Genomic DNA, 140,535 nt, shown 5'->3' with positions numbered 1-140,535 from the left:
TTCATTCATTTTCAGGCACTCAGCTTCCTGTGTGTTGTTGACAAACACCTTTTCCCTCTCCTTGTTCATATGATCTCAGCTCTCGCATTAGCAAGGTGTCATAGTTTCAAGGGATTTTTTTGTTGTTTATTTTTGAGTTATATTGCTTTATTTATACCCTTAGAGGTCTTTTCTTTCTCTTTTTGAGCACTGGACTTGGTTTCCATTTTCTAATGCAGCAGAGACCATGATGAAAGAACCATTTTTATGGATCCAGGGTCATAGTGATGTTTGCTTGTGACAATTCACAGCTGTTCTCTGCCCTCAGTTCTGTGTCTCAGCAGAGCCAGCCTGAGAGTGGTGCTGGCTGAGGCTTTCACAGAGTGCACAACTCCTCTGGGGAGGGAGGGAGGTCAAGTAAAATCAGGGAGACTTGGTCCATCTGTGCTCAATGCACAGTGTGCCAAGTGGAGAAACCTTCAAACCATTCGTTTCCTGAAGCCAGAAGTCTCAAGTATGGTGAGAATCATTCTGTGCAGGTGTGCTTTTATTTTTAACCAATTGCTGTTCCTCACTATGAAGCAAGCTGGGTTTATGGTCTGACTGAGAAACTTTTGTGCTCTTAAAATTCCTGGGTTTAGTCAGGACAGTATTTTTTTAGCTTTTAAATTATTTCAGAACTGAGGGGAAGTATGAAACAGCTTCTCCCTTCATCTGACAGGAGGTAAATATGCAGTGCTGATGGGGAAAGCATTTTTATGTTGTCAGTGATGTTCTGTGAAGGCATCCAAGTTCCTGCACTTCCAGTAGTCAGGCTGTTACATCAGGAGGAAGCTCATCCCCAGGGAAGCCTGTGGCAGGTCTGGCTGGACAAATGAGCATCATAACATGCCAGGAAAAAGTGTGGCTTTGTTCAAACCTATGTCAAGTGAATTCCAGAGGAGAGAGACCTTTGGAAAGCTCCTCTTGTTTGATCTTTTTGGGAATACAGTGGGTGATAGTGTTGGATAGCAGGGAGACCACGGTGCCTTGGGTGCCTTCCTTATTTAGGTGAAGGGCAAGGATCCATGGTGGACCTCTGAGTGGGAGAAGGTTTGAGGGGTGATGGCAACCTGCAGCCCCCAAAGCCTCAAAGCTGCTGTGGTGACACTTTGCTGAGTGCCCTGATGCCCAGGAGGGTTGGGAGGCTGTTGGCTGCAGCAGAGGCTGATTTTCCTCCTCTCTAAATTATCACCGTATTACTGCAGCTCTCCCTGGAGTGTGCTCAATGCTCCTAAAGGCTCCTTATGCCAAGTGCAAAAAATGTCCTGTACAGGCTTGGGAAGGCTGGGAGTTCACTGCCTTGTCTGAGCTTGCTTGGTAGTGAGTTCCAGTCTGGGCAAACAGTTTTTGGGTGGTCTTATCTTTCCACTAAACATTTTGTGGTGGTTTATTTTAGTGGAGGTTTTTTTCTTCGGGGTGTTTTCATACCCTTCAAAGGAGAATAATAATGGGTAAAACTATCCTGCCTCACTGACACTTGTTTCTGCACCCGAGCAGCAGCCCCAGTGCATCCAGATGAGGAACAGTCCTGTGGGTCTGATCTTCCTGCTCTGCTTTGAAGGCTCCCCCACAAAAGTTTAGAAATAACTCAGCCCCTGCTAGAACGACCAGAAGTCCCCTGTGGTACACAGAGCTCTCTGTCACCCCCTCACGTGGAGCACCAGCTGCCTTTCAGCATTTTGTCTGCTACACTTAGATAAATCCACCTGATCCAGAAGCCATCAACTGATAAACTCTCAGTGCTCCAGAGGCAAAATGCCTTAAGAGGGTCCCAAAGTGCTTTCTTGAGCACATCCACAATGACATGTCACCCTTAAACTAAGTTTTGTGTTCTTTGTGCATTAGCACATTTATCCTGGCTGACATTGCTTCTTAGCTTTGGGAAATGTATTTCATATCCTCATCCTTAGATCAGTTTGTTTTTCCCACTCTACAACTTGGTTAAAATATACCCCACTCCTCCTCTCACCCCAGATTCCTGCCACATACCTGGCATTCTTTCATCCTTAATGAGATGAAGCAGTGGGGGATTTCACCCTCCTGGAATTTTAGAGGAATACTAAGTGGATTTCTCATGAAAAGCCCCATTTAGGATATGAGTCTCCCTGAAAGATAGTCCATGACAGCAAACCTTGCTTTTGCTGGTAATGGTGAGCAGAGGTTTTACTTCCCTATTCTATAAATACTTTCTGCTTGGTTGTTACAAGTATTGTCATTGATGGAGCAAGCTCCCAGTGGATGAAGCAAAGATTCACATCCTTGCAAAGGTGGATGGGGAGACCAGCAGAACTCAAGCTGCAATGTGGCCAAACTCCCCATATAGACAAGGCACCATAAAGGTGGTTAAGTCAAAACAGTTTCCTCCAGGCTCCGTCATTAACTTCCCTTAATAAACATAGAGGTTTGTTGGATCAAAGGTTCCTCCAGCCTGGTCCTGGAAGTGACCTCCAGGAGATGTTGAGGGGGAAGTACAGGAATAGGAGCAGTGTGGTGTGTGTGTTAAACAGGGAGAGGATGGTAAATCATCCCAGCTGGTCAATGGACAGTCAGGGACATGGGAACACAGTGCTCCTGGGGTCCTTACTTGAGATCCATCCCTGAACCTGTCCTCTCACACAGGACAGGTGAAAGCATCCCAACTACAGAGCTCAGCAAGGATGATCAGTTTGGAGCAGCAACACCACGCTGGACTGAGCATCATGTTGGAGTGCTGGGCTGGGGATGTTCCTGAGCCTGCAGTGAAGCAGCTGTGCCAGCCCCAAACTGTGCTGGGCCCAAACTGTGCTGGGCCCAAACTGTGCCAGCTCCAAACTGTGGCAGCCCCAAGCTGTGCCAGCCCCAAGCTGTGCCAGCCCCAAACTGTGCCAGCCCCAAACTGTGGCAGCCCCAAACTGTGGCAGCCCCAAACTGTGCCAGCCCCAAGCTGTGCCAGCCCCAAACTGTGCCAGCCCCAAACTGTGTCAGCCCCAAACTGTGCCGGTCCCAAGCTGAGCCCCAGCAGTGAAGGGCTGGGAGGGGACACAGCCAGCCCGGCTCTGTCCCTGCCCTGCCGGAGGGGCTTTGCCGCAGCCCCGCGGGGCAGGCGCAGCAGGAGGAGCCGCGGGTCCCCTTTCCCTGCGGGCTCCGGGCTCCTTTCATCCCGCTGCTGTGGCCGAGGGCCACGGGCTGTCCCGGCCGCCAGGAAACAATGGAGAGGAAGGCTTTGATTCCAGCAGTGATGGACACCCTCCTGCTCCAGGGCGGTGCCGATGGAAGGAACTGGGGGCTCGGTGATTCGCTTTTATCTTTTGTTAACCGCTGGTAACTTCTTGTTGTCGGAATTGCTGTGACTCCTCCGGAGGATTTATTTGTGCTTTTTGGCTGACGTGGTTCGCAGGAGGCCTTTGATATCGAGCCCCGGGAGTGTCCCCCGGCCTGGGAACGGGAAGAGCTGGGGCTGGGCGGGCTCGGGCACATCCAGCCCGGGGACAGGGGCGGCTGTCCCGCTGTCCTGGCACCGCCCGGGGACACAGACCGCTCACAGCTGTCCCCAGCCTGTGATCTGTGCCAGCCCTGCCCTCCTGTGCCTCACCAATGCCCCTGGTCAGCAGCAAAGGGCTAAGAGCAGCGGGTGGTGCTGCAGGGCCAGAGGGAGGAGATGCAATTTGGGATTTTGCAGTTTTTTAGAGAAGAACCAGGAGGATACAGAGCTTTGTGCACTGGGTTCATGCTTCAGGTTCGTGCCTGGGAGAGGGGGGATACCCGACGTGTGTGATCCAGGGGAGCTTTGCTCAGCCCTCCTTCCCCAGGGGCTGCACTGAATCCGGGCTGCAAGGGATGGTTCCCCAGCCCCGGGGCTTGTCCTGCCCCTGTGCTGCAAACCTGACACATCCACACCTTTCACCACAGTTCCCGTTCACAGGAGCCTGCTTCTGCCCCTTGCTGCACAGACCCATTTGTCTGGGTACTGAGTGAAAACAGCTTTTATAATGATGGAAAAATGGAGGGAATAACTCATATTTATACTCCCCCTGAGACCAGTCACTTGAATGCATGCTAGAAATCTCAGTGAATACTGTTTTTCACCACGCAACAGATTCCCCAGACAGCAGAGATGGCAATTCCCAGGAACCATAAACCCCTTGAGTGTGTTTACCCAACTCAAAGTGCACTTTATAACATTATATCACCTTCAACCCACTCTGCAATTTTACATGCTGGGATTTGAAATAGGTACAAGCGGTTGTGCTCTGTGCCTTACAGAGAGCTTGGAAATGTGTTTTTAATTGTGAATTTAGGAGCTGTGGATGGGAGTTTTACAAGCAGTGTCACTTCAGTCACAGGAGCCAGCAGCCACCAACGATTGATTTTATCAGGTATCAAAGTGCACCCTCACACTGTGGGAAGCAGGGCTCAGAGAGGGGTTTTATCTCAAGCTCTGGGCTTTATGGGGAGGGGTTAAGTAGATGGTCACTACTTCAAGGAGAACTTTAGCTTCCAAGTGCTCTCCAACACCCTCTGCATGGCCTGGCAGCAGGGACTGAGCTACAGAGCCATGGGGGAAGTGGAGCTGGTTCACGTGGGAATGTCCCTGCTCTGGGAGAAATAGGTATTAAGAAAACATCAAAAACATCACCCCTCCAAACACTGCTGTTGTGATTTTGAACCCAAAATAGCCATTTGGTGTTTCCCATAGAAGGAACCCTCCATGGCTCGTTCTGAGCAGCCCCACTGACCATTTCCTATTTTTCTTCCTTGTAGGCGGCTGTTGGAGCAGCTCCGGCTCCTGAATTGGAGGAAGTGTTTTCCTGAAATGCAGACAGAAATGCTCCTGGGTTTTCTGGCTCAGGAAATCAGTCCTCAAATCTGAGTCTGACTTTGGAGCCACAGGCACCAGCAGTCCCCACCAGGCTGGAACCCAAGGAGTCCAGTCCTGCCTAAAGTGACAAATTCCAGTTCTCCTGCTCTAAGACTTCATGTCCTTGACATATTTTTATTTAATGGGCTTTGTCAGAAAATGCCCAACCAGGCTGCCCCTTCCTTTCAAAAGAAGGCACCATGGCTTAACTCTAAGCAAAAAAAAAAGACCCAAGTATTATATATATATATTTATAATTTCAGATCCTCCTGGAAATTAAAGCAAAGTATGTTTCTTTTAAAAGTGTTTTGCACCTTCATGTTTCTGCTTGAAAATAAAAAGTTTGTACCTCTCTCAATGTGGCATCAGTTTCTTCTGAGATGTATAATTTAAACATTTTGAAGTTAAGTGCAAGCCTTTAATGCCACAATTTTTTAGTACCACTGCCATGACTGTTTAGACATAAAAGCCATTTGATTACAGCTTTATGTTAAATGAGGAACCATAATTAATATGATCATGTTTAATTTCTTCCTTACTGAGCAGAACGATGGAATAATTTCTCCAGAGAAAAGAGAGTTTCCTCAAATGGGTAAATGACAAGATTTTAAAAATAATTTAGCTATTGGAAAGAGAAGTTTAAGGCATTAGATAGGATTGATGCAGGATATAAAATGCAGAATGCATTTTATATTGAGATGTGGAGAGAGAATCCCAGGGAACATCATTTCATGCCCACAGCATCCTCCCTCCCTGCCTGGTGTTGTGGATTAATTCCAGCCAACCTCAGCCCCATGGAGACACTTGCTCACTGCCCCAGTGTGGTGGGTGTGAGAAAAGGGAGAAAACTCATGGATTGAGATAAAGGCAGTTTAATATGGGAAGCAAAAGTCATGCATGCCAGAAAAAAAAAAAAAAAAAAAAAAAAAAAAAAAAAAAAAAAAAAAAAAAAAAAAAAACCAAGGAACTCATTAATTCATTCCCCACTCCCCATGGGCAGCAGGTGTTCAGCCCTCTTTAGGAGAGCAGAGCTCCATCACGAGTGCCTGGGGAGGACAAACACTCCAAATGTTCCCCTTTCCCTCCTCTCCTCCCAGCTCTGTGTGCTGAGCATGAGCCCACACGGGCTGTGTGTCCCTGGGGCCAGCTGGGATCAGCTGTCCCACCTGTGCCCCTCTCCCACTTCTCCAGCACCCCCAGCCCCCTCACTGGTGGAATAGAAAATCCCTGTTCAGCAGGAACTGAAACATCCTGTGTTATCAACACTGTGTTCTGCACAAACCCCAAACAGGCCCATTCCAGCTGCTGGGAAGAAAATGATCCCAGCCCAAACAGGTACACACAGGTGTGGGTGGAGCAGTGGGATTTTCCAGAGTTGTCCCTTCTCCTCTCAGCACCGTTCCATGGAAAACAGGATGAAAAGCCTTTGGTTGTCAGAGCTCCACAAGACATGCTCTGTTTTCCACTCCTCTCTCCAATTTTTGTCAAAACTACATTCCCTGGCCATTTTGGGAAGCAGAGCATGTGTAGAGGAGCAGCAATGACCCTGCTGTCATGTCCAGCCCTCCAGTGACTCTCTCCAGAGAGGCTCAAAAAGGTTTGTAAACCTGTGAGCCTGTGCACACAGAGACATTTTATACTGAAAGGGAGTAGATTTGGATTAAATAGAAGAAAGAAATTCCTCCCTGTGAGGGTGATGAGGCCCTGGCACAGGGTGCCCAGAGAGCTGTGGCTGCCCCATCCCTGCTCCATCCCTGGCCAGGGCTTGGAGCAATCTGGGGTGGTGGAAGGTGTCCCTGCCCATGGCACTGGATGGTCTCTAAGGTCCCTTCCAACCCAAACCATTCCATGACTGGATGATTTTCATTCAGCTCTGAGTTCCTGCACGTCAGTGTGGAGCACACTGCTGTGGAGGATGCTCTGGAAAGGTGTCCTGGTGTTACCTTTATAATTTGTTCTTGTACTCCAGGGTTTGATGGCTCCGTGCCTGCCCTGTTGTGAGTGAAGCAGCACCTGCAGCTGGCACTGCTGGCTGGCCCTGGCGCATCCCACAGGGATCACAATCCCAGCACTGACACCTCATCCCTTTATCTCTGTACAGCACGTTCTGCCATGGAGTCCTCGAGCCTGGGAGCATTTATCTTCTCCTGGTGGGAATCCAGCCCGGATGACTTCAGCAGGAGCAGAGTGATGCAGCTGGAAATCACTTTATCCACACCCTGGTGCAATGTGCCACAGCCTTGTTCTCACACCACTGTTCACCTCTGAGCCACCAGCCCACGTTTTTGGTGTGATGTAAACACATTTGTGCTTTTTCCCTTCCCCATGGCTGCATGCTGACACCCACATGTCCAAGGCCACTGTTACCCTTGTGTTTCAGGAATCCAGCTGGGTGTCACTGAGAGGCTGTTGAAACACCCTGCTGCTCCACAATACGACCTTCAAATTATTTCCTTAAACTTCTGAATGCAGAGGGAGGAGAGTGTACGTCAAGCTCTCTGTCACTGCAGCGCTGGAAGAAGAAATAAGCGCTGGTTTCTCCCTGCAGTTCCTCCTCAGCCGTTCCCCGGGAGTACTTTGATATTAAGTGTCCCTCCCAGCTTCCTGGTGACAATTAGTAGCCATAATGGTCAATTAGGTGCTCAGGGGAGGGAGGGAGGGTGACCAACTGCGATGCCAATCTTAACACTAGCAGGATAGAACAGAATTAATGTTTGCTGAGCAGAAAGATTAAGATCCTAACAGGGAAAGGAGGAGAAGGGAAAAATGGAAGCCTTCAAAGAAAGAACTATAGAAAATATTTAACACTGCTTTTTTCAGACTTGCAGAACAAGATAAATACATTTTCACCTGCTGGCTCAGATTTGACTCTTGATTTACAATTATATAATGTGTTTTGAAGGACACATTATAAGCAGGGCCTGAAGGTAAAAGGATCCAGGGGCCACTGTATTGTCAGGGAGAGGAATGTGGTTTTGTGATAGAGGTGGGAATTTGCAGCAGGTCAGGTTCGGGCTGCTCAGGGATTAGGTCAGTATCAGCTCTCAGCACTGCCTTAAGGCAAATTGAATTTTTCACAGAAGAGTGGAAGATTAAGAAAGAAAGGAAAAAACCCCAACTCTGTAACTTAACTAATCACCTGCCACTAAATAAGGCACCATGAACTATTCACCACCTCCACTCTGCTTTCTACATTACTGCAATAATTACATGGCACATTTGGTTGGAGCATTCCTAATCCTTGCAGAATAAAAGGGATCCTGCCCAGCTGTGCCTGTGCTGTGTTGGTGGGTGCATGTGAGTGCTGGTGGTGGGCTCAGGCAGTGGGTGAGGTGTGGGCAGGCAGGAGATGAGCTCAGAGGGATGAGGATAATGAGTGTGGAGGTTGTCCAGCTGGGAATCAGTTTTTGTCTCACAGGGGTTTGATTCTCAGCTGTGTGATTTCAGAGATTCTGGGTCTGTTGGTTTGCACTGGTGGCTGCTGTTAGAGGGGAGGCAAACAGGTCTCTGTGACTTGTTGCTTTTCCTTCGGTAGTGGAGTAACCCCAGTGATATCCCACCTTAGGTGTTCCCAAGGAGTTCTGTAACTCCTGTTAGACCCCTGGCTCAACTCCCTGCTTGGCTTAAGCTTTGTGGGTGCTGAGGAAGGGATTGGAGTGGTGTTTTTGCAGGACACTTGTCTGGGGCTTCTGTCTCCTGGTGAGCTCCTTGTAGAAACCCTGCAGTGGTCACAGGCTCCATTTGCTTTGCTTAAAGGAGGTTTACTCTGGGTAGAAGAGATCAGTTTTCCCACAGTAGACAGGGAAGAAAACTGTAGATATATCTAACATAATGTTCTCCTTACTCTTGAATTAAGAGAAGGCTTAATGATGGCTCTGATAGCATTTCCTACTGCAGCTGCTCAGAGAAGCATCTCACCAGGGATCACCAGCATCAGGAGTGTTTCCCCATCTCTCTGCTGGCTGAAAATAATCTGTAGCATTGATTGTGCTTTTCTTCTCCTACTCCTGGGGCTGGGACTCTCTTTCCCAGAACATTTCTGCTATATCTGTGTATGGCCAGGCTGGGCACTGAGGGTGACTGGGGCAGGAGGATGGAAGGGAAAAAGCCAATTGTCCCTGTGCATGTGGACAACAGCCTGGTGGACCTGTAGGGAAGCAAAATCTATTGCACCACCTTTGGCAGCCCTGCTGAAAGCAGAGCCTGTTTCCCACAGGCTCAGAGCCAGGAGTCAGGGGCCTGTCTGCTGTGGGTATGCTCAGGGCTGCAGTGGAGGATTCAGGCTGAGCAAGTTCATCCAGGTGTGCCAGCAGCACTTTGTGGTCCTGCCAGGTCTGCTGGGGACTGGCTGGGCTGCAGCCTGGCAGGGCTGTGCCACTGCTGAAGGGCTGGGACTGTCACCTGTGTGCTGAAAGGGGGATGCTCCAGAGGACACAAATTAACTGTTTGGGTTATGCTTGTGGTGTCTGTTGGTGTGTCTGATCCCAGGTGTTTTTGGTGGCCCTTCTGTTTGGTGGCTGCCTTGGCACACTGGGGAAGGCATCAGCTGCCTGGTTTGAGGGGAAATGGGTGATCCCCCCAGTGCAGAACAGGTGGAGGGGTGTTGGCTGACTTCTTAGAGGGTCATCCTGCTGGGGTTCATCCTGTTGTGTGCAGTGCCAGAGCCCTGGGAGCCTGAACAGGAGTGGTTTGGGTTATTTTTGAATTCACAGCCAATGGAGGTGTCCAGGAGCACTGGGTGAGGTGGCCAGAGGACAAACAAGGACCCAGGGCAAGGTCCACATCTCCAGCTGCCTCCTCCTGGGATTTCTGGCTGCTCCTGCAGCCCCTCTGGGCAGGGGAAGGGCTCATGCCTGTCCAGAGGTAATTGAAGAGTTCTTAGTGATCTCTAAATTGGGTCCCCTATGGTCCCCCAGGCTATGTCAGAGCCCTAGGTCACCACATGGACTTTTCCCTTGCAATGCTGCTGTGTGCCTGTGCTGGGCAGAGTCAGTGAGAGCATCAGCTTTCCACTAATAAGGAATTTATAGCAACCCATTAACTCTGTTAATTCTTGTCTTAAGGAATGAAAGGAGCTGCCTGCATGAATCAGTGAAATTAGGCAGGAGAGGATTTTTCTCTATCCCTCCCACAGGTGTGAATTGGGATTTCTGCACCTCAACCCTGCTGTCCCTGTGCTCCCAGGGGGACACTACAACATCTCCCACCTCCAGCTGGGCTCTGCCAGGCAGCTCCCAGGGCTTTCCCATGGACTTTTCCATGGATGCTGCCAAGGCCTGGCCTCCAAAGTGAGCCTCAGGATCTCTGCGTTCATGACAGCTGCAATCTGCTGGTGTTTTTTTTTTTTTTTTTTGTTTTTTTTTTTTTTTTGTTTTGTTTTGTTTTTTTTTTTTTATAAGTCGAGACCTGAAATTTCAGTTACACGCCATGGATATATGTATTTTATTTAGGTATATACACCTGAGTGAGGACTTACAGCCTCACCACTTTATCAGCCGGAGGAAAAGGGAAGATTTTGTCCCTTGCTCAGCAGAATTTGTATTTCAGGCATTATGAGGTGATTTGTAAGTGTTCAGCCTGATAACAAGACAAAGCTTCTGTTGATATCTTGGGAACAGACTTAAACCAATATTCATTGCTTTTGGAAAGCTTTCTTTTTTCTACTGCATTTCAGATTTAGATTTTTTCCCCCCCATTGTTTCATGGTCAGGATAGGAATATGTCCTTGATACAACATAGTGATATTTTAATACCAAGCTGCTGTAGTCCAGGTACTAAAATTATTTGTTAGAGTGTGATTTAAGGCACAGCCAAGAAGATAATTTTACTATGAATACTCACTGCAGCTGTGAGATTTAATAGATATAAATCCATGTTTCTGGTGACCTCACAGAGGCCTCACCCCCCATACACCTCTAAAACATTATTACCAAGAAAATTTAAGACCTTACCAAGAAGCTTGGCCATAGCATTCTGTGTTATGTGTCATTTAGTGTCCTGAGCAGGGGTTTCTGAGGAGGGGATGGGCGGTTTAATCCCACACCTGAAGGCTTTGGTGGCTGTTTTGAGAAGGCTTTATCCCACTGACAGACCTGGATGCAGAGTCTGTTGGCACCAGGCAGACCAGAACTCTCCCACTTTAACCACTGCCCCTCAGGAATAACTTATCAGGGGTGCCAAAGCATCTTGTCAAACCCAGGAGCAGCTTGTCCTTCTCCAGCCTGTTGTAAGCCACCCATGGAAACAGCCACCCCTAATTCCCTCTGCACCCAAATCTGCAGAACTGGGTTTCTCTACGAGTATAAAAATACTGTAACTCCTTAAGAAATTAAGACTATTCAGATTAACCATCACAAATCCTCCCTTCTTTCCTTCTCAAGAATAATCCTTCTCAAAAACCTTTAGGAAATGAGTGGGGTTAGGCTTGCAGAGCAGTGGGACAGCCAGGTATTGCTGTGAGCTGGCTCTGTCCCTTTGGGGTCTGTTTAGTGCCACCAGTCCCCAGTTCAAGTTCTGCTGCTCACCAGCCCTGAGTCATCACACCATTAATTCTGCTTCAGCAGTGCTCATTTCAAACATCAGGGCTTTATTCCTTCACCTGTGGGTGGAATTTAAAAAAAAATATTAATTAATGCTAAGCAGTTATCAACATTTAGCAGTGTCTTATGTGCTTTGGAATAACCTTATGCAGGGTCCTCTTACATTTCTAGAATGCCATCTTCCTTCCTGCACTGGTGTTTTCCTGGTGCTTGAGCAGTGTGGTACTCTGTGTTTGTCCTCACTGCTGAGCCAACACCTGTGATGCTTTCAGACTGAAATAAGTGTTGTTTATGTGATGGAAGTGGCCAAGGCTCCTTTTTGATAACTTCATCCCCAGTGCTGTGAGTTTTTATCCATCCAGTCACCTTTAGAACAGCTGAATAACTGCAAGGTTAAACGTGGTTATTGTTAAACAAGCAGCAGCAGTTGAAGAGGGGATGTTGGGCATAAACAAGAACCTGAAATTAAACCCTCTGCACTCTGCCTGGTCAGACACCAGATCTTCTAATGGGAACTAGAAATTAACAGATTTGTGTCTTATGAAATGTAGAAGTATGTGAGCAGAACTCACCTGTGAAACAATCATCAGCTTGCTCTTTGTTCCTTTTTTTCTTAGTATTTATTTTTCCTGGAAGTTCATCTTTGTGTCAAAAACTGTCAGACAAGCTCTGTGGGACAGTGATGTCCATGATCAGACAAGGTGGTACAGCTGTGGACCAGACTTTTAACAAGCACTCAGAGCATCAGAGCAGGAAACTTCCAATTAATATTGATAAGAATCAATTTTTCTACCCTCGTTTTAAATACTGCATGACAGTGTATGTTGTCATGATCACTTTTCCTGTTACAATTGTCATATTGATTTTTTTCCTACTCATTAGGATCCCAATGAAAAAATGTTCTTTCGTTTGCTCTGTAACATGAGCAGGGCAAGTTAACTGGAATACATGTGAAAGCAATTAGGAACATCTTGACCTGCAATAGATGCAGAGCCTTGCCCAAATGAACTGCTGAATGCGCTGGGAAAGCAAAAAAAAAAAAAAAAAAAAAAAAAAAAAAAAAAAATTCATCTGCTCTGCTAAAAGTTCGATAAAAGTGGGAAAATCTGGGGGGTTGCAAAATAAAACCCAAGTTTGGGGCAGGAGCAACTTGTGTGTTCCCATAACCAGGGGATGGGGTCTGTTCTGTGTGTTCTGCTCTGTTGGGTTGTCTTGATACATCATTAAACCAGGTCTCAAGAGCGTTGGGGGGAGAAAAAGGGATCCTGATGTTGCTTTTAGTGCTGTGTGCAGTTGTGTAATACTGAATATTCAATTAAGGCTGGATACCTTAACCTTGAGTCTGTATTTCTAATGTCAAGGAACTTTGATAAAGGGCTGAGTTTCTGCTGTCTCCTGATGTGCCTTTTGGTGTTGCTTTGTTCTCATTCTCATTGTTCTTAAATGCTGATTATTTAAATGTGAATTCCTGGATTTAAAGAGCAAAGGCATTATGTTCCCTTTTGGAAACAGTGGGCATGAGTGACAGGGGAGCTCTGAAAACATAACCCAGGTTATTTGAATGCTGCTGCTGCAGAGCCTTGTGTTTGCAGAGCATCATCACTGCCAGGGCAGCTGACCAGTAAAGCCATCCTTCTTACAGAGGAGAAAGTCCTAAGCATGGAATATTTGTGTTTAAATCTCTATAAACCAGCCCCTGGCTCTCACAGCTCTAAGCCCAAGCTGCAGCTTTCTTTCCTCAGGCCCTGCTAAAACTCACAGGGGGACTTTCATCAGCTGTAGAAACTGGATCTGGTTCTGAAAGATGGACAAAGGCTTCTGACACTCCTGCTGAGGCTTTTATGCCTTCAGCTATCAAATGTGTCCTGTGCAGGGAGCATCATTAAAGATGCATGGCCTGTCAGGATCAGTTCCCAGCAGGGCAGCAGTGCCTGGGCTGGGAGCAGCAGCTCCAGCATTCACAGTCTCCTCGTGCTCCTTTGGCTCACAGATGGACAGACCCTGCAGAACTCGGGGCTGGCCCAGCCAGGTGCAGCTGTCTGGGGTGAGGGCAGTGCCAGCCCTTCACAGGCTCCTCTGGGGTGCTGCTGCAGGGGACAGAGCGTGTGGTCACTCCTGGGAGAGGAGCAGCACCAGAGCCCCGGGAATGGTTGGAGAGAAATTCCTGTGAATAAACCCACCTGGGAACTGGAAGATGAAGCTCCTGAGACAGCAGAAGCCGAGGGGACTGAGCAGGCTGCAAGGCACAGCATGTCTGGGTCATCTCAAGGGTTAAGTGCCAGAACAAGCCAAGGGCTTGAGGTTATGATTCCAGAAACGTGTTTGCAGTCTTTCTGTTCCAGAGGGTTCTGAGGCCAAGTTTCTCTCTGAGCCTGGATTAAAAAATACATTGCACAGTTGTATATCTAAACAGAAATGCCAGGCACACCCTTAAACCCTCCAGCTTGTCAAATACCTGAATGCCACAGGGTATTTGTGGCTAAATGTTCTGTGCATTCACTGCAAACCAGATTATTGGACAATATTTGCTTTAACTGGGGAGAAAGCTCACAGATAATGACAAAGCACTGATGAGTTTCAAGTCCAGTGCACAGGAGATATTTTAATTAATTCCAATCAATGGCTGGCTAATAGAAGGTGGAAGGCTCTTTAATGGGACCAGTGTATGAGTTGTGTAGAAAATGTCATGGTTTTCCTCTGGTTGTGCCCTGACCTTCCCTGTAAACCACAGCAAAAGTGACATTTCCTTTCAAAACCAGTGTTGATCTTTGTATTTGCCATTACACTTAATCCTGTTGTGTTCCTGTCATCAAGGGCTGTATTCTCAGGTCAGGACTTTTCTTAAGAGATTAAAGAAACCAGAAGTTGGGGAAGTGAGTGGTGCTGCAGGTGTTTGAGGGTGGTGCAGAGCCCATCCTGCAGGTGTAACAAACCTGGCAGCATAGCTCTGCTCTGGCTTTCTGGGTACGTCTCTGCTTTGTCTGGGCACAGTTCCCAGGCTGGAGAACAGGAGCATGGCAAGTATTTTCCAAATTTCCATCAGCTTTGTGAACTACAGGTGAAGGCCCACCCTGTTCCACAAGTGAATTATGGGCTGGGTGATTTCCTCAAGGCCAGAAACTGAGAAACTCAAGGATGCTCTCAGGAGTGATAGTTGCAAATAAAAAAGCATTGTCCCATAGAAATGCTAAAGCATCTCTCAGTAGCCCAGTGCTGAGATGTTTTAGGAGCATCCTGCTTTGCCTGATGTGGTATTTTCTTCCTGAAAGCCTTTGTCACTGACACCAGAGCTGTGCAGAAAGGCCTGATTTCAGGGAGCCAGAGGGTCTTGTTTCTGATTCACACTTTTTGGAGACTCTATTTGGAGGTTCCCCTCCTCATGAGTAGCTGTGACCTTTAAACCCTCTGATAAGCATCTATTGCCACTGTGTCAGTGCAGTGAGCCTGTGCAGCACCAGCAGACTGTTGTGCTTTCGTGTTTTAGTCTGTAATAAACATAAACCAGCTCGCTGCTGACCTTCAAAGTTTCCAGTGCAAAGTTTCCAGTGCAAAGTTTCCAGTGCAAAGTTTCCAGTGCAAAGTTTGCACCTTGAGACCATCTGTGTGATTAATCTCCCAAATTGTGATTAATCTCCCCAAAGTGCTGTGAAGAAGGTAAGGAACAGGTATTGAAGGGTGAGGGTGAGAGGAAGGAAACAAACTACAGTAGTATAAACAGTTTTCATCTCCTAAAGTATGGACAGGGAGAAATGCTTGGAGCTGTGTGTGTGTGGCCTTCCCCAGAAACTTGTGGAGATAGCACTAACCCCACATGCTGCTCTGCTGCAGCAGGAGGGAGGCCCCAGCAGGGATTTGGGGCTCTAGAGAAGAGGTGGGAGAGAGCTGTGAGATGAAAGCAGTGCTGCTGCAGGTCTGCTGCTGCTCTGGAGGGCTGTGCTCAACTCTTGAAGCTCAATTCCTGTCGGTCACTGCAGGGAGGGGGGAGGAAACCACCTCCAGAGCAAAGCCCCCCAAAGCAAATCCCACAGGATTTTGTGCCAGGCATTCAGTAACCCCACAGATGTGCTCACCTGGCACCAGGGGACTGGCTCTGGCCTTAGGCATCCCTGACAAGGTGGGACAGATGTTCCTTCAGCCAAAGATGAGGAGCAGAAGGCTGCTAAAAACTGGGATACAGTTTCACCCTGGGCAAGCAGGCAGCTCCTAACCACAGGGATTTTGGCTTGTGGATCTTTGCCCACTACCTTGTAATATTTCTTTCCTGTCAAGGGTTGAAATCCTTCACAGGTCAGCCTGGTCCTGGCTCTTGGTGGGTTCAGAGATGTTTTCCTCTCCAGACCTGCTCCTGGCTTTTGTGTCTGGGAAAGTCCTGGATGTCCACTGCAGCTCTCCCTGCCTTGGGTGAGGGCTGGGGCTGGTACTGAATGTTCTGCCTGCAGGGAGCTGGCCTTTGTGCCTGCAGGGGAGGAGGAATGAGTGGCAGCCTGTGATAAGGGTGTGTTGTACAAATATTAGGGATTGATCAATTAATCTTTTTTTCTTCTTCTGATCTATTTACAAGGTACAAACTGCCACTGGCACCACCCCAACAAATGTCTTGTTTTTCTGCAGTGGCGAGAATACACTTGGAGAGCTTGTTGGTCCTTTGGGAATTTCTTGTGCCAGTTTGGTGTGGACTTTCCTGGTGCAGATGGTGTGATGTCCTCAAAGTCACAGCTCCTCTCACCAGCCTTTGCAAAGTTTTTTTCTGATCTGAAGCTGGAGCATGAAATATCAGTTAATTTTTACTTTTCTTCTTACTTTTTAATTCAGCTGTACCAGATGTATGTACCTTGGTTTTACATCCTGGTTTATTCTCCAGCTAATCTCTGATATCCTCTCCTGACCTTCTACTGAAATCAGCATGAATATCCCAGATCTACTCCTCTGTCCCTTTTCGTCCCTCAGTTCTGCTGCTACTTTCACCTTTCCCTTGGTGTCCTCCCGTGTCCTCTCTTTTCCTACTGATTTCCTTCATCTAATTTGCCTTTTTAAGTCACTCTGGTTATTCCACGTGTAAGACATTTCAGAGCCTTCCCATGGCATCAGCACTTTTCCAGCCCTTGAATCTATTGGTTGTTTGTTTGTTTTACAGAGAATAATCAATGTCAGTGCTCTTTACCCATGAATCTTTTCCTAAGATATTGTTTCAACACTGGCAACCGCCTGGTCTGAACATCATTTCCTTTTCTTGTCCCTGGCTGTTGCCTTCTGGAGAGCCCACACCCCACAGCTGGATCACTCCTCCCCTGCCACCACCCCGCAGTTCCCCTTGTGCTGCACCACTGATTTCCTCCCACTGTCTGTTCAAAACCTGCCCTCACCTGCAACTTTGCCCATTTCCTTCTGTTCCCCATCTCTGTTCCACCCACCTGCCTTTCCAGCACCCTCCCAGTGCTGTCTGTGCCTCCCTTGCCCAGCAGCTTCACCTCCTGGCCTGGGTGAGCCCCAGTGCCTGTGGCCACCAGCTGTGACCAACTTCTGCCTTCATTTGTTGTCTCATGACTTGCTTCTCCTCCCCAGCCCTCAGCGTGCTGTCAGGCTGCCCATGGGCATTCCCAGAGGTGTTTGGATGTGCAGGAGGGAGAGGACGTGTTCCTGTGCTCTGCAGAGGCTCCTTTGCAGCAGGTTGAAGTGAGGACGTGGTCTGTTCCCTCTCCATCAGACAGCAGCTCTGAGCTGGAGTCACATAAATACACCAGGAGACCTTGAAACACCACGGGAAGAGAACTTTGTCAGGGTGCAAAAACTGCAGAGATTGGAGGCACAAATTGATGAGGGGAGAGGAAAACACAGCAGCACCCTGAGCCCTGTGTGGGGCTGCAGCCCAGCTGGTCCCAGCTGTGTGTTTGACAGGCTGAGAGCAGCACTGGAGCAGAGCCCACAGTGTCCTGCCTGCCTGCAGGGCAGGAGCTCTGCTGTCACCTCACTCCTTCACTTGAAACTCCCAGCACAGCCCAGGCAGCTCCTTCTGTGCATCCAAGGCACGGGGACTGCTCAGTGTCCTTCAGCCACTGCAGATTTCCACCTGTTTGTTTAATCCAGGAGCTCATCTGACTGCTGAACAACTTAGGGATTATAAAAGCACAAGAGAAAAATCCCCTTCCTAGGTCTGGGTGAAATCTTTCCAGCAAATAGTGGGCTTCCTGTAGAAAAGAATTTGAACATACCTGTGAAATTGGATTGAAGGCTGGATGGGGAAGAGAAATCTAGGAACTTGGTCTTTGAAACTGCTGAATGCTTTAGTGGTGCTTTTTCATGCAAGTTCACCTTTGAAATGTCTTTTTTTTTTTTTTTTTTTTCCCTTAACTTAGGTCTCTGCAAAATTTTATTTGTACTGGAAAAGAAAAAAAAAGACTCGATGCAATGAATTTTGACTGTATTAGTAAACAAACATTTTATTTCTCTTCTAGCTCCAAATCTTTGCATTGGCAACTAAAGCAAAGGCTTTGATTTGCCAGCAGAAACGAGGATGATGCAGATGCCTGCGGGCTCTCAGATGAGCTCAGCCCTGAAGGTCTGCACCTTCCCCAGTCCCAGGCCTGGGCACTGCAAGATCCTGCTGAGGCTGGAGCAGTCCTTATCTTCCCAATCACAATGCTGACACCTAAATTTGAACAGAAGAGGAGGGGAGGGCTGGGGAAGCATTTTTGGGGATATTTTAGGGTTTTTTTTATCTCGTAGCTGTTAAGCTGCATTTCAGCTCTTTACGCTGACTCACTGGTCTGGCACAGAGCCAGGGTGTTTATGAGACTCCCCTTCATTTCCATACGTGCCTCAGAAAGCAGCTGTGCTTACAACACAATTTCAATAAACAGACAACTGAATTATGGACTTCAGAGACTGATGTAAAGTTGCTGAGCTCTCCAGTGCCCTGGGCTAAGGCTCCTGCTGCCAGAGTCGGGCTTTGGAAAGCCGCCCCCACCCTGCACAGCCCAGGGCTGCCAAGGTCCTGGCTGCTGATCTAAGTCTAGTCCCAGAGCTGTAATTAACCTCTAACGTGGCTAAAGCTTTCCCCATCCCATCCATCCTGCCCCGTGGATCCACTGAGGAGGAGAACACGGATGTGCTTCCTTCTCACCAGCTTTGTTTTCACGTACAGAGGCAGCAATAGGAGAAGTTTTACAGTAAAGCCATGTCGCTGTGGGTCACTTGCTGACTCCAAACTGTGGTTCTGCCATTCTGCAGTAGTTATAGGTGAATTCTGGACAGAGCTCTCAACACATGTCAGAGTAAGGGCCCACCTCAGTCAGACCTTCACCCTGTGGATGGTCTCTCACGCTCCTGTACAACTGCAAAGACTTGGGTTTATTCCCTGTGAACATTTACCTACATCTTGTCCTGTTTTGAGGAGTGACTCACATTTTGAACCTAAAGGCCTCTCTTGAGCAGGGAGGGTTTCAGTGAAACCCCACAGCTCAGTGTCAGAGCTGCTCCCCAGGGATGTGTTTAGTTTGGGAGGAGACTCTTTCCCAAGGAGAAATAGAGTCCGTGGTGATTAATCCTCCAAACCTTCTGAAACCCATTTCACCCTGGAAAAGGCAACTGATCGCAGACACAATATCTGACAGCAGCATGAGGAATCTGCTCTGCTCCCAGTGGGTGAGTGTGGGCTCCCCAGTGCCCCTCCCTGGCCCAGGAGGCTTCTTGGCTTCTCTCCCACTCCAGTGACTGGTCTGACTCCTGGCAAGGGCTCTTACCTGCCCATAAAATTGGCATGAGGCACACTTCAGGAACAGCAGTTAGTTTTGGTATCTGTCACTGTGTTTAAAAGCCTGACATGATGTTACACTGCACTGGGGGGGATTTTGGTTCCTCCTAAAAAATTCTCTGGGACCCCCATCCCTCACACCAATCACTCTGTGGCCAATAGGGACCTGCTGCCAGGCTTCGATATTTATGCCAAAAACCCTGGAGAAGCAGCTTCTAAACCACATATCCACCTTCCAGCCTCAGTGGGGGCAGCAGCATCCCTCACCTTGTGCCAGGCCGGGGGAAATCTAATCCACGGGCAGGCAGGGGTGCGACCTTCCATAGAAAATCAATTAGTTGGGTTTTTTAAAAAAAATATTTCTTTATTTATTTATCCCAATTACCCTGCCGGCGGCAGAAGGAGCCCCGCCCGCCCCCAGCGGACCAGCCCCCGCCGCCCGGATCCTGCAGCATCCCCGGGGACGCTCCGCGCCTTCACCTGCGGGGCGGGCGCCGCTCCCCGCCCGCCCCCGGCCCCGGCCCCGGCCCCTCCTCGGGGCGGAGCTGCGGCCGCAACCGGGCCCGGAGGCGGGCGGGGATCGGGGCTGCGCGGCGCCGCTGCCTCCCTGCGCTTCCCTCCGCTCCCCTCCGCCCGCTCCTGCCGCGGGAGCGCGGGGCCGGGCCCGCCGTGCGGAGCCGCGCGGTGAGTGCGGGGCCGGGCCGGGCCGGGCCGGGCAGGGCAGGGCTGGGGCTGGGCTGGGGCTGGGCTGGGGCTGGGGCTGGCCCCGCTCGGTGCGGGGATGCTCCGGGCTTGGCCGGGCTGCCGCCGCCGGGCGCGGTCCCCGCCGCGGTCACGGCGGAGTTTGGGGAACTCCAGCCCCGGCCCGGGCTGTGGCTCCGGCAATGGCTCGGCACTGCGACCTTACGGTGGCCCAGGGGTGAGGACGCGGCTCTTCCCCCGCTCAGGGCGGTTCTGGCTCGCCCGCCGCTCGTGTTGGGGCTCCGCTCGCACCGCGGGCACCCTGCGGGATGGGGATGGGGATGTTCGGGGATGTCCGGGGCTGCTCCTGGGTGGGTTTTGCTCGGTGCATGTAGAATTCCTCTCCCTTCTGGCACGAGAGGGGTGTGGAAGGCATTTACTCGAGGTAGCACAAATAGATACAAGGCACCGTAATTCCCGACATGGGGCTGCCGGTGTCTGTGTGAGGGAGTGAGTGAGTGAGTGAACGAGTGAGTGAAGGGCTCCTGGGGACAGTCTCCCTCAGACACCGGGAACTTCTCTCTGAACTCCAGCCCCTTCTCCGGCTGCGGGGCCTGAGGTGTCACTGACGGCAGAGATGCTTTCGGTTCCATGACAAGCCACCAAATTCTGCTTTATCTCTCTGCTCGCTTATCATAAAAGGATCTTTTCCGCTCGAGGAGGAAGATGCTCCAAGCTGTAGTAGAGTAATAGCAGCAAAAGTGGCTTTTCACAAATTGTCAGGGCAAGGAGAGAGTTCACAAAGCTGGAAATAAAAACCCCAAAGCCACCTCTGAGCCCTCCTGTCCCCAACAAACCCTCAGAGACCCTCGGGAGCGGCGGCTGCCCGGGCTGTCCTCACTCTCACCTTGACCCAGCCCTGCCTGCCCCGCTGGCCCGAGCCCTGCCATTGCCATTACTGTTCAGTGCTTTGGCACAGATGGAAGGGCCAAGTGCTGTTATGGCAGAAAAGGTTTTCTGGTTGGAGCAGAACTTAGTCTGGAGGTGGATTGTGTTTGTTGTGAAAGATGTGATGTATTAAATCCTGGAAGTGAAGGATACTTTTTCATTCATGTTTTTTCCTTCCTTTCCTTCTCAATGCTACGGGTTGAATCAAAAACTGTGGATGATGTTAAAATACTCTTATTACAGTATTTTCATGGGGTTTGCTTCATGTCTGTAGAGCTCTCATAAGGCTGGAATTTGAAAAAAAAGGAAAGCTAATTTTCCCTCTGACTGGAAAACATAAGTGATTATTTAGTAAGATAAATAAGATTTAAAGTGTTGAACTGCAGATCTGTGTGATGGATGTGATGAAATGCTGAGATATCACATCTTCTTTCTGCCATCAAGACCACGTGTGCAGGATGTGCATTTCTAACAATGTCTTGTTGTTGAGTCAGTTGTTGCAGGGAAAAAATGACTCTCTGTGGATGTGCTGGTACCAATTGTACCAGCTCCTTGGTGCTGCTGCGTGGCTTCTGCAGTCACTTTGTTGGAACCTCATTTTCCCTTGGTTTAATAATTTATAAAACGCCTGTTGCCTCTAGGCGCATTTCATCCAGCAAGAAGAAAAACATCAACCAGTGTTTACTGGTTACAGAGCCTGAGGTTGACAAATAATGAAGCTTTTGTGGATGAGGGGGTGTCTCATTTTTATCTTATATAAACTCACAAAAATGCAGGATTTGTGCTGCAAGTCTTGTTGGTTATTACTTTGTTCTTTTCCCCATCCTTTAAAAGATCTTTTACCCGCTGGCGACAAGGTGGGTTTTGACTGTGACCTTCCTTACCCTGATTTTGGGTCTTCTCCTTTTTCCGTTTACCTGTGTCTGATTTAAGTTTAGCAGCTCTTAAGTGTTTAACAACTGTCAAGTAAGATGGCACAATCAGATCCTACATCTTCACCAGCTGAGCTGCTTTGGCTGAAAGAGATCAGCCTCTTTTTGGGCAATAAATTGCTCTCTCAAATCCTCTGCCAGATACTTATGAGCCACTATCATTAACTGCATTTTGAATCACTCATTGAGCTGGAGGGGGGAAATTGGCCTGCAGTTCATCTCATCTCCTTTGAAACTGCTAAATGATGATTCAGTGACCTCAGTGGGCAAATTATATCAGCGGCTAATTGGCCTAAGAAGAAAAACTTGCCTGATATCAAATAAACTGGCTGCTGCTGTTCATTACCCTGAAGAAGGTGCTCCAGGTGAAACCTCCAGTTTCAAACGGTGACAGGGTTTTGTTGTGGCCCTGGCAAGGGAACACAGTGGGGTCCTTTTGGCCATAGCTGGGTGTGGTGTCCACTCCGCCTCCAGCAGGTGTTGAAGGTATTGTCCTTTGAAGGATAAAGATCTTAACACTTCAGGTTTGCCTTCCCCTGTGGAGAGCCCTCTCCTCTTCCTCCTCAGAGGGTAAAACTGCTCAGTGTGTGGTGTTTTTGGAGGACTTGGCTCTGGGGGAGATCCCAGCAGAGCTGAATTTAGGAAGGAAGGGAAAAGCATTATGCAGGGCTCTGCTCATCACCTTGTCGTTCCTATCCTTGCTCTGGCAAAGCCCTTTCCAGGAGCCATGTGCCACTTCCCAGAGATGCCTGGCAGCTTTGTGGCTCCATCCTGGGTACAGGGGTCAGGGTTAGCCCCTCGTGCTGGGTGGGCAGCTGGGGAGAGCAGGACACTGAGCTCTGCCTGTGCTGGGTCAGCCCCACCTCGCTGCTTGTCCAAAACAGCTCAGGGTCAGGGGCTTCCTGCAGGGAGAGCTGGAATTGCAGGTGAGTGCCAGGGTAAAAGCATCCAGGTGTGGCCTGTTCAGCTTTCCTGCAGGAGTGAGCTGGGATGTGTGAAAGGGGTCAGCTGGTGGCTTTTTACAAGGCTGTTAGTCGACTTATACCACCTCCTAAGGATGGTCTTGCCAGCTGGCTCATCCTTTAGGGAAGTTTCAAGAGGCTTAGCACAATCTTACTAGAAATCTGTCGTCTTCTATTAATCTGCTTGTCTCTCCTTGTCTCCTTCCCCAGCACTCCCCTGCACACTCATCTGCACAGCCCTGCCCTGCTGCTGGCCAGACCCTTCTGGAGGGCATTCACAGCTGGGGACTGACACTTTTTACTGTCCAACAAGGGTTTTTTTCTTTATCTATAGAGAGAGAGGACATTTTTAAAGGTTTTCTTTGAAGGTGACACTGCTGAAAGGACAGAGGAGCCGGGGTGCTTTGCTGGCTGGGTGGAGGTGCAGGGTGGTACCAGCAGCAGGCTGAGTCCAGCTCTGATGAAGGCAAAGCCCACTCCTGGGTCAGGTCCTGCTCAGTGTGGAGCACGGGGTATTTGTCCACCTGCAGCAGCACCGGGGGCAGGTAATGGTGGTGGGGATCACCTGCACCTCTCCCCTGACATCGGGGTAGTTCCTGCTTTGCTAGTGCTGGACTTGGCTTGAGCAAAGAGCAGCAGAAAAGCTGTCAGACTTTGGGAGGTGACAGGAGTGAATGCAACACCCCTGGTCTCACGGTGAGGTGGGAAAGGGTTTGTCAGTGGAGCTGCTGACACGGGGCTGAGTCAGAACTCGGCACTGCTCTCTGGGGCAGACAACACCTGCAGGGGGATGTGGCTCTTCCTGACAGAGCTTTTCCTTGCAGCTCTCAGGAGTGTGTCAGCACTGGGGTTAACAGCCACGTAGGCACTGAGGAAAAGGAATGAATAGCTTGAGGAAGGCTAAGCCTTAATACCCAAACAAAGCAAAAAAAAAAAAAATGGTGTATCGTTTGACAGGGATTAAGTGAGCTGTGAGATCCCTGGCTCTAGAGGCCCAGCCAGGAAATACACAGCCCTTGACAAGGGTGGCTTGGCTGTCCCTGCTTCCAGAGACAGCATCCATGTGCTGGAGCCGCCCATCTGCCTCTCCCCTTGACTTTCACAGGGATGCTCTTTCTCCTGCACAACACATTGTTTGCTCTCCTTGAATGTTGCTGGCTGGCAGGGGAAGAGATCAGTCTGTTTTTTTCCAGAATAGCCAGCTGATTTCATCCCTTGGGAAGAGGTTGAAAAGCGTGAGACAGGTGGGTTGGCATTCCTGTCTTGTAGCCCTCTGTGATTCCAGCAGGAGAAGGAGAAAACGGGAGAAGTGCAGTTGCTGGGTACATTTCCGTGTTTGCATTTGAAAGAGCTTGATAGGCTGTGATTAACGGGGCTAAATGGAAGCTTGATAAGTGGTAAATTCAAAGGAACCTCAAACAAAAAAAATGGCTTTCCAAGGAGGCCTTGGGGTGTGTGTAAAGGGCAGGCTGTGGCTCTGGTGTAGGGATGCTTGGTTATGGTGGACAGAGAGCCCTGCAGGGTCTGTCCCCTGCCCGTGTGTGTCCCCTGCACCTGCTGGGGGCAGCCCTGGGGTTGTGCAGACACTCCTGCAGGCTGCTGTTTCTTTCTTGGTTTAAGTTCGTGTGATGTTCCCAAATTGAGACTTCCACATCTGCATCCCAGAGCCCCCTGTGTCCCCATAGCCAGGCCCCAATTAAGGATGCTCTAAAAGCAGCAGGCCAGCTACCATGGCCTTGCAGATGAGAACCATTGGCCTAATCTATTTTTACAGTGAATTAAACTAGAAAAAGGTATTGCCACTCTAGAATAAGAAGCCACCTGGGGAGTTAACCCAGAATAGTCGTTCTGCTTTGAATTTACGCCCTATCTCACTTCAAAATAACCTTCCTTCCACATGTGCAGGCCCTGTAAATGCAAAAAATACAGGGCATGGCTTCAGCAGGGTCCCTGACAAAGCCAGGAAAACACCTTCTTTTTTCCTGAGATCTTCTCTGCATCCACACACCCTCCTTAACTCAGGCATCCTTCCCTGTCATGGATCTGCCCTGTTTCATGCTCCATCCCCTGCAGAGATCTGAGCTCCTTTCCCAGCCCAGCTCTGTGCTCTGCTCCAACACCCTGACTGCCAGCTCCCTCTGCCAGCTCCCACTGCCACCTCTGCTGTCCTCCCCTGTCCCCATGCAGGTCACACACAGTGAAATGAGCATCCTGAGTGCTCAGTCCGTGTCAGGATTGCACAAAGAGCTTTTCTCAGCCTGGCTGGGGCCTCACCACCTTCCTCAGTGAGTCAGTGTGAGCACCAGCTACAGGAGGCAGCAACAGGTGGTTTTTGGGAGCTGATAACTTGGGCTGGGCAGGGGTGGCAGGTGTAAATTATTTGCAGTGGCCAAAGGCTCTGCTCTAGTGCTGCTCTGGTCTCGTGTCTGTCAGGAGGAGCAGTGGGGATGTTGGCATGATGGTTTCAGTTGTGCTGAGACATTGCTCCTCTGGATTTGTCAAGCTCAAGTTAAATGTATGTAATTTTAACATCTCCTGATTCTTCAGGGGCTGACTCATGCTTTCTTGGCCTGAATGATTCATAGCTCTTGAACTCCATTGCTAAATTCATTATGCAACAATTACAGGGTTGGAAATGCCACCCTGAGTGCACACAAACAAGCTGGCAGCAGTTCCCCCCTCCTTTTCTCTCATCCTGAGTTGCCAAGAGACCTTCCTGGTGAGTTTGCTTTTGTCCCTGCTTTGTAGGTGAGGGTCTGCTATGTCTTGATGCTCTGCCCTTGAGCTGGCAGGGGCAGGAGTAGCAGGTTGGGTATTTCTGGAAGAGGGAAGAGAGGACAGCCTAGAAGGGAAGGATGGAGATGCACAGCTTCACTCATCAGGACCAGTTGCCTTAATCTTGTCCCAACTGCTCCATGTGGTGTTATGCCTTAATGAACCATGTAGGAAAGAACTCCAAATCAGGATTTACTCTTAGGTGGCTCCATGTGGTGATGATGGAGTTTGGCAGCATTTCATGGGCACAGATTCTGCTTGATGACTGCACAGCAGCTCAAAGGGCAAATACCCACCCAAGGCAGGCAGGAGAGCCCTGTGCTGGCTGTGAGGTGTTCAGTAATACCTTCATTTTCTCTCCTTGGTGGTGCTGAGATTTAGGGATTTGTGTAGGACTTGGATTTTTATTAATGAGGTCTTGAGTAAGAGTTCATCTGGTGTGTGAAGTTAAGTGGGTTTTGTGCCGGATGGGCTTTGTTTGCTGCTCTGCTTAACCCCCCAAAGCAGTGGGTAGAGCAGTGCTGTAGGGCTGTCAGTGGGATGCAGAAGGGCCATCCCCACCATCTGCTGAATCAGATCAGAATTCAGGCTTTAAGGTGTCCCTGCTACCTCAATTTGACTTCTACACTGGTTTTTCTGCCACCCAAATAACACTTCTCAGAACAAACATTCAGGTGAGGTACCTACTGAGTGGCAGAGTTGGCATCTCTGCCCAGGAAGCCCTCAAGAAAGTCTTCCCCAAGAGCAGCCATTCTTCCCAGCTGAGTTCTGGCCTTTAAATCTTGGTATCTTTGGGAGGAGTCTCTCCTGTACCCGTCTGACTGTTGGCACTTTGGGACAGCAGAGAAGAATGGCTGAATGTTGGGCTCATGAGTGGCTGAGGTTTTCCAAGGTTTTCCTTGGACCTCCTTGGCCTGTGGCAGCAGAGCCCTTGTGCTGGTAATCCCAGAAATGGCAGAAGCCAAGTAAGAACTGGGCTGGTGAGGAGGCGAGCTGTACCAGAGATTCTGGTGCCATGCTCATAAGTCAAGCTAATCTAAAGCCTCCAAAATCCCATTTTCAAGCCACTAAGTGGTAAATATTTGATTAAACTGGATGTCAGAGCAGTTGTATTGTCAGAGCAGCAAGTCAAGCCAACAACCACCCCGACTGTGGCCAAGAGGAGATGCAGAAAGCACAGAAAGTAGGGCATGTGTGGTGACGTGCGGGTTGATCGCTGCGCCTAAAAATAAGAATCTTCAGAAACAGAAAATCTGCCTCGCAAGCAAGGCAGTGGCAAGCTGCTCCCCGAGTCTGATTTCAGGCTGAAACTGGCGATGTTGGCGCCGCAGAGAGAGCTGTGCTAAGGTTCTGTTAGCATTCTGCTAGCAAAACACTCCGTTTCCATCTCATGGCTTGCATCTGAGATAAGGCGAGTTCCTCTCTCCGGAGCAGGGCAGGGGTGGAAGTGAGAGGCTGTGCTGCCTTTCCCGTGCAGCCTTTCTGCTCATCTGCATCTTAAGGAGCCTTTGTCCTCTTCAAGTGCTGTGGTTCCACTTTCTGCAAGATGCTCTTATGATATTCCTCCAGGGAAAGCAGCCTGGATTGCCCTGAGCTGGTTTGTGCTGATCCTGGCTGCTGCTGTGGCTGGCCCTGGTACCCTATAGCAGCTATGGGGTGCTGGAGGAGGGCTGACCCCGTCTGTAAGTGCTGCATCAGCAGCCTCAGGGCCCCCTTCTTGCATGTTGGTGGCTAACCTTGACCTGCAAAATCCGGGGGACCCAGAGGATGAGATTTTTGGTGACATGTGTGTGGTTCAGCAGGTCAATAAGTCATCATGGAGTTCACCAAGGTATAAGGGCTAAACCCGAGACAACAAATCCAGATGTTTGAGCTGTCTGGAACAAAGCATTAGGCACTGTGGTGTGGATAATTAATTTTTCCCAAAGTTTCACCTCTTTACTCTCCCAGCAGAGCCTGTGGGCAGCCTGCTGGTCCCTGCACAGCCGAGGCAGGAGGGTAACACTATCCTGAGCATCTGTACAGGCTCCCTGATGGATGCAGGATGGGTCAGAGGGCGTCTTTTTATGTTATTTTGTAAGACCTTTTGAGGATTATTGGAATTGTTATAGATACGCTCAATAATGTCCATAAGCTTTAGAGCTGAAAGCATTTTGTTAGCAGTAATTAAATGCAACCGCTGTTTAAAATGGATGGATCAGATGGTTGGGAAGAGAATCCTCTCATAAATCTCCCACAGAATCAATATTCCTTCTGTCAGGTGTGTAGGAAACGCTTTTAAATCCTGCCAATCACTGGCTCTGGCAGCGTGGTGCCATAAATCTGACAGAATCACACCTTTGCCTTGGGAAGAGACGAACCAAGCAGGACTTTCTTTTGGTGGAAAAACCCCCAGAAAACAAATAAAAATTGAGGAATGTAGTCCTGCTGGATGGTAAGGAGGCAGAGCCCCAGGGGTGCACATCTGCATGGGGCAGGTGGGATGCTGGGTGTGGGGGTTCCCAGGGAGAGGCACATCCCTGGCCATCAATGGGAGCCTGTGTGAGCCCTGCTGACACACACCACGGCCCGAGGTGCCCAGGAGCTGCAGATGGAAAATCCAGGCACTTATCTAGCTTGTTGCTGTGCAAGAATTGGGCTGTTCCCAGGATTATTATTTTTTTTTTTATTCCGTGGGCCAAAATATGTGTAAATGGCTTTAAACAATGGAAGGATTTCTATTAAAAAGAGTGGGGTGCGAATAGGGCTTTAATTTATATCTTGAGGGAAGGGTGTGGGCTCTTCCAGTGGTGTTTTTGAGATTCTGTTGGAAATTAGCTTGGGGTTTGCTTTTTTTATTATTATTTATTTTTTTCCATGTCTTGTTTTGAAGCCTGTTTTGAGGGAAAATTGTTTTCCAAAAAAAATTGTTTTCCAAATTAGATCTCTCAATGTGGAGCTGAAAGTGTCAGGAAGAGGGATGCAGTTTTGGAAGCCTGCACACATCTGTCTGTGGCAGGGATAAAAAATGGAAGCTCCAACCAGAAAAACAAATAAAAAAAGGTAATATCCCTGTCACAGATGGGTCGGGCTGCTTTCCCTGCAGGTGTCTGCATTGCAACCCCCACTCCCATATAATGTGCTGTGGAAAAAATAAATGGAGAGCCCATTTGGAGACTTATGCCCTCAATTAATTTTTGTTCCACATAATCAGAGCTGCTGCATGCCTTTCCTTCAATATTTAACTGCCTGGCTCAGAGGATGGGGCTGCTCTCGTGCGAGGGAAGTTGGGATTCGCTTCGTGTTTGCACAGAAATCCCATTCTGATCCTTCTTTCTTTGCCTAAGGGTAGGGATCCTGCTGCTCCTCTGATGCCAGAGATAAATTTTGTTAGCAGACACTTTTCTGCTGAGGGGAGCAAAGGGGAGAGGGGAGTGATGTGTGCTGGATTCTTGAAGGAATAACATTTCCTTGTCTTGGAGCATCATCTTCCCTGGGGCCGCCTGTGCTGTCTGGGGCACAGTCAGAGGGGAGCAGGGGAGAGCTCTGGTTCTGTGTGCTCAGCCCTCAGCTCAGGAAAAAAGGAATCAGGACAATTAGTGAGTGCTGTCTGCAGCTCCACATGCTGTTCAGGGAGGTTTCTCCGTGGCACTGGGTTAAAGGAGAATGCCTTGTTCTGGTGTAGTTTGAAATTGAGCCCTGAACTCACTTTCTGATTTTTAACTCGACTCGAAATTGCCGTTAAGATTTTTATGTCCAAGCTGGCAGAAATGCCCCTCTTCCTTGTCCTTGTGGGAATTCATGGCCAAGAGCCCAGCGTGTCTGTTTTTACTGATTCACTGATCAGCCTGAAAGCAGAGGGGAACCCAAGGCGTCCCTCTTGGGAAGTACAAAGGGCCTGAGCAGTTTTTACAGCTCCAGCACATCCTTCAAGTTGTTCCCAGTGCCTGGTCAAGAGCTACACCTCAAACCGGGACTGGAACAGCCTATTCTGCCCATGGATGTGGAGGAAGAGCCAGTGGGAGTGGAGCTTGGCTGGTGAGGAAGATGATAGGGAATCAAAATAGAGAGGGAAGAAGAAACTCCCAAGTATTCGTGGGTGGGAGAACCATCCACATGGAAGTTCTAGAGCTGAAAATTTCCCCAGGCAAGGGCAGTTTAATGAGGAAAGGTGACAGCTCTGGAGTGTTGTGTTGGAGCAGAAACACAGAGGTGCATTTGCTGTGCAGAGCTTTGAGAAGAAGGTTTGTTAACCCCCTCCAGGTCCTGCTGCCCTGTGCTGGGAACGGGGCTCCAGGAGCAGCTTTGCACAGGAGCCACGTGGAGGGAAGAGATCTGAGCTGGTTTATTGAGCTTTAATGCTCTGGCTTGCTCCTAAACCGTGTGTGAGAGCTGTGCTCAAAGCCCTCCCCTGCTGTGCCTGCTGAGCCCTGAGACTGAGCTGCCCAACCCTTTATGTCTGGGGACCACCAGCAGGTTTGTGTCACTCCTCCCTGCACACTGATGTGGGGGAGGATTGCTCTGCACAGAAGGATTTTTTAATTTTTTTTTTTAATATTTTCTTAAGGAAGCCCACGTTGAAATATTGGTAGGAAAAAGAATGTATATTGTGCTGTGTTGGGTGTTTACAGGAAATATATAGTGAAAATACTGAGGGGCTTTCCAGAAACTGCTAGTATTGTTGAGAGGAGAAAAGAAAGAGGCACTTAAAATTTTCTATTGACTCCAAAGAGATTTTTTTTTACTTTCTGCTTCACCTTTTTTCTTCTTGCTTGTATTTTATTCCTTCTGCTGGGAAGGAGCTCATTGAAGACAGAGAGATTATCTGGAATTAGAGATAAAGCAGACAAACCAAAATGTTTTTAATTCTCTGGAGAAGAATTCAGCTTGGAATTTTGAGCTTTCCATCAAGCTAGAAAAATAATTTACAATGATGAACCTTCGCCACCTTTGCAGCAGGCAGCAATGAAAGTTCCTTTGCTGCAGGTGGTAAAACAGTATCTTCACTTTAAGAAGGTAATTGGGGCACAGATTAAGTTACTTACTTTGCATACAAGAAACCTGTGGGAAAGCCAAGAATCTCTCCTGAATCTCCCAATTTCTGATGAGATCTTTCACCCAGAATATTTCTGTACCTGCTCTTCCCCACCAGCACTCCAGGGCAGATGTAGGAGTTGTGTTCCCTAAGGGGTCCTGGCTGAAATACATATATTTTTTTTTTCTTAAGTGATGTTTCTTGCCACTTTCCCCTGTCACTCCTTTAGGAGGAACCATTCTTCTGGTAGTGCTGAGCATCTGATGCTTAAAGTGTAGCTGAAGCCCAGAGTGAGGAAAGGAGCTGTTTACTTCTAAGATACCAGTGAAATTAAATCAGGCAGCAACAATTTTCATAATTTTCACTCCTCTGTGTGGTTAACCTGTGGGTGCTGTGGGGCTCACAGCACAGCACAGAGAGAGTCACACGGTGTGTGCAAGAAGAATTTGCACCAGAAGCAATAGCCAGAGCTGTCAGAGTAGCACTGAGGGACCAGTAGGTTCCACCAGCACCTTGTGGGAGGAGCACAGGACTAGAAATAACAATCCTGAGGTGGTGGGATGGCTCTTGCAGTTAGTTTGCTGCCCAGGAAAATGTCGGGAACCTTGACCTGTGTTACCTGCTCACCTGTGGGTGCTCTTGAGCTCTGGAGAAGGGTTTGTTGCAGATTATTGTGAGGGCAGTGGCTGAGGTGTGTATCCAGCTGTTGTTTGATGTACTGCCTTGGGCTATGTTCAGGATTCTGTCTTCAGCTTCACCACCAGCCCTGATGTCCAGAGGAGATGGTGGTCAGTGCCCACCTGTGTCACAGTCCATGCACAGAGACCCACACAGGGGAGATGGTACAACCTGTGTGGCAGGGCAGTGTTGGAGAAATAAAAGTTTAGGCTTCAAAAAACAAGGAAACCCTTCAAAAGACTGGAAATGCTGCTCTGTAGGAAATGGGGCTGTGTCCTGGGGCACTGTAGGTGAAAATGAGTGTTCTGGGGCTGTGATTCTGTGGAGGAATAGCTCTTGGGGCTTCAAATCTCTTCCCAGTTTGCTCTGTGGTCTCTGTTGGTGTCCACCCCTCTGTGTGTCTTGGTTTAAAAACCTAGTGGTCAGGTCCCCGTTGCAGGTGTGTGAGGCTCAGTGCAATGCCCTTACTGATGGTGCTCTGATGAAATGTTTTCCCAAAAGGCAGCAAGTGACAGAGGCAGTTTTATAAAAAACAGCATTAGGCTGTGGTGGTCTGAGCATGGAGGGCCCTCTTGATTGGATGCACTCTCCACTAATTAAACAAATAAACCACAGAAACCCCAGGAGCTCCTCTCCAGCACAGGGCTCCCTGTTCCCATCAGTAGGACAGGAGAGGGGTTTGTTTCCTATCTTGCTGAGGGTGCAGCAGATGAGAACAGCTCCCGTGTCAGTGCTGGGGTGGGGAGAGCCTTGGCAGAGCTGCTCATGCTCTGCTGGGACAGGGCTTGGGAAATGACTTGGAGCCTGTTCCCCTGGGAAGGGTGGGAGAGGGACATTCCTGCCCTTCCCACCCAGCCTGGGCTGTGGGAGGGAGGGAAAGGACTCAGCTCCTGGTGTGGGGTCAGCCCCGGGGCACAGCCCCTGAGGCCCCCACCTTGTCCTCCCTTGGGAATGGTTGAACTCCTGTGCCTGCCTTTCCCTGCTGGTCCTGCCTGACCCTGGGCTGTCACCTCCTGCTCTCAGTGCCTTTGTGGCTGCCTGTGGATGGTGTTTGGCTTTTGGGCTCAAGTGAGCTCTTGCGTGATTGGGGACCAAGTGATGAAGAACTGCTCTGCTGCTTCCTGCAGACCCTGGGGGGATCCTGGCCAACAGCAGGAGCACCCATGCAGAACATGCATCTTTGGCTGGTCTGCATCCCTACGCAGGAGAAATGCTGAAGGTACAGTTTTCCCAAAGGAAAGGCCTGTGGAATCCTCCTTGGTGCCTGTTGCCAGAGGATGGTTCAGCAGAAGGGCTGCAGTGGGCTGCTCACCTTGCATTTCATGGCACAGGAACACACAGACTGCCCTTGGCCCTCACAGGGAGCAGAAAAGGTGATTTGGGCACCTCCTCACCTTGCTATGGTGCAGGAGTTGATGTGAATGAAATAAATCAGGCACCAGCTCCTCTGCTGGCTGCTTATGCACTCAGATCCCTGCAGGCTTTCGTGCTTGGTTTCCAATTGCAGTGGGGAGATTAGCCTGGCGTGGGGAGGAGAGGGCTATTTCTGTGTCCTCATGACACTGACTCGACTTTGTGCTGCACACACCTCACCTAATCACCCAGGCCCAGTCCTGCAGGTGTCTCACCATGAGCAATCCAGTGGCTGGAAATGATCTCCTTAACTTCAGAAGTGGCTCCTCTGGGCCTTCCTGTTTTCCCTTTGCTTGAAAGCTTTAAGAAATCTCCTGTCTTTCACTTAGAGGTGTCCCACTCAAGGGTTGCTCTTCCATGGTTTGTGTTTGTTTGGGTTTTTTTAAGTGGAATAAAACTGAAATCAGTCGATGACACTTAAGTGAAGGACTTCTGTGAGTGTTTGTGTTCTGCATCAGTGTCATGCTGTGCTTTAACTGCTGCCTTGGGAAGATGTGACAGAGGATTTGCAGGTCTCAGCTCCAGCTTCGTCATCAGATGGGGAGATGAGGAGACTCCAGCCTCACTCAGCAGCATGTCTGCTTTCACAGATCCAGCTCCAGCCTCAGCACTGTTATGGCAAACTGCAAGTTGAATGCTTTGTAGGAAGATCAGGAGTAGCTCTGAGTGTGTGCTGGTAGAGGAAAATGAACACCTTCGGTTTCCACCTTTGAGGGAGGCAGGTGCCAACCTCAAAGTGTGAAATGAGAAGGAGTGTGTGCGTGGGAGATACCTTCAGACAGGGCTGGTGGCACAAGCTGCAACCCCTGAGTCAGTCAACTCTCACTTCACAGAACTGCTGTCTCTTCTTGTGCTGGCACTGAGTAACCTTGCCTTGAAAGCCCTTTAGGGCTTAGTCAGGTGGGAAAAAATACACAGGAAATGCAAATTTACAAAAAAGCCCCATGATGGTATTGGTTATACTCATGCCCCCTTTGCAGGAAGCAATCTTTTACCTGGTCAGGGTGAGGCTTTCCCTGCTGCAGTGCTGGGAGGAGGGGGATGGCACCAGTGCCCTGCCTTCCTTTTGGCCCCTGAAATATCGCCAGTGTCCCTGCAGGGCCAGGGGCTGTGTCTGTGTGTCAGGATGTGCTCAGCACATCTGCTGAGCTCATGGAAACTGCTCAGCTCAGTCCAGCATGAGAAAGGTGCTTTTTCCTCTGCCCCCTCTTCTCTTTAAATAAAACAGAAACCAAAATGTGATGCCTTGCAAGCCGCAGACACCCACACAGCCACTTCTGTGCCACTTTGCAGGTAAACAAATGCTGGGGCCTCAACCTGTGCTATAGTTAGTCTGACCTGTTTGTGCCAGAAGTCAATGTGCCATTTCTTTAGGGACAGAGGAGGAACCAGGTCACTGCAAAACAGGCGGCCAGAACAGTGGGGTCAAAGTGATTTCTGGAGCTCTGGGGTCTATGAGAGTGATAGGGAATTATGTCTGGGAGAAGCTGAGCTGTGTCCACTTCAGGAAGAGCTCTCAGGGTGACCTTTTAGCTCCTTTAGAAGTTCATTTTCTGGTTGGGTTGAGGACATGCTGGCATTTGGTACTTCCAGATCTGGATCTCCCCTCTCCATTTCACTCCCCTTTGCAGACCACCTGAATCTTCCATTTCTTCTGTTGTGAGAGCAGAGGAGCTGCTGGAGGACGAGGTGCATGCAGGAAAGCTGAAACGTGGGCCAGTCCAGCCACATTTGTCCTCTGCTTTTAAATCAATGTCCTGTTGCTCTTTCCAGGGTCAATCCTAAGCCCACAAGAAAACTTCCAGCCTATCTTGTGAAGTGCTGAAATAAAGTTTCCTCCTTTAATAATCCTGCAGAATTAGGTCCTCACTTCTACTCCAGGTGTGTTTTGGAAAATATTTGTTCATCTTTGAGCAAACAATGGCAGAAGTGGCCTGGAAAAGGAGCGAGGTGGGAGTGCCTGTGCGGTATTCCGAGAGGCATTTCCTGCCCTTATCTCCCCTCCTTCGAGGTATTGTAACTGGGGCTTCAGATCTGCAGGCTGTGCTGCTGCAGCAGACTGAGATTGCCAACAGAGATACTTCCCAGGAATGCTTGCCAGGGGCAGGAGCTGAGTTCACGGGAGGTGCTGAAGAGCTTTCCAGCCCAGCGCCTGCGCTCGGGAAATGCGTCTGTCCCAAAACAAAAGCTTTTTGGGAAGGGCATTTGTGCATTTTCTGCGGGGTTTCTGGGGACTGTGGTGAGTCCCAGCCCGTGGGGGCAGTGGGCAGGGGTCAGGGAGAGCTGTGAGTGGCTCTTGTGCTGTGGAGGAGCCATGAAACCCTTCTCTGGCTTTCCAGTGCCGTGCTAAAGCCACAAGTTGGTATTTTCCATCTCAAGCAAGTAAATTGAATTTGAATTTTGAGTTAGTATCTCCCTTATGAAAAACTTTGGGTTTGCTCCTGTGTGGAACTAAATCAGTTTTTTGCATTCCTTAATTCTTATGGGATTAAACAGGATTTTTTTTTTTCTGTTCAGGTCTATCCTGAAGTCCTCAAAATAAGGTTTGCAGGTGCTGCTGAAACTGTCCTTGGCCATTTGCTGGATAAAGCAGCTTCCTGGACCTGCCTGTGTGCTCTGGCTGAGTTTGTTTGTTTTCAATTATCTGTTGGAGGAAATGGCGTGTCTCGCTCTCAGTCTGCCCAGATATTTATAGGTAAGGTCAAACCCCTGTGGAAGGGCTGCAGAAGGGTTTAATAGGTGTGGATTCCTCAGCCTTGTGGGATTCTCTGGGATATGGTGGGTGTGCTGTGTGGTGTGGACACTGCCCTGCAGCCCCTCAGACTCTCCTCTATGGGCTGCTTCACCCTCTGAGAGGGATGAGCTGTGGCTTTCCTGGCTCACTGAATGGGGTAAGGTTTGGTGTCCTGCCCATGGCCCTCAGCTGGGTCTGGCAGCCTCTCTTCTGCTGCTTTCCTCACAGATTCTCTGCATCCAGTGCTTATAAGGCTGTTACTTCCTCTCTTCTGCAGCAGCAGAGTTGAGCTTCAGCTGTCTCATTGAGGTTTTCTCAGCTGCCTGTGAATACTTAAGTTCTTTGGTTGCCCTTTCCCACCAACACTTTCTTTTTCTTTTTTCTCTGTCCCCTCCAATCCGGCTGAGCCTCACGGGCTCTCATCTCATACCTGATTATTTGCTGCTTACGTGGATTTTGCATGGGCCATTCAGTGTGCTTTGCACAGGCCTGTTTGGAAAGGATTAATTCAATTTGTTTGTGATGTTGGCTTTATTTCAAAAGCACCTGTTGGACATCTCCTGAAATCTGGGGTGTTTCCTCCTCCCGTGCAGCAGCTGCCCATGGGTCCCTGGTGGTCACTCTGTGGCCAGCCCTGCCCAGAGGCCTCTGTTGTGGTCACACTGAGGGTCAGAGGTTGTGAACTGACTGCTCTCACTGCTGTGCTTGTGGATCCTCAATAGCAAAACCAGAGTGATTTTGTGTGTGGTGAGGAGAGAAATTAACACAACCCCTGTGTTTTTGAGAGCTGAGGTGGTTTCAGTGTCATTAATACCTGGGAGCCAGGTCTGTCCATCTGTCCTCAGCTGGGGCTGGGTGGATGAGGCTGAGCAGCACAGATGATGCTCCTGGTGGGTAGAATTCCTCTGGGAAAACCTGCCTGGCCTTGGGGCACCAGACAGGTAAGCCCCAGATATCTCCAGCCTCTGGCTTCTGGGTTATTAGTGCTGGAATGTCCAGTCTGGTGTCTGTGGCTGCCCTGGGCACTGCAGCCTTGGTCCCCTCTGGCTGAAATGCCCCAGGGAAGTGGCTGCTGGTGTCGGTCAGAGCAGAATGGGGTGGGGACACCTGGAACGAGGGGTGGTGGAGAGGACCAGCCCAGGGAAGGATGGGGGTCTGAGTACTCAAACTGCTCCCAAATTGTCTGACAAAGGATATCAAACAAGTGGAGTATCTTTGCTCATTAAGACTTTATTGTGCTCCAAGGAGAGGGTTAATGTGAGCAATAGATGCGAACGAGCTGCAGAGTGGAACTCCTGCTTAATCAAGAGGGTTTTGCTTGGGTATTTGGAGTGGGGGAAGGGGGAATCACCAATGCCGGTAAGAACAATTAAAGCAATTAGAGCAATCAAAGCCCAGTTAACTCAGCTGCCTTTTGAGGTGGTAGATATTACCTGTTGTGTTTTCCAGCAGGCTGAACTCACAGTGCTGGATGATACCTGACCTCTCCTGCTTTTCTCCTCGTTCCAGGTTCCCACCACATCCTTATCCTCTGCCATGGGCCCTCCCCAGCTCGGCCCCAGGATGCTGGTATAGCAGCAGGTGGTGGCTGCCATCCAGAGCACCTGTGGTGGGACACCCCTTCCCACTGGGACATCCTCGCCCTCCCCTCTGTCAGCAGAAGCCATGGATGCCCACGTGGACCTCCTGACCGAGCTGCAGCTGCTGGACAAGGTGCCCACGCTGGAGAGGCTCAGGGCAGCCCAGAAACGTAGGGCTCAGCAGCTCAAGAAATGGGCCCAGTACGAGAAGGAGATGCAGCACAAGAAGAGGAAGCACGAGAAGAAGAGAAATGCTGTGAACAGGAAGAAGGTGTCGTTTGAGGCCAGCGTTGCCCTGCTGGAGGCTTCTCTGAGGAATGACGTGGAGGAAGGTATGGCACTGGTGTTGTCTGGCTGCCTGTGAGCTCCTCTGTGGTGTGCAGAGACATCTGTGCTGCCATCCATGGGCTGCCCTTGGTGTGCTGTTGGGCTTTAAAGTGTTGCCATCTCTGAGTCCTCGAGGCCCCGTGTGACACCAGCGTTACCTTGGGTGGCATCAGGAGTGGGTGCATGAGTGCCAGGCTGGGGCAGGAACTGTGACTGAGGTTTGGGTGAAGGGAAGGCAGTTTTCATCTCTTTCCTTCTCACACTTCCTACTTGCAGGAGGTGTGAAACACTTCCTTGCCTTCTGGGCGTGCCTCTCAGTGGTTTTATAGAAGTCTGTCGCAGGGATTTACATCTCAGTGTAAATCTCTTCAGCTTCCCTGCTTGAGGCCATGGATTCAGAATACATCAATTTTTTTTCCCCAAATACTGGGAAGCGTGGCTTTGCTTAGTGCTTCCTGAAGAACAGAACTGCAAATCGTTCCGAAATTGGTTTAATTGCTCAATTTCAAAGTGGATGAAAGTGCTTTGCTTCTGCTACCAAATCTGAAGGGAGGAGGGAAAAATATGTCTAAAAGTCAATAACCATTAGCCTCAGCACAGCACGGGGGAAAACCTGTGAGCTCTGGGGAGGCAGAGAGTGCTTCTCTGCAGAGGAGTAAAAATATCTCTTGCAGGAGAGCTGGAGCAGCCTTTGGGCTTGGTGCTCTGCAAGTCATTGAAATGGTGATCTTCCTGATGCCTTGACATGGCAGAGGAGGAAACCTGGCCAGTGGAGCATCTCTGCTAGAGAATGCTGCTCTAGTTTCCCTCTGCAAGAGGCAGTGTGTCCTTGCCTGGTATGTGGGTGCAAGGCAAAGACCTCGTTTTGTCTCAAGAATCTCCCCAAAGTCATGTCCCTGTCTCTGAACAAGCCTTTTCTGCACTGTGACTTGTCCTTGTGTGTGTATTTTGCTCCAGTTTGGAAACAGAGCACGGACAGTGGTCACCCTGCCTGGGCACTGTCACAGCTTTTGCCAAGCCCTGCCATGGCTCTGGTTCTTTGTGCCTTTGTGACCTCCCTGGGACAGCAGGCCTGTGATAATGCCCTGGAACTGCAGGCTTTGATTTGTTTCTTCCTTGCTTTAGAGGTTTCATAGCCTGTTCCAGCTCTCTGCCTCAGTGGCCCCGTGTTCCTCACCGTGGTCTCCTCTGAGTGCTCCAGCAGTGAAGTTGTCACTGCTGGCATTGCCTGAGTGGGCAGGTTCGTGACTTGTGTCACCTCTGCCAGTCCTGGCAGGTATTGGCAGGTTGTGGTTTGGGTTTCACACACAGCTGTTGAGCTGCCAGTGGCAGTCACAGTGATGGGACAGATGATGATGTTTGTGTGGTGCTGGTGCCTCTGCTCAACCCTGTGGCTGGGGCTGTGACGAATCTGCAGGAGGCCCAACCTCACAGTTTTGTTTTCAGCTCTTTCTGGTTTTGGATTTGGGCCGTTGGGAAAGAGGAAAGCTCCTGACTGTCTGTCCTACAGATGCTTTCTCATTTTGTGGGGGATGCAGGAATGGTGGAGGTGTTTGTGATCAGGGCCCTGGTGGAGGATGGCTGTGCTCCCTGCGGGCAGTGAGCAGGCAAGGCTGGTGTGTGTCCAGCTGTGACACAGTGTTCTGTGGCAGGGTCCTGTGGTCCTGCACTCCATATGGACATGGATACGTCACTGCTGAAGCTGCAGAGTCGAGCTTTCAGCTCCCACCTTCACTGTTTTCCTCCTGTGAGGGAAAATCCATCACTGCAGGTCTCCTTTGGCACCATAACCCTGTTGACCTCTTTCTGTGGCCAAGCCCAGGTTGTGGGCTTGAACCAGCAGCTGCCCTTTCCAATGTGATCGTGGTGATAAAACCCAAATGTTACACAGCCACTTCCCTACTGACAGAAAATCAATCTCCCCATCCTCTGGAGAGGACAAGGGACAGTATTGCTAGGGCACAGGTGCTTCCCAAGGAGCTGGATTTTTCAGATGCCTCAAGTTTTCACAGTGAATTTGTTTTGTGCTCAATTAATTTAAGTCCTAAAAGTAGTGTGTGGGCAGGTTCTGTGCCTGCTCTGCCCCCTCTGTGATGTGGGACCAGGATAAAGGGAGGAGGGGACAGAGTCAAATGCAAACTGGTGCCAAACTGGAAAAATTCCTTATCAAGGCAGTGCAGGAACTCGTGGGCTTCCAGAGGTCCCAGGTGATTATTTTGATATGTGAATCATCTTTTGTTTCCATGTGGGATGTGGAGGGGGAGGTGAAATATAAATGATGGTGAAGTGGATAAGTCAGTGTGAGGAAGGTTGGAGCTGGGGGCGCAGATGGCACGTGTCACCTCTGAGCTGCCTCTGGTGGCTCTGCCATCACCATTCCCTGGGACTTCACTGTTTGTTTTTGTCATTCTCACCCCCAAGGTGGGAGAGGGGATGGTGGAAGGTGCTGTGCAGTGAAATCACGGAGGAAAAAGTGGAGTTGGGTACTGAGTTGGCTTTGTCCAGATGATGTCTGAGGCTGTGGGGTGTGTAACCACCTCCTGAGGTGGTAGTTGGGTGCTGTAGGATGGAGCTGGTGGGTGCAGTACCAGCCCTGCTCTTCAGGGGTCCTGAGGTCCTGGACGTGCTGCTGTCACTGTCCTTTGCCTGCCTTTTGCCCAGGTGTAATTGAGAGAGCTACTGTGTGCCAGGTGACATGTGAAAGGCAAGAGGAAATGGCCTCAAGTTGCACCCCAGGGTAGGTTTAGATTGGTTATTAGGAAAGACTTCCTCACCAAAAGCATTGTCTGGCCCTGGCACAGGCCACCCAGTGCAGTGGTTGAGTAACCATCCCTGGACGGATTTAAAAGATGCATCCATGTGGCACCTGGGGACATGGTTCAGAGGTGGCCTTGGCAGTGCTGGGAGAATGGCTGGACTCGATGACCCTGGAGGGTTTTTCCAGCCTCAGTTGTTCTGTGGTTCCATGCTCTCAGTGGGGACTGAGGGCAGGGGCTCTTGGAGACCCTCAGCCCCAGCGTGGGCAGGAGCTGTGAAGGGGTGGTGGCTCCTGTCTGCTTGTTCCTCACATCTTCTGCAACACATCTGTCAAAACATCCAGGTTTTACAAACAAGCTGCTATTAAAAGCTCTTTTGGGTCTGTGCTGACAGAAGTGGGGTGGGGAGCACACTGCAAACATGCTGGTGGCAGATGTGAGTGGGCAGTCACACTGGGGACAGCCAGGGGACAGGCAGTGACCCCAGACTGAGGGCAGCAATATCCCTGGGCTGCAGGCTGCTGTCTGGACCTTCACTTTGGCAAGCAGGGAAAGCTCCAGGCAGCTCATGGCTGAGCCCTGAGGTGGGAGAGCAGAGCACCCCCAGCTGCCAGGCTGGACCTGGTCCGTGCTCCTCTGTGGGAATGAATTCTGGGGAAGGACACCACACACCATCACCATTTAAAGTGGAATGTGCTCAAGCCCTCACCCAGCTCTGGGCTCAATCCGAGCTGGTTTCAAAGGGATGGTGCAGAAGGGAGGGCCCTCAGCCCACACAGAGCTTGCAGGGAGTGTGGTGCTGGATGCAGCCTCTGGGCTGTTCCAATGGCTGCAAAGGAGTTGCTTCATAATGCAATAAAGGAATGCTTTATGAGCTCCTCTACTGATTGCAAAGGATTTCAGAAGATAAGAAATTGCTGAGGGCTGTGGCCCTTTGAGGCTGTTCTGTGAGGTGATGGACTGAAACCATAGAGAGGAGGCTGGTCCTGCCATTCCCAGGGCAGCACCTCGTCCCCAAAAGCAGCCAGGGCTGTCATGTCCAGGATTTTCTACATCACTGAGCTTTTCTAAAAGCAGCCCCAGAGCTTGGGGAGATGAGCTGGTGTTCTGTAAACTGAAAAACAGATCCCAGAGGTGGGTAAAGTGGCAGCTTGTACAGATGTGTGGCATTTGCTGTCTGGAAGTCCCTTTGCACACCTGGGCTGTTTGCACTGGGAGCTCCTGCTTGAGTGACACACACTGCAGGGGTTGGCATTGGCTTCAGGGTGAGCTGGGCTCCTTGGAGGAACCAGCAGAGAAGCAGTGAGCCCAAGGATTGATTCACCTTCCAGCAGTGCCAGAGGTGCCCTGGTTTCTCCTGCTCTGGGATGAGAGCTGCCTCCCACGGGCACCCCCCGGCGATGGCGTCGCTGCAGAGTCCTTCAGCTCCCACCTCCTGGCACTTCATCCTGCAGAACTTTATCAGAGCCAGAGTGTTGCATAAAGCAGAGCTTCTGCAGGAATTTAATTTAACCATGCAGATCCTTGTGGCTGGTGGGCCTGAAAGTGAAAGAAAACTCAAGCTTGGTGACCTTGGACTTGGCATTCGTCAAAACGGTTCCCAGTGACAGAGCAGAGGGGATGGGCTTGGAGCTCAGTGTGTGGGGAGGATTTCCCTGGGGAGAAAGCAGCTTATTCCTATAAACACATGTCCCTGCTTCCCTTTGTGCCACCCCTCAAATCTCCTGTTCCTGTGCTGCCCAGCACGGTTCATGCACCTTTCCAGGAGGATCCCTGAGCAACTCTGACCACGCTCCCTTTGCACTTCTCTGGAATAAACCCAACCTTGTCATTTGCAAAGGCACTTTTAAAAGAGGCCCTAATTAGTGTCTATAAATGGCTTTCTTTAACCTTTCCAAGCTGATGTGATCTGTTCCCTTGTTACTTCAAACCCTTTATGAGGTGCCTTAATTTTCCACCCACATTATTAATCTCCTGAAGTTTTTTTTTTCCATGGGGTTCCTCTGTCCAGGTCTGTGAGTAAGTGCATTTATCTGTCTGAGAAGATTTTTCCCCTGGGTTTTGTGCCCTTTGAAGGGCTCTGAAAAGACAAGATCTCTTATCACCATCAGTCTGAGTGTATATCTGAGTATTTTGGAATGGCTTGAGTCAGAAATTAAAAGTTTCTTTTCAATAACAAAGGCATTTCTTGAGTTTTAAACTCACTGGGTGTGGAAATGAGAGCTGTCCTCTTTAGGAAGCTGCGTGTGGGAGCCCTGGGCAATGATGAATTTTGTTAATTTTGTTAATGGGGGTTGGTGTGTCTTCCAAAAGCAGATTCATGGATTTGGCCACATTTTAACTTGGCTTTTTCATGGAGTTTGGATGTGGTGCCAATGCAGGGTGATTTGCATATGGCAGCTAACTAGAGGCATCTGGGAGCATGAGCAATATTGAATCAGCAACTTTCTCTGTTGTCATAACAAGTAAATATTTTTAATTTTATTTTCCTCTCCTATTCTCCGAAATTCAATCAAGTGGGGAAATTATATCCATAAGAGCTTCAAATGCCAACTTTCCTGTCTTAAAATTAACAGTAAAAGTCCACCTAAGGTTTTCCTGGGACGAGGCCCTCTCCCTCCCCAAATCTGGAGTCAACTTCAACAATTCATTTGACAATTTTTCTTTAAACAAAAAAGTTTGATTAGAAATACTTTTTATTTCTCAAAAGTTGGTCATTTCCGCATAATTTCATTTTCTGGCTTTTGCACTTGTGCTGTCTCCCACCATTTCTGATACCAGTGCAAATATTTCTGGTGTGTTTTGTAATAGGATTACAGGGTAATAAATAAACATTGCACTCAAACTGCTTGACCTGCCAGTAAGAATGGTCTGTTTGGGTTTAAGGTGTTTTTAATCAAACAGGGATTGGCCAATCACCGTTGTCAAGATTTTATTTCTTACAAGAGGTAGCTTAAATCACTTAATCATCTTTTAACCTTTGGCTACAGTGTGTTTTGGAGGGGAAACTCAGTGTCTCCTTGGTTGCACATGCACTGAAATGCCAACTGGACATTTCCTTGGTTTTTGGTGGTGTTGATGTGGCCGTGTGTGAGGAGTGTTCCTGCCTCCAAAGGAGGTCTGGGCAATGGGGAGGAGAGGCTGGAACTCCTCAGGCTGTGCCTGCAAGGTGCAGTAGGTGGGATATGTCAGGTCACCATCTGCTCTCCAGCCCTGCCCGGCCAAATCACGGCAGGGAGGGCTCAGCCTGTGGCAGCCGCCTGTGCTGGGAACGTCAGACTTTTGTGAGCCCAAGGCAGATTATCAATGGGACCTTAATTCAACCAGGTGCCTGGGGATGGCCCTGCCTACAGGTGCTAAATCAGTGCCATTTAACCTTTCCCTTCCCTGTCCTGGCTGCTCTGCTTCCTGTGATGTGGAGGCAGCCCTGCACGCCTGCTTGGTGCCTACAGAGCTGCCAAATGTCCAAGGCAGGACTTCCAAGCCTGGTACTACCTGCTGATGTGTCAGTGCCTCTTTCTAGCCTGTAACTTCCCTGCTTGGTTGTCCTTGTGTTTTCTCCTGAGGGCACCAAGGCCTGGCTGGGGTGGATGGATGGATGGAGCACTGGGAGCAGCATGTCTGGCTCCTGCTCACTGGGATAATGGCTGGAAGGGCTGGTGCTACAGCCCAGCCAGAGCCTTGCCCTAGGAGTTGGGATGAGGGTTTTTTTTCTTGCAGGCAGAGGGTTTCTTGCCTCCCTGGCTGCCTTCCAGGTGAGTGTTGTTGCCCGTGCTCCTATTCACCCTGTGGTTTGTCCCACTGCAGGAGTGAGGAGTCGGTGAGTGTAAACAGCAGCTCCCTGGGGGACCTCTGGTGTCTTCTGTGTAATGAACAGCACAACCCAGAGTGAAATTTGGTCTGCTTTCTCTCCCTGGCTCTGAGCTCTGAGAGCCAGGGCTCTGTCCTGCTGTGGGGCTGTGTTGTGGGGGTCTAATCCAGGATGTAGGACACAAGCCCAATTGCTCCCAGGACTTCGCTGGCTTTTTGCAGCATCATTCTGTTATCAAGTGTGTTTTGTAAAACAGCCCCCTGCAGAACAACCCACAACCAAAACCACAGCTCTGCAGCCATGTATCTGGCTGTTCCTTGCAAATGAATTTTGGTGGGGAAATGAATACTTCTGGGGGTGAATCCTTCTTGCAGGGTGAAAGCTGATGCTGCTTTACCCCTGGTACAGCTGAAAATGCATTTCCAGCCAGGAGGAACTTGCTTGTAAGGTGTGGTTGCAGGCTCTGCTTCTGCCCCTTTCTCCTGGTCAAGGAGAACTTGAAAAGTGGATTAAATCTATTTTTTTTCCAGATTTAAATTCCTGCCTTTCTGGAGCGAGGCCAGCTCAGCTCAGCTGGTGTAGATTTCTCCCTCCTAGAATCATGGAAAATAGAGGTTGAGAGGGCCTCAGGAGGTCATGTAATCCACCTCCTGCCCCAAGGCAGGATCAACTGTATCTAAAATGCTTGCTAATGAGGGTGGAGTTAGGTATCTTGGTGTATTTATAGGCATCTCCACAACAGCAGAGCACATCTACCTGTGCAAGCAGCCCTGCTTCCCATTCAGTTGTGTGTGTTTTTCCTACTTGCTTATATTTATCCTCCTTTTTATTTTGCTTTGCATCTCATCCTTACACTTATTGACTGGGAGTTTTCCTACTTCCGTGAAGAATGCTCTAATTCTTTCTTTAATAGCAGTTGCTATGGCAGCTGGTTCAGGCAGTGCCTTATAGCCTAGTGCAGAGCTGCTTCTACAGACACTTCCACTGCTTGTTTTTTCCTCTGGAGCTTGGCCAGATCTTTGTGAAACGTTATCATTTGCTGCAAATGTCTTGAGGAAAAAAAAAAAAAAGAAAAAAAAAAAAAAAAAAGAAAAAAAAAATCAGAGGCTGGTATATAAAAACATCCCCTAAGCCTTGCCCACCCTCTAACCCAGCACTAAAGGATGCTAAATAGGCCAGGAAGCCAACTGTTTAATTCTGGCTGCTGGTGTGTTTGTAATCAAGAGCTAAGATGCAATCAAGCACCTTGCACTCCCTTTTAATTCAGGGAACAAGAACCCATGTGCAGCTCTGAGCTCAGATGCAGTTTCCACTGAGGTTCCTGCAATTTGCAGTTCTTTGTTGCTGGATTTGGCCTCTGGATTCACTGGATAGTGTGTGGTAGGCTGGCTGCAAATACCACTCATGTGGGAAATGGGCTTTAGTTACTCTGGGGTGTTTCTCCTGCTCTCAATACGTTTTTATAACAATTTGCAGCATTTCTCGGTTTGGCCAATGTTTTCCAGCTAGGCCTAAATTCATATTTCCCTGCTGGTCTTGTCTGCTGTGCTGGGCCTTGCTTTCAAAGTGGCAAAAAGGTCTCTGCCTTGAGTAAGAGCATCAAGCTCTGAAATGTAGCGGGGAACTTCCAAAGTCTCATTTATCTTTGTCTGCCTTTACCTGGGCTGATGAGAAATCCCATTGGTTAAAAACCCCACAATCCTCCTCCATAACAAAACCCCAAGCAACCCACCCACCAGACAGAACAACACTTTTTTTTTTTGTCCTAAAGGCTACTGCTATAGAGTTCCCCTCTAAAAAAGGGAGACTGGAGCAGGAATTACCCTCTAAGTCACTGTCACACTCTTCTTGCTTGCACCAGCCCTGTTTTAGCCTGGTTGGCAGCTGATGGTGCTCAGGGCAGAGTTACCTGCACACAGCTTCTGTTTTGTCCTGTGTTACACTTGGACACATCCATGTTTTGAGTGGGTGGGGAAGATTGTTGCACCTTCAGAGTATTTCCATTTGGAGCAGCAGGGGTTAGAGGTGAGGTGTTGACACTTCCATGGTTCTTGTTGCAGTGATAAAGACTGAGATAAGATGACTTGGTGTATTCATGGTCTTTTAAATTATCTGATCTGAAGGATTCTCTGTGTCAAACCCGACCTTATCAATAACAGCAAATTTTTACCCTATTCAGCAACATTGAATGGAAAGTACAAAGTCCTTGGACAGGAAGGAGCAGCTCTGTTGCTCCAAGGTTTCATTGCTGCAGGGTGTTTGTGGTTTGCCCAATGACCTGGGACAAGGTGTTGATTATCCCATTTTCTGACCCACAGATGAGGCAATTGAGAGGTGTTTTAAAAACTTTTATTCTATTTTCCGTCTCATGTGAAGGGTGAGACAGTACAGATGTTACAATTCACACCATCACAATCAGGAGCCAAAGTATCTCCTAATTACAATACATTATAAGTGGGTTTGGGCCTATCAGCTTTTGCCACAGTGCTGCTAAAGCCTTAAAGCCAAACATCTAAAATCACCCCTCCTGGGTCCTACTACAACATATCTGTCGTAGTTCTGTTCCTCCAGAGTATCCAGTCTATTTGCAAGGCCATCATTTGAAATTTGTTTCCGGTTCCATTTCTCTCTCTACTATGTCTGTCCTCTTCCATGGCATTTCTCAGTCAGCATTTTTCATCTCAAAGTTTGCATACAGATACAGGCTATGTGAGCCTTCTGTCAGGCTTTGAGAATTCCCTACAAATCCATTCCCCACAACAAGGAATTCACCAGGAAATCCACCCCAGCTCTCAGCCTCTTGGGGCTGGAGGGGAGCAGTGACCTGCAGTGCAGAACAGCCACTCCACTCATTTTGGGGATGTGGAGAGAACTTCCTCTAAGTGTCTGCCCACACTGGGCTCAGATCTCACCTGCTGTCAGAGAAGACAGGTGAGATCTGCCCTGGGGTGCTGTGATTGACCCTCTGGAGAGCTCCACAGAGACCAGCACCTCCCTTAGGAGCCTGGGGCTGGGCAGCACACAGTGAGAGCACTGTGAGAGCAAGTTTCAACCTACTTAGAGCTCAGACTCATCCTGAGCCTCTCCAACTTTTCAGACCTGGTTTATTTTATCATTTCAGATCCTGTCAGTTTGTCTTTAATTAGCAAGGCTAGAGCAGGGCTCCGTGGGAGCTTAAATGGGCCTCTTGTTTTAATTAAAATTTTGGTGTAACAGCCTGAAATAGCAGGTGTTAGAAAGAGCCAGAGCTCCAGTGAAGGAGGACAGTCCCTGTGGATCTGCAGTGACATCCTCCTGTCTGTCAGGCACTTATCACAGGGGTTTCTTTGCTCCTGAAGCTGATGCTGTCACAACAGTGGTGCAAGACCTGAATGTGATATGGAGTTCCAGTCCAGGCTGTAACCAACCTGCTGCTGGGTGCTGTGCCAAAACCACAGAGTGTCTGATGTGGGAGGTGACAGCAGGTCGTGGAGAGGTGCTGGAAGTCCATTTTGCTTTTATTAGAAGGGCAACTGAGTTTAAAATTTCATCTGAAAGGGCAGCTAAGCAGGATTCCTTGTGCTTTCATGGGAGATTTATTTCTTATAACTTCAATCATGCAGTTGTGAAATAGCTACAAAAAAGCTGCTGCTCTGTCCCCGACCCAAATTACTCTCATTTGTGGCAATTTTCTATCACTCTTCGGAGCCAGGAAAGTTGTCATCTGAGTGCAGGTCAGCACTGCATCTGTGGCATTAATTCCAGACTTGGGTCATCATTGCACTGTCTCAGTCAGTGCTCTAGGATTTGCCATGTGTTCAGTAATGGGAATGTTTGCAGCACTGGCCTCTCAGTTACCCTGCAGGGAACAAGTGAACAGGAAATATTTCTTGCTTTGCTTACATCCAGAGGCTTGTCCTGTAGCTCAAGGGCAATGTTTGTTGAGTGATTTTTCTCCTGTGAGGTGGGATTGCCAGCTTGGCTTGCAGGTAGAGGTGGAAGGAGCTGTGCCCAGAGCAGGGCAAGGCTGCTGAACCAGAGGTGTGGCCATCTGCCTTTGCTTGAGTCTCCTGCCATTCTTGTGGGGTTCAAAGCTTCCACAAACACGTTGCTCACTCAGCTGTCCTGGGCCAAGCTCTGATAGGAGCACCTTCAGCTACCACTAACCAGGGGCTTCCTGTGGATCCCTGAGCATTTTGGCACAGAGCTCTAGAGATACTTGGGTATTGTGCCTTTATTGCAGTTTGATTTGGTCACCTAAAGCACTGTGCCCCATAGGATACAGAGTCCACGTGAAGAGCACTCAGCTCCTTCCTGCTGGGTGCTGCTGTACAGACCATCACTGCCCCATGGTGTTAAAATGTATTAACATGGCATTTTGAGTCCCTCAGGGGTCACCCTGGTCAGAACCAGGAATTCCCAGCAGCAGTGGAAACATCCTGTGTGTGCCATGGGGAGGAGTGGTTCCCTGGGACAGCCAGTTCCCACTTTTGGAAGCTGACCCCAGTGCCGTGGGCTCCCCACCCTGCTCCTTCCCTTCCTGCAGGAAGGGCCTGTGGGTTTTCCAGCCATGGGACAGGAAAGAAGTGGGGATCCTGTTTACCTACCCCCTGAGCTGCTCACATCTGCTTAAAGCTCCCCCTTGTCCCCAGGCTGTGGCCTGGTTTGCCATGTCCTGTCTCTGCTGGACCCTCTGCTGAGAGCTCCCCATGGAGTCCTGTGGGGAGTCCTGAGGTGCCCCAGCTGGGGAGCCCTTCAAAACCCCACAGGCTGAGTCGTGGGGCTGAGCCCAGCACTGTTCCTGTGTGACTGGGACATGGAAATAACAGCCTGGTCACCCAGGGATCCTGGGAATGCCGGGCACAGGGTTGGTGTTTACTGGCACTGCAGTGGGCAAAGTTGGTTTTGCCCTGTCCCAAAACAGCCTCTGTGTTAGATCCTCATAACATCCAATGCACTGTCAGCTCCTTGGGTGGTGTCAGTTGATGTCAGGAACTCATGAAAAGTCTCTACCATGTTTATCTCTCACTAAAATATGAAAGGACTTTGGGCTCTTTTGTTATGGGCATCCTTTTGCTCTTGTTGGGATGTCTGAATTCTCCCCAGCTGGGGCAGAAGCCAGGGGGGTGAGACATGGAGCTGTGAGAGGCTTTGCTGGTGGAAATGCTTATGGAGCAGGTGAAAGGCTGGAGGTGTCAGAGCAGGATGTACATGCTGCAGGAGCTGGGTGAGTGTTGTCCTGCCTCTGGGACAACAAAAACCCCTCTGGATTTGGCACAGTTTGTGGTGTAGAGTGGTGGTGTAAATGCTGCCCTGGGGGTGGGTATAGGTGTTTCACCTGAACAAAAGCATCACAGGCTCAGGAGTGTGTTTGCTTTGGAAAAAGCCTTGTACCTGTGCTCAGGCATCCCCTGGGACATGCACAGCTCTGGAAAGCAGCAGGGCTGCCAAGAGCATGTGGGGACACAGCCAGGGTGGCCTTCTGTGAGCCTGCTGGTGGCAGGGAGCTTTTGTGCTCTCATTATCTCTGGACAGTGAGTCGTCCCCCTGGGGTTTGGGGGCAGCAGGAGTGGCCTCATGGAGCTTTTCACCCTGGCATCAGGGTGGCTGCTGCTGCAAAGGGACTTGCCCTGGGGATAAGGAGGAGGCTGTGACTGTGCTGGGCATGGCACAGGGTGGCTGATGAGGAACCCAGAAAATCACTGAGCAGCTGCATTCAGCTGAAAAAAGCCCCTGGACAGGACAGCAGTGCTGGCAGCTCTGTGTAGCACTGGGCTCATCTCAGAGGCAGGAGGTGGTGGCTGGTGCAGGGAGCAGGTCTGTGGCAGCCTTGCCTTGGGAAGGCAGCACATCCTGGGGGTGTGTGCTGTATTCCTGCAGAGTTCAGTGCTGCAGCATCCCAACAGCAGCCCTGACATGCCCTGCCTGCTGTCAGGGAGCCACTCTGGCCTGGATGCTCAGAGAGCTGAGTGTGGCCACAGCCAGTGCTGGCAGCAGAGGTGGTGCTGTGTGCAATGGGCTGTGCCAAAAGCCAGGCCCTGGCAGGGCATCCCTGCCCTGCTGCAAGCAGGACAAGGTGCCCCGAGCAGGAGAATGGCACTGCCAGCAGGCACTGACTATCACCTACTCTATTTAATTGAATTTGGGAGGCTTTTTTTTTTATGGCCTATTTTATTTTTTTTTTTTTTTGGACAGTTGCTTAACTGGGAAAGTAAACTGGAGAAGAGAAGCTGTCCTTGTTTAAAAGGGTCTACCCTTAGCCCACAAATCTGGGCCAGATCTGCTGGTTACATGCTGATGCTTTCTGTAGCGCTGGAAAGGAAAACAGGCATAAATATCACTTTATAGTTGTTCTGCTTTGCTCCATGAATCTGGATCAGTGTCTCTCTCCCTCCTAATCGGGTTAGTTTTCTTTTGATCTACCTCTGTTAAGGAAATCTAAACTGATTTAGCTATTCCCATCCATTTTCTATTTGCCTGATGGCTCTTTCCACGAGGCTGTCTCAGCTCTACCCTAATTATTGTTGAGTTGTCTGATGCTGTAGCAGGTGACACTCTGCGGTAGAACTTGGTAAATCTTAACCAATATTCAGTGGGAATTTTTTTGGCAGATGTTTTGTTTCATTTTTGGACAGATTAGTTTTAAATTGGCAAATGCACCAGGCTTAAGGAGAAGACAATTGCTACTAGCTGCCAAAAAGAAAACACTAATTATCAATCATGTTTTATTGAGCCTCTGTTGAACTGATTTGCTATAGAAAACATAATTTTCTTGTACTCTAGCTTCAGGACATCTGATTTTTGAGAGTTCTGCTCTCTTGATAGCAGTGATGTATGATCCAGCATAGAAGAGAGGAGAAAATTAGCTCAGGATTACAATATGTGACATCTTGGGGGTTTAATCACCTGCTTTTAGGGACATAAAACCATTTTCTATGCTGATGTTCCATAAAACCATTGCAGACACATCTTCCTTGTCACTTCTGCACGAAGAGCCTGTCCCTGCACGTGATTTACAGCAGAGTTCAGTGAATGCCATGGCTTGTTTGTCTGCTCTCAATAGATCCCAGTTTTCAGTGCTGTGAGACAAGATAAGAGCAGCTGGGGGAAATCTCAGTGTTCCAGCCCTGCTGTGGGGCCTGGCTGCCCTTCCTGTGGCTGGGAGCAGCAGCAGAGCCCTGACAGCCTCTGGAATCACCCATGCTGTGCCAGGCTGCTGCTACAGTCATTAAGTAAATCAGGTGTTCAGTGAGTTATTATCCGCTATGCTTACATGTGAGGGCTAAAACCTGCTCCTGCTGCCTGTAACACACTCAAACTGCCCACTGGGAAAGGCAGGTGAGGGTGAAGGAGCATCTTCCTGTGGGTTTTTTTAATCTTCTTTCCTTCTGTTAGAGCCAGGATTAAAACATGGGAGATGCAGTTTTCTTGTGTTTGGACTCAGTTGTTTATTAATTCTTATCTATATCACAGACTCACAAGTTGTGAGTTGTAGCTAACAAGGTAAAAAATGCCTCTGTCTCTATCTCTTTCCAAAGTCTTTTAAGCACTTATTGTCCAATTACAAGATGACACCTATATTATTTATAATTTTAACCCAATAACCAAACACCCATGGTCTGCAATGTAGACCTTTTCACCCAATTGCAATACATCACCCAAACCCATGAAGAAGGTGAAAGAAGAACTTAGCCTATGCCCTAAATCCTCCATCTTGCCCCATATATTTTATTATATACTAAAATCTTAAATCCCAAGTTTAACACCCTGTGATATCACACACTTCTATTCAAACTCCACACGCACAATCCCAGTGCTGTCACTCAATTTTGGAAGCCTGTTCCACAGCCTCAGGTCAAATGCAGTGTTTGAGGGTCAGTGTCTGTCAGCACAGACAGCCTGAAATTCACAGCCTCCAGGGTTCCTACACTTTCCCAACTGGCTCATGCAGCCCCTTCTCCACTGCAGACTGGGCTGTTTTTTCTCTTGGGATAAGTCCAACAGGGCAGCTTTTCTCCAGCTATTTTTCTTGTGAGAGGGCAGTGTCATCTGTGAGGGGAGGTGCTGTGCCCTGTGTGACAGGGACACGTGGAGCTGGCCCAGGAGTGTGGCCAAGCAGGACTGGTCAGTGGGTCAGCACAGCCTGGCCCCTGGCCATCACTGCTGGGAATGTGCTTCATCAACAGCACGTTTCTCCTTATTTCCAGCAGGACTGTAGGAAAAGAAGGGATTTCCAGCCAAGGAGCTTGTTATTCAAATCTAGTCCAGTCTCTGAAGAAACTCCTTGGTGTAAATACACTGCATGGGGAAGGAGGGATCAGATGGTTGCAAAGCATCTCAGAACTGCTGACAGTGTAAGGACCTCCTTATGAGAGCTCCTATTTCTTTCACAGTCCCTTCATGAACCTCCTTTTAATGCTTTTTGGAATTTTACTTCAGAATAGAAACCCAAGGGAAGGCTTGTGCATCTTGCTGAGCTGCTCTGGGGCTCAGGTCTGTCCAAATTGGGGCTGTCCTGGCTGGGGTGGAGGAGGAGATGGCTTTGCCTTGCCTCTTGTCCCCTTCCCAGGGTGACTCTGCAGTTCCCAGCTGCTGTGATTTGCCTGTGTGTGCTGAGCTTTCATCTCTGCTTTTATGAGTCCTTTATTTGTTAGACTCTCTGGTGCAATATATTCTTCCTCTTAATGTCTTTGATGCTGCCGTGCAATCACAGGCACAAAGCACCTCAAACCAATCTGGTCTGTTGGCTCTCTGCAGAGAAAGAGCCCTCTGGGGTTGCACTGGAGAGCAAGGCTCCAGCAGCAAAGAGGTTAAAGCTGTCCTAAAAACTCTCTGTGTCACCTGGCTGTCACCTTGGTCCTCTGAGCCCACACAGCTGTTGTGTCCCCAGAGCAGGCTGCTTGTTCCACCAGGGATGTGTGTGCTGGGGATGGTCCCTTGCTCCCCAGGGATGTGTGTGCTGGGGAATGGTCCCTTGCTCCAGCAGGGATGTGTGTGCTGGGGAATGGTCCCTTGCTCCAGTGCTGCTGTTTTGGGGGTCCTTGTGTGTCCTTCAAGCCAGAAGTGGGTGGTGATGTGTGGAGAGCTTGGCCACCAAAACTCCTCCATCCCTGAGTTGTAGGTGGCACAGATGATGCAATTTATGCAACCAGGGCCCATTTTAACTCACTTTTTGCTGGTGGTCCTCTTCCTCCCAGCTCTGCTGATCACAGTCCTTTTGGGATGTGGAGGCAGGCTGGGATTACAGCTGTAGGAGAGGGCAGCAGCCAGGGCAGGAGATGTGTGCAGCCTTCACATGCTCACTTCTCAAAGGGGAACAGCTAGAATTTGGTTCAGGGTTTGTAGGTCAGGTTTCCATTATACAACTGAACTGGTTGCAGCTGCTCGTGTGAGATCCAGACCTTGTTGGGTGCTGCTGGTGGGGTGGGCTCCTTTCCCTGGGAATGCTGCTTTGTCATCAGATGGACAGATAGAAACAGGATTTCTCTCTTGTAGCACAAGTTGGGTGCTGATGGAGGGTTGGAGTGAGATTGTCTCAGCCTGTGAAATGTGGGAAACATATCAAAAGCATTTTTTACAAACAACTGACTGGAAAAATAATAGTTTTCTTTAAATCTGTGGTTTTCCCAGACAAAGGTGTACCAAAATCAGCTGTGGAGGGATCTTGTGCTTGATCACAGATCTGGCAATGAGGATCAGATCTCCTGCATCTCCCAAAACAGGCACAGGTGCTCTTGGCACAAGTCACACTGAGCACGTGGAGGTCTCTGCTCATGCCTTCAGGACAGAACTCCTTGTGTGAGGAAGGTTTAGTGAGGGAGAGCAAAACCCTCCCACTTCATTTCACAGGAGATTAAATGGTCCATGGTGTCTCCAGGAACCAGAACACTTGGATTGCTGTCCTTGTGAGGGTCTGTAAGGGCCCTGGCACCTTGGCTCGCCAGCCCTGCTCCTGGTAATGAAGGGCTTGCCCTCACAAAGCTGTTCAGGAGGATGCTCCAGGTCTCTTCTGCTGGGCGTTAGTCTGCAGAAAAACAGTAGAAGCTGCTGGAGTTGCTCAGTTACTCTCTGTGCTGGAGATGCTGAATTTTGGGCTTGGGAGAGGAGGAACAAAGGCAGTGCTGGGTTCAGCCCCAGGGATGGCACAGGGCTGCACATCTCCCCATTTCTGTGCATTCCCAGCCAGCTCCTGGTCCCCTTTGCTGTCACTGGGATCCACGTCTGAGCCTGTAATTACTGCTGTCAGCAGAGCAGTGTAAGCAGCCACTTCAGCATTAATTACTTTAATGAACTTATCAAGGTGGGTTGAGCTACTAAAGCATTTTGTTGTTCCTCTAAATGTTCAAGTCAAAATATTAGATTGATGCAGGATTGATGGGGGGGTGATGCAAAGCTGGAGCCTGGCTTTCCTCTTGTCTTAATGTTCAAAATCAGGTTTATTTCATATAGTATTAATATATATTATTATTATAAAAATATATATTACATATATATTTATTTTGTTTCTAAACTTATTATATTTAGTATTGTTATATATATTCTATATAATATATATTATATATGATATATAAAATAATATATATTATATAAAATTATATATATTAATGTATAAATTATGTATTTATATATATGTATATATGTGTGTGTGTATATATATATATAAAAATATAATTTTTTATATATTTATTTTAGTTAGTTAATTTGATCCTGTAGTCTGTTGTCCTCAAGCAGCCTGGCAGGTGAGAGTAGGGAGGCTCTCTCCCCCTTTACTCCTCGGTGTAAGGGGTGCAGTGAGTACATGGCAGTTTTGCTGTTCATGCCGAGAAGATGGATGTCACCATTCCTGCTCTGTGACAGCTCCAAGGTGGTCCATGGCACTCAGGCTCTTGTAGTGTTAAATGTGTAATGAAAAACTCCCTGATAAGAGGGATTTGCTGGTGAGGGAGCTTTCAGAAACAAACAGGGCGGGATAAAATGGCTCATTAACAACACTGGGTTTACTACAGAAATAAGCAGAGTTTCCACTGCTGCTGGGAGGAGAATGGTCCTGCTGTTGCTAGTGGGAAAACTTAATGGGGAATTTTAATGGCTGTTAATTATTTTGCAAACTGCTATTTTATTGGGAAATGTGATATACTTTGGCAAACTGAAGCTGTTCTCCACTGGTGCAGAAAGGAAAACTGGAACTCCTTTGAGCTGCCTCTTGCTGCAGAGGATGGGGGAGGCACTTCACTTGCAATTCTGATGTGGAGACTTGGTCCTTCATCCCAGGGGATAAGAGTCCTCTCACAGGGATGAAGGGAGACAAGTCAACAGATGGTTGGACTTGATGATCTAAAAGCCTTTTCCAGCCTTAGAAATTCTATGACTCTAAGTGGGATGTATTGTGCTCTCTCTGCTCCCTGCTGTTGCCTGTATCTCCTTGTTCCCAGCATCAGGGAGCTGTGGCTTCAGTGTTCAGAGATACTGCTCTGATAAATGGGGTGCTTTAAACCTATGTAAGAGCTGCAGGAATAACATGGTTTTTAATCTGGTGATTTGAACTATGTGCTTTGTTAATATATATTATAATAATGTATTCATAGAACACATAATACATATAATTACAATAAGCTCAGCGTGTAAACACAAAGCAATGAATTAAAAATAAATAAATCAGTGTATGCACAGAGACTGAAGTGTGTGTCTCACATCAGTGACCTGGCCTGAAGCACTAAGGCAAAGCCCTTTCTGGAGGAGACTTTCAGTTCTTTTCCTTTTTATGTTAAGTAAAAGGCTCTCAGGCTGGCAGAGTCCTGAGCTCAGAGCTGCAGTCTGAGCTGCTGCAGGTTTGGACCCCAAACCTCTCCTTCCTCGAGGGAGCATCCTTGTTGCCCTGGCAGGAAATGATGGAGAGCTTTTCTCTCTCTGCCCATCCCTAATCTGAAGGGGATTGCTGAGTTCAGGCTGTATTGTGCAGATGAAAGGTTGAAGCTGATGGAGATGGCTTTTGAAAGTGAGGTGAAAAAGGAAAGTGCTGCCAACCCCACGCTCAGTTCCTTTCTTTTCTGCATCAAAGTGCTGAAAGCTCAGCAGAGGAGAGCTGGCAGCAAAAGCTGTCCTGAGTTCACATGAGGCTGCACTTTGGTGTCTGTGCACAGGGCAGGGATGGTGAGGACAGCCAGTTGGGCTTTTTTTTTTTTTTTTACCTTTCTAAAGTCTAAATGACCTGTCAAGCTCTGGGGCTGCCTCCCCGTGGCCTCCCAGCAGTCCCAGAGCTGTATTGCATCACCCTGCCTGGGAACGCTCACCTTCTGCTGCTTGAAGTGCTGGCAAGCAGAAATCATGTGGAGCTTATGGTAGAAGTTGTTTGAGAGAGTTTTCAACTTTGTGTGATGGAACAGATGAGATAAATATCAAGTTAAGGTGATCTGTGTGCACAGCACTCAGGTTATAGAGCAAGCCAGGCTATGTGACTGTGTGCCTGACCAAATTTGAAGGCCTTTTTGCAGTCTCTGTCTCATTTATTGCAAGCACCACTGTAGCTGTGAAAAACCTTCATTTCTGCCAAGCTCAGGTGCTGGCTTTTGATTCCACTCTCACATGGATGAGCTGGTTTCCATGCAGTGCTGAACACCTCTGACAAGATAAAGCTGACTTCTCTGACAAGAGTTTGTTGGTACGCAAGGGACATGGGACTTTGGGGATTGCTTTGGGATTGGAGGTGTTTCACCTGGAGAGCAAATTTGAATGCACTGCTTTGTTAATACAAAGGATGAATTGTGGGCTGTGTGTTTTGTCTGTGTGACAGGTGCTGAAATGAATGTTGAAAGAGCAGTGGATGGAAAGTCTGAGGGAATAGTGAGATTTGATCAGACCTTAAAAATTGCAAACTTCTGGGACTTGGGCATGTGAGAGTAGGGATAAAAAATTGCTGTTAGCACTGAGGCTTCAGCTGGGATGGGAGAAGAGTAGAGTTTTCTTGTGCTCAAAGGGCAGAGGTGGGACCTGGGCTCAAGGGCAGTGTCACAGCTGTGCCATGGACTGTCACTGTGACCTTGGCAAAGAAAGGTCCCTGAGCCTCCAGAGCCTTGGAATAACTTGGGCTGAGATGTCACAGCTGTGAAATGAGGCAAAAACTGATTATAAAATCCCAGGAGAGAGCCTGGAGCTCACTCCAGTAATAGCAGCTGCACTTGGGGAGATCTCTGGATGGAAGGTGCTGCTGAAATTCAAATCTCTGAAACGTGTAAAATTTCCTGCTGAATAATTGCAGGTTGCAAAAGCAAAAGGGTTGCTAAGGATTGCCAGTGCTTCTCTGGTAGAGTTCAGGTTGCTGCTAAACTTGCACGACAGTTTTTTTTCTGTAATGTTTGTGTTTTAAAATGAAACCATATTCTGTCTTTATCTGATATTGAAATAGGGGGTGTGGGGGTGATTTTCTGCTTTTAGATATTTCCCTTTTGGCACTGCACAGCAGCATGGCATTTCCAGTTAGAACCTGTGCCAAGGAGCAGAGGGTGAGGTTTTAGCAGATCACTTTTAACTGTTGGCATGTCCCTGGTGGTGTCCCAGGTGGTTGAGGGTGTGGGACCCCCGGGGGCTGGCAGCTGTGGCACTGGTGCTCTGCCCTTGCAGGGCTCACACCACAGCCTGGGGCAGTCTGGGTCAGCCCTGCAGCCATCCATGGGAACAGACCATCTATGGGAGCAGATCCTGACCTGGATCTGTAGCTCTGAAAGATCTCCATCCCCAGTGTGCCCATCCTAAACCAAAAAAAGGCAAATTTGGAGGTGGGGATAAAAAAACCCAACCCAATAAGCAGTGTTGATTGAGGTCAGAGTGGAGCAGCCAGAGCAGATGGAGAGAACACAGCAGGGCTCTCTGCAGACCAGGGTGTGGTTAGAGAAGCAGGACACAAAACAAGAGTCTTTGAAGTGAGGCAGAGGAGGAGAGCCCAGCCTGCCCTGAGCTCCTGGGACGTGGTCAGCAGGCTGTCACTGCAGGGAATGGTTCACTATGAACTCAGGGCAGCTTGAAAAGGAGATCTGTGTTTCCCCACCCTCCACCACGACCTCTTTTCCGTTACTCTAAGAAGAAAGTTTCCTGTTTTATAATTGAAACTCTTAAAAACATTCGTGTGGTTCAGGTCACCATACAGCTGCTTAGCTGAGGCCATAGGATGCCTGAAACACGAGCTGGGGCAGAGGCTGTTGGCTCTGGAACCCAAGAGCACTTTCAAATGGCAGTGGGAACTATTTCCTGCTACATAGAGCACATCAGAGTATCCTCTTGCAAATCCTGACAGTCTGGCTCTGTGTGGAGGGGGCCTTTGCAATTCTGCTCCTCTGATCACCTGTTGGGTTATTGTGTTAATGTAGCTCTTCACAGACTCAGACAGCTCTAGAAGTTTCCCTCCTGCTCCCTTTTATCTAAACACTTCTCAGGCTGTCACTTCTATTAAAGCCAATTAATTTTTATGATGCATTTCCTTTTTGGTACCCTCAAAGACTTAATTTCTAATAAGCTTAGTGCAGACAGGTGCTGAGTGCTCCCTGTCTCAGTAGATGGATCTTGGTCCAACACATCAAAAGTTGTTTCTGAACATGTATAGAAGTGAGATCCTCTGTGCTGCTCAGATAAAAGGCACATGTTGTGTTGATTTTGTGTTGTCTGAATGGATTTGCATGTGCTGTCGTGACTTCCAAGAAGTGCTTTTTGTAGGAAAAGAGCTGGAAGTAGCCAGAGGAGTAGGAGAACAGGAGGTCCTGGCTGAGTTACTGACTCTGTAGATGCCCTTTGTCTCACTCTGCCTGAAACTCAAAGAAAAATGAGATGTGTTGCTCAAACCCCAAATTTCATGTGTGAACTCAGGAGATGGGGGATGCAGGTGCCCCTGGAGCTGCCGATGGAGAATGAGGCTGTCCATCATCCCCTTCTGTTGTTGTTCCCAGCTCAGGCCACAGCAGGACCATTCCCATAGTGAACTCTCACACCCTAAAAGCCAGCACTGCTCTGCTGGTACCAAGCTCCTGAGTCATCCTTGGGAAACTTGGCCTTGGGTTGCTTGGTCCATGCCTCCCAGAGTCTGAGTTCATATATTTTTTTTAGTACTCTTTAAATCAGGACTGTTCAAATAACTGCTGTGAAATGCCTCGTAAAGAGAGAAGAGGCTCTGTGGCAGCCCAGGTGTTTCTGTCACAGTGATATTGGGGAATCTGCTTTCCTGGCTCCCTGCCCACAGCAATCCTGCTGAAGGCAGCTGAGCCCAAAGGTTATATAAAATACTCATCCCTTTCAAATCCCATCATCTGTTTAAAAACCATCCTGAAATGATTTATTTATTCTTCCAATACCAGATGACAAATGGGAAACCAGGGAAGTAATCTTTGACTTTCATTTTGCTTTATGTATTTAACATTTCAGTGTGGACCAATTTCATTGTTAGTCTGACGTGAGAAGAGAATCAGGATACTTTTGAACATGACACTACATCCTTAGAAAGGCGTGTCAGGCAGCAGCATCCTCTAATTTTTCTTTTCCCAGTTGAAATAAATTTGGCTTTGTTTCTGTTACGCCGTTCGAGCACTGTGGCTGCAGATGGGTAACTTGCATATTTCCTTATCCCAGTAATCCAGGTGGATGGCAGCCATTAAAGAAAGATGCTTTATCATCACTGGCACTAAGTGGATTATCAGAGCTTGAAGTGCTGCACAGAAGAAGAAGAATGTGGGATGCAGAAGGGTGTGGGGGTCAGGCTGTGGCCCATCCATCCGAGCTGTGGGAGGTGGTCCCTTTGTAGCCTTGCTCTTGTTGCTGTGGTGCTGCAGTGATAGATAGGATCAAAGAGCAAAAATGGATTGAAATATGCACAAACAGGGGGAGAAAGAATTGAACTCTATGCATTAAATGAATGTATGATTTGTTGACTTGCTGTTGTCAGAATAAAACTTGTAAAAGCCAGGCCCCCAACCCTGCAGGAGGAGCCTGCTGTGAAAAACACTCTCCTCGGAGCTGAGGAGGGATGTGCCCTCCTAAGGAGGAAGCCTCAAAGTCAGAAATAGATTTTCCTTGAGAGAAGCAGCCCCTGGACTGAGTGTGGCTGCGTGCAGTGTCCCTGCCCTGTGAACGTGGCATGAAGCAGATGGGGCTCTGCTGGCCTCTCTCCAGCCTTCCCAGATTTTGTGGGTATATTAGAAGCAGTGTGTGTGCCTGGCTATAAACTGGGTGGGAAGTGTTTAACAGGCTTTGAACCTTCCCAAGAAAGCTCAGTGATCAATCAGGAGGGGCTGTCTCGGTGGCTGGCTCAGCAGGCAAACTGGGCCATATTTATTTTTAGGTGTACTATGTGTTTGATGCTGCCTGAGTGCGGCATTTCACTTTCTGTGGGGTTTTTCTGTCTTTCAGAAAGCTTTAGGGAGCTGTGGAGTTTATCAATGGACCAGCATGGGCTATCAGTTGTACATTGCAGGGAGTGGAGGATAAGGCTGAGTGAGTTCATCCTGTTATTGCTCAGAGTTTAGATATGCTGTAAAATGTGAATATCATTGTATGCTGGGCTAGGAAGCTGGCGGAGCACTCACAGCTTCAGTGCTGTTTTCCTGGCATTGTTTCTCCTGTGTAATAAATATCCCTGCAAAACCACAGCAGTAAACATGCAGCTTTGAAGTAGCTGAGCCCATCCACAGCCCCATGCCTGGCAGGCTGGGATCAGTCTTTGCAGACATTTGCCAACACCCTTGTGTGTGTGTCACTACAAATAATGCTGGAAGGAGCTTCTTCTGCTACACTGGGTCTCTGCATAAAGCTGCATTTGGGTGAAAGGGACTTGGAGCAGTGTGTAAAAATGTTTTATTAACCCAAATGAAATGTAAAAATGTTTTAATAACCCAAATTTCACTTAATTTTATGCAGTGAAATCACGTGTGAACATATACAGAAATTATTGTACTGTCATAGACACCCCAGCATTTAAAGGAGGCCTGAAAGTGCCTGGTTCACCAAAAGGTGAACTTGGAGAGTTCGTATGATTTCAAAGAGAAATTGTTGAGTAAAAAAGATTGACACACACCTGGATTTTTACAAAATAATGCCCTATGTGTGTATGTAAACTTGGAGAACACAGGTAAGCCTGCTTGCCAGTTGGGGCAGTTTGCCATGATGTATTTTTGGGAGGAATCAGGACCTCCTATCAGGAAGGTGTCTGTTGGGGTTTTTTTTATCCCTCCATGGTATCCATATCAGTTCCAGTTGGCTTTTTCTCTTATGAGTTTTTAATGCTTGAGGTATGCAAGGGCTTGCTGTAGATGGGAGTGTAACAGTATACAGGATTTTATGGTGTAGCTTATTGACTTAGGGGAAATTGCACAAAGGTTTTTTTTTGTTTTCTTCATCTGGTTTAGGAGCTTTTCTGGAAAAGCTGTTTCTAGTGTAAACGCAGTGGGGAGTCACACCAATAAAAAATGATAGCACTGTAACATCTCTTCAGACTGGAAAGTTGATTGCCCCATGTTGAATTTTCTTTAGGACCTTTGCAGTGTTGTTTTTGCCTTTCCCCTGCTTTTTAGTTTTTTGGGGAGAATAAGTGAGGCTGGGAGGACAAGGGCTCCTGAGAAAGTGGTTTGCTATGTTTGGGGAGGAGAATCTTTCCAAAGCTGCCCCAGGACATCTGATGGAGGGCGGCTTAAAACCGAGGCTGTATTTTCACAGCTGTTGTGGGAGCTTTTTCCTTTTAATACAGCACAGATGTGAATGATAAAATAGAAATTGAAGATTAATGTACACCATCTTGGTGTGTGAGAGGTTCAATTATAGGCAGAGCAAGGAGAATAATGGAAAATACATTTGAGTGATCGCTCGGTTAGTATAATTTGCAATGAATTATTCACAACAATTTGTTCACCCAGCTCTTATTGTGATGGTTTTTCATTCCTCCATTTGCCATGCCTTTGGAGCTGCTTCCCACAACTCTCACTCGACATGAACTGAAGGATCTCCACACACTCAGCCCCTGCTCCCCACCTGCCTCCGCCTACGCGCCCTGCACAGATCTGACACAGCTCAGCCCTTTTGGCACTGAGCTCCCTAAGAACTTAATCGTGGTGTTAGTGTGGAGCCTGATGCTGCTGAGCACGCTGGTGTGACCCCAGAGAGCCCCTTCTGTCGGGCTCAGGGGCTTGCAGAGGGCTCATTTCTGTGCTGTTCCATATGGGGGGATTGTCCTCCCAGCAGCCGAGACTGAGGCCTGAGCTGACAGAAGGAAATCAGCTGGTGCTGGGTGATTAATCTGTGTCCTTGGGAGCTGAAGTGTTTGCTTCCTACCTGTGCAGCATCACTCATGCCTGGAGGTGGGGAAAAGGTGTTGGGCTCTGCAGAGAAGCGTGTGACACCGGCAGGGCTTGAAAAGGGAAGCATTTTGCAGGCTTAGGTCCCTGTAACTTACGCTGTGTGTGAAGCAGCACAGCAGGGCACTGGCACTGCCTCAGGTGAGGGTCCAGCTCCAGCGCTGCAAACCATCACAGATGTGCCCCCCCTTTCCTATTCTTAGGGCACTGGATAACCCACAAATGCACATTTTCTCCTGAAGTTTATCAGAAAGGAGGACTTGTCCGTCTTGGCTGTTTGGGAAGGGCTGTTCCTGGGGAGTGGGCATGGAGAAGGTGTCCTTGTCCTCCCTCCATGTGCTTCTGCAGCTCACAGGGAGAGGGGGTGATGGAGTTGCTCGTTGCCACCCCATGCCCAGCTGCTGGGCAGGAAAGGGGCTGTGTTCTGCTGTGATCCTGGGCTGGTGGGCAGGAATGGGGCTGTGTTCTGCTGTGATCCTGGGCTCCTGGGCAGGAATGGGGATCTGCTGTGATCCTGGGCTGGTGGGCAGGAATGGGGCTGTGTTCTGCTGTGATCCTGGGCTCCTGGGCAGGAATGGGGATCTGCTGTGATCCTGGGCTGGTGGGCAGGAATGGGGCTGTGTTCTACTGAGATCTTGGTCTGCTGGGCAGGAATGGGGCTGTGTTCTGCTGTGATCCTGGGCTGGTGAGCAGGAATGGGGCTGTGTTCTACTGAGATCTTGGTCTGCTGGGCAGGAATGGGGTTGTGTTCTGGTGTGATCCTGGGCTACTGGGCAGGAATGGGGATCTGCAGTGAATTCGGGCTGGTGGGCAGCAATGAGGGCTCGTTTCTGCCTGATCCTGTGCTCCCTTGCTGAGCCATGAAATGCAATCTCCAGTTTAGGACAGGACAGAAAGGAGTCTGATCTCTTCTTTTTGTCTTGTTTTCCTGAACTCAGTGGTACCACATCCACACCCAGCTTCATTTTCTGACTTTTCTGAGCCCTTTTCTGGTGTCTTGTGGCTGTCAGTCCTCAGTGTGTTGGGAGATACTGGGAAATAAGGTGAGCTTGTCCTGAGGACAGAAGGGAGCCAAGGGGAGGTGCACTGGGAACACGAGGGCTGCTGCAGGGGTTAGTGAAGAATTCAAAGCTTCTTTAGGGTAAGATTAAAACTTCTCTGAATTTTAACCCTTCAGGGCCTCTTACAAGCTCTGCCAAGCTGTGATCACAGTGCCTTTGACATAAAACCCTGTAACAAGCTGGGATTTATGCTGCTGCTTCTTCCCACGGAGACACAGCACTTACAAGGTTAATTTGCCAGCATCTACTTGTCTAAATCTCCATAATCAGGCAAAACATGATTATGGAGCTGCATGTCATTAGTACACAATGGCACTTAACTGACTTGAGATTGAATTAAAACCCTAATGGCAGAGCATCCAATGTAAATAAGAGACAAGCAGGACCCACTGGTGAATGACAGTCTATCACTCAGCCTGGATTAGGAGAGCAAGAGCTCAGGGCTGGCCAGAAACAGTAGAAGGAGAGTCATTAAATTGGATATACTGGCTGAGGTTCAGTGCTCTTATTACTGTTAAGCATGCAAGTGTTGGGGCTGTGAGTCCAGTGTAGGCGTGGGCTTCCTGCACTGGCCTTTGAGCTGGAAAAAACCCAGAGGCTTTGGAGTCACTGTGGTGCTGGATGAGTCTTTGTCTTTGCTGTTATTCTGCTTTTTTGTAGCAGTTTTGTCGAGCAGGTGTCAATGCCTTGAAATTCTTTCCAGCAAAAGTAAACCCAAGCATTCATTTTGGGCTGGATGAAACAACTCAGTGATGTGTTTTATTTTACTTCTGCCTGGTTTTGCCTTCCTTTGTGATAACGTCAGAGCAGAGGTTTCCAATCAAAATTTCACTTTGCTTTCGATTTGCCTTTCTTGCAAGTATGTTTTCCAGATCTTTTAAACAAAGCCTCATAAATCTTCACTGATGTCATGGTGGGTGTGTTTTCCATGTTCTGTTTGGCGTGCCAGAAGTGCTGTGTCCCCAGGGACAGCCCTGCAGATGGTTTTCCCAGTGGATGCGCTGGGGAAAGAGCTCCCTCTGACAGCAGGACAGGGATCAGAGGCTGCAGGATGCTTTGGAGTGAGCAGCCTTGCAGTGTTTTTGATTGCCAGCTCTGAGGATGGTTATTGCCCTTTTAGCTCTGTCAGTGTTCCTTATTGTGCAGCTCTGGTTTCACTCAGTGCTTGCGTGCCTGCCATCAAATAAGATGTGACGTGAATATCTGTTGCTGCTCTGGCCCTGGGGAGATGATTATGAACCTCTGGCTTGTGCTTGTGCTGTCAGTGACATTTGAGGTAGGAAAAGCGTTAGGTAGTGAAATTGCTGGAGAAAAAACAGGGAATGAGCAAGAAAACAACAGAAAATGGGTATGGATCATCAAGATCTGTCAGCAGTGTTGAATTTGAGGAGTTTCTGGTGTTGCTATTAATTTATGCCCTCTGCCAACCTTGTTGCTCTTGCCCTGTGCAGGTTTTTCACCTAAGGGCTAATGACTTTTCCTGTGTTTCAGGAATTTGCATTTTAATGGAATAAATGTTACCCTTTTCCCCCAAAGCAGTGATTAAAAACTAAAGCCTCTGGGAAGCTTTCTCCAAACACCCAGCAGCTCAAGTGAAGTGTCCAAAGCAACCCTGGTGTATTTAGATGTGGCAGGGCCCTGAATGGATTTGGTTTCTCATCATGGGTAGATTACTTCACGAGGCAGGGACTCATCTCTCTCATGGTGGGAGGGATCTCTCTCATGGGCCCCAAAATCCCCTTTGGGCTCTCCTGGGCCACAGAGTGCTTCACTCAGGCATTGTGAAGCACAGAGCAAAAATGGAGACTGTTCCAGCACAACTGAATGAAAAATTTAACTGTATTAAGAATCTCCTTTGGAAGCAAGTTGGGGGAAAATTGTGTGCTGGTGCTCTCTGCTGGATAAACCCAGGAAGGCTCTGCTCTCACAGCGGTGACAAGGCAGTGCTGGGCTTGTGGCTCCCGCAGCTCTGCCCACACTGAAGGTGTGAATTGCCTTGCCCTGAACTGTCCAGGGCTGGCTGAGAGCTGGGATGTGGCAAGGTGGCTGCTCTGACTCTCCTCTGTCCTTGCCTTGCAGTGTGTTACTTGCTGAAGAGCAACATCAGCCCCGACCTGTGCAACGAGGATGGATTGACTGCTCTGCATCAGGTGAGGCATGGCAGGAGCTCACACCCCTGTGTCCTCCTGCTGCCCACTGAGCCAACCTGTCCAGCTTAAACAGGGACACCTCTTGGATTTCTTTTTTTTGTTCTCAGTTAAAGCAGTGAAACTTCACCATGTTGTGTCAGTGATCTGGTTTCTTGGGGAGCAAACTGAGATCAAATCCCTTTCTTGCTGTATCCCAGATTTTATTCAGTGATAATGAGAGCTCAGGAGTCAGGGCTGGACTTCACATGTGAACAGCATTCTCCCCACCCTTTAATTTTTGCAGAACTGGACTCTAAACTCTTACAGCTGATTAACTCAAATAAAGAGACGTTGGCAATCCATGATTTTGATGATGCACAAGATGCTTGAAGAATCTGCTGCTGCTCCTTGTAGGCTCAGGGCCTTCCAAAGTCTGTATGGCATGGCAGTAGCTGATCACCAGTGGAATACAGACTTGCTCTGGTGGTGTGTAAGTCTGTGGCCTTCCCTGGAGCCTCTGTGCAGTTTCCACAAGGGATTTTCTATTCTTCCTCAGGCACGTGGGACTGGCCGTGCCTGGCAGCTGCCGCCTCCACTGCCTCCAACAACAGTGGCGTGGTTGTCACACGAGCACTCAGGCTTTTCTGGCCATAACTCCCTGCTCTGAATGCTCCCATTGACTTGGGATTTTGGATTCTTTTGCCAGTCGCCTGCTCTCTTCAAAGCTGGGTGAATGTTTGTTTAAAAATGCAAACTAGCTCCTGGAAGAACAAAAGTTCCCCCCCACCTTCACCTCTCCAAAGAGATGTTATCCTGCACTCAGAGGAACACTGACCGCCTCCTTGCTTTCCCAGCCAGGGTCTGAAGCCTGGAGAATCCCACCTTGCCCCCTGAGAGGTTGTAAAGGTGCATTTGGGGGTTCTGATGGGAGCTTTGTATCCAGTGGAATGAACTGAATCCCTGAGCACAGAGAAGCCCCTCAGTGGGCACATTAGCATTCCTTCCAGTGAATGTGACTTCCTTCCACTTCCCTGATAACTTGGCTGTGTGACAGGCGTGGCTTTAAACCCACTTCCATGTACAAATAGTGAACAAAACAGAAATACCTGAAAGGTCCCTGTCACTCAGCTGCTGAAATGCTTGTTGTGTGTTGGAATTCAGCCCCATTAACAGCCTGTACTGTGTGCTGAGCTGTGTGGGTCTGCAGCAATGCACACACCACAGAAAGGCTTCTTGCATAAGAATAAATCTTATTTTAATGTCTTTATCACACGCACATTCATGTCTAGAGGTGAACAAAAGGTGGATCAAAGAGCAAATTCCACCTTCAGCAAAGGAAAGAGGTCGAGGCCCCTCTGGCCTGCTGGGCTGTGCTCTAAATGCAGGAAGGAAGCTGGTTGTTTGGGGTTTTTTTGGAAGTGAAAAGTGCCCTGCAAAGTACCTCATAATTCTGGGATTCCAATTTGTGCCTCTCCAGATAACTGTGGTAGGTAGCCTGAGCTCCTGAGAAGGCTTTTGCTCATCACGTGCCAGTGTGTGGGATTTTCCCTAAGAAAAGGGAATGTCAGCCTGTCAGCTCATCCCTTGGTATGTGGTTATACTGGTTACATTGAATTTCTGCTGTGTTTGCTCTTGAATATGGAAGACCCAGTGGAACAGAAGCTGTGAGCATGTTTGTTGTTATTCCCTGCTGGTTCTGCCCCCACACCAGAAGGCCTTGGAAAACCCCGGTGACCCTTTGGTCTGTCCAGTGTAGGTGTTCTGCCTTTTTGACTGCTGGGGCTCAATTTGGTGTTAAACTCTGCTGGAGACACTCCTTGCCAAGCAGTGCAGGATAAAGCAGCTCTCCATGTCCAGGTGCCCTTTATTATTTTACAGCTGAGCAGGTATGAACCCTCATTTTCCCAGAGTTTAAAAAAACCCCAATTTGTCTGCATTTCTTCCTCCCTAGTGCTGCATAGACAACTATGAGGACATAGTCAAGCTGCTCCTCAGCCACGGGGCCAATGTCAATGCCAAGGACAACGAGCTGTGGACTCCACTGCATGCAGCAGCCACGTGTGGTCACATCAACCTGGTGAAGATCCTCATCCAGCAGTAGGTGGCTCTTTGTGTCTAGAATCCTTGAATCTAGAATCTTTGAATCTAGAACCCTTTTTGTGGGTCTGATTCTACCCACAGATGGAAACTGAGACTGCTTAGTACCTTGGGAGACTGCAGCAGTGGTTATTCCCTGTTTTCAGGCAGCTCCTGGGGGTCCTTCTTGCTTGGGGGAGAAGGGGGTGAAGGAGGAAGAGCAGAAAGGCTGAGGAGATAATAAAACCCTAGATGACTAGGATCAGTTTTGTGAAGTTTCTGGAGACTGGGCCAAAATTTGCCCCTTTTTGCCTGTTTTCTGGTGTGTCTGTGTGTGCCTGTGGAACTGTGGTCTCTGAGGGGGTAGAAACAGGCAGCAGGCAGCAGGATTCACCCTCAGGCTCCTAAACACACTTCAGATCTTCCAGCCCCAGCCAAGCAGACACCAGTGCAGGAGGGCAGCAGTGTGTTTGTGTAACTCAGACACCTGGGTGAACTCTGTGACCTGTCTCACTGGGTCTTAATTAGTGATCAGTAAACTTCCTGCAATGTTTGATCCCCAGTGGTGACACTGTGGGGTGCTTGACCAAGTCCCTAAAGCTCAAGTCTTTCTAGACTTGCCAGCCAGGAGGAGGAAACCAGGTGTGTTTTGAACTGTTTCCTGAGCACCTGTGGTGAATCCTGCCTGGAGCAGATAGTTGTGCCTGTGTCTGGAGCCCTCTTCTTCCTCAGGGAGGGAGACTTCTCCCTGTGGTGCTGCCATCTGGGAGATGAGCATTGAAAACTTGGCTCTTCTTTGACTGTATAATGAAGGAGAGGAGAGGATGCAGTCAAGCATCCCTTGGAGGATGTTCCCACTTGGGTTGGGAAATTGTTGGATGAGGGTTATAAAAATGGAGCGGATGTGGAACACGGGGCATTACTGACTCAGGAAGGAGGTACAGTGTGCTGCCTTTCATCCACTCCTGGAATTAATCTTCTCCATTCATAGCTCCACAGCTTTGCTTCAAGCCTTTCTTATCTCATACATGCCTTGGTGGCATTTGGGCCACTGTCAAATCCCAGTTAGTTTTTCCTGAGGATTTATCCCAGTGTTTGGCACTGTGTGCTCTGGGGTGCCTGAGGTCCCTCCTGGTGTAACTCAGTTTTCCCCTTGCAGTGGAGCAGACCTGTTGGCAGTCAATGCAGATGGCAACATGCCATATGACCTCTGTGAAGATGAGCCAACCCTGGATGTCATTGAGACTTGCATGGCCTATCAAGGTAAGGAGATTGAGTTTATGTATAATACAGAAATGGGTCAATGTGGTACTAAAAATTACCCTGTTTCTCAGCTCTTGATTTGCCTCTGGAGAAAAGCAGAGAGCTGCTCCTGGCATAATTTCTTGGGACCTGACTCTGTCTGGTTGTTCTAATTCCTAAAGATCATGAGGGTGAAGGATGTGGGGTCATATCAACCAGGATCACAAAGTCTTATTTTACTCAACCAGTGGAGAGTTTTACTCAACCTTTCAACTGTCCTCTTTGTAACTGGAATTTTAACAGGGATTACCCAGGAAAGGATCAATGAGATGCGAGCTGCCCCAGAGCAGGTCATGATCTGTGACATTCATGACATACTTGCAACTGGACAGGACCTGAACAGGACTGATGCCCAAGGTGCTACACTGGTGAGTGAAACTGCAGCAGCTTCAGTTTTGCTTTCCTTCAGCCCAGAGGTTATGAAACCTGCCCTGGAGCAGGAGTTATACAAAATGAACAGGTGCAAGTCCCTGAGAGGAGAAATCCCACAGAACATGACACATCTGCTGACCTGCAGGGAACTGGGCCTGGAGGACCTCCCAGTAACCTCTTGCTTCTCGTGGACTGGTTGGGGTCCAGTGGAGGAGATGTGAGAGCCCTCTGGTTTTCACAGGAGCAGGATGCAGTGCTGGGAGCCCTGGGGATTTTCTGCCTCCTTCTGCCCTGTGTGGGATCTGGCTCACACAGTCAGTGGCTGCTGTGTTTTTCACTCTGGGTGGCACCTGGCCCTGGGCAGAGGTGGGCACCCAGGACAAGTGTCCAGCATAGAGCAGCTGGCATCTGATTTGTCTGGACAGGGACTGAGAAGGCTGAACAATCCTAGTTCTTTTTGCCCCACAAATGAGTCTCCTAAATTGTGTCTTACAGCAGGTCCAGCTTAGGGAAAGTTCAGTAATGAGGTCGTATGTGCTGGGAATTTCATACAGCCATGGTCATTTAATGCTTGGGTCCAGACATAACTGATATAAAGCCACTTGGTTCATGTGTTTGAGGGCCAGGCCATGGCAGTGCATTCCAATTTCTTAATCTAAATGTCACCTTTAGCATACACCAGAAGTGTAAGGGGAGGGCAGGCTCCCTCAAAGGTAAGCTTGGATGATTGAAGTTTTTATTGCAGCTTATTTTTTAACACATTTTTCCCTTTAACAAGGATTAGATACATATATTTCAGCAGATCCCTTGGCTCCCCCTTTTGTATCACCCCCAACTGATTCCTTATTAATTCACATGGCCTTAGAAAGTGGCATAAAATTTATGCAGAAATTAATTGAGTTGCCAGAAAGCATCAGAATTTATTTCCAGATGAAGTTTTAACTCCATGTGGTGGCATCCTCATGAAAATCTTTTTGAAGAGAGGCTTTGATTCTCCCCTTTAGCACAATTGAAGTAGGAGGAGATCTGAGTAGAGTTAATTCCTTCAGAGCACTGCATGGGTCAAAGTTTTGCTCAGAGATGCAACAGCAGACTGCAATTATGAAAATCTTCAGAGACATGAAGATGGGAGACTAAAAGAGACCATTACTGGTTGTCTCCAAAATGATGGCTGTAGTTGGAAGCCAATATCTGAAAAATCGTATTCCCTTGAGTTAAAGTAGCCAAGGTTTAAAATGTTTTTGACTTTCAAATGGTGAAAATAATGATAGTGTGATTGGAAGTGCAATTGCACAGAGAGAGTCCTGACTAAAGCAGGCTGTAAATTTGACTCAAAAAAATCACATCCACAGCACTTTAGTGGGGAAGAGATGTTCTTCTGGCATGAGGAATGCAGAACTTCCAGTGGATGATGTTCTGCATTGCAGGGTCGTGTTTAGATGGTGCTTTCCCTACAGATTGGGAAGCACTTAAAAGCCCTTGATTTAAAATGTGAATACATTATTTTTCTCATCCATATTTAAGTTATTCTAAGAAGTGTTAAGTGATTTCCTCTCCAAAGAGAATTACATGCAGGCAATACTGAGCTTTAGCAACAGGAACAACTTGCTTTTGACTTGGTGCCATCTGCCCAGTGTGAAATGTGCTGCCTGTCCAGCTCTAGGCTCAAACATTAGCCAAGAAAATCCTCTGAAATTCAGTGTATGAAACCATTTGTGGTCCTTGCAGGTGGCTCATGCTCTGTTCCTTATCTCCTAGCTGCATATAGCTGCAGCCAATGGTTATCTGCATGCAGCTGAAGTGCTCCTGGACCAGGGGGCAAGCCTGGATGTTAAGGACTGGGATGGCTGGGAACCTCTGCATGCTGCTGCTTTCTGGGGACAGGTGAGGATTTCACTGTGTCATGTGTGAGGGTGGCATTTCTTTCTGCCTGGACAACCTGTGGAGTGCTCTGCAAATGGAACAAATCTGTGCTGGGGCTGGGTTCTCTGGGCAGCATCAGAGGACATCCCCTGGGCTCCAAAAAGAACTGGTTGCTGAGAAATTTCAGGCAGAGCATGCCTGTGCAGGGGGATGGTGGGAACAGTGTTTAACATCACACACACCAGAGTTATTTGAGGCGAGTTGAACCTGTGTGCCATTGCCTCTCACCTTATCCCAACCTTTCAGCTTTAGGGAGGAAAGCCTAAAATGCCTAAAATTCATCTGTCAACTTGGCTTTCTTTCCATTCTTCAGATGCAGATGGCTGAATTGCTCGTGTCCCATGGGGCTAGTTTGAGTGCCAGGACATCTCTGGATGAGATGCCAATAGGTGAGTTTATGCAGCTTAAAGAAAGAAATGCCTAAGAAATGGCTGGAGTCCCCTCATGTGGTGCTTTCAGAAGCATTAATGTAATTTTTTAGGTATCTTTTTGGAATCAAAGTTGAAATTTCTTTAACTAGGACTGAAGTCTTGAAGCACCTACTTTACTACAGGAAATGCTTCTTCCTGCTCATAAAAAAAATGGAAGAAGGCGTTTCCCAAGCACCAGTTCTTCCTGCTGTGTGTTTCCTATGCTGTCCCTTGTGCTTGGGGACCTCCCTGCCTTTGTATACAGCCCTAAGATGCGGGTGTCTAACTAGGAAGGCACAATTAGTAACAAGGTGTTAATGAGACCTGTCTGACAAAGGGCTTGCTCTGTGTGTGCCACAGATCTGTGCGAAGAGGAGGAGTTCAAAGTGCTGCTGCTGGAGCTGAAGCACAAACACGACGTGATCATGAAGTCTCAGATGAGGCACAAATCCTCGCTGAGCCGCAGGACCTCCAGCACGGGCAGCCGGGGGTGAGTTGTGCTGTTCCCTGCAGGTCACTGGGGCACTGGCCTGGCCACCCAGCTGTGGCTGCACAGCACCCTGAGATTGGTGTGAGCAGCCCATCTGTCCTTTCTGGTGAAAAGCAGTGGCTCCCTTAGGTTGCTAAAAGCAGAGCTCCTTTGAAGAGTGACTTTTTCACTAGGAAGAGGTTCTGATTCTTGGGTTGTGCTGGTGTGGTTTAAGAACTGCCCTGAGCACAGGACCAAATGGTGAGAATTTACCCTGTTAAACCACTGAAACTAGTGCTGGAAAATCAGTGCTTCAAGTGGATTAACTTGAGCTTTTCAGTGGTATGTCACATGGCCAAGAAGCAGTGCTGAGACAGTTTGTAGATGATTTATAAGATGTTTACTAGACACCAAAGCAGTCCTGCACACCACAAAGCTCCCTAAACAGCTCATGGGCCATTTCCCTCTACATTTACTCCTCTGCTTGCAGAATAGGTCCATAAGGTGTCCTGCATGAGCTCTAACACAGATTTGCAGTGCCAGTTTAGAGCTCCTTAAAATTCCTTCCACCTTCAGTATCCATCCAGTGCCTTTGCTTTGCGTGGGTGCCAGGAAGCTGAATCCACCTTCCATTCCAGAGGGAGAGGCTGTGAAGTGTGAGGAGGAGGAGGAGGTGAGAAGAGCTACAGGCTGAGAGGAAATGTCTTGTCCTGCTCACAGCTTTGATACCCCTTGTCCCTGTCCCACAGGAAGGTGGTGAGGAGGGCCAGCCTTTCAGACAGGACAAACCTCTACAGGAAGGAGTGTGAGAAGGAGGCCATGGTGTGGCAGCAACTGGGGGCAGCAGAAGAAGGAAGAAACTCAGGTCTTGTTGGAGAAATTGGGGAGACTCGGTCTGACCAGGAGAATACAGATCCTGTAAGGAATCTCTTCTCTTTCACGGCAGTCACTGAGGAGGGCTGGTGGTGCGGGTTCAGTAGCAGTGGGTGGAAGGTGGCTGAAAAATTTGTAGACCTCATCCACCAGGTGTAAGCAAAAGAAACTGGGATGTCCCACTCAAATGGAAAGCCTGTTTTGGATTTACAGCTGCATACATAGTTTTGAGATAAAAATGAAGCAGGATGCTCAAAAAAAATAATGTATGGCTTTCATTCTAAAGCTCACAAACTGGTAAGCACAAAAGAATTGTAAGCTTGCTTTGCAGTTACTTGTTTTTAATTAAATTATTGTCATATTCTATAGATAAGCATATTATATATTTTTGTGTGTGTGAATCCTTCTGAGTTAAGGTTCCATGTCCTGTTTGGGAAACAATTCCTGGTTGGGGCTCACAACATTAGTGGGAAAATTCAATGTTTGTGCTGCAGCAAGGCTCAGTGCAAGCAGACTGAGGAGGTTGTCACAGGGATATGAACCCCGCTGTGAGGAATGGAGGAAAATGCCCTTTCATGTCTTCTTGTTACAGAATTCAGTGCTGGAGAACTCCTCCCTCCTGCCAGAGCTGGCGAACAAAAGCACGCAGTGTGACACAGAGATCCCCCTGCAGAACGGACTGATGGCTTCTGCCAGCCCTTACCAGTACAGCTTTTCCAACGGGGACATTTGGAGCCTGCACACCGAGCCCGACAGCAACCCCGGGCACGTGCTGCCCTACAGCAGCCCCGGGCTGCCCGAGGCCCCGCAGTTCTGGGGCACCTACAAGGAGCACAACCACCAAACGCTGTCGGAACTGAAGCGGCAGCGGGCTGCAGCCAAACTCCTCCAGCACCCCTTCCTCAGCACACACTTCAGCACCGGCATGACAGGAGTGCCTGACAACGTGGGCGAGGCCAAGTCGCACCTAATCGAATCCAGGACTTCTCCCTACAGCTCCAATGGGACCTCAGTGTATTACACAGTATCCAGTGGTGATCCGCCCCTCTTGAAATTCAAAGCTCCCATGGAGGAGATGGAAGAGAAAGTGCATGGGTGCTGCAGGATTTCCTAGTCTGGCCTGTGTCTCACCCCAGAGGAAAGGAGACGTGGGTGGGCTGGTTGGATCTATGGCAGTGGCCAGGCTGTTTGCATTCCAGAGGGAGAATTTGGTTATGGACATCCTGACTGTGGCAGCCTCGTTCATCTCAAGTTGTACTTTACCCTGCCAATTACTTCCATTGCAGCTGGAGGAGTGATGCAAGTGGAGCAAGGCACTTAGGAGAGGAAGGGATGCACATCAATACGATGTCAAAAGAGTCTGCTTAGTCTTGCTCCCTGGGGAAGAAGGTGTGGTGTGCTGCCTCCCCATCCTTGGGAAGTCATGAGATGCCTTGGAGCAAAGAAAGGATCTGAATTCAAATCTTTGTGTCTGAGCCTCTTGCTGTAAGTCACCGAGCAGCTGAAGGTGACAGTTCAGACCTGTGTTTTCACTCTTGGGTGATGCACATATCCTGGAGGGGAGGCCAGCTCCCACGTGAGGTTTGTAAGAGTGGACAGAGCTGTTTTCCACACAGCTGGATCCAGCACTTCCTGGGCCAGAGCAACAAGCAAGCACAGCTGCTGCACTTAGGAAGTTTGCAAGGTGTTACCTCCTTGCAGTGACAGGTCACCATCACAAACTGTGCACTGGCTGGGTCCTGTTCTGCTCCTGTCAGCTCGTCACTGCAGACTGCCATCAGGTTTGAAGCAGAACTTTTCCTGGAACAGGCTTCACTCCATAGGCTTTAAAACTGATGTTGCAATAAAGGGGCCCTGGCAATAGAATTTTACTGCAATAAAATACTGACAAAGGTCTATATTGGGATAAGTAATTTAAAAAACTTATTTGTACTATTTAGACTCTTAATTTGTTAAAACTGAAAAGACTTTTGTTGATCTCACTTTCCTATTGATTCTGTTTGTTTACTCTGTACGCTCAACACAGAAACTAGGGGCAATATGCTTTGAGTTCTGATTTCTTCTGGATTTCCAGAACCACAGGGCTCAGGAGGGATGGGAAGGAAAGGCTTGCCAATACTAACCTAGGAACACCATGAAAGCATTTCTAATCTTGTAGATGTGATGACATTTGCATTAACCTGCAGTCTTTGGCTGAGGAATAACTTTAACCATTGCTGCGGTAGCTGAACACTGCAGCAAGACAGGAGATGTTTTCTTCTGTTTTCCAGCTCCTGTGCTGAAGCTGTCAGCAGTGGGCAGCAGCTGGCAGAGGAAGCTTTAAATGCCTCTGTGTCTGTGGGAGTTGCCTGACACCATCAGTACTTAACAAAGGCTGTCTGCTGTGGAGCAGCTGCAGTGCCAGCTCTGTGTCTTGGTGTAGTTCAGGTGAGCTCTGACAGCCCACCTGGCAAACACTGGCACAGGGTAACCTGGGGGTTTGGCACTGGCTTTGCAGCAAGTTCAGCCTTTGTGTCCCTGGGGGAGGTGAGAGGAGAGTGTGGGACAGCTCTGAGGAACTGGCCACACTTCAGTTGTATCTAAGGAGTAACTGTATATCTTTAACTCCTCTGTCACACATGTAACTGTTTGCCTGCATGAATATGTGTCTTCTTGGGCAGCTTAAATTCCAAACTCTGAAGACATAACCCTGTTTGGGTCTCTGTAAGCCATCAGTGGATTAAATCCAGCTCACGTAGTTGTGCTTCAGCCAAGCAACAGCAAATGCAGCTTCCACCCATCTTCCTTTTATCTGGAACCTGTTAGACATCAGTATTCCCCTTCACGTGTATTCTCACTCTGTGGGGATCCTCACAGCCTTAACTTTTTCTAGGCTATCAAAAGTTCACTGAGGCTGCCAGTGACTGTTAAGTGCTCCCCTCTGCCCCCCATGAAATCCACCCATTGCTGGGGCTGGATGCTTTCCCATACAGGGCTCTGGGCTCCTCGAGGCTGCAGAGGTGGTGGCTGTGTGTCACCACTGCTGCCACTCTGTGCAGGAGACACTTTTGGACCTGTGAGATAGCAGGCTGACCAGTTAATGGTTTGAATTATATGAAGATAGAATTCTCTTTCCTCACTAGTTTGAGGTACAAACAAGAAAGTGGTAGCAGTTCATCTGGTTCACTTAAAATCCCAGTTCTGCTAAAGGCAGAGTTTGAAGCATTCAGAGGGCTCCCTTCAATGTTGAAACATATGGTAATTATAGGACTAGAAGATATTTCTTGTGCTTGACCTCAAGGGATTTTTAAAGTCATTCTCTAGTAGTAAGAGGATGATTTGGTAACTGGAGAGACTTTACTGCATCTGTGTGTGGTTAACAGTGTATTTTCTGATTACCTTGAGTAAATTATTCTGGGATAACACCAAGTGTGGCCTGGCTATTGCAGAACAGGGGAGATGATCTTTCAGGTGCCTCTCTTCTCCCATGGTGGTGAGGTTTGTCTCTCCACATCCATCCTAATGAGATTTCTGAACTCACTGTAACAAATTTTGGTGCCGCTATCTACCAGGTTGTACATGGTGCAAAATTTGGGCCCAGATGTTGCCTTCCCTCCCAGCAAAAGGAGGAGTAGGGCCCTTTTCCTTCTCAGAACAACTGTGTGCTAGCAAGTGAATTGAACCCTGCCTGATTCCAAGGAAATGAAAATGAGATCACTGGATGCAGTAGTGTAAAGCAGTTAGAGGCTTGCTTTCACTGAGAGCTGTTAATACATTAAAACTGCAGGAAACCAGCCCATTTTAGACAAACAGCTTTTTAGCTTCCATGGGTATTTCACATTAGCAAAACTCTGGGAACTCATCATCCTAGCTGTGAAGTCTAGTGGTGTCTGATGAAATGTAATCCATCCTTAATCAGACAGGAGAATTATTAATGGTAAGAGGCAGTAATGGATAAATCTTTCAGGATATGTTTCACAGCCCTACCAAGTATTTACCTGCCACAGGCTTTGGGCTGAAGTTGCACCAGGGTGTGAGCTGGAAGGCTGTTGAAGAATGGCCTGGAATGGATTAATGGATTCATTGTGTGGTGACATTTGGGATATAATGGTCACTGCCTGTGGAGCACTGGCAGAGCTGTTGGTTGTAGGTCTGGGATGAAGGATTCTGTAAAGTGGTTAATTAACCTGCTTCTGGTGAACTATTTTGTGGGGAAACCCAGGATTTTTGGGGAATGAAAACCACATAGATTCTCTTACATAGGCATTTTGGCAGCCTACCTCTAGGAATATTCACTGTAAAATTTAGCAGTGTTACAATAGAGGGGTTTTGATACCTGTATGTTTTAAAGGCCACCCCAGAGAAAAGCTCTGAGGTGTGGAACAGAGGGCACTTGGCTGTTTCATTGGATCTTAATATGGTTAAAAAGCTGTAGAACCTAGAAATAATGTCGTGACTGCCATATCTTAGTTTATTAGAGGAGCATTTGAGGTTTTTATGATATACTGAGTGGTTTCAAGATCAATAAATATCTAATTACAGATTCAAGGCCAGATTAGAGTCCCAGTACAGTTACCAGTGAGCCAAGTGAGGTTGTAGTTGTTCATGGAGACTGTGCAAAGATCTCAGATTGTGAATTTACTGACAGGTCTGTTGCAGGCACAGCTGCACAAGAATAATCCTTCCTTCTCCTCACAACATTTTCCTGTGTGCTGAATTTGTACTGTTTCTAGCAAACTAAGTGGTTGATGAGAGCAGCTTTACATTCCATGTTGAAAGAAATTTGTTGGATGGAGAAAAAGGTGTCTTTGAGAACAATGTCTATACTTTAGTGAGCTCAGCCAAGGAAGCCCCAGCACTGAAATATCAGAAAGGGCTTAAGTCCCATTGCCAGGATCTGTTTGAAATCAGACCTGGATCTGTGTTTCACATAGCACATGATGTGATTTCAGCCCACCTAATTTCACTTCTTTGGTGCTCCTGAATCTTAAAACCCTCCCAATTTTGGGAAGAACTGACTCTAGCTGATGTGATCCTGTGCCATCTTGGAGGTGTGGTTGAAGAACCACCTGGATGAGGAACTCCTGGTAGGGAAGGAGAAGAGCATGGCAGGGCAATAGCAATAATGACTCAGTGCAATACTCAGTGGAGGCAGTGAATTCTCGAATTTATTGAGCAGGGTCTTACTTCATGGGGTTGAAATCCCTTAAAAGCTCCCAAATGGCATTACAACTTCTGTCTAGTGTTCTTTTTTCTTCAGTCTTGGAGCTCTGATTACCCACATCATCCCTGCTGAAACTCAATCAGTTACCATGGGAAAGGGAATATCCTGAGAAGGCAGTAGCACTGGTCTCCAGTGAGCCATGGGTGAACTGTTGTCTGTCTGCTGGAAGGTTTCTCCCTACACCTGGGTTATTTCTGTGCCTTATACTTGCTAAAGGTAACTCGTCTCTGGAAGGTTTGTGGTGACTATACAGTTCTTGCTGATCTTTATCTTGGAGACTTTTGCCAGGGATCAGAGCATGCCAGATTTTGACATTTTAAATTATTATTTGCTCTTTTGATTTATCTCACAATCGCCCCTTCTGTCTTCCTAAATACACAGAAAGGAAATGCACAGGGATTTCATTGTATTTTAACAAATTGCATTGACTGCTTTGGTGTGTCAGTTCTCTACAGGCAGAATCCAGAACACACTTGCAGCATCAAAGTCTCACCTCTTACACCAGAACACATCTATATTTTTTGTTTTGTTTTGCCCATGGCTGTGCAACAGAACAATTCTCCCTGGTTGTTCTCCACCTCTATTCTGTTTCCATGTTGGCCAAACTGGTAATGGACTTTTCAGTTCCCTCTCACAATTCAAGTACCACTGGGCTCTCCGGGCAACATCCACCACAGCACAATTCTGACCTGGAATATTTTGCTGTATTTCAACCATGGAAGCTGTAGCAGAGGAGGCTCTGCTGGAGATACCTGTTCCCAAAGCCACACCAATGCAATGATCTCCACCCGCAGCTGGAGGGGAGATACGGGTTTTTAACCAGAGCAGATGCAGCCTTAGTATTGCCACCACCATGTCTTCAGCCTTTAGATTGCAGTGTGAGGTTGCAGGAGTGCGGATAACCCTGGTACAGGCGGGACTGCTGCGTGTACAGGACACTGAGAGAGGATGGCAAGCCTTCTGCAATAACTCCTAATTCCATTGATCAGTAGTAAATGATGTACAAATAAAAAACTTGATGAAATGTATTTTATGTGAAGAAAAAAAATAATGTAAGAACTGTATATTGTATTAGCAGCTTTGTGTATAAAATGGCATTTTGGCAATCAGAGTCTAATATATTTAAAACTTTTTTTAAAAAAAGGATATTTGATATTGTATGGAATTGACTTTATTGCTACTGTAAGTATGAAGATGGTTTCTTAACATGTTGAAGCAATGCATAAAATCTTAAACTTTATGTAAAACTCATGCCAAAAGCGTGTTTGACAGTATTAGCACCTGACTCAGTGTCTTTAATAGAGAGATTGAATTTTTTAATTTAAAAATTATATTAAATTTCTTTTAATAATACAAAAAATGCCACTGATTTTTTTTAATCGGTTTAAATTGTGTCACTCTGTTAAATATATTTGTCTCTCAGCTGTCTACAGCCAGGGAATGTCTAGAAGAGGAAATCTAGACAGTGGGTGGGTGTAACTTTTTGTTTCAAATGCAGAGCTCAGTAAGCGTTTGGACAAGGCTGTCAGGGCCATGGTGGGGCTTTGGTGCTGCCCTGTGCTTGGCCGGAAATTGTGATGAGGCTTGGGGATCCCTTCCAGCACAGAATATCCCGTGAGCTGGAGCTGGAGACAAGCGGGAAAAGCCAAAGTTGTGCCTGCCTTCCTTGGGAGCGTTCAGGGCTTTAACTCCAGCATTCCTTAGCACATAATCAGGAGCGCCCTTTTCAGAGGGGTTCGATTCTGTCCAGGGCAAAAGCTCCGCGAGCCCTGCCCGTCTTCTGAAGGCTGGGACAGGGCTGGGGCAGGGCTGTCCCGGCCGGGAAGCTCCATCGAAGGCTGCCTAGGCTCGGGCAGGGCTCGGGCAGGGCTGTCCCGGCCGGGAAGCTCTATGGAAGGCTGACAGGCTCGGGTAGGGCTGTCCCGGTCCCGCCCGGGGGGCGGTGCGGCCCTGCCGGAGCCAACGGCGGCGCGGGGCGGGGAATGAGGCGGCGGCGGCCGCGCCGTTTGGATTCAAACTGCACAAATCGCTCGGCGGGCTCGGTGCCCCGCTCCGGCCATGGCCAACGCGTCGCAGTGTCTGGAGGAGGGCTCGGGGCGCTGGCCGCCGCCGGCCGGGCCGTACAGCGAGGCGCAGCGCCTGGCGCTGGAGGAGCTGGTGGCGGGCGGCCCCGAGGCGCTGCGGGCTTTCCTGCGGCGGGAGCAGCTGCCGCCCTTCCTGTCGGAGCCCGAGGTGCAGGACATCGCTCGGGCCGCGCTGCCGCCCGCCGCGGGCCCGGAGCCGGAGCCCGGCGCCTCCTCTCTGGACGCCTCGTCGCTCACCTACTTCCCCGAGCGCTCGGAGCTGGAGCCGCCGGCGCTGGAGCTGGGCTGGCCGGGCTTCGCCAGCGGCGCCTTCCGCGGGCTGACGCGGGTGGAGGCGCATTTCCAGCCCGGCTGCGGGGACAGCATCTACGGCTGCAAGGAGGCGGTGCGGCGGCAGATCCGCTCGGCCCGGCAGGTCAGTGAGCGAGTGAGTGAGTGAGTGCCCGGGGGGCGCCCCGATCCCTGCCCTGCCCTGGGCCCCCTCCCCTGGGTCTGAGAGCACAGCAAAAATCGGCACCGCCAAGCGCCGCCACGGGACACCGAGCAAAGCCGAGTGGCTTTAAAACCCTTGTCCAGTAGACAGTGTCTCATAAGGAGGACAAGCTCGCAAATACAGAAAAGTGGCGCTCTCTTTGCGAGCCCTCCCTTTCCCGGGTGCTCTGGGAGTGATGCGCCAGGAGCTCCCCGTCAGCAGCCGCTGTATCCAGCTGGGCCTGCTCTCACTCGGAGCAAAAGTTCTATTCAAGATTCCCGCTGATGTGCTCTGCCAAGCAGGTTTTCTTGCTGGAACGTCCTACCGTCCTTTAAAGGTTGTGCCACAGAAAAAGCCTCTTCTAAAACAGGTTACCCACAGATATAACACCATGATTGTATGTCCCTTCCTTAGCTCACTAATTGCCCCCAAGTGACATACAGAACTGCTTTTGACAGGACTTCCCTCCTCCTACAGTAGCGAACGCTTTTGTTCTGATGCACTGTATGGCTTTAAATTCACGCGGCGCAGTAACTCATAACTGTTCCCTGTAACTCGTGGCATTCCCGGAGTTTATTGCCTCCAATTGCAATCCCCGGCCGGGAACCACCCTTCTCCTTACAGCCATTCCATTGGCTCAGCTCAAATTTAAATGTCTACCTTCCTTTTGGGTGGCCAGATGAAGCAACCCCTGTCTCTTTGTGTAACGTGCATGGCACACCCTGAATTAGCAACTCAGCTAGTCTCTACTCCCGTCCGAAGGCAGGAGTTTAGGGAGTGTGTGAGGATGACATGAACCACGGGCTCCTTGCCAGAAACGGTCACAGAGGAAGCTCAATTCTCAAACAATCCCTGCAGGTATATGAGACCAGTCTGGTAACTTGGGTAAGCACCAGAAAGACATTTACTCCCCTCAAAAGCTGATTTGTATTACAGAAACAATTACAGAAAGCTGTACTTGTTTGTAATATTGTCCCTTGCAGCATCCTGACAAAGCCCTTCCCTCACACTGAGCAAGGCAAGCTGCTCCTGCCCCATTTGTGGCTGTGCCTAATCCAGGGAGCATTTTTGTGGACATAGATGGAGCATTTTTGTGGACATAAACGGAAATTTTTGATGCCCTAAAATTTACTGAATGTCAGATTCTGTGTGATACTTCTCAATCGTTTCTGAATTCCTCAAGTTAATGTGAAGACTGGGAAACTTCAGATGCTGCATAATTTCCTTTTTAACTAATGCACTCAAATGCAGTTCAAGTGACTGCTGTGATCTTGCCCTTGCTGTTCTGAATGGATGAGTAGAGAAAAGGGTTTTCTCTCTTTCCTCTAAACATTTTGGGCAAGGCTATTTCATTGTCAGCTGCTAATTCTGGGACTAGAACTCAAATATGCTGTAAAATGAGTTGTCATATGAAGGCATCAGTGTTCCCAAGGATTTAGTGTGAATTGTTTGTTTTCAGGGGTGGTTTTCTTACTTGCCTGGTCTTGTCCAAAGCATCTTACTGTTTTTTTAATCTTCAACACTCAGATAAGTGATTGGGTGGCAGGAAACTCAGGACACACGCAAGAGGCACCAACACAAAGTAACTTCATCTAGAAATATCCATGTGCTTGTGCATGTTATGTGTCACACAGAAGCAGTCCCTGAGGGAGCAGGACAGAGGTGGGAATGCAAAGCTCAGCCTGCTCCTGTGGGAAAGGTTTCCTGTGAGTACAGGCCATGCCACACACAGAGCAGCTGTGTTGCTGCCTATACACCTTGGGTGTGCTGCAGCAGCCTCCATCTGATAAGGGCAGGTGCCAGGTACCCACTGCAGTTGTATTATCATTGTTCTTTATGCTGGTTTAATAGAAAAGTGGAAAATTCAGTCATAAAGCTGAATCCCTTATGCCTTTGGGTCCCTCCACAGAAGTGGTTTTGAAGGGTGAGAACTCTTCAAATCAGTGTGTGAAGTGGCTCTGAATTAGCTGGAGAAATGGTTCATAAATGTGACATTCTCATTTTAGGATTTACCTTTTTGAAAGAACTGTTGGGTAAGTGGAGGGATTTCCTGTGAAGGTAAGGGATAGAAACTCAGTAAGAATATAGAAACCAGGAAGAGTCTGGTAATCAGCTGAGGTTTGTGAGATCTGACAGCAAGGAGCCCATTTGAGCTAATTCTCCTGTAGCTGCTTGAAACATTGGGAGAACAGGTGTGGAGATGGTTTGTCTGGAGTCCAGACTCTGCTGTAACAGCTTCTCCAGTTTGGCCACATTTACAGGGGATTGTGTAGGAAAGGAGGATGTGAAAGTGTATGAAAGCAGATGGAAGAAAAACCTCTCCAAGCCTATGCTTTGCATGCTGGGGCACAATGAATTTCCAGGTGTGCTGTGGGAATATAGAAATCTTTTAGAACTTGCCAGGGCCAAGGAAATGTGCATGAGGTCCTGATGATGGCAGCAGGAGAAATGACTGGGGGAGGCAGTGGCCTTGTGTAAAATAAATCTCTTGAGTAAGTGTTGTGACTTTCCTTGCAGGTGATTGCCCTTGTGATGGATTCCTTCACAGACATTGAGATCTTCAGTGACCTTCAGGATGCCTATAAGAACCGCCAAGTCCCTGTTTACATCCTTCTTGACCAGGACTTTGTACCCCATTTCTTGGAAATGTGCAACAATTTGGGAGTTTGTCCTGAGCAGGAAAGTGTAAGTACTAAACTGGGGTCATTGTGGTTTGTTTTTATTTTTGTGGTACAGTTTATGCATATCAAAGAAACCTTTCTATAAAGCATTAGACTGCTTTGAAAGGCTAAAGAAACCTGTCTGTTGCTCATATGTAGGAGCTACAACCATGATATGCACCAGCCCCATGTGCAATGTGCACTGGGATCCCTGTCCTGAGGATGCAGCAATTTTCAGGGATCTAATTTTGCAATATTTAAATAGCTTTATTCTTTGGCTCAAGTAACTGCTTGCTAAGGAAAACAGAAACGTGGGAAGCTAAAGGGTGGTACAGCTCTGGTATCATCTGCTTTCTTTCCTAATACTTTCTTTTAAAAGGGTTTGGATGATGTGAGCCATGTGATCTGCTTAGCTGCTGTGAATATAAATGGACATGGCTATGTTTTGGCTTGGCTTGGATGGGCTTCTGTTCATTGCAGTAAAAGTGTGTCTGGAGAGAGAACACTCCTGCCTTCCTGGGCAGTAATTAATTGGAACTGACTCTTCTCACCTCATTTAACAGCAATTTAGCACTGTGTGACTAAAACCACTCATATACAGACTGTATATATAAAAAAGTTCATTTCATTCCTATCTTCCATACTGTATGTAGCTGCTTTTAAGTAGAATTGCTGATCAAAAGTTTTTTTTTAATTTACTTAAATTCGATGTTACTTTTTTCCCTTCTTTTCTGAACCAGATGATGAGAGTTCGAACTCTCACAGGGAGCACGTACTACATGAGGTCAGGTGCCAAAATTGTTGGGAAAGCCAAGGAGAAGTTCATGTTAATTGATGGCATCAGAGTGGCAACAGGCTCCTACAGGCAAGTATTGGGGTCTGCTGGTGCCCAGTGAAGCTCTAGAAGTGGGCATTTGCTGCAAAAGGATGTATTAACTCTGCTGTTTGCCTGCTGTTAATGAGTGCCAGTGGCACATGGACTAGCTGACTCAAAAGCGGGGCTGACACAAATCTGAAAACACCTTTGGAAAACTGGTTTGCACAACCTGTTGCTAGTAGAGAGCTTGGCCATGGCTAAATAGAGTTCTTCCTGCAGAAATGAAGAGTTTGTTGACTTCTTACCTTAGCTTCACTTTTAAGCTGAGTCTTGCTGTCTGTAGCTGTATTGTTGAAATGCACTGGAGATTAACTGTGAGTCTTGGTTTGTTTTCAACAGTTTCACCTGGTCTGATGGGAAGCTGAACAGCAGTAACTTGCTGGTGTTGTCAGGTCAAGTGGTTGAAAATTTTGACCTCCAGTTCAGGATTCTTTATGCCCAGTCACTGCCCATCAGCCCAAAGCGACCGTCCAGCTGCAGGAATAGTGGCATGTTTGATCACCTGCTGACCAGAACAGAACCCTCTAAAGAATATACTGTGGAAGGCAACTTGAGAGCAGAATTTGCCAGACTAGCTAGCACTCCAAAGAAATTGCTGGAAAAACCTGATCAGAGTGAATATACTCCTGCAGGAAAGGTTTGTAACCTGAGGCATTCTTGCCTGTGTGAAGAGGAGTCGTTCAGCAGTCAAGTGGCCACAGTGGAACAGAAAAGTGCATCAACTCAAACTGGCCCGTGGGATGAGATGGCAGCTGTGACCAAATGTAATGCAGCCACTCAGGCCAGCCCTGCCACAGCAGACTCTAGCACTCAGGCTTCTGTCACAGCCAGAGTGACAGGCACTCAGACATCAATTTTGCTGAAGACTGCAGTGACACAGACGAAGGAAGAGCAGGGCACAGAAACACCCCTCTTTCCCAGAAAGTTTTCAAAAGAAGAGTATTTTCTGTCTGGAAAGGCTGTATCCAGTTCTAGTCTGCAATCATTGTCTTCATCATCCTCCCAGTGCTCTCTTGCAAGCTCTACAAGCTCCATATCCTCTATCCGGTCCTTTGAATACTCCAGTAGTCACAGGGCACAATATTTCCAGAAACTGCACAAAGAGAGGCAATTCCACTACTCCACCATCAGGTCGAAGCTGAGCCACATGGTGGATGTGCTGTCCCGGCGGGGCCGTGTCCCTGCCAGCTACGTGCCCCAGTACCCCGGCAGGAGCAGCCTCAGGCAGAGGCGGGACATGAGCGCCAGCCTGCGCAGCCTCCGCAACGCCGCGCTCTTTTCCCTCAATAAATGATTCCTGCCCTGACCACGCCACACACAAACCCCAGTCTCAAGCTGCTGTCACTTTGTGCCTAAAGATTCTTCCACTTCCATCCAGCACTTTCACTTTTTTCATATGCGTGTACACCGCTCTCCAGCACTTTGTTTTATACTATGCGATGTAAGAGATGAAAAACAGGTATTATATGTCACCAAAAGGACACTCACACGGTCAGTGTCAGGGCAAAAAAGAAGGAGTTTATTTTGGGATTAGGGTTTAAAAAGGTTTTGGAGTTTGATCAGCGATTGGGCCATGGTCAAACTAGAAGTCCATCACAGAGAGAAAGATGAAAACAATCTATTATGTTTATGCTACAGTGCATGAGAACTCCAGTCCAAAAATGTAAACATCAGAAGGTGAAAAAATCAGGGTGACAATTATATAGTAACTACTTACAGGTACCTCTTGTATGCATTAGTGGTGAAGATAATTTTAAATCTGGGTATTTGATCTCAAAACTGAACTTGTTACTGCTTTCCGGGCTTGTTAATGCCCTAGTTTTAATTTATGTAAACTTGGAAAAGACTGAGTCACACTGAACTTGCTCAGAGTGGCTTTGGAGATCTATCTTACATCAAGGAATTCTCAGTCTTTTTTTCCAATATTGGCTTTTATTTCTACTTTATCTTTGACAGGAGAGGAATCATCTTTAACAAAGAGTCATAAAGCTGATTTTATTCTAACTTCTGTGATATATATGTTACTCTTACACTAAAGTTGCAAAGAGTCTGTTGAAACAGTTGCAGGTTATCTTCAGCTGTATTCTTTTTCCATTGTTTCAGCCTTCTGAAACAGAACGAGATAACCAGCCCTTTATAGTTAGATCATGCTCCTTATATATCTCTCTTTGGAGATATATAAATATATATGTGTATGTATGTGCCGCCTTCTTTGCAGTGAACTCCAAGGTGAGACAATCACTGGGGGCATGTGACAAAGCCCCTGTTCCAAAGTAAACTGACAAATGCACTATGGAATGTTATGGTTATGTTGGGTAAATGTTAAAGTAACTGTAGGAGTTAAATAAACCTTTTTCTCTTTTTAACTGTGCTGTCTGAAATACTCTTTCCTGCTCTATCAGTTTTCCACTACTAACTCGATTTGGGGAACTAAAGTGCCACTCTAGATTTTGAAGATACTTCCAATATTGAGCGGATCTGAAGTTTGTTTGCTTTGCAAAGCCTTTATCTGACTATTTGCAGATTTCTGTGCATGTCTGTGCTTGTTGGGTCTCTTACCTGAGCAGTGTGTGCAGTCTCTCTCTGAGATCTGCCCTGTTCTGTTTTTCTTTAGTCGTGCATCTCGGTACTTCAGTGACCAACCACACTGTATCCTGCCAAATCAAATCAGAGTATTTAGGGGCATGTGTGTCCAGTAGATGGCACATTTCAGCTGTTGGCTTGAATGTTGAATGAATGAATGAATAAATAAAAATATCCATAACTCAAAAAGGCTGCAAGTGTTGAGAGCAACTAACTTTGGCATTTCTGTCTGAAATCTCTACAGACAAAGAGGCTTAGCTACTTTTATTGAATTTCAAAGCAGCCACTCCTTCACTAAAGCTGGAGGTAGGGAAAAAAGTTCTGTCTGCACTTGTTCAAAATGATAAGGTACTTTATTGCTTGATTTGTGGATCTGGAACGCTGGCAGCAAACCAAGTTGCAGGAAAGGAGCCAGGATTGCACCTTCAAAGCCAATATCGAATTGTATTTTTTAAGAGCTCAAGTCCTGCAGTTCTTGAATGTACATAAAGTTACCTTGTTTGTTCTATGTGCTTTTTAACTTTATTGTACTGTGCAGCTGTTTGGGTACTCTAACAGGAACAAGAAACAGTTTACAAATAAACTCCTTTTTACCACGGGGTTTTCACCTGATCACGTCTGAGCTTTGTTTTCTGTTTATTTGGCATTTTAAATCGGGGTGACTAAGTCACTTTACCGGCGCTCGGTGCTTTCCTGCCGGGGCCATTTGCCCTCTCCAACATTAGGAGAGCAGCCTTTTGATCCGGGCTGGGCAGCGAGTCCAGGGCTGGGCCGATCATTCCTCCCGAGAGGTTGGCGCTGCTGCGGGCGCTTCCCGGGGCGTGGGGAGGGCTGCGGGCTGTGCCAGCCGTGACTGTCCCGTGGGCGAGCGGCCGGGAGGAGCGGAGCGGGGCAGGAGGAGCCCGCGGAGCGCTATAAAGAGCCGGGGCTCGGTGCCCCGCTCCGGCCATGGCCAACGCGTCGCAGTGTCTGGAGGAGGGCTCGGGGCGCTGGCCGCCGCCGGCCGGGCCGTACAGCGAGGCGCAGCGCCTGGCGCTGGAGGAGCTGGTGGCGGGCGGCCCCGAGGCGCTGCGGGCTTTCCTGCGGCGGGAGCAGCTGCCGCCCTTCCTGTCGGAGCCCGAGGTGCAGGACATCGCTCGGGCCGCGCTGCCGCCCGCCGCGGGCCCGGAGCCGGAGCCCGGCGCCTCCTCTCTGGACGCCTCGTCGCTCACCTACTTCCCCGAGCGCTCGGAGCTGGAGCCGCCGGCGCTGGAGCTGGGCTGGCCGGGCTTCGCCAGCGGCGCCTTCCGCGGGCTGACGCGGGTGGAGGCGCATTTCCAGCCCGGCTGCGGGGACAGCATCTACGGCTGCAAGGAGGCGGTGCGGCGGCAGATCCGCTCGGCCCGGCAGGTCAGTGAGCGAGTGAGTGCCCGGGGGGCGCCCCGATCCCTGCCCTGCCCGCGGCTTCCCGGGGCCACCTCGTCCTTCTCCGCTCCGCTTACTCTTACAAACCTTCCCCTTTTTAATTACTCTGCTGTTTCGTATTGCTTTATGCCTTTCCCACCATCTTTTGTAGTTATTTTATAAACAGGTTCATTATTTGCCAGCTTTTCCCTCCCATACTGCTGAAAGCCGAGTCCGGGCTCTCTGGGCGCCGCTAGGTTCCCTCAGGGAGTTGGCGCCCTGAACGATACATCCCCAGCCTGCACATTCCCGGCTCTCTGAAACAGCTGTTGCTTCCCCATCCCGCGGAGGATCCACGGCAAACCCTGGGGTTCAGCCCGTGGGGAAGAACTGCGGGGGTAGGAGCTGGCTCTCAAGGGGTGTTTTACTCGGATCTTGACTTGAAATGTGAGAATCTGAATAATAAGGTGAAGATGAACCTTTTATCTTAAACAGAGAGCTAAGGTGTCTTCGAAGAGCGGTCAGACACTGATGGTTTTGGGTTTTCTTACTGTTTCTTTTCATATTTGAAAAGTTGAAAGACTGGAGGACTGTAGCATTGGAAGTAAGCTCACCTTTTTCTTCTGGCAATGCTTTTGAGGAAAACTTATCTGTTCTCAAGAAAAAAACAACAACAAAAAACAAACAAACAAAAAACCAACTACCAACCCAAAAACCCTCTCTTGCTTAGGAAGAGATCAAATATGCCTAACACAAGGCAAAACCAGGGGTCTAGTTCTATCTCAGGGTGAGGAAGAATACTCTGTATCACAGAAGACTGTACCATGTTCCATAACCACCTGAATAAAAGGCAGGGGGGAATATTTAATTTGAAAGTCAATTGTCTCATGTGCTATCTCCCTTGCAATGCTGTGGAAACAGCCTAATGGTTTCTTCTGAAACTCCTTGCAGATGATTGCCCTGGTTATGGATTCCTTCACAGATACTGATATCTTCACAGACCTCCTGGAAGCCTGTAGCCAACGTCAAGTTAAAGTGTATATCCTTTTAGATCAGTCTTCATTTTCCCACTTTCTAAAAATGTGCAAGGATCTGGGAGTTGACCTTGAGCAGGAAAAGGTGAGCCTTGTCATATTTATAGGGGTAGGGAACTGTTGTTATTATGACTGTCCGTGAGATGTCAAAATCTTTGAGCTGTCAAAAGAAGAAATTTTTACACCTGCTGCCCCAACTTAAAATGGGTGTTAAGTAGCTCCAATTCCATCTTGGAAGATTTAACAATTCTTACATAGGAGGCAATTAATAGAAAATCTGAAACCTTTGTAATTGGATGTTACAGCTGCTTTCTGAGCACAAATACTAATTGAATGTTCAAGGAAGTGCAGGAGGAGTGTCCAGTTCCTAAAGCATGACTGAAGTTGCTTGGGCTGGCCAAGACTTTGAAGAGTGAGGGAGAAGCAGGTTCTCAGGAGTCTTTGGAATTTGGATCCTGGTGATTAGGTGACAGGAATTTTCACAGTCACATTCTGCAGTCAGGTTATGAGTTTGCTTCTTGATGTCACCTCTTTGCCTACAAAAACAAGACCAAATCCTCACTTGGTTCCTCGTGGGTGACTCTTGTGCCAGTCTGCAGTTCATCAGGGATTGTTATTGCTGTGTTAATATTTTAAATGCAGTCTCACTGAACTTTGCAGTCCACCTGACTCTTGCTGTGTCTCTAACAGCTGATGAGGGTTCGGATTATCACGGGGAGCACATACTGCACCAGGTCGGGTGCCAAAATCATTGGAAAGGTCCGTGAAAAGTTCATGTTAATCGATGGCATTAGAGTGACAACAGGCTCCTACAGGCAAGTACCAACTTCTTTCTCTTGCTTTACATGATTTCCCTCCATGGAAAATAAAACCAGCAATGCTGCAGAACTGCTTTCCTTATCAGATTTTATGACCAACATTTATCCTTTAAAGAGCCCACTGCCTATCAGGTGGGTTGTAAGAACAACATAACTAAATGTGATGGAGAATTTTCAGTGAATACTTTCTTTACTGATTAGTTTGAATTAACTCACGATTTTCTCACTCTCCCTTTGCTAGTTTTACGTGGACAGATGGGAAGCTGAACAGCAGTAACATTTTGATCCTGTCAGGCCCCGCAGTTGCGCACTTTGACCTGGAATTTCGGATTCTTCATTCACGGTCAAAGCCTGTCAACCTCAAAGAGTTTTCCAGCTGCAAGAAGAACAGGGTGTGGGACCAGCTGTTCAGGATAACAGTGGCTTCCAGAGACATGAGCAGGGAACACTTCCTGAGAATGGAATTTTTGTATCTGAGAGCATTTGTAGGAGATCTGAAGAGGAAGAGGAGCTGGCTGCACGCCTCCAGGGAGGCCATGTACAGCCCAAATAACACGATGCACACCTCTCCCCCGCTGACTAAGAGGAATGGCTCCCTGGTTATGAGGCCACACTGGATCGTAGAGAGATGAGCTGCATGTCCCTGCAGAGCAAGAAGCAGAACCTCAGGAACCACGTCTGTCCAGCACTGCCCTGCAGTGTGTTTGTGAGGGCAGCTGGGAAAGAAACCTCAGACTGAGAGAAAGTGAAACTGAATTGTGGCTTTGTTTGAAGAGTACTATAAAGCCATTATTGACTTGTACTCTTCTGTTACATGTTAATTTGTCAACCTGTTCATGCATGTTTTAAGCTGATGGGTTGGCAGTGTCATAGCTCAGATGCTCAACCCTTTTTTAAAAAGAAAACTAGGTATTTAAATGAATATTGCTTTAGAGTCTGTTCCAGGATGAAAGCAGGCTCTGAAATCAATCTTGGTCTTGTGTTGTACAAACTCTCTACTCACTGGTTCATGACACAGAACAGGAGTAACCCTAATCTAGAAACCAGTAGGTCACTACCACACTACTAAATGTTACATTTTATTCATACAAAGCTATGCTGGCAGGCAGAACGAGCTGATGTTTCAGCAAACAATATTTTAGCAGAATTTCAAATGGCCTTTGTGTTAGACTGTTTGGATTGCTGGACATCACGCAATAGATGTGTCCAAGTGATAATATTCTAAAGGACCCACTATGTTTGTAGGAGAGCCAAATGAGACCAATTCCTTGGCATTACCAGACAGACTTTTTGTTTCCTTTGTGGCTGCTGCTATCTGATCTTGTGGGGAAAGCTGAGTAGATCTGAAATCTGTGAAGCTGCTGCCTCTTCACAAAATTCTTAATTCCACCAGAAATGCAATGACACAGAAGTCAGCTACAGAACCATTATTAAGGTCTCTTGGAAGCTCAATCTTTTATTATTATTTTTTTTAATCCATTCATTTCTGCAGGGAAAAAAAAGTACCCTCAAATGAATAAGCTGTCCTCCCAAACATTGAGGTACTAAAGTTCCAGCAGCCTGCCAGTGCAGACCCTCATTAGCCAAAACAAAGGTTTACCATTTCTCAATTGTTCTTGTGGCTCTTCTACTGCAAAATACTCGGGAATGTGCTTGTGTGAGTGTCTTGTGGGTTCTGGGCTTCAGAGGGGAAGATTAAAACTTGGCAGGGGAATTTCACATGGGTTTCAGCTAAGCAGCAGCAAGGTAACATTAAACTGGACAGATGGATCTTACAGAAATGGACATTGCAAAAATGTACTGATTTGTATGCAACTAATCTGGGCCTTCTTTCTTCTGTACTTATAATCATGGAAATGTAATCATTCTGGCTCTCCTAATCTGTAAATATTCAATAGTTTATAGCTTTGTACAATTAACTTCCATCCAGATGTAAAGAAGTTTGAAATATGTATTTTTATTCGTAGCTATATTTTCCATAAAGGCAAACCCCATACAGTGTTGGACTCTACGCAAAATACTGTTTGTGCAATCTTATTTTCATAATTATCTGTATATATTTTCTCAAGTATTTTCCACTTTGTTATTCATCTCATTACTTTAATAGGCAGTTCCTTCTGTGTGGGATTTTTTCTCAATGACAATTAATATATTGATGGTACAAAATACTGCGAGTTGTGTTTATTTTTGATAGTGTGATTTAATATCAAAAGTACATTGAAGCATACAGTTAGAACTTTAAGAACATCATAATTGTAACTTAAAAACCTCTTTTACATGTGGTTACTCAGCATAACAAATGACCATGGAGGTAGAGTGTTATGAGGTGCAGTCTGTGTTAATCACCATAACTGCACTACTAGCGTGGGAAGTTATAAGAATATAAGATGTGATTAGATTTTTATTTTCCCATAAGCATGAATATATGAGAGTATTACTAAACTTACTAGAAGCAGTTTTTGGGCTTTCTATTTTTTTATATTTCCTTTAGCTTCTACTTGATTAAGTCAAAGCCTACATTAAGTTTGATTCAGTAGTAATTTCCATGGGCTTTCATGGGTCTGTTTGTGGTTTAAGCAGGCTGTAAGTAGCCTGTGGTGGGGCACAGGCTATTCACTATAATTTTTATAATTTTCTTTCTTGTCCTTCAGCTGCCTGGTGTAAAGTGCAGCAGCTGTGGTGTGAGTAGTGTGGAGGCATTCTTCACTGGGGAAGGAATCAGCTCTAATTAATTAACCAGCAGGGACTTTTGGACAGTGATCTTTCAACCCCGTTAAATCCTATGTTCCCCCATGTGACCACAGAATGGGTTGGGTTGGAAAAGAACTTAAAGCTGATTTCACTCTAAGCCCTGCCATGGGCAGGGACACCTTCCACTGTCCCAGGGTGCCCCAAGCCCTGTCCAGCCTGGCCTTGGGCACTGCCAGGGATCCAGGGGCAGCCACAGCTTCTCTGTGCCACCTGATCCCAATTTGTACCTTATTCCCTTATAATCCACATTTAACAGGACATGGATTCCCTTATATTCCTCAGACAATCACTGCACGCAGTTTGCCGGGCACTGGCCGTTTCTAATGGCTACCAGCAGCTCGGTTGTGTCTCGTTTGTCAACCCTCGCCCCTGTGGGCCGTGAGGGGAGAGGGGCGGGTCCGTTTTTGGCGGGAACCGTCTGGCGCCGCCTGGCGGGGCGGGGCGCGGTCTCCATGGCAACGCGGGCCGCGTCACGTGGGCGCCGCGCGCCGCTTCCGGCCGCCCTCTCACCCCAAGATGGCGGCGCCCGTGGGGCCGGTGAAGTTTTGGAAGCCGGGTGAGGCGTGTGGGGGTGCGGGGATGGAGCCCCGCCGCGGGCCGGCCGCGCTGCGGGGAATGGAGCCCTGCCGGCTGTGGTGAGGGGTGTGGGGGACAGAGCTCCGAGCTGCCTGGCCGTGGTAAGGGGTGCGGCGAACGCCGGCGGCGCTGCCCCCCTCGGCTCTTTGGGGTCGCTGGAGCGTTTACAGTGAAGGGCAGCAAGGCTCTGAAAGGATTCGAGAACGTGTGTTGTGAGAAGCGGCGGGGGGAGCTGGGTCTGTCGGTCTCCAGAAGAGAAGGCTTAGGGGTGACCTCACCGCTCCCTTCAGCTCCTGCCCGGAGACTGTGCTGGGCTGGGAGCCGCTCTGTGCCGCCGTGCCTGCCCTGAGAGAACCGGGGAAACGGCCTTAGACTGAGACACCGGGCATTCCGATTATCTGTTACACTTTTTTATTTCACTGTTCGGGTGGTCAGGCATTGGAATAATTTGCCCGAGGAGGTGGTGGAGTTCCCATCCCTGAGGGTTTTCATAGAGGCGTCTGGATCTGGTGCTGGGTGATGCGGTTTAGGGATTACAGTGGTGGTGCAGGGCTGATAGTTGGACTGGATGATATTGGAGGTCTTTTCTAACCTTGATGATCCAGTGAGGACAGTGGGGAGATGGCTGTGCCCTCACTGCCAAACCCCAGGGGGTGTTGGTGGCTCAAGCAGGGTGCTGCCCGCTGTGGGGTGGCAGGGGAGGGGATGGAGTAGGCGGTTTGTGGGTGTGTTGCCCTTTTCGGGGGTCTCCAAGGGATATGAAGTGCACGAGGATATCCCAAGGAGTTCCGAGGGACCAGCAAAATCCCGGCCATGGGTGGGTTAACTGTGGTTAACACCAGGGAGAGCAGCTCAGTGGAGAAGCCCCTTGAAAACAATATTTTTAGCACAGTAATTGTTGATTTTTGGTAGAACTGCTTGGCAATTCTGAAAAGGACTAACCTTTTAACAGTAGTAGAAGGGCAAGCAAAGAAATCCTACAAAACAGGGGAATCTTCCTCTTTGCTCTCAGACTTTTTTTGGTTGAACCTGCAGCTGGAAATGACACATTGTGTTGTTCAGATGAGTTTTGTTTCTAGTTCACTTGCATGATTCCGCAGTTGCCAGTAGTTTTGTGCTAATTTGCAGCAGGAATAAATCAAGTTTCAGTTCCTGAGGTAAGTTCAGAGCTGAAGCGAGGGGCATATCCCTTGTTTATTGTTAGGTAATATTTCGATTGCTTTCACAGGAAACTTGTTTGTTTTTTTTTTTTAATATGCTGCCACGCATAGTTTCTACTTGAATGAAACATATTTATTTTGGCTGTATTGTGCTACACCAGGCAGAAGTGTATTGTTCCAATTAAAATTCAGTGCTGTTGTGTAGGCTCAGAAGGTCCCGGTGTCAGTGTCTCGGAGGAGAGGCAGAGCCCTGCTGAGAGCAGCGCTGTCACTGTCATCTACAACCCTTATGCTTCCCTCTCCATTGAACAGCAAAGGCAAAAGCTGCCTGTTTTTAAGGTACACAAGTTCTTTTTGATATATTAAATACTTTGTAGGATGTCTTGTGTCTTTTTCTTTTTTTTTTTTTTTTGAAAGAGCAGTATAAAATCACTTTGCAACATAAATAATGATTTTATGACTTTGCTCTCTATTTATTGGAATTTATTGTCCTCTAAGAACTTAGAACTCTAAGTTCTAAGGGCTTTGTTGCTGTATGTTGTTTATCATATGCTGTACGTATCATTTAATCATTTTAAAGGACTTTAAAGTTCAGCTTTTGGCATGAACTCCATGTAATGAGAAGTTACTGTGTCTGCCAGATATGTAAATATTGTAATTTTAATTGTTTTCTTATATTTGTACAACCTACTTTTTCTGTTTAAATGTCACCTTCTCTTTCAGCTAAGAAATCACATACTTTACCTGGTGGAGAACTACCAGACCCTGGTGATCATTGGGGAAACAGGATGTGGGAAATCAACGCAGATTCCACAGGTAAGTGTCTGCTTGGGTTGGTAAAATCAGGTGGTCCCTCAGGGGATTCTGCATGGGACATTGAACAGAACGAGGTGAAACCACAAAGTGTGAGGAGCTCACAGCTTGGTGTGACCACAGCATGACCAGTGTCTCTGCTCTCCCCACTGTTGTTTGCAGTACCTGGCAGAAGCTGGCTGGACAGCAGAAGGAAGAGTTGTTGGGGTGACACAGCCTCGTCGGGTCGCTGCTGTTTCTGTGAGTGTCCCCATCTTGTCAGTCTGTTTGTATTATAACCTCCAGTTTGTCAGCAGGTTTTGCTGATCAGCAGGAATCTGCACAAGCTCCTCAATGAATAGATGTTTCTGCTTATCTTTCCCTAAGAGCTGCTGGTGTTACACACTGAATTCAACCTGATTAGTGGGGCTGGCCAAACATTCCAGCACTGCAGATGTAGAAGCTTTGAAGTAAAATTGACTGATGTCAGCAGAACTGTGTATGGAAGTTAGGGCTGAGCTGTGATTGACTCAGGACTAGAATTGTGCTTCTGTGACCCTCAACTTCTTTCACAAGGTGAAACAGTGATGTAAATCTGTGTATAGTTATGCAGCCAGTGGAAAAAACAAGAGGTTGTACCTCTTCCTAGTAATTCATAACTAGGTTTTTAATCTTTTTTTCTGTGTTTGTTGTGGGGTGTGGAATTTTGGTTTCCCCTTGTAAAAATATCAGGCAGAAGAAGAAACAGTTTTATTGTGAGATACTTTTGCACATACATATGACATCTTGGAGAGCATAACATCATCTGGAAGTGCTGTGAGGGGAAAAGGGAGATGCTGAGGACAATGACTTCTCCTGTCTGGTAGCAGCATGCACTGAAAACATCCAGTGCTGCTTTGTCTTCACAGCTGCTGCCAGGCACTGAGTTGGGTGAAGTTTCTGCTGCAGCATTCTTTTTATAGAGAGCTGAGGTGCCATTTTAAAACCCTCATTTTGCCTGTTTTCTATAATATAGTAAATGGTTTCTACAACATACCAGCATCTACCTGGGTGAAACTGCAGAATCCAGTGTTCTCTGACCAGATCCAGTTTGGTTAAGGGAACAGTCTCTAGCAGTGCTCTGCATCTTGTACTTTGGGCATTCTGCCTGCAGTGTCCTCCCTTTTCTCCTTCATAGGGCATCCAGCTGACAGAGCACAAGTTCTACAGGAGATATTGTGAGTGCTGCAATGATTTCTCACAGCAAACTCTCTTCTCTTTTCCCTTTCATGTCTCAATGCGTCATTTTTAAGCCTAAAATAGAAAGATTATTCCATTCAGGCTTAGGACATGGAGACAGCAGGGTTTTTCTTTGAGACTGTTCTTGCAGACTGCCTGGACTGTGGCTGTTACAGGAAGATGAGAAATATAACTGATGATTTATTGCTTTGTCTTGAACTGAAAAAGATGTTTTATTTTAATAGGTGACTTATCTGCTCTCCCATCTAGAGCATGGGGGTTGTTAGAAATAAAGATAGGTAGTTGCAAAGATATAAGGCATAGTTTAGAAATTCCTGAACTTCTGCTTGCATTATCCAAGAATTCTGAATCCAGTTATCCTGAATTCCTGGGCTGAAAGTGATGGAGTGATAAGATTCCAACTGAAATCATGAATTCACTGCCTGTAGGTGTGGGTTAGAGTGTCACTCAAGTGACCGACAGTAACTTGTTGGAATTCTGCAGGGATTAGTTTATGTATTGTGGAGTTTTATTATGGCTTTAGATGTGTTTGTAGCTTGTTGTGACACAGGGCTGAGGTGTGTGAGCAGTTTGTTGCTGATGAGGATCTCTTTGCTCAGGTTGCAGGCCGAGTTGCTGATGAAAGAGGCGCAGTGCTGGGACACGAGGTGGGATATTGTATCCGCTTTGACGACTGCACAGACCCACAGGCTACGAGGATTAAGGTGAAACATGGGATTAGTTGTAACTCTTCTAGTACTTTTGCAAAATTAATGAGAACCTTGTGATGCCCAGTCAAGAGAATAGGTAACATTTCAGTTTCCCAGGTGAGTACCCCAAAATTGTGCTTGAAATGGCTTTGGCAATCCAAATCTTGATGACATGAGTACCTGTTCTATTCTGATAATCTGACAAGCACAATTTAAATCTAGAGGACAATTTCAAGGTATGGCCAGCTGTTGGTACAACACTGGTGTGACCAGAGTATCACTAAAAGTCATAGGGAAAGGCTGCAGTGAATCACAGATTAAAGGTATCCTCTGCTAAGAATAGATTTTGATTAAAAGCACAGATAAAACCCAAGATGAGTATGTTGAGAGATAATTTGATGGATTAAATAGCAACTTTGCAGCTATTCTTCAGTGCTGTGGGCAATGTCAGTGTTGCTTCTGTTCCTGTAGAAGAGGATTTGCTTTAGTTGTGCTGGAATAGCAGTGATGATGAATAGACAATTTGCTTTGTGATTTTGTAATTAATTTTTTTCAGAGGTTGGTGTTCCTTTTACAGTGAAAGAAATGGATTTGTTTGTTCATTGAATGCAGCTGAATTTAATTTTTTAAAAGCATGATGTTTATTCATTTAGAGTTGGAAATTTGGAGGGTTTACCGTCAATTCTTGTTTAGTTCAAGACCATGGTTGCAGTCACAGTCTAATTTGATAGATCATTAGAAAATCAAAGGCAATGAAACATTCAGGCAAAAGCCTAGAAAATGATCTTTAAAAATCACAGTTAGTTGAGACTATATGATAAGGATTTTTAAACTTTTTTTTTCTTTCATTTGCTTCTAGTTTTTAACCGATGGTATGCTGGTGAGGGAAATGATGGCTGATCCTTTATTAACAAGATACAGGTAAGAAAACATGGAATGAATGCTTGCTGAAGTGCAATTTGGTAAAAACCTGCTTTTTTCAAATTATTACGATAGCAGTTTTAATAAATTATTAGTGGCTATTATAAATTAAATACCAAAAAAAAAAGAAAATTATTGTAGAAGTCTGGCTTCTTTATGTTGTAAAAACAACACTGTTTTTAGCAACAACATAGTGTTGTTAGTTGATCACTAACAACAGTTAGTGATTGTTAGTTGATCACAACTTTTGCAACACCAAACCCAACATTTGATGCTGTATTTTTGAGAAAAAAGCTAAGGGGGCCTTATGAAGTCTGAATTGTTTCATTTCCTAATTTTAAATTATTTTTTCTTCCTTATACTAATTTAAAAAATCAACAACAAACAGGCTTTTCTGATATCCAGAAAACCTCTGCAATTTAGTAAACATAGACTTGTTTTCTTCTACCCCTTTCCAAAACCAGCCCAAATAGAGAACAGTGTGTATGTCCCATGTGATTTCAGGTACATTTTTCTCCCTGCTCCATTGCTGCAAATTTTTTTAACTTCCCCAGTTCTGTCAGTGGCTGTGAACAGTAATAGTCCAGCAGCAGATTTCAAATAATGGTGTTTCTAGAAGGCAGGGAGACACTGATTCTAGTGTAAGTCAAATAATTTCTGAAACCTTACCTTTCTGCTTTTTTCACAGTGTCCTCATGTTGGATGAAGCTCATGAAAGGACTCTTTATACAGACATTGCCACTGGCTTACTAAAAAAGGTAATTATTTTTTAATTCACTGTAATTCTGTGATTTTAATTTGGTAATTTTAATACAGTTCTCTGTAGCTGTTTTAATTTCCATCCTTTTCATTCAACCTCTGATTCTGATGGCTGGTAATTGAGGGAGTGTGATTGCTGCTTCCTCATTTAGGGAGTGTGATTGCTGCTTCCTCATTTATCCTGCAGCCTGTTTTCCATACCCAGCTATTTACTTTGGTCATCTGACATTCAGGATCCTCTGTTTCTTCCCCCTGATGCTGAAATCTCTCCTTGGCTGATAGTACCAAAAATACACTGTTGATTCTGCTGCTGCTGATCATGTGAAGTGATCTGATAGGGGCTTTTTGCTGACTTTCAACCTACTAAAGACCTGACTCCCACCAGAAATTAGGAGTAGATTAAAATAACTGACTGAATGCCCTTAAGATAAACACATAAAACTCCAAACAGTCATCGGGTGCTTAGCATCAGGGTGGCATGGCTACTTCATTCTCATCTGTCTTGTAGTTTAAAGTTGTTTTACAGAGAGCTTTCTGGTAATCTGGATTCTGTAAATCTTGGTTCTAGTCTTGTATTTCAGAAAACAGTTTTAACTCTGGGTGCTGTTGGTCTCTCTGCCAGGTTCAGAAGAAGCGTGGGGATCTTCGCCTGATCGTGGCTTCAGCCACCTTGGATGCAGAGGTACAGCTCAGGGATTTGGGTTGGAGTGCAGTGACATTAGCTGGCAGCTCCACTGCTGTTTCTGTACAGAAATGAATCCTCTGTGCTGTTCAGGTGGCATTGCTGCTGCTGGAGTGGTGGCAGGAAAAAGTCTGCTGTAGTTCAGCTGCTCTGTTTGGTGTTCATGTTCTATTGGCAGACTGTGTTGGATGTGAATTTAAAATATGAATCTGCTTTTTATATATTGATATATTTTTTCTCCTTATTTGTATTCTTTATGAAAATATGTTCTCTTTGTTTTATTTATTAAGAGGCGTTGATTTAGCCCAGTTTTGCTGATAGAAATAATCTGAGGCAACAATAGACAAGTAAAAATAAGTGATTATGAATAGATTTAATTTCAGTGAGATCTTACTAGATTCCTGATTGACTCATGGCCTGTGGACACCTATGTAAACTTAGTAAAAACATCATTAATTTAATTCTGAGTCGGAACAGAAGAAGAACTCTCTTAGAGCCGAGCAGTGTTTGACCCAGCCCTGTGCTGGGCTTGTAGCAGCAGCAACAGGAGAGGCTGTTTAGGGAGAGCACGTGAGCCTGTGCACCTGCTGTGGGTCTGTTCTGTCTGAGCTGCCTCAGCATCTGCAGTAGTTGTAGTACAGATATTAGTCTGCACCTTCCTGCTGTTTCCCTCTACTGTGTGTTTATGGACCTGCTGTTTGGTAATTTGTTTTTGAATTTGCAAGTCTCCAGGACACCATGAGTAATTTTCAGGAGTTTACCACCTGCTATATAATGGACTACTTGCTCTAATTCTTTCAAACCTGTTAGTTTCATCAGGGATCTCCCAGTTCTTGCACTGGGGATTTGTGTTTTAAGAAAAAAAAAAAAAAAGCCCAAAAGCAGTTTTACATTTATGTTGTCACCTTTGATTCTGTAAACCTCAGCTGTGTCTTCTCAACCTTGTGCTCCCCTAGCACAGCCTCTTCAGTCCCTCCTCATATGGCAGCTATTCCATCTCCTGCATCATGTTCACTCCACTTCTCCCCTTTTTCTAACTGCTCTGTCCTTAATAAAATGTGGTGGAGAGAGCTTGCACATGGCACTGAAGATGTGGGCACATGGAGATTTCCTTTAGTGACAAATATGCCATGAATGTTGGTGTGCTGTGCTTTGGTAGTGTTTGCACTGCTGTATATTCTGTACATTACAGTGCACAATTTTAAATGCCAGAAACCACATTTCAAATAGATGACAGTTAATCTAAAAGGAATTAATATGAGCAAAATGATTGGTGTGACTGTATAAACATTTTTTTAATACAAAGAGTTGATGGTTATCTCTACAATGCTCATAAAAGTTGAGATGAATTATATGGGTTCTTAAGTTCCATCTTTTGCTGTTATTTATTGAAAATACTTCATGACAACAAATCTAAATTTATGAAGGTGTCTCACAGTGCATAAATCAAAAGCTCATAAATCATGCCTAACTCTGCTTTTACAAAGTGAGATCTTGGTGTTCAGTAAGGGCTATAAAATTTACTTGCTCATCCACAAATGGATGAGAATTTGCAGGCCCTACACAAACCTTTTTGCAGCAATCATTTCTAAGTTCTTCTTAGCTTTGACTTTGCTAATGTGATAAATCTAGTTAAAAGTTTCTTTATCTTCTTTTTCCAAATGTATCAGCTGATATAATTGATTTTATTTCCTTTCCAATTTTTACTTCTCCAAGTAATAAATATGCAGCACTATTTGTGCTAAATGGCTGAACCCCAGACAGAAGAGAAGGCAACAAAATCAAACTTTCACATTTTTTAGTTTGCACTGTCAAATTGACGAAGTAAACATCCAAGTGGTATTGTAACTTCTTTGTGCCCTTAGATTTTTCTCTCCATACCTTTAAATGTCAAACTGAAAGTGTTTGTTTTTATTTTAATGTAGAAATTCAGGGATTTCTTTAATCAAAACGATACCGGTGACCCCAGCAAAGACACCAGTGTGATCCTTACTGTCGAGGGGAGGACGTTTCCAGTGGACATCTTTTACCTACAGAGGTGTGTTCCTGTCTGCTCTTGGCAGGAGTGGGACTGTGCTATCAGTTTGGGTTAGAGCTCTGCTGTCCCAAACCTCTCTGTTTGTCCCTGCTGGAGGGGAGGTGTCTGTACCTATTTTTCTGCTCATGTCTCTGCTGTTTTCTCTCCCCATAGCCCTGTTCCTGACTATGTAAAGTCAACTGTGGAAACTACAATGAAGATTCACCAGATGGAGAATGATGGTGATATACTGGCATTTTTAACTGGCCAGGTACAGGCATAAGCTTTTTTTTTTTTTTTTAATTGCTTTACAGTGCTGTATTGTAAGCTTTGCAAAGCTGCCTCAGTCTTCTGAGACTTTTCTTAGTTGTGCTTACTTTATTCTCAGTAGCGATGACAAACATTTCTGAATTGGGAGCAAAATTAGGCTCAAATAGTCCCAGAGATGTGAAGACAATATATGGCCTGAATTTATCAAAGCTAGTGATGGATGATAGTTTTTGTCATTTAATGGTGTACTTGCTCAGCCTTGTTAGTGAGTGGAGTATTGTGTGGTTTGCTGGTGCAAGTCACACATACCCAGCTGTTAAATTGACAGTGAATCATCATTAATAGTTAAGAGAAATGGAATTTCCATTTGTTAGGCTTAACATCTGAAGTGTTTGACAGAAAAACAAATTGCTATGAGATCAAAATGTTCTGGTTTCTTCTGCTCTGTTTGTGCTTCTCAGCTCACTTTGCAGCTGGGAAGAGCAAATGGGAGGCAACTCATTTCTCCAGTGAGGAGCTAGCTTCAAGAGCTTCAATAACATCTTGCATATTTTCAAAAACAATTCCTCCTCCCTTTTATTGATTTTACTTTGGAATAATGAATTTTTTATTTCATGAGGCAATGTTTGAACCTTTTGTTTTCTATCTTTAAGAGTGAGGTGCCACAGCTGAGATTAAACATGAAGTTGAGCAAGAGATGTGAATGCTGTTCCTGTGCCATTCCTGATCCAGACCCACAGCATTCTGCGCTGCCAAAATATTTTGGCCTCCCATTTTGCTCTCACCAGTTGAGATAGACAGGAAAATTAACCTGCTTCCTCTTGAGCTTGGTTCAGTCCTGCCCCTGTGATTTTGCTCATGTGTTTGTGGTAGGACTTTGACTCAAATGACAATGAACATAAACATGTGTATAAAGCTTTATTTATTATAAAGCTTTACTTATTATTAATAGCAATTTCTCTTAAGAATATTACAGCATGGAGTGAGCTAGTCAAAGTCCCGGAGTTTGAACAATTACAATGGGGTTTTTTTGGTGCAGTTTTCTGTATCTAGGTGAGAGGAATGTGCTGTTAAAGTGCAGCCCCTCTGACTGTGTGCCCTGTGCTGCTCTGGCTGCAGGAGGAAGTGGAGACTGTTGTTTCCATGCTCATAGAACAGGCTCGGGCCCTCGCTCGCACCGGGATGAAGAAGCACCTCCGTGTTCTCCCCATGTACGCTGGGCTGCCTTCCCCTGAGCAGCTCAAAGTGTTTGAGAGAGTCCCTCACACTGTCAGGAAGGTGAGCTCTCCTGTCTGTCTCAATCTCCACCCCCCAGAAGGGTGTCTGCAGCACACTGGTGGCATTTATCAGGTTCACATAGTGGGACTGTTGCAAATGCTGCTTTGGGGGAGGCTTTCTGCATCTCCCATCAATGCCTGTCAGCTTTCAAACTGGGGGCCAAGAACATGTTCCCTGGCTTCCCTTTTCATCTTTCACCACTCCTAGACGTGTCAGTTCCAACTCCCCTGTCTGCCTCATCAACTCTGCAATTTTTAAGTGTCTCCATACAACTTTGTCTTTGTCTTCATTCAGTTGCAGCTTCTTACAGTCTGAACTCCTGTGCTTTTACCTTTTCCTTTCTTTTTGTGATCTAAATGGCTGTTTTCCACCTCTAGTGGAAAAATTAGTGACAGAGTGGGAAAGTGCTGTATTTTCATCTAAGGAACAAGTTCAAACTTACTTGATTATAGTGAAAAAAAAGCTTTGTTGTGACTTCTGCAAGTATTGTTTGGACATTTAATGTCACAGAGGATGTGACATAATTGGATATGATTAGTGCTTTCTGCCTATGCAGAACCTGTGTTGGGGCTGAAATAAGCTGACAAAACTACACCAAGGTGACATGTAATTCTTGTACTTGCTGGAGTTTGACAAGTGGAATTGTTCATATGGCATTGAAGAACATTCCATATAAATACTTCTCTCTGGGATATTACATTAGTCAGTTAACTTCCAAAATTTAATTTGAATTTCAGGTGAAATAAGCATTAGATTTCCCATTGTTGTCTGGGAACAATTATTTTTAATATTTTAGATAAGTGAATCCCTGCAAGAATGCTGAATCTCTTCCCCTCCTATCCCCAACCTCCTTCCAGTGTAGAAGGAATAGCTCAGTGTAACTGAGAAGCAAAAGAAAATATTCTTTGTTTGCTACGTAAGAACACTTGATTTGTAGTCAGTTAATCTTTTTCTCTGCAAATGCTGCCAATGATTTTCTCTGCAAACACTGCCAAGCTTTTCTTTTATGAAGAGAGAATAAATTTGAATAAGAAAGTGATTGTGAGGCTGTAAGAACTGCTATGCAAACTGGGTTTATTGCAAGCTCCTTCTGCTGCTTGTAATGTATCTTTTTGTGCTCCTGAGTGTGTCCTGGGCCTGTCATGGCTGAGATGTCTCACTGACTGTCTGTGGGAAACAGAAAAAGCAGAAAACCCTCTGAGCTGTGTAGATGCAGGCCTAGAGATAGAAAGATACAGAAACAAGGATGTGCAATAATAAAACTGTGTTTCTGTGCTGTGTAGAGGTAGGCCTTAGCAAGCAGAAAAATATGTCAAGCAAGATAATAGGAAAATTTAATGATGAAGCTCTGTGCTTTGTTTATAGAAACAAAAAGCACTTTATAGTGTAAAAAGTTTCTGAATAGCAAGAAATATGAAAAAAGCACCTATTGTTAGATATAAGGTATACGTATAGTGTTAATGATTGGTTTCTGCAGATGTCTGTGACCTCTTAACAATTTGGTATTTGTTAGAAAACTTTTAAAAGGCCTTGTAATAGAGAGAACTTTGGTTGCTGTTGGCAAGACAGGAGCTGTTGCCATCTTTCGATTGTCTCACCCTATAGTGAGGCTGATGTTGCAATAAGAGCTCGAGGAACTACTCCCAGCAGTCTCATCCCGTTATTTGGAAATATAAATCCAACAGCTGCTGTTTGGCCGGTGGGGTCACTGAGACCAGGGAGCTCACGGGTGTAGGAATGTCTGACGATGGCACAGAGGGGGATCTCTGGAGACCAGGGAGGCTCTTGGAACATGTGGTTTATTGCAGAGGGCATGAGTGAAAGAATGTTGCCTTCAGCCACCAACCTGGGCTGAAGGGGTGCCCCCAAGAGAGCGCAGGTCCTTGTTACAATACATTATATCTCTTATTGTGTTGGATATTCTAATTTACAGTAACCAACCAGCGTGAGATACAAATCCTACAGAATTTACATACAGCCTATGAGAACTGCTACATTACCATATCACTCTGCATTCTAAACTTTAAAAGCTACTTTCTAATCTACTTTTTCCCTGATACTTTGGTGGGGCTCCTCCTCTGGGCCCCTAGGTGTCCCTTTGTTTGCTATCACTCAACCCACCTCTAGCTAATCACTGTCTTCCTGCCTGCCATGCCTACATCTCAAAGCTTGCTTTCATTTCCATTTCACTCACAGGCTTTATACTTTCAGAATCTCTTGCCAAACAATCATATCTGTAAGCTTTTCCTGTCCCATCTTTCCCAATACATGGGATCCTCTCTGTGCCTGTCCCTGTGTGCAGGAGCAGCTGAGGATGGCAGGGAGAAGGAACTCTGCTGACCTGAGATATTCTCGAGTATGTGGTTTTATTGCAAGGGTCGTGGGTAGAAAGGGCTTTGCCTTCAGCCACTAGCCTCAGCTCAAGGGGAGCCCCAGAGAGAGAGGGAGAGAGAGCAAGAGGGTAAGAGAGTACGAGAGGCAGAGAGCAAGGTGACAGGGGTCAGAGTGCACGGGGAAGAGTGGAGGGGTAAGAGAGCAGGGGTAAGAGCGCTGAGAGAGGTCTTTGTTACAATACATTATATCTCCTTTTGTGATGATTATTCTAATTTACAGTGACAAACCAATACAAGATGCAAAATCCTATAGAATCTACATACAGCCTATGTAGAACTACAACATTACCATACTGTGTTATATTTTAAACTCTAAAAACTACTCTTTAGACTTTTCTATTTTGCTACATTGACCTTTGGATTCCTTAGCCAGCAGAAAGGTATCGTTCAATCAAAAGGGATTCTCCTTCAGCTGGCCAGGCTATTGTTTTCAGGTTATATAGTAACTAAGACTCAGTATCCTACAACTCAAAGTAAGCTTCCATTTCTATTTCAATTATAGCTTATATATTTTCAGAATCTTTTGCTAAGCGATCATATCTATAAGGTTTCCTTGATTCCTCTTCCCCCACACCTGTGCCCGCAGGTGATCGTGGCCACCAACATCGCGGAGACGTCCATCACGGTGCACGGCATCTCCTTTGTCATTGACTGCGGCTTCGTGAAGCTGCGTGCCTACAACCCCCGCACGGCCATCGAGTGCCTGGTGGTGGTGCCCGTGTCCAAGGCCTCGGCCAACCAGCGGGCAGGGCGTGCCGGCCGCAACCGCTCCGGGAAGTGCTACCGCCTCTACACAGGTCAGCGCTGTGCCCTCGGCTCCCCGCTCTGTCTGCAGTGCGGTGATGGTGTTCTACACCACAGTGACACAGGCTCTGATATTGTTGGAGTCCAGGGTACGGGGAAAGCCTCTCAAACTGCTGTCTCTCTGGTTAGAGAATTCTTCCCCTGTCTTCTCAGCTTGTCTTCTTTCTTTCAGAGGTTTTGCTGTGTCCACTGAAAGGCACCCAGTGCCCACTCGTGCTCACTCAGGGAAATCACTTCTCGGCGAGGCACCCAGGGACGCCAGTTCTCAGGTTTTATGGTTCTTTCCCTCCCTCTCGCGCCAACCACAGAACCAGAGACAGAGTCAGATTTAAACCCTTCAGAGATCGAGGAGGGAAAAACATTCCCTCGAGCCCACTAGAACCACCAGCCTTGAAATCTCGGGAGGAGAAAAAACCATAAAACCCGAGAACTGGTGTCCCTGGGTGGGCATGAACCACCAACCTTTCGGTTAACAGTATTGAAATCTTGGGAGGAGAGAAAACCATAAAACCTGAGGTCCGAGATTCCTGCTGGGACCCCAGGAAAGCATTGCCTTTGGCCTTAGCCCATGGGAAAAATTGGCGATGCTTATGGAGGAAAAGAGAACAGCAAAAATTTAAATTAGATAGTGGTTTAGTTTGTCACAGGGTGCAAATTTGTAGTTTTGGGTTTTTATAATGGAAGTAGATAGAGGCAAGATGGAGAATTTGGGGTGGTGTCCTAAGTTGTTGTTGTTGTTCTTCTACTCCATCTTCTGCTGTGGTGGTGGTGGCACAAAGACATTGGTAGAATGCAGGTGATGGAGAAAACTGCATATCTGAAATTAGTAGTAATTATTGGTACAGAATTGTAAATATAGTACGTTTCAAGAGTTAATTGGGTTAGAAGTCCTTAAGAGACCTTGGACACCAGGTCTCTTGTTCTTGGCAGTGGTGTTTCCCAGTGTGCTAAGCCTGGTGTTAGGCGGTGCACTGACCTTCAGATAAAAAACTTAATAAGCACCTTTCAAGACTGAACTGTGAGATCTGCTCTGATTTCTAACTCTGGCACAGGACTTTGAAAAGGAAAAAAAACCCTAATTAAGGGAATCTTGGACTCAAAATCCAAGCAAAGGCTGAAAATGACTCCTTTATTTTTGAGATGTGTCTCTTTTTTTATACTATTTTATACTGACCAATTCGATTGGTGAAACAAAGGCAAACTTCTTCAATCACATTGGTCTGGCCAGAGGGACATCAAGAAGTCCCTCCTAAGAAAAGCAATGAATAACATAGGTACAGTTAGAAAAACATCTCTCCTGTTTACAGAAAATTTCTTGGGAAAAGAATTTCAGAAAACTAAAACAACTCAGGCATGGAACCAGGGCTACAGTGGGAGATTAAGGAGAGAAAGATGTGTTTGTGTTCTCTCATTGAAAGAACTGAATTTCCTTTTGTTGTTCCTTGGGCTTGTTTAGAAATGCCTCATTCTGATGTTCTGGGTGTTAGAAACGGATTCTCTTTGTGAGTCAGAAGCACAATTGGGGCAGAGTCAGCGGTTGCAAACATGAAATGTTAATGGAGCTTATTAAAAAGTTTGTTCTGCAAGGATTTTGGTTTCTGAGCAGTTTCAGTTTGTAATACTTTACCAGTATTAAAATACTTTACCAGTATTATACTACCAATATTACAGTATTACCAGTATTGTAATACTTACCAATATTGTAATACTCTCTTCTCTGACTGAAGTCTTCAGAGACCTTGCATTTAACAAAAAGGCTCTGGAAATCCTTTATGTAACTCAGAGAAAACTTTGTGTCTCTTTTTTTCCTAGGAATAGCTGCCAACCCCAAATTCTTCCCTTGAATCAATGACCCTGGCAGTGCACAGAAATTGCTGTTATAAATAAATCTGTTGGCCACCTCACTTTGCCCAGAGAGCTGCAATCAAAATGTCTCTTCTCAGCTGCTTAATGAGAAAAGGCTTTGCAGCTGAACACTCCCATTGCTGATGGGCTCTAGTTTTACTGGAGCTCTGAGATGTTGGAGATGAAGCATTTTCCTTTCAAATGTGCTTGCCAGCAGTTGCCACGTTAAACCAAGCCATGATTTATGGTCTGAATTTATATGCATCCAGTAAGAGTCAGGAGACAATATGTGCTATACAATATCCCAAGCTTACACAGTTTTGTGAGTGTTTTACTAGAGAAACCATGACTACACTGAAGATATTTTTGTTTGCTCAAGAGCTGGTCTAGAGAGTGCTTTAAGAAGTGTTTTAAAGGAGGAAAAAAAATAACAAAGAAAAGAAGAAAGTGCACAGAGTGAACAAAAGCAGAGAAACAGCGCTGTCTTTGTCCTAGGGAAGGTTTGTGATAGAAAAGAATTCTGTAGAAATGAAAATGGTTTGGGTGAAAATAATGTTAAATGTACCTTTTTTTTTACTGCAGAACAGTTGGTTAGTGGAAGGTTATAAAGGTTTTGTCCTTACCTAGAGTATTTTTCCAGACTTGGACTTTATAGTGAATGTGATTTTAAAAAGGCATTGTTAAATAAATTGCTTTTCCATCCTTAATCTTTATTTAAAATATATATTTCAAACCTCCATTTGTTTGAGTAGTTACAAAAATAGTGTTCTAGTGCTGCTTTGGAACTTCTCCATGTATCTTTAAAATTGCTTTTTTGTAGTTTTGCACCCTGCCTTTTATTTTCTGACAAAAACATCAAACAGAAGAGAAACAAAACATTTCCAGATTTCTGTGAAGAATTTATAACATTTCAGATTGAAATGTGGGTGGGTGAACTACAGAATTAGCACTGTAGCCAAAGCCAAACTGAATTTCTATTTAAATAAAAGTAATGTAAAATACAGTAATTGGAGAAAGATCTTTGGGTTAGAGATCATCTTTTAACACCTGTTAAGCATCCATATGTGATGATTTAAACCTGAAATGGGTGTGATTCTGCTGTGGTGACTGCACAGAATGGGAGTTGAGGCTCAGTGCCAGTTGTTTGTTTCTCCCCCCACAGAGGAGGACTTTGAGAAGCTGCCCAAGTCCACAGTGCCGGAGATGCAGCGCAGCAACCTGGCCCCTGTCATCCTGCAGCTCAAGGCTCTGGGCATCGACAACGTGCTCAGGTTCCCCTTCCTCTCGGTGAGTCCCAAAGGCTCTCCCCTTTCCTTGGCCTGAGGAGAGATCAGTGACAGCCCACAGAATCTTTCAGCATTGCCCTGCTGGTCTGGAGAGCTTTGTCCCCTGTCAGGCAGCAAAATGTGTCCCTGGGAGCCCATAGTGCAAATAATGTGCGTGACCGCTTAGGAACAGCCATTTATATTCCAGAGTTTGATGGTAAAATTGTTGAGAAGTCAGGAAAGTCTTCAAAATACAAACTGTGAGGTACTGTAGAATTGTAACTGCAGTCTCTTTGCACTGAATATATGAAGAAGGAAGGGTGTGAGAGCTCTTTCTTCATTTTGCAGCAGAGAGTAGGTACTTAAGGATTTTGCAGAAGAGGAACATCTATGAACTCATGTTCTATGCTGAACTCATGTTCTATGCTGATAACTTCAATCAATGCACATTTTGTCTTCACAGCCACCCCCCGCACAGTCAATGGTGCAAGCTTTAGAGTTGCTGTATGCTTTAGGAGGTGAGATTTTAATGCTTTACTTTATTTGTAGCTGTGCTATAGGAGTTGTGAAAAAAATTGCAATTTGTATTTGGTGATTAGATAGAAAGTAATAAAATTTGCATTTGACAACTGTGCTCTGAGAAAGGAGGAGAAACACAGCTGTGACTGGTGGAAACTTTTTGTTGGGGGTTTTTAGAGTGTACCTCAATCTCTTCTGCATTTACTTTCTTTTCTTTTGGTTATTTCAGACATGTAAACAAGCAAACAGCAGCAATAGAGTTTAAATTAGAATTTAACTATTTAGATTGGGTAAATGAGTGCCTTATAGCTATCTTATCTGTATCTCCTTGCAATTTCACGGGAGGAAACCAGCTATTTGTCCTTGCTAGAACAGGGCTCTAAGCTGATGAGGTTGTTTGTTCCCTGGCAAATCCTCTTTGTGTTCCTTCACTCCTTACAGTGTGGTATGAAGATAAAAATGGAGTTTGGACACTAATTAGACCAGTAGAGGAGTTAGACATTAAATTTACCTACATCTACTTATCTAAATTGTTACATACCTAAGGCTTGGTGTGGTGGTCTTTCATTTCATGTTACTGTGCCAGCAAAGGAAACATGTAACGCTTGCAGATACAAACAAAAAAAGTTGTAAGCAAAGGTTTCGCTGTAATAACCCATAATTTATCAAGGCTGATAAGTTGCTGATTGCAGCTTTGTTGCTTTAAAAAGCATAGTGTGTCTATTGTAAATTTTCCTGTTAACACATTGCAGTCATTATGTGATCTTGCTGTGTGTGTGCTGGAACTCTGCCTAAGCACTGTGAGTCAAATGTGATGCCTGAATTTGGGAGAGCTCAGTCCTTGGAGGCTGTGCATGAAACCCCGCAAGAGAGTGTGATAGTTTTCAAACTGCCTCCTTGCTACGATTTTGAAGGTTTGACTGACCAAAGTTATTAAGAGCTAATTTAATTATAAATTTTAAAATGAACTCCTGTCTGTTGTCTGCTCTGGATGCAGGATGGGCTGTGGCTGAAGGGCTACACCTGCTGTAGTGTAATGCTCTTTGTGTTTGTGCTGCTGGTCCTGCAGCTGAGGCAAAGTTCAAACCCACAGCAAGTCAACCTCTCCTGATTCTATTAGCTGTGATTACAGGATACAACCACTAACAAAAACCCCTGATCATCCCTAAACCCAGCACATTTTCTCCTGGATGAGCTGGAACTCAGTTTCTCAAGGCAGTGTGTGTGATTCAATGCACAGCTTGCTGGCTTTTCATGCTTTGAAATGTTTGCTGCTTGCGAAAACTCTGCTCTAGTTTTAGTATTGAACCTGCCAGTTATGGACAAGTCAACAGATACACACAAACTTGTGTGTAATGAAAAGGAAAGATCAGTCTGACAGATCTTGAGAGCATAATTCAAAGTACTTTTCTACTATTTAGCTACTTAAAAAAGAGTATATTTTTTAAAATTCTGTTCTCTGTGTTACTGATCACAGCTTATTCTCCAATTCATTGGAGTCTGACCGACACTGTTGACATATGGTTTGGTTTTAGGTGGTTCTGTGAGGAGCAGGGACTTGGACTTGAGCCTTGTGAGTGGGTCCCTTCCAACTTGAGATAGTCTTTGATTCTAAGTGTGTTCATTCTGGTTTTATTCATTATGCTGCTGTTGGATACTTTTAACTCTCAGATCACACTGTAGTAATATGTTTTTATACACAGTTTTCAATTCCTTTTTGTGTGGTGAGTGGGATGTCTGCTGCCTAAGTTTGTTTATAGGAAGAACTGTTATAATGTGGAGGTTTTTTGACAGCTGTTTAGTCTTTTTGAGTGCAACAAACTAAACAAAACAGAAACTTGATGTGAGGCCAAGCAATCAAAACTAAGCTCTGTTTGACTTCAGCTCCTTGTTTGTAGCTAATTCAGAGCTGACAATGTTTGCTCCATAACGTAAACACGAGGCAGCATAAAGGAGATTGTGTAAGTTTTGGAAGCTTCCAGAGGTTTGTGGCTGTTTTTAGACCACTCACAGATGCTGTGCTGTAACTTGTGGCAGTCTGCTCTCCTTTTCTTCTCCTGGAGCTGTTAACTCTGCCTGGCCAGGGTTTTGCCCTGTGCTGGTTCTGTTCCATCTCGCCAAGGAGAGTTTCACTTAAGGCACTTGGCTCTTGGCACCCTCTGCAAGCTCAGAACAAGGACCTTCACAGTGGCTCAGGAACGTGTTGCAAGGATGAATTCACAACCAAAACCACCTTAGGGAAGTGGAGAGGAAAGTTCAATAAACTCACTGATTAGCTGGGTGATGTTTTGGCAGAAGTGTTCTGCTTGTGTAGCTTCAAAGAGCTCTTATTCTCTTGGCTGCACAGCTTTGTAGCAGAACAGAGAAGTGCTGATCTTGGTGTTTCAGATGGAAAGAAATGTCTGTGATACATGGATTCACTCTTCACCTTAAACTTCAGCAAAAACTGAAGTTAAGTTTTAGGTAGTTTATTAGGAAGATTTTTATAAGGTGCAGAGGTGAAGCTGCCCAAGCATTTGCAGGTGCAGTGAGGATTAAATTTCTCTTGTGCAAGTAGGAACATGAATTTCATCACTGGCATTGCAGTCACCTGCAAAAAGGCAGTTTGGGGTCAGACCCCTGTTGTGCCAGCATGGTGCCAACTCCAGATTCTCCTAAGGCTGAGATAGCTGTGTTGAATAAACACATCACTGTTTGCAGAGGGATTATTTTTACAGTGGTGCAAAACTGATTACATCAGGAGTATCTCTCCTCAGCCTTCTCCTTTGATGCCCTTTTGAGAGTCTGGGTTTTCAGTTGGAGTTTATTTGTTTTAAGCATAATTTAAGAGATAAATTTGCAGGCAAAAAGTGGCTTTATTTTTAGCATTATTTCAGGTCTTTGTTGAAGATCTGTTTGTGAGTTGTCACCTATCAGAAACAACCACTCTACCTAAGTTTAAAAAGGATAGTTTTAATCCCTCAGCCTGTCACACACTAGTGGTTGTTACTTGAAACATTTTAGTGCCATGGTGCTTGAATAATCTCTCCTGGGCAGGTTTAATTGAAATCTTTGTAATATCTTTTTCTAAGATCTTTAATTTCCTGTCTATATGTGGTTGGTTCCAGGATTATTTGAAGGAAACTTTCACCTATTCCAAACTAGTATCCATTGCAGGCTATATTCAAGCTTATTACTACAAATGCACAACCCATATATAGATCATGAAAAATTGTATTGACATTTGTTGGATGCAGCAGAAGCCAAAAGGTTTTGGCTTGATGTGCCTGCAGAAAGTGGTGCATAAATATATGGAAATTTCTCCTTTTTCCTACTTAGGAATGCAGTTGCCTTTCTGTAAAAACCTATCTAAACTATTAGTGGTGGTAGAACTTAAACTCCTCATATGCCACTAGTCAAATGGAAGCTATCATACCTAAGTTTTGCGGGTGCTGTGACTTTGTATTTAAATCTATTAGTTCACCATTGCACCAAAGCTGCCTTTGGTACCTGTTTCTGAGGAAAAAACTGTGACATTATGTGAAAAGCCTGGTAGGTTTTGTTGGACAGTGTAGGGGTATGTGAGTTGATAGCATATCAAATGATAAAGTAACCACTGGCTGGAGGGATCTGTGGGTTCAGAGATACTGACATGACTTATAGGAGATCTCATTCCTTGACCTGATTTGTGGTTTTGCTTTTCTCTGTGAGACAGAGCTGCAGTACAGCTGTGGCTGTGTTACCTCCACACAGTCTGACAAATAATGTGTTCAGATAATGTGGGAGCCACACTTGTGTTTCCTCAGGTCACTTTGCTGTGGTTGGTTGTGCAACCTGCAGTGCCCCAAAGTCCTGTTATTGGGCTCTCACTCACCCTGCTTGAGTAGCCTTTCTCTTGTGATTTAGCTCTTCATACCTCATACAACTTGAAGTTTTCTCTTTCAATTTTCACTCTTTGCTGCCTTTCTTAGCAAGCTTTTTTTTCTTATTATTGTTCCCTGTGTATTGTACTTTTTAAATTCTATATCCTCTTGCAAAGGAAAGGCTTTTCCATTTAAATCCTCCTCTGAAATCTCAGCATAAAGCTCAGAGTTAGACTGACCTGGTGCTTTGTATGGCTCACCCTTGCTGCAGGGCTTTGACTGGAGGGAGTCAAACCTCTAAAATGGTGAATGTGCAGGGTTGCTCAGGGAGAACTGGGCATCACAGGTCAAGCTGTCAGGGCTCCCTCCTGTGCCATCTCCAGGGAGAAGGCCACAGCTGGAACATGACTGGCAGTTGAGTGGTTGATACACGAGGCAGACTAAACTGTAGAAAACCTTCATCAGTTGTCCATCTCTTGTTTGGATAATAATAAATTCTTTTTCTCCATGACCTAAGTAGATGTGCTTAGAAAAATGACACCCTACTGTCAGCAGTGCTTCCTGTTTCTGCAATAATGCCTGTTCCATGTTTATCCTCATTTTCATTCTCATCTGCTTTACATCCCCATGGACAAAGATGTTAGTAAATATTTAAACAGGGGATCAGAGGTCTAACAGCTAATATCCCCTCTGGCCATGGCATTGATTTGGACTGCGGGTTTTTTTAATTACTGTCAGTAACAGTGAAACTTGGTCAAAATTAAAAAACTTGTGTGTTCAAATATTTTTGAAAAAAAAAATAAAAATGAAATTCCGATGACCCATGAGAGAGTAAATGGGTATCATGGATTGCCTCTAAACTTAGTGTAATACACATTCAGCAACTCTAAGGTGCATTTGCTACATTTTAGCTTGTAATTCTGCTCTTTAGTACAGCTTAAGTCTAAAAGAAGCCTTGCCGTGCTATTTTGCCTGTGTCCCAGCTGCATTCCTTACTGTGCTGCAGGTTTGGATATGCACTGCCGACTAACAGAGCCTCTTGGGATGAGAATAGCAGAGTTCCCTTTGAATCCTATGTTTGCAAAGATGCTTCTGGAATCAGGTGGGAGAAAAAATATAGTTTCTTCACAGTTGTGTAATTGTAAAGTACATTTGCTAAACTCAAACTATAATTCATCTTGGTGTGGTCTGCAGTGAAAAGAATTGGTTAAAATCTCTATTAAATAATTGGTCTAAGACATTTCACAGCCTACTAAGTCTAACATTTGCCTCTTAAGTTTTCCACTGAAAACATTCACCTCTTATACTAAAAAATCCATGAGTTTAAGTATTTTTGTTTTAAATACTATGAAAACATATTCTACTTCTTTTTCATTTTATTCTCTATGGGGGGAAGTCAAATGGAAGATTTCCTTTATTGAATTTCTCCATTTACTCTTCAGGAAATTTTGGCTGCTCCCAGGAGATTCTGACAATTGCTGCCATGATGCAGATTCAAAACATCTTTGTGATCCCTCCAAATCAAAAAAACCAGGCTGTAAGTTCAGTTGTGTCTCTTTTCTGTTTGTTCGTTCCACATTTCTGGACTTCTGGCAAATGTTTTACTCATGCCTATTACAGGCTGCAACTTTGTATGAAAATAAAATAAGGTCTGGAATTGTATCTGTTTGTTACAGGTAAAAGAAGAAACAAATAACAGGGGAACCTTAAAGTGCTCAAAACTTCTTTCTGAGGGTCAGAAACATGAAAGGTTATAAACCGGTATTGGTCAGTGTAAGGGTTTGCAAAAAAATCCTCCAAAACCTTGCCACACACCACTTCCTTTTGAGATGAACAAAACAGGAAGGATGTAGCAAATTATTAATAGGTAGCAGGAGCCTGATTTTAATGAATGGAGATTGTTTATCTGTTCATTTTGCTAATTTCAGTTTTAGAAGTGTTCCTGAGTATAGGGGGGCCTAGTAAAATATTGCTGTTGCCCAGAGGAGCTGCCCTACGTGGTAAGAATTTTAACAGTCCCCAAGAAATACAGAGCTGAAGGGAACGGGGCATGTCAGACATGATTTCAGCAAAAATCAATCTGCCTGTAAAACTATATATTTCTTGTTCTGCAGGCTAGGCAACACAGAAAGTTTGCTGTGGAGGAAGGTGATCATCTGACCATGCTGAATGTTTATGAAGCCTTTGTCAAAGTAAGTCAGTCCAAGTGGATTTGCAGGAATGGGAGGAACTTGAGGTTCTCTCTTCTGAATCTGGAAGTTCTGGATACATAAAGTCCTCAAAGCTGAGGACTTACCAAGCCTATCAAGTGATAGTTCTACATTAAAAGACTCTCTGGTCACCATTTGCCGCAGACCTTCCACAGTTCCTCTGAACAGGGAGTAAAAGAGAATTTTGTTGGAGTACAGGATGGAAATGTTATGGATAGACATAGCTGTGTTTTCAGAGAGATAGGGGTTTTGGCTTGGGGAAAAACCTATGTCCAGATTTCCAATGAAATTATTATTTTCTCATATTTTACTGATGATAATCTGTATTTAAATCTGGCAGTCTTTTTTCTGGTGTTAAACTCATTGGTAATCATACCCTGTTTTTCACTGACCTTACGTTTTTACCCTGAGGTCTAACACCAACCTTTGTACTGCTCTGTAAGCTGAAGTTTATTTAATAATTTTGGAATTGCTACACCTATTTGGGAGAAGTATATTTTGCTGGTATAAAGCTCTTCTGTAGTAAAATACTTGCAGCAGTGCTGAGTTGAAGCAGTATAACCACCCAAGTGTTTAAAGATGGCTTTTTTTCCTCCAGCCACAAAGCAGCCAGGCAGGCACCAACTGAAATGTTGCCCTTCACATTTAGTATCTGTGTAATTCTCTTAGAAACAGTCAGATGCCAAAGCTCTTGGAGGGAGTGCTGGTTTCTGGAGAAGCAGCTCTTTGCAGAGAGAAGACCAATGAAAACAGCACTGAAAAGGTTGTTTACATTTTGAGGTTGAAAACAGATGAGTTTATCTCCAGAGAGATCTGAGAGAATTAAATGGAATGGCTGATGCTCTTTTTCACTCCATATGAAGAAATGAAGCACATCTGTTTGAAAATACCTCATAGCATTTGATCTGCTGCTATTTACAAGTTGTTTGAGACTTTTTTTAGTTATTAGTGCTACATACCCTTGTTAGTTGCTCTGTAAATAGGTAATTTTTAGGGAAAACCACAATAAATGTATTGTAGGAGATGAGAATTGAAACAGAACAAGGCTATCCAAAAGAGATTGGGTTTGCTTTGCTGATGGTATCTCACTGAGATTTTTTTTCTCTTCTCCCTATACAGCACAGCAAGAGCTCCCAGTGGTGCCAGGAACATTTTCTGAACTACAAAGGGCTTGTGAGAGCTTCTGTTGTAAGAGAGCAGCTGAAAAAACTTCTTGTCCGCTTTAAAGTGCCAAAGAAGTCCAGTGAAGGTGATACTTTTTTTAAGCTCGTGTTCAATACTTAGTGAAGGTAGTTTCCAAACTGTCAGACTGCTCCCTGCTTTTCTTCTACCCTTTGGAATATTTTTATCCTGGCCTCAAAATAACTTTAATTTAGACTAGATTTTTTTTCCCTAAAAATAGCTGCAGAAGAGCACTTTAGCCTATTTGTACAATTAAATTTTAGTCCAATCTTCATTAGTTGAGATTTCCAGCAAAAGTTACAACCACTGATTATCTATTTAATGGACAGATTTTCCAAAAGGCTCATAAATAGGTCACCCTGTTCCCTCTTTGTCTTTTCAAAAAGTCTGTTTTTGTTCCAAGTGCTGTTCAGTCTTTGGGATGAGATTTCCAGCTGTGCTGTGTGTGCACTGGACTGGTTCTTAGCACTTGTCTCTACCTGCTCTGAAAAATCAGCCTTCAATGCTCAGCTGTCACCCTGGGCTGCTTTAGGGACTGAAACTCTTCATGGAGACACAGGTGACAACATTCCTTTTTTAGGCAGCAATTTTTGCTTTGCTGTGAAATTGAAGTCAAAAGGAATTGCAAGGTTCATCTGCTCTCCTGCCTTGGCTATCAAAGCCTGACGCACTTTGAAAAGTTGTTTGAGATGATTAAGTGGTGTTTTAGGGATTTTTGCCATTCCATTGACTCATCTTACAGAAAAATTCTTCTTTCCAGGTGATCCGGATCCTGTTTTGAGGTGCATAGTTTCTGGATTCTTTGCTAACGCAGCTAAATTCCACTCCACAGGAGCTTACAGGTGACTATATACAGTTTCACTACAACTGGGGCTTGGTTGGAAATCTCCTCTGATGAATAAATCTAAGTTTAATCAACAAGCAGATGTTTCTCCTAATTTGCAATTAGGACCATGTGGCAATTGATACCCTAAATATTTGAAGTTCTGTATTTGCAAACTGCCTCAGTGTTTATCTCTTCTCTTTGGCAAATATAACTAAAATTATTAATAGTGGGAAGCTGCTACTAATCATCATTAGATTGTTTAAAGTTAACCCTGTGCAGTTGTAGTGCACTGGTGTTGTAGCACTCCCAGAGCACTGAGTAAAAGCCTGAAATGATACTTTTTCATTTAATGGAGATAAAACTCTTTTAGGACATCAAATTATCGATTATTCCTTTGGCCAGCATTTAAGCCTGGTTTCCTCTGTTCATTAAATTCAAATGTTGTTAATTTACTCCAGCCCTGTCATTCTTGCTGTTGTTAAACATTCATACTGGGGCAGAAAGGAACCAAATGTCAATAAAGTCACACAGTCTGAAATAGTGTCTTGCTTTCAAGGACTATCCGTGATGACCACGAGCTTCACATCCACCCCAGCTCAGTGCTGTATGCAGAGAAACCTCCACGCTGGTGAGTTAGAGCTGCTTCCTCTTCTTTGGGGATTTTTTTCAAGGGATTTGCAGCATCCAAATTGAATTGCTTGACTTTATCAGTGGGGGAATAGATGTAGAAGGTCGTAGTTCGCACAGGCAGAATCCAAATGACATTTCCTTTGCAACATTTTGTAGGGAGTATCCAAATCAATGAGGGAAATGTTTAACTGTCAAAGAGACCTGCAGAGGTTGGAAAGCAGAGCCAGGTGACCCTGTTTAGTGGGCACCACATCTTGCACTGCAGCTTGTTATCCAACTCTCTGTACCTAAACAGAGGTTGGGTTAATTTACTTTTATTAAGCCTATTAAGGAAATATCCTGTCAAACAGCTGCTGCAGAAGTGGCAAATGAATTGCAAGGAAAGGGCTTGCACATAAAATGTATGGTGTGAAAAGTTATGGCTGACCAGCAGATTGTGGAAAGAACTGGCTGTACTTCCCATTATCATATCCCATAGTTGGGATAGGATCATTCCATTTTCAGGTCAAAGGCCCTCAGATAACAAACAGAAATGTGTGTCAAACTCTCAGGTCAGCACGATCAACCTGAAGTATTTGGATTTTCAGCCTTCACTGCCTGCTGCTGAGACTTAGAAGGATAACCTTGGCCTGGTGTCATGGCGTCCTGTCACATAGGAGTTAAACTTAGCAACCTAAATTTCAGTGCTACTGCAGCCTGGGCAACCATCCTCTATTGAGGGCTTCAGTTCTGTCTCTGCTACAGGTGTATAGGAAATGTGTTTTCATTCTGGTTTGTTTTCCTCTGCTTTATTTTTAGGTGTGTCAGTTGCCATGTCTCAGGACACATTTGGCAAAGAGAATTTTGGACTCTTTGCTTTTGAGAGCTAAATAACAATTAATGAGCAACCACAAACCTCTGGTGTTTGCAGTTCTGCTGTGTGTAGAAGGCAGAGAGTGACTTAAGGATTTGGTAGCTGCCCTTTCAGTGCAAGGGAAAATGACCATACCTACTGAAGGTGACCTCAGAAATTGATTGCCCATGCTGGTAACCTGACTGTGCTGGCAGTGGGGATGAGTCCACATGGTTGGATGTTCCTAAATCTCTTCCCAGGAGATGTTCTAGCAGGAGTTAAAGCTGATTTCTTCTCTGATGCTTATCTCACTTGTCTGCAGACTGGCGCCAGGGATGGCCATGCTGGGGTTTGTGCCCTCCTTGTTGTGGGTGCAGGGTTTTGGTGCTTTGGACATCTTCCCTTATGGTATCACTGAGTAATCCATATTCTGTCTTCCAAAACATCAGCTGTGAGTCCCCCTTGACTCTATTATGGGAAACATTCTTTCATATATACCTTGCACCCGTATGGTCTGCTAGTATGTGAGATTGTTTTCATGGCAATCTAAAAATTTTCTTGATGTAGAGAACTCTGACCAACCAGAAAGAGGCAAGAAGCTGAATTACAGCTCAAAGATTCAGTTGTCACTATGTAAGTGCCACCTCTGGCAGCATGTATGCAAAACTATCTAAATATGCTGTAAATCAGCTCTCTTTCATTGCCTGGCAACAAACACTATTCATTTTTGTCTCCTTTCTCTCAGGGTAGTATACAATGAAGTCATTCAGACTGCTAAATACTACATGAGAGATGTGACAGCTGTTGAATCCTCCTGGCTCCTGGAGCTGGCACCTCACTTTTACCAGCAAGGAACGGTACGGGCTCGGCATAAAGGCCAAACGGTACCAATGCTGCACCAGCAGCTCTTGCGTCTGAACTTTCTGAGGGTTTATGTTTTGGTCTAATGGGACAGAAATTATGCTGGCTCTGTTCATTAGAGTGGATTTAATATAAAGGAAGGGGGTAATAAGTTGATGCATGAAATGTTTTTCCCTGTTATCCAGCCAAGGGATCTCAGAGTTAGAAAATGAGATCCATTTGCTGGTAAAGTTACATTTATCATCATATCACTTTGGGAAATGAAGCCTTCAGCCATTCTGCATTTCAGTTCTTGGTGGCACTTCCCTGAGCAGCACTGTAAGTAGGCAGTGGTCACACTTTGCGTAGTTTGCATAATTTTAGGAGAGCCTTTGCATGCTTTGCCAATGTTTGTGAAAATCCTGAGCCTTTTTTTTTTTGAGCATTAATTATGTTTATTACAGAAAAATCAGTTCTGATCTGTTCACATGTGAAATGGCAAAGAACAGCTGCTGTTTGTGCAAACCTTTATTGCAAATTGCTTTGTGTGATACAGATACCTTTTATTTATAAAAATATCTTGTAATAGTTGTCATGAACCTTTATTGACTGTCTCATGTGAATCTGTCCATCCAGACTTATTCACTGGTCATTCTTGAATTGGTATGAAATATTATCTAAATGTCAGTTCAGCTGGAGCTGTTGGTACCACATAGCCTATAAATACTGTACAGATTACCAAATTATCTTGTATTTGAATTTCCAATGGGACACTAATATCTTCTGAGGTTCTATTTTAAATTAATGAAATATTTCTAAAATCTGAGTGAAAAACTGCATTTGCATATCAGACCTATGAAAAAGGTGTTTCTAATTCATGCATCTGCTTTACTCTTTGACTTCCTGGAGAATCTGATATTTGTTTTCTTTCACTTCCTTGGGGTTTTGTCAAAGTGGAGAATTCTGTGTTGCATGGAGCACCTTAGGACACCTCTGTGGTTACAGTTCCCAACAGTTTGGTGTCTGTTCATATGATTGACTTGGGAGAGGGTTTTTTTATCCTCAACTTGGATAATTTATCTCAATTATCCAGACAATTCCTATCTGTAAATGGACTTACTAAGTAGCTGAGTATTTTCTGCCTTTTTCCTGTAAGACATTTGACAAAGGCACTGATGACCCCTGTGGGACAGAGCCCTGAACCTTCAGCTGCTGGGGGATGATCTGCAGACATGGTGTAAAAAGGACATGGCTGTATCAAATCTGTTCCTGCAATAATCAGTCCTTTGACTCACATGTTTACAGTTGTCACATAATTTACATTTAGCAGCCCACACCCACACAAAATCCTGCTGTGACCTCTCCATGGGCTGAAGTTTGGGATGAGGTTTTCCTTTAGGTAGGTGGTAGCAAAGAGGACTTGTCTTGAATTGTGCTGTCTGCCTGACTGAGGGAACATATTTTTCAGGGTAGTGCTACTACTGCTGGAGATATTCTATGAAATTACATCAAAAACCTAATTTTTACCACTGCCATCCTTTTGAGTTGATCAGGTGAAGTCCGTTTGCAGTGTGACCTAATCATTGCGTTCATCCTAAAATAAATGGTCTCAAGGATGGTGCTGGTTTTGAGGAAAATTCTCTCTTCCAGCCTGGTCAGTTATCCATATCAGCCCAAAGTCTTGGGTGTCCTTGCAAAATGTTTGAAAACTAGAAATATTTCTCTTGTATAAAACTTTGAGTCATAGATATAAAATTTGAATAAGTGAACTGTTGAAAATTACACAGATTTAATGTTAATTTATAGATGTTCAGACCCTTTTTCTACTGGAGGATACATCTTTATGCTAGGAAAGGAAAAAATTTATTCCTTTGTCAAATTGAAAACAAATTACCATTGAATAGGACTCTGTGTTAAAAAATGTTCTTCTAAAGCTTGATCTTGCTCAGTTATTTCTCATTCCAAGCTTTGCAGAAGTCTTTTCATATTTCATTCCACATTTGTAGGTCTGTAAGGACACAGAGGTTCCAAAGATCCAGTGCAACTTCAGAGTTAATACAGTTAAAATCTTGTCCTTCACGTACATTCTCCTGGTGATTTTTGCAGATGTATTGTTGGGAGCACATCTTTCTGTGCTTTTTTACACCTGGAAAATCACTTCCAGTGGGAAATTGTTCCTATGCTTGCAGCTAGTACAGAAGAACTAACAGTTATTTTATTACAAGCCAGAATAACACTTTGGAGTACATGTGGGCTTTTATTTAATAGGTTTATTTCAGTAACAAGCAGAGCTTGGATGGGTGTGGATATTTGGATTAGAATTTATTTAAATTGTGATTAAGGATAGAAAGCATTGTAGTTGATTTTTTTTCTAATTTTGTTGTATCTGCTAAGCAGGTTTTTTTTGTTCTTTTCTTATTTTGCAGCATCTTTCCTTGAAAGCAAAAAGGGCTAAAGTAGATGACCACTGACATGACTTGAGTTGTTGTGACATCAGAAGCAGAACCTACCAGTGATTTCAAGCTGGCTACAGTCCATTCAGCAGTCAGTTCATTAGCAACTCGATCTTCCATCAACCTAAATGTTTAAATGCCTGCCAGGATCTGTAGGGGTTTATGCATGACCAGTACATTGTAAACATAGAGCTTGCATTGTGGACATTTTAATCTTTGCCTACTTGACCTCTGTTGTTAATCTGGGCATGTTGCTCCTTTTAAATAGGTAGAAAAAAAACCAACTTAAAAAGTAAGAGGACATACAGGACCACAAAAAAAAAAATGAAACCTTCAAGAAAGAAACAGATTTCCTGGAGTGGTACTGCCTTACGAGCGTGGGGAGTAGGGTACCCTGCCTCTTGTCACCCAGAGCACTGTGACTTACACCGGCCACACTGAGCCTGGCTCCTGCCAGCAGGAGCTCAGGGCAATCAACTACCCCTGGAAATGCAAGGTGCTGCCATGGAAACACTGGTTTCCTATTGGACCATCCCAAACTGGTGCAGCTTGTGCTCCCAAGCAGTAAAAGTGTCCTGCCCGAGGCTGAGCTGGCCCAGCTCACTGTGCTGAGCAGTCCCTGGGCACTGAGATCTCTGGGTTCTGCACAGGGGAGTTGCTGTTTGGGGAGGGGGAGAAAGAGCAGCTCAGTATTTTTTAGATGGATTAATTTTCTCCTCAATCAGGGGACTAAAGATGTATGTTCACAATCAATCAAGTTCACAGACAGAGCTTTTCTTTTTTTATCCTATGAGAAAAAATGTTCACCTTCCACTGGTTGGAAATTCCAGTAAATTTCATCTGAGGAATATCATGGAACTCTGTTTTTTAGCCTCTGTTGATCAGGAAAGAAGGAAATGTTCTATACTTTCCTATAAGGAACACAGTCCTTTATATTTCTTTTATTACAAATCTGTTCTTTACTGCTTGGGACTCATTTTCCTCTGTTACTGAGGAGAAGGATGCTCTGAACAGTTGCTGCTTTAATTGGGATTCCATGGCTACTTTTCAGTAAGGAATTATGCTTGTTTGTGTTTTAACAAGATAGCTTGGATACATGTATTTATTTATTTCCATTTTCCATTTTTACCTATTGATATTTATTTTAGAAAGACATCACTTGAAAATTTTATTTTTATAATTCAGCTGATTTGATGAACATGTTTTTTGGCATATTAACTGTTTTATTTTCTTCTTAAAAAAAGAAAAAGGATGTAAATAGGCAAAAATTTCTACATAGAACAAATGCCTTCCTCATCACAGGACTGCCTTGAAAACTTTCTTGAGAGCTTCTTTACCTTGTCCCTTCCAAATCCCTGCAGAGAGAACACGCCGTGCCATGGGCACTGTGTGCTCTCCTCAGTGTGTGTGTCCTGACTGCCAGCACAAACACCTGTACCAGTCTCCAGGAATGGCACCAGCAGCATAAAAACTCTGTCACCTTCCTCCTCGTTGTCCCTGTGACCTTTGTATTTCTCTCTTAGACTGGAAGCTCCTCGGGGCAGGGACTGTCTCCTAGCCAGAGCTGAGAGCAGTGTTGGAAGTCACTGAAAAGATTCAATTTGCAGGGTTTTTTTTTTCTCTTAAAGGATCGGAGAAAGAATTGAATATGAAGATTTGTCAATTGTCTGTGTTTCTCTGTCCTCTGGAAGTATTCTTAAGAAAAATAAAACTGTTGAATTGAGGAAGCTTGAGAATGCATCACTTTGGCCTGAGCAGGGCAGAATTTATTTAAATTGTGACTAAGGATATGATTTCTGGGTGATTTCCCAGAGTGTTGGGTGGGGTTTTTGGGCTGGGCTGGCAGCCGGTGGACACTGCATTTGCCAGCTCTGAGAATTTTGGGTGGTTCTGGAGACCTGGAGAAAAATTTCCTCTAGAAATGATTGTGATTCCTGCTGAGGAATGTGCAAGCTTTGTCACACGCTGCAGACCATCATGGTTGTGTAAGAATGAGTGCAGTAGGTATTTATAGACAAACAAAAAAGAAATTGAGATTTGTGTTTCTAGCAGTTTTACAAACTATTGAGGTATCACCACACCCAGAACAGGCAGACCCTACACTAGAGCTGCAGGCTAAGAGTAAGTGTTATTAGGATCCAGACTAAAGTCACCTTTAGAGGGAAAACACTGTCTGCATCAGAGGCTCTTGGAAGGTGTTGGAAGACAAAAAACCTTAAAAAATCCCTGAAAATCTCTTTATTTTGTAAAGTTGTTGCCTCCATCTCCCTGCTGGATTAGTACAGAGCATTCTGCTTTAAATAGCTTTGTGTAAGGAAGTGGCTCACTGCCTTGGTGGTGGTGGCTCTTTGTGCATTAACAGGCTCTTGTGGGGGAGGTTGGAGTCATTTGAAGATGGTTGTCAGGAGTTTAGGAAACATTTAAGGATTTCAACCTGGCTTTTAGAGAATGAGGTTAAAATATCAGCCTGTTGAATCAAAATACTACTTGGGATAGAAGTCATTCCACTGCTGGCAAGGAGACAGATGTTTTAAAAATTAAATTTACTACCCATTGACTTCAAATGACTGTGGGGTAAAAAAAAAAAAAAAAAAAAAAAAAAAAAAAAAAAAAAAAAAAAAAAAAAAAAAGGTGCACTCCTCAAGCCCCTCAGAAAGTGCTGTCAGTGTTTCTACTCAGGACTTCAGTATTGTCAGTTCTAGAAGAAAATAAAGTTCAACTGGAATAAAGATTCAGCCAAGAAAATATTAATTGAAATATATTTCCCATCTTGTGGATTAAAAATAGTTCTGAAAAACTAATGGCAAAACAGTCAGCCCTTTTTGGTTAATCTGAAGAAAGAGACAAGTAATAAAAAGGTGGGAGCCTTGGCTGTAGGGAAGGAGGGAGAGGAGAGCAGGGGAGCAGGGAGCCTTTCAAAATCCCTTCTTTTGGGAACATCAGTGTCATGGATAACTACTCACCCCAGGATTCTGGTAATTATCACTGGGCTCGGGCAATGTTACTGAAAGCAGCTTGGAAACAGGTTTATTACTCCAATTTCATAATGTTTATTAAGTGATCATACAATCAACAATTGGCAAAGGAAATCGACACCACAACTCAGCATTTAGAGTAAGTGACTCTGCTGGGGCTTGGAATAAACAAGTTACAAGATGAACGTAATAGCTTCTGGAAAAACTGTTCTTATATCCAGTTTTTGGCTTAAAACTGGCTGCATTTTGAGAAAAGTGCCAGTAGATGGCAGGCACCGGTTTCAAGAAGTGACTTGGGGAAAAACTGATGGGCCAATTCTTCAAAAAGTTTCCCTTATTCTTCAGTTTTAACATTTAATTAGTTTAATGGTAAGCGGAATGAGAAAGGGTAAAGGAAAAAGCTGTCGGTGGCTGTGGGATAAAGGCAGTGCTTGAGGTGCAGAGATTAGTGAAAAGCCCACAGGGCTGAGTGTCCTGCTAGTTTAAAAGCAAACAAACAAAATGCCCTAAAAACCCCCAAAATTCCCAACCAGGACATTCTGTAGTGGTTCTTTCACTTACACTCCGAGTCATAAAAAATGTCAGTTTGTCCACACTTCACATTCACTACAAAGGAATCTTTGAGCTGTGTTGGCTTCTAGCCACTATTGTAATAAACAAAACTAACAGTTTAGTGCAAAAAAACCCTAAAACCCCAAACCAAAAAAATATAAAAAAATCCCCCTGTTCTGTTTGTGGCAGCGTGGCAGCATGTCAGATGTGATTTGTCTCAGAGGATTGCAGGAAGACCTTCCTGCTCCATTCCAAAATTGCTGTTTCAGTGCTGTGGATATACAAGGATGTGAGTTGTGTTGCCAATTACAAACAATCAAAAATTGCCCGGAAAAAAAAAAATTCCCTCTTTTCTCCTTTTTAGAATAATGAGTTTAAAATAGCTAAATGCCTTTAACTAGTCTTTCAGATTTATTTGAACCCTCCCTTACAGTTCCTGGAGTGCACAGAGCATCAGGAGCACCACTCAAGGACATCCCTGGTGATGATGTGTGGGATCAGGGGATGGCTGCAACTGCACATCCCGCCCTTGCTGCTCCCCTGCTTTCCCAGGTCCAAGGCTGCTCCCTGTACTCTCCTCCCAGGCTGGGTGCTGCAGGCAGAGGCAGAAGGGAGAAAAGCTGGGGTAGAAGCAGTCAGAGGAGGATGTTTCCTGTCCTTGGGGTATTTCTGATGTCCTCCCACAGGTGCCTGGAAGTGAGTGGGTGTCCCTGCAGTGAGTCCTGCTCTGCTTGTGCAGCCTCTGCCTGCAAGGCTCCCTTCAAGGTCTCCCCCCTGAGCAGGGATCACCCGTCAGATCCTGGCAGGGTTTCCATCCTGTACTGCTTTGCTTGGAAAAGTCAAAACTTATAGGAGAGAGCAGGACAGAGAGCAACAAACCACAGCAGCTTCTTGGTTCCTTTCAGGCAAGAAATGGATTGTTTATTGCACATGCCTGTTGGCAGAGAGGATCCTGTCAGACAGGGAAACATCTTCCATGAGCCAGGTTTTATGGAACTCCTGCTGCTTCTCCCTTTGGTGTCTGGGGAGATACCAGGGTTTCATGAGCTGTGCAAAGATCCTGCTGCAGCCAGGGCAGGGCAGGGACTCCCTGGGAAGTGCTGGGACCTGGAAGAGCCAGGATCATGTTCATTTCTGCCCAGGGAGCAGGATCTGCCTGGCCCTGCTGCTGTGCTGGCACAGGCTGGGGCAGTGCTGGAGGGAGGCATCCATCACAGAGGCAGCTCTGGATGTAAATACAGCCTGGGACACTGTGAAATAGTGATGGCCATTAGGAGCTGTCAGAGCAGCCAGGACACCAGGAAGGCTCTTTGCATCTCCCTGGGGATGCTGGGCAGCCTGGCACATGGAGGGGGGCTGTGTCAGAACTGCAGCAGTGTTGAACAAGTCTTGTCTCACTCAAAATCTGTCTTTTAGTAAATTGCAGCTGCTGCTGATTTAACTCTTTTCACCACACAGTGGGAAAGCAATGTGTTACAGAGGGATGGATTAAAGAAGCCTTTAAGCCTCCTGGTTTAGCCAGAGAAGCAGAAGGTGACTCCTCCTGCAGCTGTGTGCAGGGGACCTGCTGCACTGGAGCATTTCCAGAGGATGTCACTCCTGGCTCTGTCACAAACCCTGCCCTCAGAGCTTTGCCTGTCTGAGCACCATCATGGCAGGGAGTCAGTGCAGGGTTTGGACACCTGATCAGCCTTGCAGGGCTCACCATGGAGAGAAGGGGACAGTTCTGGTGGGGTGTGTGTGCCTCTTGTTGGCAGCAGTTCTCTGCCTTGCTGTGTTGAGACCACCAGGCTGTCACTGCCCCTTGGTCTGGCCAAGGGTCCCCACATGGTGATCCTTGTGAGGTGTTTACATCCCCTGGCAATGATTCTCCAAGCAGGTGTCAAGACTCATGTTATGCCCTGTTTCTCACCCTGTCCCCAAAATATATGTGGAAAAGGCTAATTTTAAGTGAATTCTATAAATGGCAAGGGGCCTCATTCAAATCTCACAAAGCCCTTGTTCAGAATGTCCCCACTGGTGCCATTTTGTGGGCAGGATTTGCAGCAGCTTTTCTTTTCCACTGCAGAAAGATGCAGACAATGTAAAGGAAGCTTATTTCCCCTCCCTTTGTGTTCAAAAAACTGTGAAAGAAGCAGGGTGAAACTTCAACACCCACCCTGTGCAGGTTACTCTGTGGGTGTCTGTGCAGTGTGTAACCCACCCCTGTGCAGGTTACTCTGGGTGTCTGTGCAGTGTGTAACCCACCCCTGTGCAGGTTACTCTGGGGATGACTGTGCAGTGTGTAACTGCCTGTGTAGGTTACTCTGGGGATGTCTGTGCAGTGTGTAACTCTCTGTGCAGGTTACTCTGGGTGTTTGTGCAGTGTATAACTCTCTGTGCAGGTTACTCTGGGGGTGTTTGTGCCCTTGGTGAGATTCATCATTGCACCCTTCAATTTCAGCCCCATTTGGGCGCCCCCTGAGGATGTGCTGCAGCACAAGGAAGGCTTGTGAAGATGAGTGGGGGGATCCAAGTGGGAGGCACTCATCATTCAACAGGGGGTGAAGGCAGCAGGGGTCGGTACATGTTGGTGAGAGCAGCTGCTGCTCTGGATCTGCTCAATGTCCTCCTGCTGCTCTCCATCCAAAGGCTTTTCACAGACACCTCCTAACTCTTGTCCCTTTGTCACAAAGTCCCCTTGAGTCTATTTAAGGGTTGTCTTGTGAGTGTGAGGAGTGGAATACAGAGGGAAGATGTATTGTAGAAGGAAATCTCAGGGTCTGGGGAGGCTGAAATATGTGGGAACCCGCTACTCAGTCATTTGTGTGAAGTTCCCATTAGGGTTTGGAAACTTTCCAGGAGCCCTTGTACCTAAGCAAGCAATAACTTCTGGCAAGACAGGAGTTTTAGGCTTTGCCAGAATTCCTGCATCAGGTGCAGTGAGAGGAGAGTGGAGCTGAGCCTGACAGAGCTTTGCCCAGGGCACAGCCACGGAGGCAGGCACAGTCCCTGCCACCATCACAGCTCTTCCTGACCTGGGATCTCCAGGGAAAAACACCTTCAAGGACCCCAGAGGCACTATTGACCACTTTGGAGCAGGCTGCTTTGTGTATTTTTACCAAAGTTAGTAGATAAATATTGAATATTCACCTCCTCCCTCCAGGATTTTATTCTGGAATGATTTTTGGTTGGAAACAAGGGACTGCAACATGTGAATTTTGCTGTTGACTTTGTCTCTCTCTGGGTAAACCCACTTGCAGTTCATTTTACTGAAGTGTAAATACGGGTGAAATTTTATCTCCTGCAGCAGTAGGAGCCTGCAGTGTCTGTCAGATTTATTGACACCCACAAACATGAAGCTTTCTGGAAGGCAAAAGTGGTTTTGGCAAGTGGGTTTTTGTGTTTGGAATTTTGTCGCCAAAACTGGCTGAGATGGTTTGAGAGAAAACTCTTGTGTCGAAAACTGGAGGGAGCAGATTGCTGACATCTGATATTTCTCAGTGCTGACTGATCTTTAAATGCTGTGCCTGATTTCAGTTGCACTTTTTTTCCTCACTTTACTCTCTGGCTGAGTGGCAGAAAGTATTTTGCCACATCCCTCTCCTCGCTGTGCTTTTCCACTGCAGAAAGATGCAGACCTGCATAGGGAGCTTGTTTCCCCTCCCTTGGTGTTCAAAAAACTGTGAAAGAAGCAAGTTGAAACTTCAAAACATGGGTAAAGGGCTAGAATCTTCCTTGGGGAAAAAACCTAAAAAATAAAAAACCTAAAAAATGTTTTTAATGGAAGTTTTCAATGAAAAACCCACAAATTAAGATAATGGGACTGTCTGCCACTGCCCAGCTGTTGAGGTGTCTCTCCAAGCTGTGCTTTGCACACACACACCCACAACAGTCCAGCTCACTGAGGCTTTGCAGTTGAAATGAAAATGTCCTTCTAGAGACTTCCAGCATCTCTCATTTCCTTCTGCAGGCCGGTGGTATTTTGGCTGAAGGGTTGGTGTGGCACAGTCCAGGTGAGAAGCTGCAGTCAGCAGGCTGCTGTTAAAATCTTGCTGAACAGATGATGTAAAGCTCCTCATGGAGCAACACGGGGAAAACACGTCATGAAAAATGGCAAGTGAACCAAAATTAATGATTATGAGGAGCAGCTTTTTCCAGGCAGTGTTCTGTCTGTGCAGCCAGGGTGGTTGGATGGTTTGGAAGCTCTTTTAACATCTTTAAGGATTAAATCCCTCATCACTGTAGTGTAAACTTGTGTTAGTTATTTACAGCTACAGGCATGAAAGGGCTCTGGGCGTGAGTCATGGAGCTGTGAAGGCTGACTTTGGGGTGTCTGGCTCCTGCAGGGGACACCACAGCCTTGTGTGGGTGTCTGATCTGCCTTGCAGTGCAAAGGGACTGCTGATGCCACAGGATAAGGTGCATGGCACCCAGTTTGCTCACTGAGATACCTGAGATAGCCAGGGAAAAGTGAGTTTGAGCTGGTAGTGCCAGTGCCAGCTCAGCTCTTTGAGGTACTGTGAAACCTCTGGTGGAACTGAGTTCCTAAAAGCCTCCCATAAAGTGATGTAGAGAGAGGTAAACCAGTTCTAAAACTGGAAGCCCAGGACTCAGACACCAGAGAGATGCTGATGGCCAGCAGTGATTTACCTGTGCAGGAGTTACAGCCCCTTTGAGGGAGAGGGACACAGTCTATTTCACTGGCCTTTGCCAGTAAGTGTGCAAAGAAGTGTCAGGATGGTGAGTTCCCCACCCACTGCTGCAAGACAGTTGAAATCCCAGCTATAGAAGAAGATAAGTGAGAGACTCCTGCCCTGCATGTTGGCTCAGGTGCATTCACTCAACTACTGTGGGACTTCCAGGCCCTCTTCAGCAGCAGGTGGAGGCACCCAGCAGCTCCAGGAGAGGGGTCAGAGTGCAAAGAGGGGACCCCTGGGCACCCCCTGGGCTCAGATCAGCCCCTTCTCCTCAAAGGGAACCAGCATCACAGCACCCTGGGGAAAGACTGTGGCTGCAGCTGTGCAAAGGCAACTTCACAGAGAGCCTCAAACCCCTCTACAAGTGCTGTAGTGTGTTTGGTGTGAGAGGGATGCTGGGCAGAACATCTGGCTGGGGCTTTGGGACAGGCCAGGAGCCAGCCATGAGCTGGGCACAGCTGGGGCAGACCCAGGGCCAGGGGTGCCTGTCACAGGCACTGGGGTTAATGGTGAAGGCTGGGGAGCCTGGGCTGCTGACAGCAGGGCCAGCCGGGCCCGGAGGCACTCAAGTAACAAATTGAACAGTGAATATCTTAAGATGACTTTGGTTTATTGTCCAGATCAGGTCAGCGGAAAAAATATTGGGAGACCGAACAAAGAGACAGGCTGCTTTAGCAGATAAATGGACTGATCATTTCGTATTGAGGAACAATCTCTAAAACATAGTTTACTGCACAGCTGAGGGCTGAAGCATTTGCTGATGCCAAGAGCTCCTTCTCTGACCCTCGGCACGCGTGGAATTAAACGGCGCCGTGTTTTTTGATGGTTAAACTCCCCGAAGAAGACACTCCATTTGTTACCGGGGCTCTGATGAAGTAAAGTGTGGTTTATATGTACAAGGCCGGCCTTCAACTCATCTCAGAATGAATGGAGAGGTAAAATTGAATTTTACACTCCCGCTGCTATGATTAATGTGCGGGCTCCGGGAGGCGGGTGCCGGCCGCAGGAGGGCAATGCAGGCTCGCTGTGAGCAGGAGTCTCCTCACTCCTGATGGGAGAGGGGAGTCAGCCAGAGGGGAGCCCGCACCGAGGAGTAGCTGCTGCAGAACAAACCTGTTAGCACAATAAATCCCGCCGGGGCCGTCCCAGCCCCGCGCTCCGGCATTGGGCTGCACCTGGCAAAGGAATAAACTTGTTGGATGAATGAAAGAGCCCGTGGATGTTAAATCAGGGTCTGATGGCAGGGGGTACAGCTGCTCAGTGTTGGACAGGGAGCTGCAGGTGGCCCTTCAGCCGTGCAGCTCCATCCTCTGGGATGGCTCGGGGGAAGGCACAGGGAGACCCCAGGGGGTTGAGAGATACTCATGGGCAGGACAGGGACAGACTGCCCCAGAGTGCTGAGGGTGTGTGCTGCTCTCACCCAGCACAGGAGAAAAGGAGAGGGTGACACCTGTCCATGACTCCCTTTGGGGCTGAGTGACTTGTGTAGAAGGGAGTTGGGAGGGCAGGATCTTGGGCCATCCCTGGATGGTGGGAGGTGATGGCAGCAGCACTCACCACTGCTCTCTTGTTCCCCCCCTGGGACTGTGCTTGTGCTGCTGGGCAGAGTGCGCTGCGTGCCTGTGATTCCTTCCCACAGTCCCAGCAGGGAAACAAGCTTCTGGGAAAGAAGCTTCACTGGTAAAAATTGTTCCCTGACTCTCCTGCATCTGCTGGGCAGTCCTGCTGCTTCATCCACGTTGTGATCACCTCCTTCACCTCAACCCCCAGCTGCCTCAGTGGTGGCTCACCTGGATGGGCTACAAATAAATTCTCCCTTCTGGTCAGTTCCTGGGAGTGGGAATGATCCCACCCCACTCACTGCTCAGTGTCCCAGGTTTCCTTGGCAGCATTTGAACCCGTGGTACTCAACTGTTAAAGGGTGGTGTGCTCATTGATAATATACATTTCAAATGGTATAAATCAGGAAAAATGTTGGGCTAAGTACTGCAGAGGAGAGTTCCTATGTTAATTCAGGTAGTGGAATACTTTCCCTGAGACTTAATGTACTATTTGCCTAAAAATGGAGCAGTTCAAACCAATGCCATACGTGAAAAGTAGAACAAGGCAAGCAATTGTCTTCACCATCTCTCCAGCCCTGAGCTCAGGGCTTTGAAAGGCTAAAGATCAGAGCTGGTAACAGGGAAATAACATGGAAACCTGTCAGATCTGCTCTGCTGAAACCAAGGGACTCTCACCTATGTGACTGAAAATAGATCTACGTAAATCATAGCTTCTTTTGCTTTCATAAACTGACCTTTTACATGTCAAGTATTAAGTGAAACTTATTTTACTTTTTATTTTTCTGTTGGAATGCAAAATCAGGAATACTGGTTTAGATCTTATGATTTAGTTTTTGTTTTTAATTCTAGATGAGTTACTTTGGTTTGTTTTTATATATTTCTGAATTGAGGTATGTTTCTAAGGTTCTCTCACTGGAAATTATTCTCTCAGTCTCATCTGAAGATGGGAACTGCCCTGCTCTGCCCTCACCAAATGTGCAGTGCACAGGGCAGAAAGCCCAGAGTGCTGGAAATGAGCCTGTTTGCAGGAGTGGTTCTTCGTGGGTAAATTTCTCAGATGTTGAGAATGGAACGAGTTGATTCTTTTCAGGAAGCACCGTGCTAGTTTTGAAAACAATTCTCGGCTTCCAGAGGTGTGGCTGGAGAGGTTTCTCCTTCCTGTGGTCAGGTACAGTGGAATTAAACCCTCCCTGCCCTAAGGAGGCTCTGCTTCCCAGTGTTCCCCAAAACCAGCTTTGGTCTTTAAATTAATACAGTTTAGAAGGTATTTAAACAGCGCTGTTTGTTCTACCTCCCGGTGCAAAAAAACTTTGTTCTGCTTTCTGAGCCACAGAGCTGAGAGAAGCTCTATTTCTAGTGAAGGAGAGAAACTTTCTGTGGTAAATCTGAGCCCTCCAGCCCAGGCTGGGTGCTGTGGCTGGGGGAAATTCAAACATCTGCTTCACCTCAGCCCCTCTCTGAGCCCTGCCACGCTGACAAACAATGAACGGCTGAAGGATAACAATGAGTCAGGTGAAAAAAGGAAATTGTTTTTTTGACAATCTGCTGTTGGGCAGGGGGGGGAGGAGGCAAAAGACCCTGTAAGAATGAAAAGCCCGGGAGAAAGGGGATAAGTTAACATTAAATGGGCATGTGGTGACAGGGAGGGAAATGGTGGGACAGCTGGAAATGCAGCAGGAGCCTGGAGAAAATCGATACGAGATAAGCGTTCCAGGGGTAGTGCTGTTCATCAGGTGACAAAGTTAAAGGCAGCGAGACACTAAAAGTGAGAAAATATCACTGACCCCCTGCAGTATTGATCAAACAGCTGAGACACTCAAGGCCAAAGTCACTAATAAAGTGAGACGTATCAGCAAGAAGCCCATGAGAGCAGATGAGTTGGCTTCCGAAGGTCTTAAAAATAAAAATAAAACATATCTGCAAAAGTTCTTGTTAACCATCTTCTTTGTCTTGTTAAGTGCAAAGGAGACAAAGCAGCTTTGTTGGGAGGCACAGAGGAGAGGCAGGAGGTTTGCTGTGCTGTTTGAAAATTGATTTTGTACGGAGAGGAAAAAAGGAGCCTGTGAGGCTAGGGAGGGACAACAGCTCTGCCAGGACACCTGCAGAACCCACCTGAGCTCTGGTATGGATATTCTGAGCTGGTTTCCTGGCTGGCTCTGCTCTTCAGACACCATATAAATGAGTTTTATCTTTGGGTCCAGATTCCAGACTGAGACATGATCTTGCTTAGAAGAAAAGGAGCGGAGTCGCACTTGGCGGTAATTAGGAAGGTGTTTATTTAGGGCAAAGCCCAGGGTGCAAGTGTGTGAGTGAGGATTTGGGCTCTTACCTGCCCTTAAATTATGGGGGCGTTACTGATGGAAATGAGAGGGAGTGACTTCGGTACAGGGGCATTGACATGGCCATTTTGGGGCTAAAGGGGTGTGGGGATACCTGAAGCCTTGGCTGAACAAACTGGCTTTGCCAGAGTACTCAAGTACCAGAGTGTGTCAATGGATACGGTACAATGGGAGGTACAATGGGCTGGGAAAGGCTATTAAAGGTATAGCGACAGGGATTAGGGAAAGGGGGATGGGAGTAGGAATGAACCATTACAGAAACTCAATAACAAAAATCATACAGAACTTTAGAAAACTCAAAATGCACCGCAACACTTTGGGTCATGGCCCAAGCCTTAAAGGAGTCAGTCTGGTCACCTGAGCACCTGTGGTAACACCTGGGCACATCTGCCTCAACAACCCCAAAGCAGAAGCCTTGACTGAGCTCTCACAGGGGAGATTTGGGGATCTGTGCTCCTTGGTTTTCCCTGACTGACCCGGCTGAGGGAAGCAGGCAAGGACAGGCCTCTGTCAGGACACAGGCATTTCAGATAGGAACAAGAATTAAATTAACAGAAGTTTATTCCCTGCCTCCTCCTCCCTGAAATGCCTGAAATTGTGCCTGGAGTGTTTGATGCTCTCATTTCCTGTTTGAAATAGGCTCAGGTCAGCTTGTTGTGTTGGTGTAGGCACAACCTGCAGCTGTCCTTGACCATCTCATGAACTAAAACTTTCTCCAGGGCTGGATAAGAGGGTGTTTGGGCACTGCTGGGTGTTGGGAACTGCCCAAATGTTCCAACTCCAAGACGCTTCAAAAAGACTTTTTATGGTGAGAGGACAGTGTGAAAGGGGAGGTAAGGAGTTGTAAAGAGATGTGTTTAGATGTGTTTAAATGTGTTGCCTGGATCTCAGAAGATAAGAATGTGTGGTTGGCTACAGGGGAAAATGGAATAACTTTACTTTTGGGTCTTGATGTTGCATGTTAAATAAGAAGAAGCCCCCTCTCCTCTTGTAATTAAAGGGATCATGAGAGCTTTTTCATCTCCCCTGTTTTTAATGGGTGAGGCTCCTCAGTGGTTGTTCTCTGCTGGGAAATGCCTAATTCAAAGATTTGACCCAGGTCCAGCTGGTCCCTTGCAGGTGTGTGGACTTTGAGTGAATAATTTTTAGATATATGCATCTGTGCAATGAAAACCCAGTACATTGGAACAGCTCTTTTGTTTACTATTTTTATCTTCTAGCAAAATCTTTGCTGTTTCACACGCTTTAGAAATAGGTGAGTTAGGAACTGAATGTTCTGCCTGACCTCTTCAATGCTGAAATGCCCTTTTATTCCAGTTCTTGATGTGTCTAGGAAGGGCAGTGTCCCAGAGCTAGTCAGAAACAACAGATAGGGTCTCTCTAGGTTATTTTGTTGAGCTATTTTAGCTATCCCAGCATTTGCACCATTATTTGTAACATGAACTGTTATCTTCATGCACTTTTACCTGCCTTTATTGTGGTTGAATTCTGGGAAAACAGAGCTACAAGGGGAAGAAAAGGAAAAACTCCACCCTTTTGTTAGTTTTTTAAATGAAAGATAACTTCCTCTGGTCCTGTCTTTCCTCTGGCTTTTGCCCCTCTCCCTGGTGGTGCAAAGCAGAGGAGGAAGATGAAATAAATAAGTGATTTAGCTGAAGGTAGATGTGAGATCCCTGTTGTGGTGATGATGTAGAGCCCTGAGAGAACGTGTGCTGTAAGAACTTCAGCACAGGAACTGGCAGGTCCCCCACAGGAGGTGGTTTTGGGGGAACAGGAGAGTCCACACAGGAAGCTGACAGAGGAGAAGGGATTTATGGAGCTCAGCTGTAGGGAATAGGGGTTAAAGGAATTGCTGGATTCATCAGGTTTCTGTGATAGTAGATCACCTTAAATCCCTGTTTGAAGTTGAAGACTCTAAACTCAGAAGACTCTTTTTTAAAAATTATTATTATTATTTAAATTTATTTATTTTGGGTTTTTTTTTTTTGCTTATTTGGATTTATTTATTTAATTTTTTAAATGGGTGGCATTACCATTGGAAATGTTTGCAAAATTTAACTAGGACATTGACCATTTTACAGGCAGCAAGGTCAGATCAGCCAGCAAAGAGAGATTAATTTAATTAAATCAATATGTGATTGCTAAGCCTCACAATAAAATCTTAAGTAAGAACTTTGGAGAGAAAAATTGATTACATTTGCAGGGTATAAAATGGAGCAATTGTTTGTTCATGAAATACTTTTGCAAAGGTTTAGAAAATGTTTGACTTCTTTCTCTCCCCATTTCCCCATCCCTTTACATGATAGAACTGGAATCCTGTTTTGGGATTTTCCTTTTGCTGTTGGGTCTTCCAGCCTTACAAATTCGAACATGTAGTGGGAAAAGAGGAAAACCCCACTGCAATCCTTTGAACCACTGTCCCTTCAGAAAGGTACAATTGTGCTTCTTTGGGTGTTTTCAGATATTTTCTTTCAACCAGATTTCCTAAGTCCAGAGCAATGATCAAGATTTTTAATAAGCAAAATCTCCTGATTGCTCCAAGAGTTAGTTTAACAAATCAAACTGTTTGAAACAGTAACTTTCATTTCTTGGAGCCACAGATAATTCTGGATTTTTCAGGGCAGTAATCTTTACCCAAACAGCAGATGTAGCTCTATAACAACCCTTCCATTGGTGACTGCAGTAAAGCACACCTGCCCTTGAAGCACGATGGTTTTGTTAGGATATTCCATGGTCTGTGTAGGCTGGGTGTAATTACGGTGGGAAATTGAACCCTGATGCATCCATCTTTTTTATTTTGTGTGTGTGTGTATGCAGTAACCTGCCTTCTGAGAACATTGCTTGCTTGATTTTTCCTCTGGTTCAAGAGGTTCCCAGAATGGTCCTGCTGACCCCCCAGGGGGATCCTCCCTGTGCTCTCCTGGGATGTAATTTGGGGTCAGGGATCCTGTTCTAGTGAAATGCAAATATTTTGACCTCCTGGAGATTTAGAAGGATGGGAGGACAGGACACTTTGTGAGGGTGGAGAGTGGGGTATTAATTCCTACTCCATTGAGAAACACACAAATGAGAAATCTGGATGGGTCAAAAGAGGAGATTGAGCCCAGTGTCAGTTCAGCCAAGCTTTTGTTAATTGAGCCATTTTATTTGTGTTTGATCAAGCTCATTGTGATGTGTTTAAACACTTGCAACAAATCTGGATCAGTAAGGGTGTGTGTGTGTGGAATTCTTTGGCCATATCCAGGTAGCAAAGAACAGTTTGTACCTTCTCTAGTGGAATTGTAGGTGATGCCACAAATCTTCTCTTTGTTTTGTGAGATACTTAAACATCTTGGACCAAGCAAGCTCCACAACTTGTAACCTGGCTCTTGTCTCACATGTGAGTTACATGTGGAATATTTAGAGGTGTAGTGAAGGAATTCTATGGGATACTTTTAGATCCAATTCAGGAATTTTATCAAGGCTCATTTTTCTTCTGTGGAACACAGAAAGATGCTTTTATGCAGTTTTCCTGTTTTGTTTTTATTTTTTCTACCTATTGTTTTTGCCACCTGATTCCCAAGAAGAGGTTTCTTGACCTCTGCATGAGCTCATATTCATGCCCTAACCTGTGATTGTGGAGAACTTCATGCTGATATTGCCCTCTGTGGCTGTGGGGGATCTTGGGCTGTTCTGACAGAGAGACTTCCACTGTTGATCAGAGCTGTGTTCAGTGAAGTGAGGCTTTTGCAGCTCTTGTGACCCTGCCCCAGGGAGGCAGCAGAGAAACCAGCAGCTGAGGTGCCACCCTTGGGGATGCTCTTGGTTTCTGTGAAAGCACAGTTTAATAAAGGACAGGATAAAGAAGTTTATTCACTTCTTACAGTGAATAAACAGTTGGGTGAGAGGGAAGATGCTGAGCCTGGATCAAAACCAGAGGGGCTCCTGCCCCAGGGTAACACAACTTTGTTCTGGTGGAATCTCAAGGAGAGGCTTTGGAGGGTGTTTGGAAACCAGTACAGCCAAACCAGTGTGACCCAATACAGGTTTTCCTCAGTGAGAACAAACCAACAAACCCCCTCACAGACCCTTCCCTGCTCCCCTCCCCTCTGGAGGTGTGCACTGTGCTCCCTGTGACACCCTGACCTCTGAGAACCCCAAACCCACCCAGGGGGGCCTCTGGGGCTCTGTGCTGGGGGTTTGCTTGGGCAGGGCTGGGAAGCAGTTCTGTTCTTTGTCCTCTGACAGAATAGCCCAGGATTATTGAAATTCATGGTGGGTAGGCATCAAAAGAGCATTTCTTTCCCTTGAGCAGCTTGTTCTGTTAACTGCTAAACCTTGTAAAGCAAAGCCATCCTCTCCTCTGGGGACAGGAAGGGTTTTGAAGCTCTGTTAGAGTGAAGGTGTATTGTCTCTCACAATCAAAAATCAACGTGCTCAAGCATAAGATCTGCTTGTACTTGAGCATTCCTTGGTGGATGAATTGGAAGGTTTTTGGCTGAATTTCCCAGCCATTCCAGCTCATGGCTGAGCATCCCTGCCCTCCCCTTGTCCTGGTGTCCAGGCAGGTCCTGCTTCAGAGACCTCTGGGGCCAGGTTTAACCTGCCCCTCGAGCTACTTGGTCTGGGAAGGAAAGAAACAAAAGATCTCAGCTCTGAAAGGCCCCAGCTGAAGCCAATCCCAGGGCACACGATGGTAACGGCCAATTATGATGGGATTGTAAAAGATGGCATTACAGCACTGCAAGTATTGATCGAACCTTTAGCCATAGAGACATTGAGAGAGGGAGCAGCAATGAGGGGGAGATCAATATATGCATCTTTAGGCCTATTTATCTCCGGGTGATTTTTCCATTCCCCTTCCTGTTCGATATGGCATAATTTACCTTCATAAAGTGTTCAGCGTCAGGGGTCCATTATCAGAGTAATCAGTTTTGATTAGTAGAGAAAGGGTACAAAATTGTTTAGCCTCTAGATAGAACTGTGAAGAGTGAGTAAACTATGCTTGACAGCACCTAATGCAGTTAGAATGTAGACTTAATTTGATTCCAATTCTTTATGGCTTTCCATGATTTCAAGCATCTATTGGTTTGTTAGAAAAATATAATAGGAAATGGGCTGTGGCAGGTGGGAGGGGAGAGGGAGGAGAGAGATAATTTAAGTTTGCAGGATGCAATTTTCCTCAATATAAACATTCTAATGCAATTTGATGCCTGTTGTGTTTTGGTGCCCCTGGCAGGAGCTTTTATTTTTCAGATTTATTTTTAGCACTTTGAGGATACTCAGGGGGTGACCCAGGCTGGTGGTTGGATGTTCATTCCCAATGCCACCAGCTGAGCCTCAGGAACTCTGACCTGCAGCTCAAAGCTGGGAGTCAGGGCTCTTGTCTTCCCTTCCCAGCTCTCTCCCCTGAATGGTGCTGTATGGTTTCTTCTGAGCTGATCTCTGGCCAGCCCTGCTCTTCAGATAACCATATAAATGAGTTAGTTGTGGGTCCAAATCCCAGACAGACACCTGTTCTTGGCTGGAAAAAGGAGTGGACTCACACTTGGGGACCAGGAAGGTTTATTCAGGCCCAAAGCCCAGATGCGAGTGAAGATTTTGGGGCTTACCTGCCTTAAGTACAGGGGGTGTTACCTTTGGGAATGAAGGGGAGTGACTTAGGAACAGGGGGCATTGGCAGGGCCATTTAGGGGCAAAAGGGGAGTGGGGAACCTGAAGCCTGGCTCAGTCACCAGCTTTTGCCAGAGCACTCAAGCTTTAGGGTGTGTCAACGGGTCTTATCAGGGAAGAATTACAAAGAACTGGGAGAAGCCTATTGTGAGGGGAAATACAGGGATTTGGGAAAGGGGGGTGGTAGGGATGAACCATTTACAAAAACTTTA

The 140,535-nt window shown here is 46.4% G+C and overlaps 5 protein-coding genes across 8 annotated transcripts in view; all 5 read left to right on the top strand.

Annotated features, from left to right (window-relative positions):
- ACTR5 (actin related protein 5) overlaps window positions 1-4,847 on the top strand; it is a gene marked incomplete at its 5' end in the record, with an annotated part of 17,442 nt that extends 12,595 nt beyond the window's left edge. Inside the window, one exon of the mRNA XM_083873382.1 lies at window positions 4,762-4,847. Within this exon, the coding sequence (XP_083729508.1) occupies window positions 4,762-4,790 (29 nt within the window). The 3' untranslated portion in view covers window positions 4,791-4,847. The remainder of the gene's footprint in view (window positions 1-4,761) is intronic.
- A 14,949-nt stretch (window positions 4,848-19,796) lies between these two features.
- PPP1R16B (protein phosphatase 1 regulatory subunit 16B) lies at window positions 19,797-79,176 on the top strand. 3 transcript variants are annotated; one of them, XM_083873097.1, is made up of 12 exons: window positions 19,805-19,831; window positions 35,068-35,245; window positions 36,794-37,196; window positions 65,201-65,271; window positions 67,202-67,347; window positions 68,486-68,589; window positions 68,872-68,996; window positions 70,759-70,884; window positions 71,237-71,312; window positions 71,694-71,823; window positions 72,552-72,720; window positions 73,268-79,176. In XM_083873097.1, the coding sequence occupies exons 3-12, from the start codon at window positions 36,950-36,952 to the stop codon at window positions 73,787-73,789; spliced, it is 1,716 nt and encodes a 571-aa protein (XP_083729223.1). In that variant the 5' UTR covers window positions 19,805-19,831; window positions 35,068-35,245; window positions 36,794-36,949; the 3' UTR covers window positions 73,790-79,176. The 3 variants fall into 3 exon arrangements, with proteins under 3 accessions (XP_083729224.1, XP_083729223.1, XP_083729222.1); XM_083873098.1 differs by lacking the exon at window positions 35,068-35,245 and having other exon boundaries at window positions 19,797-19,831; XM_083873096.1 differs by lacking the exon at window positions 19,805-19,831 and having other exon boundaries at window positions 35,014-35,245.
- A 760-nt stretch (window positions 79,177-79,936) lies between these two features.
- LOC310916096 (protein FAM83D-B-like) lies at window positions 79,937-85,265 on the top strand (the record flags this gene model as incomplete). The annotated part of the gene is made up of 4 exons (XM_083873381.1): window positions 79,937-80,377; window positions 82,952-83,119; window positions 83,835-83,959; window positions 84,311-85,265. 4 exons carry the CDS (start codon window positions 79,937-79,939, stop codon window positions 85,263-85,265), a joined length of 1,689 nt encoding a protein of 562 aa, XP_083729507.1.
- A 998-nt stretch (window positions 85,266-86,263) lies between these two features.
- Window positions 86,264-91,905, top strand: LOC310915972 (protein FAM83D-B-like; the record flags this gene model as incomplete). The annotated part of the gene is made up of 5 exons (XM_083873195.1): window positions 86,264-86,286; window positions 87,475-87,943; window positions 88,889-89,056; window positions 89,662-89,786; window positions 90,031-91,905. 5 exons carry the CDS (start codon window positions 86,264-86,266, stop codon window positions 90,419-90,421), a joined length of 1,176 nt encoding a protein of 391 aa, XP_083729321.1. The 3' UTR covers window positions 90,422-91,905.
- A 1,116-nt stretch (window positions 91,906-93,021) lies between these two features.
- Window positions 93,022-124,291, top strand: DHX35 (DEAH-box helicase 35). Of its 2 annotated transcripts, none has more exons than XM_083872972.1 (22): window positions 93,022-93,096; window positions 94,482-94,615; window positions 95,000-95,092; window positions 95,252-95,329; window positions 96,907-97,011; window positions 97,856-97,917; window positions 98,606-98,675; window positions 99,299-99,358; window positions 101,284-101,396; window positions 101,550-101,646; window positions 102,765-102,923; window positions 105,903-106,113; window positions 109,128-109,252; window positions 109,694-109,748; window positions 114,598-114,693; window positions 115,034-115,128; window positions 115,706-115,783; window positions 116,921-117,050; window positions 117,744-117,825; window positions 118,366-118,437; window positions 120,017-120,155; window positions 122,538-124,291. In XM_083872972.1, the coding sequence occupies exons 1-22, from the start codon at window positions 93,057-93,059 to the stop codon at window positions 122,580-122,582; spliced, it is 2,139 nt and encodes a 712-aa protein (XP_083729098.1). In that variant the 5' UTR covers window positions 93,022-93,056; the 3' UTR covers window positions 122,583-124,291. The 2 variants fall into 2 exon arrangements, with proteins under 2 accessions (XP_083729098.1, XP_083729099.1); XM_083872973.1 differs by having other exon boundaries at window positions 93,047-93,096; window positions 120,017-120,128.
- The last annotated feature ends 16,244 nt before the right edge of the window (window positions 124,292-140,535 follow it).

The sequence above is a fragment of the Zosterops lateralis genome (genome assembly GCF_965231275.1).
Source record: "Zosterops lateralis genome assembly, chromosome: 16".
Lineage (NCBI taxonomy): Eukaryota > Metazoa > Chordata > Aves > Passeriformes > Zosteropidae > Zosterops > Zosterops lateralis.
Note: the sequence above shows the minus strand (reverse complement) of the source record. Positions and strands in the feature narration are given on the sequence as shown.

Coding starts and splice junctions, on each gene's coding strand:
- PPP1R16B (XM_083873098.1), top strand. CDS start 36,950: ATGGATGCCCACGTGGACCTCCTGACCGAGCTGCAGCTGCTGGACAAG. Junction 37,197..65,200: donor GAGGAATGACGTGGAGGAAG/GTATGGCACTGG, acceptor CTTGCCTTGCAG/TGTGTTACTTGCTGAAGAGC. Junction 68,997..70,758: donor ATGCCCAAGGTGCTACACTG/GTGAGTGAAACT, acceptor CTTATCTCCTAG/CTGCATATAGCTGCAGCCAA.
- DHX35 (XM_083872972.1), top strand. CDS start 93,057: ATGGCGGCGCCCGTGGGGCCGGTGAAGTTTTGGAAGCCGG. Junction 94,616..94,999: donor AAAAGCTGCCTGTTTTTAAG/GTACACAAGTTC, acceptor CTTCTCTTTCAG/CTAAGAAATCACATACTTTA. Junction 118,438..120,016: donor GCAGAGAAACCTCCACGCTG/GTGAGTTAGAGC, acceptor CCTTTCTCTCAG/GGTAGTATACAATGAAGTCA.